This window comes from Typopeltis vanoorti, chromosome 10 (genome assembly GCF_054136105.1).
Source record: "Typopeltis vanoorti isolate ZY-2024b chromosome 10, IOZ_Tvanoo_1.0, whole genome shotgun sequence".
Lineage (NCBI taxonomy): Eukaryota > Metazoa > Arthropoda > Arachnida > Uropygi > Thelyphonidae > Typopeltis > Typopeltis vanoorti.
In genome coordinates this window covers 114609243-114731138 of record NC_143558.1, presented here as the reverse complement: position 1 = coordinate 114731138, position 121896 = coordinate 114609243, and the positions used below count along the sequence as shown (strand labels likewise).

At 34.3% G+C, this 121896-nt stretch overlaps 2 protein-coding genes across 2 annotated transcripts; one reads left to right on the top strand and one right to left on the bottom strand.

Annotated features, from left to right (window-relative positions):
* The first annotated feature begins 1901 nt into the window (after positions 1–1901).
* On the top strand, positions 1902–91215 carry LOC150102718 (uncharacterized). Its single transcript, XM_090399406.1, has 11 exons — positions 1902–2083; positions 26672–26791; positions 37086–37205; positions 37456–37575; positions 52238–52369; positions 56303–56424; positions 64286–64346; positions 70476–70589; positions 84148–84211; positions 89649–89704; positions 91082–91215. The coding sequence occupies exons 1-11, from the start codon at positions 1925–1927 to the stop codon at positions 91112–91114; spliced, it is 1101 nt and encodes a 366-aa protein (XP_090255532.1). The 5' UTR covers positions 1902–1924; the 3' UTR covers positions 91115–91215.
* A 2241-nt stretch (positions 91216–93456) lies between these two features.
* On the bottom strand, positions 93457–94569 carry LOC150102717 (cyclin-dependent kinase 1-like). Its single transcript, XM_090398725.1, has one exon. It carries the CDS (start codon positions 94567–94569, stop codon positions 93457–93459), a length of 1113 nt encoding a protein of 370 aa, XP_090254851.1.
* Between the last annotated feature and the right edge of the window lie 27327 nt (positions 94570–121896).

Genomic DNA, 121896 nt, shown 5'->3' with positions numbered 1-121896 from the left:
ATTCCAGATATCTCCAGTTTACACTAATTGTCTCTGCATATCTTACATAGACTAGTGTCCATACTGCATTTAGTAATACAATGAAGCTACATGTTTTTCTTACATTTGCAGTATTGTGTCTGTTTGGGGAAGGGAATATTTATATAGAGACATTTCATTCATATTCTGAAAGAAAACACAGTAAGCAAAACTATTTATTCTTATGAATAAAAATTAATCCTTCTATTTTCTGGCAAGCACACTAATGCACGAAATAAAATATTGCCTTTTTTTCCCCCTTCCTAAGTTGTATTTAAATGTTAAAATATTAACTTAATGTTTTTGTTTTTACTTTATTATACATAGGTATGTAGTAAGGACATGAATTAATTTGTAAAACTTTTGTTTCAGTGTATTTTTATATATGCATGAGTGTGTGTTTCATTTCTTCCCAATTGTATAGTTGAGTGACATTCCAGTCAGTGCAATATCCAAGTATGATTTATCATTATAATATTTATATTTTTAGTCAATATAGGATATGGTTTGATCTGTGAAGTACCGTGTGAACCTGGCCTTGCCCATTCAGCATCCAGGTGGATCCCCAGTAATGGGGCACAGCACTTAAGAGGGTTAGGATTGGACTGAGTTAGAAACCTTAGTTCCCCTGTCTTGTGTTAAGTGCTTTTCAAACTATTGAGGTTTTTTTAGCTGTGGACTCCACAACTGTCTTGAGAAGGTGGTTGGCCCTGTGCCTCCTAGTGTGACCTATATCTGTAGATGTGTGTTCTGGGGGACGAAAAACCTGAGTTTCTGGGTGGGAAAAAACCCTACCGCTGTATGAGACCAGCTAACTGACCTTTAGTCAAAAAAGATGAGATAAAGGTTCCTCATGTCTTTGATAGGAATCAAACCTAGGGCTTTCCAACCAAAGGGCTTTGTCTATGCCTAATGAGCTACAGAGGCTCTAGTCAGTTCCCTGCATTCCTTATATTCTATGTGGTGGTTCAACTTGTCTAGCATTGTCCCTTAAACAATCTCATTGTTTATGAACCCTTTTAAAATATGTTGTCATTTCACTTGGACCATTTTAATGGTACAATTATAAGTCCATATGCCAAAGATCATTCTAGTTTCAGATTTTGTGAAACTAGAATCATTCTTTTTATCTCTAATAATCTATGTGTAGAGATTGGTGTAATGTTAGTGTTGAACCAAATTATGTTTTGACTATTAAATAATTGTTTTGCTATATATATGACCATTTATTAACTTGAGAGAGTATTAATATAGTTAGTTGAATAATAACTGAAATTTAAAATCATTGTTTTGCTGTCTCCAAGGTAATATTGAATAAGTAGATGGAATTTCCATTTTATTTACAATTAGTAATGGTAATATTGGAAGCAGTTTACTGCATGCACTTTAACATTATTGAATATAACAGAAAATGGAAATATCTTGGTGGATAGTAGTAAATGATTGGTGGATAGTAGTAAATCAAATATTTTATCAACAGTTAAATTTAATGAGTAGTAGTTTATTGGTTGTTTATAGCAGATTCAATCTGGATAATTGAATTTTCTGGTATACTTTGTTCCCCCAGAAAAGTTTATTTGTGTATCACTTTATCTGATGTTTTGTGTATTTGATAAGAGAATCTTTGCACCTTATGTGTTACAGTTTTAAACTACATGGTAGTGAAATGCAATGACATTTCATTCTCTCAACAAGATATTATTTACAGATTTTCGAAAATGCTGAATAATAGCAGTCACATTGTAAATTTAAAATAATTTGGAGCTCAGATTTAGCTTCATGTTATACAGCATATATTCACTTCTTTCAGTTTAAATGCTTACATCTAAATGATAAAATTGTCTTTGATCTAATTATGTTGTATGTTTTGATTTTGTAGGTTGATGTCAATGTGTCTCAGTTGAATATGTTAGTTCATAATACAGATACATTGAAAGCAGAGGTAAATGAACAAGAAATTACTCAAGTAAAAGAAAATACAGATTTCATTCTGCCAGACACACTAGAAATTGAGGAAATAGAATATGAAGAAGAGGTCCAAATCTCATCAAAAGAACCACAAAAGGTTTGCCCAGTGAAATGATTTATTTTTTTTGCATCTGAATAAAATGTAAATAATCAATCCATATTATGATTAAAGAAGTATGTTAAGCAGTTCTTTACTTAAGTTATTTGTAATTATAATATAGGTTGATCATTTATTTATTTAGATTCTGAGGATCTTGTACGGGGGTGGTCTGAAAAGTTCTCGGTCTAACAATGAAAAAAACGAATTTATGATTTAAAAATTATTTTTATTTTTCAACATAATTTCCCTTAAGACTAATTAAGACTTAGACTAATATATTTATTCTGGCGATGCTCCAGTGCCATTTTACCATCTATGTAGTTGTTCTCAGTAAGATCTGGAAAATATCCCTCTACAGCTGCAATCACCTCTTGATTCGAAGAAAAACACTGACCAACGAGGAAGAGTTTTAGTTTTGGGAAGAGACAGAAGTCAGAGGGAGCCAAACTTTGTTGGCAGGTGAATTGTCCTGATGAAAGACGATATTTTTTTCTTCTGCAAACTGGATCTTTTCTCACAAACATTTTCGTCTAGTCTGGTTAAAAGATCAGAATAATATTCCCTGGTTATTGTTTTACCCTTTTCGAGATAAATAATAAACAAAATGCCGATGCCATAACCTTTCCTGCTGATGGAACTGACTTTGTCTTTGGTGCTGAACAACTGGCTTCTGTCCACTGATTTGACTGCTGTTTCAATTCTGGTGTGTAATGGTGAATCTAAGTCTCATCCATAGTAATAAATCAATGCACAAAATCAGTTTTATTCCTTTTAAAACGCTCCAAGCACTGTTCAGAGATTTTCATGCGAGTGCGTTTTTGATCTGCTCTGAACAAGCACGGTACCCATCTTGCACAAAGCTTTTCCATTTGCAGTTCTTCATGCAAAATATATCCTACACATTCTTTTGAAATACCTATAGTCTTAGCAATTTCACGCACTTTGACTCACTGGTCATCTAATACCATATCGTGCACTTGATCAATGATTTCTGCTGGTGTTACACTTTTTGGACATTCTTCATGTGGGTCATCTTCAAGGCTGGTACGACCACATTTAAACTCGGCAGCCCATTTCTTAATTGTCAAAAATGAAGGAGAAGAGTGCCCATAAACGTTTATGAACTTCAAATGAATTTCTTTTGTCATTAAACTTTCTTTTACAAAGAATTTTATAACCGCATGATACTCAATTTTATCCATTTCAAAGGATACAGACAACACTTTTGCTTCAGACAGCTGTATAAAACAAACTACTTGATAGAATGACTTACAATTTCACATGGATGCTTATGACAGATGTGCCAACTTAGAGAAAAAATCGTGCCGATAGTGTTGCCATCTATTGTAGAAGCTGAGAACTTTTCAGACCACCTTCATAGTCACAAGATTGTCATCATCATCAAATTCCTGCCATGTACCCTCAAGGGGTGTACAGGATATGATAGTACTACATGAAAAAAATTACATCATTACTAACTTCCTATCTACAATTTTCCTCCAAATCAGTCTGTTACTTGTCAAGACTCCAACATTATCAGATCTTATATTTCTATCATCTAAGGCACTTTGTACCATATCAATCCACCTATATCTTGGTATTCCTCTGGGTCGTTTTACTGCCAACCTGGCAGAGAACACTTGTTTTGCTAATCTTTCTTTGCCCCATTCTGTTTAAGTGACCATACCACCTGAGATTAGCTCTGCTAATGCATTCCCGGATGCTGACAATGTCAAGTTCTTTGTTAATATAATCGTTTTTAATATGATATTACCATTGATGCCATCTATTCACTCTAATCTTTCTCAGGACTCTCATATCTGCGGTCTCTAGTCTTTGGTCAAGTGTTTTACTTATAACCCAGCTGTCAGATCCATAAGTTAAATTATTCCATGTGAATTTATTCAGTTGACTTCCCACCATACCAGCTTTGCTGATTCTGTTGTTTATTTCTATATTTAATTTACCATCTTCACTAAAAATCGTGCCTAAGTAGCTGAAATGTTTTACTGGTTCCACAGGTTCTCCATTCACAACACAGTTGACATTTTCAATGATTCTGCCTATTTTCATTGTCTTTGTCTTTTTATTGTTGACCTTCATACCATATCTATTACAACAGTTATTCAATTTTGTCAGAGAATCTTGTAGACTTGTAGCAGATTTATTTAGAAGTATAACATCATCCACATAAAGCAAAGAGCTGATATTAACATCTCCAATTTTGATATCATGTTTAATACCACTTTCCTTCATAATGTGATCCATATAGATAATGAATAACAGAGGGGATAATGTACATCCTTGTGTCACACCAGATTTAACATTAAACCATCTTCCTGTACTTCCTTCAATTCTAACTGCTGACTTACAACTCAAATAAAGACCAAGTATTGCTTGATATAATGCCCCATTGACATCATATAACTGTAGCGTATTGAATAGCTTCTCTCTTGGCACCTTGTCATATGCCTTTTCCAAATCTACAAAACTTAAATACAGATCTTTGTTATATTCCCATGCTTTCTCAACTATTTGTCTTAAAGTGAAGATCTGATTCTGACAGCCTTTATTTGGCCTGAATCCAGCTTGTTCTTCACCCAGCTTTTCTTCCACAATTCTTCTCAGTCGTTTCTCAAGTATACTTGCATAGATCTTGCCACGAACACTCAGTAGGGAAATACCTCTGTAATTCTCACATTCAGTTTTATTTCCCTTTTTATCTATGGGTACTATGAGAGCTCTACTCCAATCATCGGGAATTCGTCCCTCTGTCCAGGCCTTTCTGAACTATGCAGTTCAGCCACTGTAAGACTTTTATACTACCATACTTCAGCATTTCTGGTTGAAGATCATCTACTCCTGCTGCCTTTTCACATTTTAAGCCTTTGATGACTTTTTCTAATTCAAGTATGGATATGTATTCCTGACTGCAGGCCTTGTCAGTGTTTTTTACCACGTTTTTTTCACAGTGCTGTCATCACTGCTTGTTTCATTTAGCAGTTTTTCAAAGTAATTACTCCATACTTCAAGGATATCTTTTTCTTCCGTTTTCATGTCACCTTTATCATCTCTAACTCCTTTTACAGCACTCTTTCCTCTGTTGCTAAGCTTCTTCAACAACCTCCAGAATATTTTGCCACCTTCTTGATATTTATTTTCTATATTCTTGCCAAAGTCCTCCCATGACTTTAGCTAGTTTTACACAGTGTTTAGCATTCTTGAATTTGTCTCTGTATTCTCTAAGAGCACAAGCTGACTTATTTGCTAGGAACTTTTGATATGCTTTCTTCTTTTCCTTCACTGTCTCTTTAACTTCCTGTGTCCACCATGGAGTTCTATTTTTTTCTATCCTTGCAGACAACTTCACCACATGCCTCTCTAGTTGAATCAATCAGTGCTTTCTTCAAGGCTTGCCACTGAATCTCCAAGGTTTGATTCCTGTTCTCAAACTCTTTCATTTTTTCTTCAATAACCTTTGTGTATTTTAGTCTACAGTTGACATCTGAGAACTGCTCAACTTTTATTCGCTTTAAAACTTTCTTATATGTTATTCTTTTCAATATGAAATTCAATTTTATCCTACTCAAGACTAAATAGTGATTGCTTCCAATTTCAAATCCTCCGTACACTCTGGTGTCCTGCACCAGGGAGAAAACATCACTATCAACAATAACATAGTCAATGAGACTTTTCTTATTCCTTGCCTCTTCTCTCCATGTGAATTTGTGCACATTTTTATGTTGGAACATGGTGTTAGTAATAACCAGTCCATGTCCTGAGCAGAAATCCAACAGATATTTGTCATTATTATTAGCTTTGCTCTTTTCTCCAAATTTTCCCCAAAATATTTTTGTATGTCTGGCAATCATTTCCTACTCTGCTATTTAGATCCCCCAACAAGGACCAACTTTTCCTTTTTTATTGTGTCAGTTGCTTTTTCTAAAGCCTCAAAAAATTCCTCCACTTCTACCTTAGTAGAACCTTCTGTGGGACCATAGGCACAAATAAGTCTCATTGTCCAGTTCCCCATTCTCATATTTGCCCACATTACTCTACTTGAGACTGACTGCCATTCAAGAAGATTAGCCTCGTATTTTGTGTTGAATACTATGGCTAGTCCTTCTTTTCCTTGATTGTCATTGCTTGAATATAACATTTTGTATTTATTGCTTAGAAAGATCTCACCAGTTTTTGTCTTTTTTGTTTCAGTCACTTCTATTATGTCGTTCTGGTACTTATCTAAGTCGTCAGCTAGCTCCATTTCTTTGCCATTCAGGCTTCTTATGTTGATAATACTGATCTTTAACTCTGGTGATGTTGAGTTGGAGTGTGTTTTCAGATTTGTTCCAGTAGCTGACTTTTCGCTATTCGCCCTGGTTCACTGGCAAAAACAACAGGGGTCTTGTTTAACTGGGCGACGCCCCAGCCGGCATGAAATTTTGTCATGTTGTACCATCATTTTTTATTTCTGTTTAACCAATAAGAATACAATTTGGTCGGCTAAATCCCAAATTGCCAGACCATCCTCGTTCATTCAGTATCCAGATAGATACCCAACAGGGTGCACCACAAGAAGCCCTGGTCGGTTCTCCACATTCCTGTAAAGGCTATGTGGAGGTCTCCTCTCATTTATACAGCTTTGACCCTTAAGCACCTCCCAAGATTGTCACAAGATTGTTAATTTTTAAAACTGAAATATTGCAATTGTTACTTTCATTTATATTTTAGTAGTTTGACCCTCTAGTGACACCTCCCTTCATCTCGACAACATTATCATTGCACACCTTTAGTTAAATAATTCTAACAAATAACTGTTTGAAATGTTAATCAATTGGTTTTTTTAGGAATAAGGCTATATTGAGATATACAAATAAGATTAATGCTTAAAAATTGATATATTATTTTATCTCCATTTGAAGAAAGAGAAGATTGATGACAACAAATAAGATAATCACATTTTTGTATGAGATTTTCCTGCATAGTAGCAAATATTTTGTTTGCAGAAATATATATCTGAGGATAGAGTTGCAACTAATCCATCAAGAACATATTTAATTTCATTATTTAATAAGGCTAAGCATTTTTAACTTTGGACAGTTGTAGTATTTTGTAGTAACAGTCTAGTGGCCTGTGTATAAATCTTTTTAGTTTCTTTTAACCAGGAACGGGTAAGTATTACCTGGGCTGCTCTATATCATTTAAGAAATCTGATCCAGTTTACACATTTCAGTTGTGTTTTCCATAGCATCTGCATTGATTTGCAGCTACCTTTCCATAAATCTGAAATTATTTTGACATGTAGGAACGTAAGACATAATAATTAATAAATAACATAAAACAGATTTAACTTATTATATGTGTGTGTGTGTATATATATATATATATATTATTATTTTTTTTTTTTATATTAGCATATCACTGTTTCTTTTAAAGAAAATTGAGGTTCTCCATAAAATTGATAATCTCTTGGAATGATTATACAAAGCGTTGTGAGATCTTGCTACATCAGCCTTATCTAAATAGAAAATTTGGACTTAAATTATCTTTATTATGGGAAATATTTCTTCATAAATTCCAGAATTAACTTAAATTTAATTGTATTTTTTATTTATTATTAATTCTTGTTAAAGTTATTTTAATAGACCCTTAATATAATTAGACCATGATGTTCTACATTGTGTATGTGCAGTTCACATATGCCATTACTGAATATACCATCCCAGTTTATGTTCTTCCTGTTTAATTTGAAAGTCATACTGCAGATGCCCTTGAGTGGGGTGAAAATTTTATACTAATAAAAATATGTACATAAGTTAAATCTATTTTGTTGTTTATTAGGAATCTATACTTTGCAATGAACAGCATAGGTTTACTAAGGGAAGGTCATGTTTAACTTGCTCACATTTTATAATAATGTGACAGCTGAATTATCACATTATTCATTAGACAAGGGGGGAATGGATACAGCATGACACTTTTAGACTTTGACAGGAATTTAGCATTGGAGGCTTGTAAAGTTGGAGAGTATTGGATTGGATATCAAGTATAAAGGTTGGCTGATTGACAGATATCAAAAAGTGGTGTGTGAGGAAAGCAAGTCTGCAGGATTTAAGGTGACCAGTGGTTATACTCTAAGGATTAGTCCTTGGTCCATTGTTATTCATTTTTTACATTGACCATTGGAAGGATTTGACAGGAAATATACAGCTGTTTCTGATGCAAAGATAGCAAGATAATTAATCAGAAATGGTGTGAATAGGCTGAAATTGTTGGCATGGAAAAATGGCTATCAGTTCAGTGTCGGTAAATGCAAAGTTGTGTACTTTGTGTAATGAGTTATCCAATGGCATATTATGCTGGTGGGATTATGCTAGAAGAAACTGACCAAGATCTCCAGCTGGTTTTTGTAGATAGAAAGTTGAAATTCAGAGGCCATAAAGCAAAAATTGCAAATACAACTCAGAGCATAATTGCAGTGCTCAAATGTTGACATGTAAGGGTAAGAAAATCATTTTGTCTCTTTCTAAATCTTTCATATGACACCTCATCTGTACTGCTGTGAATAGATATGGTCTCAAAGTTTCCGAGGTGATGTAAATATGGTGAAGATAGGAAAGTGTTAAAGATGATATTGGTATTGGTACTAGTGAATGTAGATTGTGAGAAGAGATTGAGAATTTGTGGACTGCAGATTACTATCAAACAGGAGAAAGAAAAGTGATAGGATAGGGATCTGTAAACTTTGCAAAGGATCATACAAGATACTAGCCAGTAGATGGAATTTTAATTTTATTGAGATTAGGGACAGGATAAGAGTTAGATTTTTCTCTCATAGTTCAGTGCATGGCCAGTCATTCACTGCATTATGAGAAAAAAATGTAGCTTTCATCCCTTTCTTGATTGGCTTTCTTGTGAATGGCTTGCCTTTGGTGGTGGCAAGTGCATTTAGTGTCAATAAATTCAAGAGAAGATATGATGTGGTGTGAATGATATGTGGCATCCCTCACTCCTAGAGGGCTCTTGTAATGATAATAATCATTATCATCATCACACGTATCAAGGATTTAGGCCTAGTGTGGCCTGTTCCGGCCTTAGAAGTCATCGTTGAATCGTTTAAGAGAACATCCTGGTTTTCTTTTTCCTAATGGCTTGTACTTTAAGGCTTGTTTTGGAAATCTTTCTGTTTTCATTCTTTGAACGTGTTCCATCCATCTATGTTTATATTTTTTAATTTTTTCAATTACTAGTTCTTGGTTTAATTCTTTCATAATATCTTCATTTCTTTTGTGATCAAATAGGGTATACTTTGCAGTTTTTCTCATAAACTTCATTTCTGCTGTTGTTAATCTTTGTTTGTCTTTTTGTTTTATTGTCCAGATTTCGCTTCCATACATTAAGACCGGTAGGGCTAATGTGTGTATACTTTTAGCCTGGTTTGTTTTTGAACTAGGTTTGGTTTAAATATAGAGTTAATTACTCCTGTTATTTTTAAATATTTTGCAATTTTATTGTTTATATCTTTTTCATTTTCATAAGTGATCATACATCCTAGGTAGTTAAATGAATTCACCTGTTCTAAGATCTTGTTATCTAATACTATTTTAGTTCTTGCTGGATCTTGTCCTTTAAAGGCCATAGTTTTTGATTTTTCCGTTGATATTATCATATCATAATCTTTGGATATCTCATTTAGATTTAAAATAGCTTTCTGTAAGTTATCTTCAGAATTTGTAATTATTATTTGGTCGTCTGCAAAGAGGAGAGTGTTTAAGTTAACTGTAGGTGAAAGTTTAATTCCTTGATGTAAATTTTTACTCCATTTTATTATTATTTCATTTAAGTAGATATTAAAAAGAGTTGCTGAGAGGGGACATCCCTGTCGGACCCCTTGGTTTATCTCTCTTGTATATGATAGCTCATGATTTAATCTTATTTGTATTTGATTATTTTCGTATATACTTGTGACAGCTTTTAGGATATTATTTGGTATTTGTCTTTCTTTTAATATGTTAAATAATATTTTCTTTTAACTTTGTCAAATGCTTTTTCAAAGTCAATAAATGCAATATGTGTTTCTAAATTATATTCTCTTCTTTTCTCTATTATTAATTTTAGGCAGAAGGCTGGGTCTATACATGATCGTCCTTTTCTAAATCCATTTTGTACCTCTAGAATAAAGTTTTCGGAATATTTCATTAGTTTGTTATTTAAGATTCTGCTGTATATTTTGTAACATGAATTTAGTACTGATACCTCTATAGTTTTTAGGGTCATCTCTATTACCTTTCTTGAAGATAGGAATCACAATTGCTTTTTTCCATTCTATTGGGGGGATACCAGTTGAGTAAATTTTATTTAAAAATAATAAGAGTCTTCCTTTGAATCTTGTTCCTGTGTATTTATATAGTTCTGAACCTAGCTTATCTTCTCCAGGTGATTTTCCGTTTCTTGTTTCTTTCAGGCTGATTTCTAATTCTTCTTCAGTTATTTCCTTTTCATTTTCGTTAATTGTTTGCCAGTTGTCTTATTTAAAATATTTGTCTGTCCACAGTTCTGTGTAGTAATTTAGAAATTCTAATTTCAATTCAGTGTTTAATTTTATGTTTTCTTTGGTATCTGCATTTAGGTGTTTCAAAATCTTATATACATTGGGTCTTATTTTATATAAATCATGTTCTAAATTAGAAACAAATTTATTCCATGATTCTCTGTATCTTTTTCTGACTTCTCTTTTAGCTATGGCTCTTATTCTTTTATATTCTATTTCATCTTCTAATCTTTTACTGCTTAACCATTTGTGATAGGCTTCTTTTTTCTTTTTGATTATTTCTTTGATTGTATCATCCCAGATCTTCAGTTTTTTTTCTTTTATTGAATTTTTTGGTCTTTCCTAAGCTTTCATTTGCTGCTGCATTTAGTATCGCTTTTATATTAAGCCATTCTATTTCTATTTCTTCATTTTGTTGTATTTTATCTAGATACTGGTTAATTCTTTGTTCATATAGCCATTGTACATTTGTGTCATTCAATAGTCTAGTTTTATAAACAAATGTTTCAATTTTTCTTTCTGTTCTTGTTACTTGTAGCCATTTAGGTGGTAATCTTAATTTTATTTTAACAAGGAAGTGGTCACTGCTTATTTCATATCCTCTGTGAACTCTAACATCTAGTGAAAATTTTGATGTCTTTTCATTTAATATGAAGTAATCTAATATTGATTTCCATCCTCTTGCTGCCCAAGTATATTCATGTATGTCTTTATGTTTATAGAAGGAATTCATTATTTTTAGGTTATTATAAACTACAAAGTCAATCAATTTTTTACCATTTCTGTTTAGAGTGTGTTCTCCATGTATTCCTATATTATTATTAATTTTCGTGTTTCCAATTCTTGCATTTAAGTCTCCTGCTAAAATTATGTAATCATTTTTATTTATTTTATTATATATGTTTTGTAGCTGATTATAAAAATCAATATTATCCTGTTCTCTTTCTTTTTCTGGGGCATATAAACCAATTATTGTTAAATAGCCTCTATCTATTTTTATTCTAGCTTCTATTATTCTTTCATTCCATAATTTATAATGTTTTAACTGTTTTGAAAGGGAGTTATGAATCCAAATCATGACTCCTGCTTGTGCTCTTTGGTCTCTGTCGACTCCACTGTATATCACATTAAAATTTTCAGTTCTCACAGTTCCTTTTAATTTCTTTTTTGTTTCAGTGATTACTGCTATTTTAAAATTTCTTTCATTTAATAACTGGTCTAATTCTATTTCTTTATATGCTATTCCTCTTACATTCCAGTTTGCTATGTGTATTATATTTTGTCGTTTTCATTTTCGTTTTCCCTTTTCCATTCCAGGGTCGTTTCCCATAGATTCAATCCGATTATCTTTTTTCTATCAGCTTACAAGTATGGTTATGTTCTCCATGTCAGGGGACTAGCCTGACGATGGAATAGTTCAGTGGTAGGGCTGCTACCTTAAGGCTTCTGAACTCGCTTTCTTCTGAATTTAAACCCATAGGAGGAATAGGGTATATTGAAGGGGAAAGGGTAGATTATAGAAGAAATATAGTAAGGTTTATAGAGAGGACATAGTTGTAAGGCCAGAAATGAAAAGACCCCATGGCCCTCGAGTACTCTAATAGCACAAGGATCATAAAGTAAGAAGAGTTGGCTGATAAGGCCTTATAGGAAAGATTAAAGTAAGTGGGTCTTCCTCAAAGTAGAAGAAGGAGAGGATAGATCCAGCTAGGGGTCCATGGGAGTGCCACTTCCCTTACAATCAAGATAATTGCCCCTTATGGCCCTGTTGGTCCACGAGTCCTTATTCAGTATATTCGGACCACCCCACCATATATATATATATATACACACACATGCACGCGCATGTACACACACACACACATGGTGGGCTCCCCTATCCGCCACCCAGGGGACGTGCTCTCAAGGGGTTACAGGGTCCCCTGAGAGTGATGATATGATGATAATGGTAATGGTAATATTGAATTTGCTATCTTAAGTGTGTATATCCATAATGTAGTTGGAAGAATGACAAGACATACCTCCATCAATTAGAAGAGATCTGGATTTGATTCTCATCATGAAGAGAGCAATATTTATATGGGCATTTTTTAAAATTAAGGTGAGTTAGCTACTTTCATATCAGAGTAACAGGTTTGTGTGCCTCCATAATATACTTCGAAGAATGAGGGAACATTTCTGGATAAGAAACATTCAGTAGAGAAATTTCTTTCAATTTTCATTATTTTATTTATATTTTTTTTATAGACCATGCATTTTTAATTACACAATATAACTATAAAACCTATATGCATCTGTAAGCTTCTTTTGGGCATTTCAGATCAAACACCATTTACACCAGTGGCTTTTTATACTTCTTTTATTGTTATATATTTACTCTTGACTGTAGACTTCTTGAATAAATGTCACATCATTTAACAACCTTTCAGAGTAATTTTTTAATGCAAATCTTATCCACAAAGGACTAAGCCACTAGTGCCTTAGGATTTGTGACTTTTGCTTAGACGCTTTTACACATAGCTTTTTTTTTCCCCCTTTTTTCTCTCTATTCTCTAATCATCATGTTTTGATTTAGCAAGCATGTTAAGAAATTTTGATAGAATTGCTTCCTTTCCAGGGCTTTAACTTCTGGAGTCCATTATGAAGTCCTAATTTTGTTCTTACAGATAACGTCAATTCATGGCTAATCAGTTTTCTTCAAGTTTTACCACTGTCTGTAAGTTTTGATTCTTGTTTTCTATCTTTTTAATTTTTCTTCAGTAATGTTTGTATATTTTATTTTATAGGTCACCCTTGAATACTGTTTGTTGTTTGATTATTTTTTTGAAACTTCCATACATATTTTTCTTGTTAAAAAATAATATAGTAAACAAGATTTCTTTATATGTTGAGTGTTTTTGCAAATTTATGTGCATCCTCATGTTGAAATGGTGTCGGTAATTCTTGAGAAGCTTGTTGTTCAGTTTGTGAGTTTTTCTCTGTTTGTTCAATGTTGGTAAAATTGTGTTTTAAATAGGAAATATAGGTTCATTATATAAAGTTTTAACTATTATTCATGAGATTTAAGAGTGATGTGCATGAATTTTGTTGTATAGAAAGTATGTGAAATAATAGTTTTACAGTTTGCATTTTGTGGCTCATAATTTATACACTTTGTCAGTTGGAGTTTGCGATTCCTACTTGTATATTTTCTAACAGATTTCAAACAGAAATTTTAGCTTAATATTTGTTTAGTGTTTAATTTAAATGACCTTCATTGAATATATATTACAGAGGCAAGGCAAATAATGGGGGGGGGTCAAAAAGTTACAAAATTTATCTATTTGTAACAAATATGCTTTCACATTTAGTTTATAGATCAAAGCCTCACAACTTTCAATGTCTTTCAGCTGAAATTCCATACTGCTGAAGGACCTCTATCTTGTTCTATCTGACACCGATTTGTTAGAAACACTTTTTCTGCTAGTCCTAATTTTCTGATTTTCATTTTCTTTTTCGTTTTTCTTTTTTTTCGAATTTTCGTTTGATTGTAAATAGAAGATATATTCTTGGTGTTGAGAAATATGTAGCCCAACAGATCTGCCTTTCATTCCAAAATAAGAGAAACCATATGAACAAATGTTTGTTCCTTTGCAGCATATAATAGTCTTTTAATGGTAGACATGAATCTGATTTGCATGCTGGATAAACAGACTAAGGTTGTGAGGTTAATAAATGTAAAAAAACAAGCAGAATAATATATATATATATATAAATAAATCATTAGTCCATCTGTGGTACAAATGCACAGTAGGATTTACAAAACCTTTTCATGGGTAAGAATTATATATAAAAAGAAAAGAAAATGAAAAACTTAAAAAATCATGATTATGCTAATCCCATTAGAATAAGTCCAATGGGATAAGTAGAATCATCATACTATATATTTGAGATTTCTAAATTATGTTAATTTAGCTTGATAGTGTCCAGTTACTGTTTCAATCCTCAATTGTGGAACATATGGTTTGCATGCACAGATTGTAGGCCAATAAGATGATTTTCAACACCCATCATGAAATTGCTACTTTGCTTATAGAAGGAAAAAACTAATTGAAAAAAAAAAATGCTTTATTAGGCCCTGTTTGGTCTCTAAAGCAGGGTTTGTGGATTATCTAATCCTTAGTAGATGAAATGTTATTAGTTTACAACTTTTCATTGGTGGAATTGTCATACAAAACATAAATACATAGGGTGAGCCAGTAGTTACAAGCATACCATTGGAATTAATGGCAGAGATCCTGTTGAATGAAAATTCATATGAACATTACTGAAACTAAAATTGTTATTCTAGCTGGTTAAATTTTAAAAAATGAATATAGTATTTTCAATTCTAAAAAATAAATAAATAAAAATGCACTTGGTAAAGTTTTTTTTTTTTTTTTTTCATGTTTATGATAGGTTTAGCTTCAGTAAACAATGTAATCATCAGTGTATTGTCTGTTGTGTAGCTTGCATCCCTCTTACTATAAAACTGGTCATTGCTGTTTATTGTAGATGAATGAATTGCAGGCAATACCAGTATGTTGTATATTTAAGTGCTACAGTGAAAATAACATTGCTGTTGTCACTGAATACCATTGACATTTTCCAAATTCTGAGTATTTTAGCAGTCCAGAAACTTTGAGAGAGTTGAGCATTTGCTAGCATTCATATTTCCTTGTTTAAATGCATTCATATGTTTAAACAAGTCTATATGATAGACATATTTAAAGATAAGTCTATATGAGAAAATATAATTGTGGCAATTTTGCAGAGTTGGTGTTCCACGAACAAGAATATATAGAATGTTACATGAAACTGACTACTTCTATCTTTTTTTGTTATTTCCACCCATGAAAGGTTGTTAGCATATGTTAGATTAGTAACATATGTGGATAAGGGTTAGGTAACCTGGAAACTTGATTCTTGAGAAAGACCAAACTAGGAAGTTTTTCAAGTCACTTCAGGCCTCTAGTAAGCAGAACTGTGGTCTCACATTGGGTGATGAAAATCACCTCAAGATATTTATAAAACGTTTGTGTCTTCAATGATGTTTCAACCACATGTTCAAATGTCTTCAATGACTTTTGAACCTGTGGTTGGGGAGCAGATACAGTAACTGCTTGGCCTATCAGTCTGCAAATCTGTACCATGAACAGTAACTCAAACCTGAAGGTTTGGACACAACCAGAACTGAAATTAGCTCAGTGCCAATCATCTATTGCTTCAATACATCTTGATTATGATGCACAGTTCATCTATTGTGGCATCTGCAGCTTTGCATTTAATGTGTATGACAAAACTCATGTCACTGACAACGAAGTAAAGATTCATTGTCACTGTTTTTTTATATGTATTGCATCCAAGAAAGGTGATAAACCTATTGTGCAATTGTGTCTTGAGTGAGCTAAGGATTAGATTATTTGGTCTCCTTCTCTGAAGATCAAATATGGTACTTATTTAAGCCTCTTTTGGCTATCACAAAAATCCATTCCACAGTCTATTTGTTGGAGAATGGAGGTACTGCAAAAATGTCTGATTCAGCAGTGCTATGTGACATTACATACCAGTTGACTATTAAATTATTTAAGGAAATTGCAATGTATACTAAATATTAAAAGAAAGCTTTAATCAATACTTCCTATATTTCGGCAGTGTTACATTGCCATCTTCATGGGAACATAAAACGATGATAAGTGCATGCAAGCACTAACAGTGAGCAAATGGGGGCTGAAGAAAGTAACTAAGGTTGTTCCTAGAGTCCTAAAGGTGCCCCCCTAGCAGGCTAAATTGGGTTGTCTTGGCTGTTGGGCTGATGTTCTCATGATGCAAGCTTCCCAAATTTGGGACAGTCTCGTGCACCCAAATTTGTTGAGGTTTGGGAAGTTTTTTATAGCTGAGGCTAATTCCAAGAACAATCTTTCATATTTATATTTGCTGTGGTGTAGTAAAGTGGCTTTCTTCCATCTTATTCTATGGTGGGTATCCAGAGCATGGTCCGCTAGCCCAGAATGACTATATTGGTGAAACCATTCTGAGTTTACAGGCTATTGATTACAGTTTTCTTTTAATTAATATTTTTTATACGCTGTAATTTCCTTAAATAATTTAATTGTCATGTGTTACCAATGTGTAAGCTTATCAACAAGAATTACATAACAGTGGGAGCATAGAGGAGGAGAGAATAGAAATGTTCAATATAGGAAACTCAGAGTAGAAAGGTATTGAATTGACCTTTTGTTTAGAATTTGTTTGTATTATATTTCTTTTTATATTGACCCTACACACGAAAGATCACAAGACCTATAATACAACTGTGCAATGCATGGGATTTTCAAACAATGAGGTGAATCATTTCTTCCAATGTAGCTTATCTGCGAATATTTAAAGTATGAGTATATTCAGTAATGAATTTTAAATACTAACTAAAGAGAATATTATCCAGATAGAGCATAGAGTTGTTTTCAGTAAGACTGGTCTTTTGAAACAAACTCTTTAACTCATGGAACCTAGCAAAATTGGAATCATATCTGAAAATTAAGGAAATCAAGGCAAGAAACATTATTCCCAGTCATTCTGATGCATGTTATCTTTGCAAATAAAGGAAATATCTTAGATGATCCTGTTACTCTTTGTTTTGGAGGTAAGAACAGTTTTCCCTATTTTTTAACAGTGTTGAATATATTTGATTAAGGATGTTATATTCCTTCATCACAGTGACAAGGAAGAATAAATGCTGTTTTTTAGAACAGTAGTGATCAGAGCAATTTGTTGTTGCCCAGAGGAAGTTGAGGAATTGTATTGTGATGGTCATATGTGCCATTAAGGTGTTACTTTCCTCAAATTAATTTTGTAGCTAATTTCTATTATTGTTAATCCAGTTCACTTACAATATTAAGGTGAGAGCGAGTGATTAAGTCTATAGAAATTACATATGTAATTTGTAATTATGATTGTTTATTTGTAAAACAGTAAGATAAGTAAATATTACAGGAATTTAATTGAATTATAATAATAAAAAAGAAAGAATTTTAATTCAGTTAAATTCTATAACATTTACTTATAAATATAACAAAAGAATAATTTTTATTTTCTGTCAATTGCAGGAATTTTAAACATTCGTATTCAAAATAATTATAAAAATAATAATAATGGGAAAAGAAGGGAAAAGTTTTTCTTTTCTTTTAGTGTTACACGGTGATCAGCATTTATTTTTGAAATTATGGATTCTACAACCGTGTTAAAATAACTCTTTTTATTATCCCGATGTTTTGATCTTCATATCAAGATCATCATCTGGAGCATACATAAATATACAAGACAAGGCCAGAAAATACGGTCCAAAAACTATTTCCACACTACGCTCATTCTACAGCCAAAAAATTAGCGCCAACACTCAAGGAGTTGGTAGGTCATTTCCCCCTCTTATATCAGAAACACACAACACTTCATAAACATTGTCAAAGACATTACATTAGAAAAAGATGATGATCTATTAGTCAGTTTTGATGTCTCTGCCCTCTTTACAAATGTCCCAATCATTGACACAATTCTTCTTTTACAGAACAAGTTTCCTCCAGATATCACAGCGCTCTTTGCACATGTATTACATTCTGGTTATTTTGTATGGCAAAACGTTTTCTACCTACAAAAAGAAGGCGCAGCCATACCCCCCCCAAATTACTAACTTTTATATGGAGCATTTTGAACAACTTGCTTTAGGTTCCTCCCCTTTAAAACCCAAAGTCTGGCTTAGATACATTGACGATGTTTTCGCGATCTGGTCTCATGGCTGCCAGACACTAGACACATTCCTTAGCCACCTAAACAAGCAACACAAACGCATACAGTTCACAATTGAGGTTAAAAAACACTTCAGTTAGTAATTGGGGGGGGGAGGGGTTATGGCTGTGCCTTCTTTTTGTAGGTAGAAAACGTTTATGTGTTTATGTAGGAGTTTATGTGTATACACTTGTCACGCATCTTCCCTTGGGCAATCTTTCCTTCGCTGTTTACTGGAAACCATCACATACTGGCCAATGTATACACATAAACTCCTACCACTACCCACCACAAAAACTAGGTGTCATCAGTACCCTAAAAAACAGGGCTCTGAAGATCTGCTCCAATGAACAGGCACTGAAAAACGAATTTAAAGTGATCAGCAAAAAAATGGATACAGCCAAAACACTGTTAACAAAATTCTCTACAAGACCTGAATAAAAAACAAAGACAGTAAAACTATAACCATTCCCTACATTAAAAAAACAGAGTACTACAAGAATACAACCTCAAAGCCACCTTTAAACCTCCTGCAAAATTTAAAAGCTTACTCAACTCATCCAAAGACCCACTCCCTCCGCTGGCCCACCCTGGAGTATATCGTATTTGCTGCACCTACAACATACCATATATAGGAGAAACAGGACGTACAATTCCGATCAGACAAAAAGAACATAAACGACACATCAAATATAATAATTACGGTGAACCTAGCCTTTCTGATCATGCCCTGAACACCTTACATAAAATTGACTGGAAAAGCACTAGTTGTCTACATCACACCAAAACATGGTATGAACACAAATTTAAGGAAGCTTGTGAGATCGTTATCAACCACCCCAATCTAAACAGTAATGATGGTCTAAAAATCTCATATATATAGAAGGCATATATTCGTCCCACGAATCCTTCCTCTCTAAGAACAACTATAAACAGGACTGTAGAAAATCCAGGATCTTAAATCTAAAATAACAACTTTAATAATAAAAAATAGGACATAACTGTTAAAGAAAAAATCTATAAGAAAGAAAGTTTATTCATGTTGTAATTTATAAATAATTTATTTTTATTTATTTTTTTATTTTTATTTATTTATTTATTTTTTAAATCAAAAATAACAATTGTAATAATAGAACATCACTGTTATTGGAAGGAAAACCATCTGTAAGCAAGAATGTTTAGTCATGTAATCATAAATCTAGCTTAATGGGTTTTTTCTTCCACTAGAGGTCATGCCAGTGAGTAGCATGTGATCAAATCATTGTTTCTCTAGTTTACGGTTTGAAATGTAACACAGCTTGTCTTGTATATTTATGTATGCTCCAGATGATCTTGATATGAAGATCGAAATGTCGGGATAATAAAAAGAGTTATTTTAACACAGTTGCAGAATCCATAATTTCAAAAATGAAGGGGAAAGTTTTGTTTTCTAAAAATAGAATAAATATATCTTTACTTTTTTTCAAAAAACTTGAATAGTTAGATGAAGATGCTCAACTCTGTGGGTGATTCAGTTGCATTTTTGCAAAATGAAAGTTTTTATCAGTATATAAATCCTTCATGTACTTTAGAATTTTTCTGGAAATAAATGAAAATATGGAGGCATCATTAGAATCTGCTGAATTGTAAATAAGTCATGGACAGATGAGCAGTTACCTATTGTCAAGTCTGACTCCAAGGAAAAGCACAATCTTTTACTTAGAATTCAGTTAAATTCAGTAAAACCTGCAGTTATGAAACCTTCAGATCATTGCTCACTAAATAATAGAATAGAAAATAATCTTGTTCTAAAACAGCCGAAATATTGGTCATTGAATATTGGCATTTTATAATCCTAACATCCCTATAAAGTTGGAATTGAATCCTAACCTCTGCAAAATTCAGTCATACACACAAAATCCTGAAGAAACTATCTTTGTTTTATTACAAACTTTTTTGGTCGTTATACAGGCATGAACAATATGCATTCTTGGAAATGTTTGTGAGTTGAATGTTCATGAGTTTAATTTTTTTTTTTTTTTTCACTTTTTTGAAATTTCTGCTTTTGTGGTATATAGCAGACTTACTCTCTATTAATGCCTACAAGTGTTAGTTTTTTTCTGTCTGATCCTGAATCTATATTACACAATTCCATTTTTTGACGACTTTTTTAAGAAATACTGCAGGCTAAATAGAACTTGCATTATGAGTATAATCAAATTTTTTTGTTTAAAAATTTCTGCCGCAGGTGAATCATAAACAAGTGATTCACCATTTTCAGAACACTTAATTTTGTTTTTCTTTCTGTTGAAATCAACTTTTTTGCCACTTTCACAATCACTACTCCATTTGTTTTCCATATTTAAATGCAGAAGTTAAGCGTTGAAAAATAGAATAAAACATGCACAACATTTACGTATGGCATATGTTCAGCATTTGAAGAGTATTGAATATGTGTTGACACAGAAGGGGAAAGAATTACCAGACTGAACATTTTCTGTTGTGCTTCATAAAACATCAATCCTATCCCAATGGTTTTAAAAGGCCTTTTAAGGCCCACAACCTTCCAAGCATGCTTGGATTTCGTAACCGAAATACGAGGATAGAATGGTCACTCCTATGCCTCAAGGTATTCTTGGCTGTATCCCTGTGTGTGTTCAAGGGGCCGGTTTGCCTGCTTGCGGGATGAAAAACACCAGATAAACTGGCGGAAAAAACCCTACTGCCCGCACCCAAGACCGGCTAACTTGGCTATGGCTGAGGAAGATCCTTCAGCTCCTCATGTCTCCGACGGGAATCGAACCTTGGACACTCCTTCCCCAGGCATATGGTTGCGAAGCGCAAAGCCACTAGGCTAACCGCGCGGACTAATAAAACATCAATGAATATGTAAAATGTTCATAAGTGTGAGGGGAGGATTCTCTGTTCATTAAATGAAATGGGCATCACAATATCACAATTTTTTTAGTCCATACAGTGTTTGTAAATACAAATTGTTTGTTTCTCAAAATTTTGAAAGCAGCAATTTGACTGTATAATTTTAAGTGTGTTAATGTGAAAGGGATACTAAAGCACAAAATAGCCTCTACCATAAAATGCAGACCTCACTTTCTCATCATCCACACTGTTCTAAAAGAGATGAGGTACTGGTGACCAAATATTGGCATTATAACCCTAACATTCCTAACTGAGGAAATACTGGCCAAGGGCTATAGGTAACAATCCTACCATTGGGCATAGCTGGCAACAGGCTAGTAGCCTGTCCTTTGGAAATTAAAATTACTCTCACGTCTCAGCCAAAGAAAAGCCAGATTTTGGTTGCATTTTCCATGACTCAGGAAAAGGTAAACAAAATTTGAAAAAAAAAAAAAAAAGGAACATATGATGAAAATGCAGTGAAACATAAGAAATATTACACTTTTTAAGCCAACATAACTATATGCAAATCTACAATGAGTCAAAAAAAATGGAGCAAGCAAAATATGATTATTATTACATGACACCTCCAGTGAGTCCAAGGACTCATTGCAGGAGGGACTCTACTCTACTTTGCTGAATGCATCCCACCCTCTCCACCACTACTTCATTGTCTACTACGATAATACTACCATCAACGCCATCTGCCACTCATACCAACAACATTATTTTTTGTCTGTAAATTGCATGTGTTCTGAAGGCCAATTTGTCTGTACATGGGATGAAAAACCTGAGTTTCTGGGAGGAAAAAACCCTGCTACTTCCGTATGAGATCAGCTAACTCACATTCATTTTAAAAGTCCATATAAGGATCCTCCTTGTCACGATGAGAATTGAACCCAGGTCTTTTCCAATTGAAGGATGCAATGCTTCGCTGTTCTTTCAATTTGTCTACAGTGGCACACAATAATTATGATATATAAAACTATGGAGAAAAATAGTGTGGATAAGCGAGAGATGGAAGAGATGTGTTGATCTGCTTTTGAAAACCTGAAGGTTGTAGTCATTAGGAAAAGACTATTTCAAAAAGCAGAGACGTAGGAAATGAAAGCAGAAGATGATAAGTTGGTTCAGTGAGTTTGGAGTTGGACTGCAAATGGCTGTTGACTCTGGCAGCTGCTTATAAAGCAGCTTCATATGTGTGTACAGGAAAGTGGAGATATTAGAGGCCAGTTCAGAAGAGCAGTGCCATGAAATTCCCTGTATAAAAGACATAATGCAGCAACTGAAAGTCTGTAGGAAAGTAACTGGAGAGAACTAGTAAAAGGGAGGGATCAATTTGAGCAAAACTGCTCCTGCTCATTTCTGTATACAATTAAACATTCTGAGGGAAATTTTAACTGCACTATCCCAAACAGTATTCTAAGGTTGGGCAGATTTTACCTTTGTAAAGTGTCAGAAATTGTGCAGGAGAGAAGGACTGTTTGGTACAGAAAATAATACCAAGTTGTTTGAAAGCTGAAGAAGCTATGAACTTGCTGTATTCATGTCAGGATAGATTAAATGTGAGCCCTGGTTGGTGAGAGGAATTGTCAAAAGTGAGGGAGAGAGTGGAATGGTCACTCTAAAAATGAGACAGGACTTCATTTTGGTGGCATCAAAATTCACCCAGTTATCCTCATTCCACTTGAGAATGGTTTAAGAAGAACGTGAAGCATGAGGAGGTTACCTGAGCACTACAAGGTTTTGAAAATGAAACAGAGCAGTGGAGAGTATTATCATCAGCAAGATATGTATTAGACTGGATGTCAGGGAGAGATCATTAATGTGTGAGAAAGAGAATAGGTGACAGTAGTGAGCCTTGGGGAACACCAGCATTAATTGAGAAATTGGATGAAAGTAAATCACTTTCACTAAATCATGCTTCACGTTCTTCTTAAACCATTCTCAAGTGGAATGAGGATAACTGGGTGAATTTTGATGCCACCAAAATGAAGTCCTGTCTCATTTCTAGAGTGACCATTCCACTCTCTCCCTCACTTTTGACAATTCCTCTCACCAACCAGGGCTCACATTTAATCTGTCCTGACATGAATACAGCAAGTTCATAGCTTCTTCACAACCTGCAGTGAATGGCCAGAGAGGAAGCTGGCAATCCACTTGCAAAGGTAGGGATAAAACGGTAGCTTGGTAAGGAGGCTACAATGCCAGACTCAATCAAATGCTTGGAAACATCAAGAGCGATCCATTTGAGTTTCTCTGAACTTTTTCATGGCTTACATCCAAAGGTGGGGATACATTTAGAATTTCATCAAAGTATTCTTTCCTTCTTCTAACAATCTTATCCTCTTCATTTAGCAGCAAACTGTCTCTATCTCTTATAGCATTTACTTGCTTCTTTATTTCAGAGCATATTTCCCTTATCACCTCATATAGTCTTCTGATATGTTGCAGCCTTTTGTGCTTCTTGTTCTGCCAAACTGTCCACATAATTCCTTTTATGCTCTCTTGCAAATCATTTGACTGTTTAATTTGTCTTTCTGTCTATAATTGCTGAAGTGAATTTCTTTAGCTCTCCAGAATTTAGCACTTTCAAACATCATTTTAACTTTATGCTGTTATTCTATGAGTTTCCAGGTCTTGTCTGATAACCAAACATGTTCTTTTTCCCTTTCTTAGCACCCAAAGAGTTCTCTTGCAAACCTTATTATATATCATTTAAAAAATTTTCCATTGCATTTCATTTGTGTTTTCTGGGCTTTATACTTTCTCTCCTTCTAGCTTATCTTCCAAAATATGAAATTGATTTTTTATCATAATAGAAAAGTTTTATTAATTTCATTCATTTTTAATTTAGACATGTTCATATTTTACCCTTCCATTCTGATTTCTATTTTTTTTTTTTTATCCCATGCAGTTTTAATTTAATTTTAGCTGTTACTAAGTAGTGATAATTACTACATCAGCTCCTTGCCTTACTTTAATATCTAAAAGTGTATCCCTACCAACATGATCACTTTGAGTTTTCATTTTACCATCCGGTGATGATCATCTTCTTCTTCTTTCTTTTTAGGTTTATAGGCCAAGTGGCCTGTTCCGGACTCAATTCCATCTTTTTAAGGGTCTTCCTCTGCATCGAGTACCTTTTGGGTGGTAATTTAGAATTTGTTTAGGCATTCTGCTTCTATTCATTCTCAGTATGTGTTCTTTCCATTTTTCTCTATAGCAAATAACTGTTTCATTTAGGGAGGTTGTAATTCCAAGTTTTTTTTCTGATTTTGCTGCTTTTCACTTTGTCCGTTATTGTGACTCCTTCAGTTCTCCACAGAAATTTCATTTTGGATCATTCAATTCTTCTTTCATTTGCTTTTTTTTATTGTCCATATCTCACTGCCATAAAGTAAGGTTGGTTTAGCTACCGTATTGTAGATTCTTATTCGTGTGTGTTTTTGTACATAATTGGATTTAAAAATTTTATTTATAATGCCTGTTACTTTTAAAAAGTTTGATATCTTTGGTTCTGTATCAGCTTCATTTGCATATGACATTGTGCAACCTAAATATTTGAATGTATTTACTTGCTCTATTATTTTGTTGTTTATTACTATTTTGCTTCTTATTGGATTAGCACTGTTGAAGGCCATGACTTTTGTTTTGTCTATTGATATTTCCATACCATATGTTTTTATCAGATTATTTAGACTGCATAATGATTTTTGTAGTTCATCTTCATTGTTTCCAAGGATTATTTGGTCATCAGCAAAAAGAAGAGTAGCTAATCTGGTGTTATGGTTTATCTTGAATTCTCCTTCATTACTTATCTTCCATTCTTTTATGATTTTATCTATGTATATATTAAATAAAACTGGTGATAGAGGACAACCCTAACATACTCCTCGATTTATTGTTTTCCAGCTTGATGTTGAATTATTGTACTTCACACAGATATTTTATTATCTTGATATATATTATATAAGGATCTAAAGAGTTGGTTTGGTATTTCATATTCTTCTAGGATTTCCCATAGTTTTTCTCTGATAATTTTATCAAATGCTTTGGTGTAATCTCTAAAAGCTCTGTGTTTCTATGTTCATTTCTCTGTGTTTTTCAATTAATAATTTTAATGTAAACGCAGAGTCTATGCAAGACCTGCCTTTTCTGAATCCATTTTGTTCTTCTATTAATTTTGAGTCTACTATATGTTTAAGTTTATATGCTAAGATTTTTGCATATACTTTATAACAGGTACTAAGTAAGCTGATTCCACGATAATTGTTACAATCAGATTTGTGGCCTTTTTTGTAGATGGGAATAACTATTGCTTTGGTCCAATTCTTGTGGACATTTTCCTTCTTTCCAGATCATATTATAAAAGTCAAGTAACCTGAGTGAGAATTCAAGTCCTGCATATTTGATAAGTTCCAAGTTTATATTGTCTTCTCCTGGAGCCTTTCCTGTTTTGCTTTCGGTTAATTCTTCTAGAGTGATGTTTTCCAAGTTATCCGAGATGTTTACAAAGGGTAGTTTTCTGTTTTGAATGTTTTCATCATACCATAGACCCAAGTTTATATATGTCTTTATGCTTAAATAAGCATCCTCCTGTCAGAAAGTTATTTATTTCACAAAATGTCACCAGTAGATCACCATTCTCATTCTTGCTTTGTTAACCTACTGCTCTCTCATTTTCGTTATTTCTTTTGTCAACTTTAGCATTTGTTTCACCCATAAAAATAACCATGTTATGTTTCCTTACTTGTTTTATACATTTTTGTAACTTATCATGAAAATACTCTTCAAGATCCTTCTCATTTGTTGGTATATACTTATATTATGGTTAATTTAATACATCTTGAATATAATCTACCTGTTATTATCCACCCACTTATTGTCTTCTAATTTATCAAGCTTTTACTTGTCTCTTCACTAAATATAAGTGCCATACCTCTTTCGTGACTTTCATCTGATCCAGAATACAATATTTGTTATTCATCTACACTTCTCAATATCTTTCAAAGTCTCTCCATCTCAACTCACTATTCCTAAAATATCTATTCCATACTTTCCCCATTTCCTTTATAACTTCCTATGTCTTTCCAGTGTGAAACACAGTTCTAACATTCCATATTGGAATTAACATTTTCTGTTTAGGTGAAAGTGGCGACCCCCCCCCCCCAAAAAAAAAAAAAAAAACTCATGCATACACCAAGGCATAGTTAACTGTGTGAGCTATTTATTCAACCGAGTGTCTGAAAACAGACACTCAGTTTATAATAAATAATCCAGATCTCTTTGCAGAATCTCCATTGTGTTAATTCATACTGCTGTTTTTCTTTCTTCAGGAATCAGATGGAAGTATAAGTGAAATGAATGTATCAAGTAATAATTCAGGTTCTTCAGAGGCAGAAGATTCAGTAGAAATAGAAATTCCTGAAGATACTAGAAGTCGTAAAAAGCAAAAGGTTTTTTAATATTCATCATCATTTTATTTAATTGCTTGTGCATGTGTCTTCAGCTGTCTTGATTAGTATTGTTTTGGAGTTTATATATTTATTTAAAAGTATGTTTAAATTGAATTTGATGCAGTGAGAGTGAACTGTATATATGTATTTTTTTAATTAATAAATTATTTAAGTTATTTCCATTTCATTCTGATAGTGCACCTTGCCTTGCACTTTCAAAGCAGCTCTGCTCTGCGAAATGTTTTGACTTAATGCTAATAATTAAATTTGTCACATTAACAAATATTTACTTTCTGTTTAAAGGAACGGGCAAGCAGGTTTTTCCTCCCGGAAACTCGGGTTTTTCGTCCTGTAAACTCAAGAAAATCGACCGTAGAACCCACATTATTTCAGACATTAAATATATTGTGTTAAGGTTAGGGACCACGAGATGGCGGCACATTTGAGCCGTCTCTCTTCACTGCGTACCGCTTAATTAGTGATAGCCTTGGGCCATCTGTCTCTGATTGGGTACCAGTGGAGATTGAACTGCCCACTCAGTCTCCAAAAGTTAGATAGGGCTAAATGGCCTCGCCTACTCCCGTATACGGGAATAAAAAGGCGTTAGCTGATTTTTTTTTTTTTTTTTTTTGTTTAAAGGAATCGATATAATTGTTGCACAATTATTTTGATTACCATAAATTCTCTGCAATGCTTATGTAGTTTTCTTGCAAAGAATAAAAAAGCTAAATAAGTTCAATATTAAAAGTCTCTAAGGAAACTTTGTATTTTCATTTTCAGTTAAATCTGTATATTGTTCTTAATTAAATCAAAAGCTAAGAATATAATTTTTTACTAATTTGTGAGCACAAAAGAAAAATTAACATAAAAACTATTAAATACATTGCAAGTGGTTCATCAAAAAAAAAAAAAAAACATATACACCCAATCTACCAGTAATTGTCCTGACACTTGAGCAATGTACAATTGATATTAGTAGGCGAACCCTAATATCAGAAATGTCCCCCTTTTACCTGAATCACTTCTGCACCCTTGGAGGGAGGCTTTCCACTGATGTGCAGCAGACATCAGGTTGCATTTGTCTCCATTCCTCCATCAAAGCAGCACTGAGTTCAGCAACAGATTGAGGATGTGCTGCTCTGAATCTCAATTCCCACAGGTGTTTGATAGGATTGAGGTCAGGATTATGCACAGGTCAGGGCAGTTGTTTAACACCATCTCATCATACCATTCCATAAGAGCTGCAGCTTTGTGGCTGGGGCATTGCCATCTTGATAGTAACATGGGTCTATTCCATTAAAAACTCCACAATGTAGGCAGCACTGAGCTGCTGGCATGGAACCATAGACAGAGACCAGTGCTCCCACTCCTGTCCCTGTCAGTCATTTTCAGTGGTTGCCCTGGGTGTTTTCCTGCAGCGGTGATGCCAGGACATCTCCATTTGTTGATCACATCACCAACTGTTGATTTGATGCTCCAGTTGAGTGGCAATGGCATGTATGGACATGCCACCAATGTGACAGTCCACAATGACACATCTCTCAAAATCACTGAGTTCATGTCATGTTGCCATACCACCTATATTCAACTGCTACAATGAAATAATGCTTCTTTATGTTATTAACTAACTGGAATGTACCATGACTTCAGATAACAGGGGTGTCCAGACAATTATTAGTAGATTGTGTGTGTGTGTGTGTAGAGAGAGAGAGAGTCTGTATATAACACATACAGAGGTTTTGGTATTGATGATGCCTAATGGTTGGCATGATGTGGTTAGAATCCTTGATAGGAAGAACCTTTATTATGACTTTTTAACTGAAGGTGAGTTATCCAGTCTCACATGAACAATAGGATCCCCCCCCCCCCAGGCACTTATGTTTTTCATGTTACAGATACCAAGCAGTTTTATAAGCTAGGTTTTAATCCTTTTTTCCCAAGTAAGCAAACAGATGCGTAAGTCAAGTTTTCACTTGAACATAGTTAAAGTCTGAGGCAACTCGTGGTAAAGTTGGAGTAAACTCACGATCACTTTCTTAGTGTTTTCCCCCTAATGTATGATGTTATGCATTAAAGGCAAGGGCCACTACCCAGACCGGTTTCAACCTTTATTGAGGTCTCGTCAATGGTCTGAGTAGTGGCCCTTGCCTTTAATGCATAGCATCATACATCTTCGCAAGGAGATGTGCTTTGCATTAGAGGAAAATACTAAGGAAAGTGATTGGAGCTTACTCCACCTTTACCACGAGTTGCCTCAGACTTGAACTATGTTCAGGTGCAAACTTGTCTGTTTGCTTGGGAAAAGGGATTAAAACCTTGCTTATAATATTGCTTGCTATCTTTAACATAGTATATATCCAAGGTAAAAAACTTTCTGCTACATATGTTTTTCATCTAGAAAAACAGGCAACCTGTCAAAGAACTCATATACACAGCAGGCACTGTAGACAGTATTAACCACCCTCGTAAGCTTTAAACAGGTTTCTTAGAAATTAAGTTATTTGTAGTATTTAGGCTTATGTGCTGGTTTAAACTCATTGTAACGTTTAATAGAATGAATACAGCACGGAGGAACAATAGAGTCTATATTCCATCTCTCTGTCACAGAGACATCATCCAAGGATACAATCTCAAAGTTATATAAGCACATACAAAAAACTCAATACAATAAGTGTTTTAAAAATTAGACTAAAAGCCTGAAGTCTAATCAGGGGCACCCACTATCTAAACTGTTTGCTAGGAGGCCTAATGATTAAGGCTTCCCAAGGCTTGGGAAGTTTGACACATCCATAATTATTAAGATTAGGCTGGTTTAAAAACTCTGCTTCTGATTCTAAGAAAAGTCTTTCAGGTTTATATTTATTGCAGTGAAAATTTCAAAAAACATGCCATTGATATCACTCAAGCCTTCTATCTGGTTAATATATATTGATGATGTTTTCTGTTTGGCTGCATGGCTCAGACACATTAGACTCCTTCCTCCTCCTCCTCCACTTCAACAGCCAGTGTCTCAGAATCCAGTTCACCACAGAAAAACTCTAGATGCTTTAATCACTCATCTTCACAGTAGTATCATTTCTTTCTCAGTTTACAGAAAACAACCCACCCACACAGGTAGATGCATGAATAAACTTTCCCATCCCCCTCTCTCAACAGTATGGTGTTATCAAAACCTTTGCCAAAGAGTCTCCAAACTGTGTTCCATCTAGGCTTCCCTTTCAGCTGAACTTTTATTTACACACAACAGTTCTATTTTTCAAATGCTTGCCTTAAAAATCATTGTTAAATATTTATAAATAAAAGTGTTTTCAAATAACATGTATGGAAGTATGGATTCTGCTACTTTCAATCCATAGGACATAAGTCATTGAAAAGTTTGAAGAAATTCATATAGTTGCTCTTGACCTTTCCATGGTATTTGATCAGGTCTAGCACAGAGGTTTTCCTCAGCAAACTGCTATCCTATCCTTTGCAATTGAGTTGCCAGTTTCCTTTGGCTGCTTGCTACATGTCTTGGTAGCTGGTTTTCTGTCTTCCCTGCCATTTCAACAGAGAAGACAAGAAATGTGCAAAAATGATCTATTCTCACTGTCTTCGAATTCTGTTCAGAACTTTGCAGATGATGGTCTGCTCTATTTCCCATCATCATTTGATAAACCTTATAGAGTCTGATTATTAGAAGCACAAGATTTTCCATAACAAGTGACTAAACTGATCTTTCTGTTCCTCAATGAGGAAAGGATAACTTTATGTACTGCAGTGTTACCAAAACACAATCTCAAATTTCTTGCAAGAATGATTCACATCACTCACTTCCCCTTACATTTGATAATACTTAGATCTCAAAAGATGATCAAATTTCTCTTCTTGAACTGACTTACACCACCAAGTTCAGTATTCTGTTGAACGCTATCATCATTCCTTTTTTCCAAGACTATTAACAGGCTGCAGCAGCCACCATCTCTTCTTTCTCTTTGATTCTGTCTACATTTATTCTTTGGAAATGCTTTCCTCACTGAGTTGTACTCAAAGACTACAACCTTCAACTGTTCAAGAAACACACTTACTTCCTGCCTTTTAGTAATAAGAACTACTGTCTTCTCTTCAGGAAATTTAAAATGGATATTTTCACCCCACATTTCAGATATTATTTCTGTATTTTTCATGAGTATGCTTTGACATTACATGAATGACTTAGCATCCCATCTTTCTTGTTAACAGGAACATTCGGTTTAAAAAAAAAAAAAAGATAAGTCTGATTTTTATATATTTTGATGTGCTACTTTATTGTTACAAGTCTAATCTTTAAAGGTACCCACAGAATAACTGTAAAACAACAAAATTATACGATAACCAGAATGAGTCTCTCTCTCTCTCAGTAGTTTGGGAGATTCTCATTTTATGTAAACATCAAAAATAGTTTTAACATTATTTATTAATATTAATGTCTCACATATCGGTAAACCGATTGTTGTTTGTACCTTGTATTTATGTTCTTTGATTTGCTTATTGTTTCTGCATACTGATCATATTTTCAGTTCAAAAATTTGTATTTTCGTTAAAATTTATTACTGTGGTTATCGTGTTTTATTGTTGCAAGATTATTTAATCTCCTTGCGAATGTTACATGAAATTCATATCTGCAATCCTATTTTCGATTGCTTACAGCAGAAGAATCACCTGAGATAACTGAGAAGTTTTAGTTTTTTGAAGAGGTGTAGGTTGTTAGGTTTTTTTTAAAAAAATAGCAAAAATTTAGTAGAACATTCATTTTATTAACATATTTGATGATTTAAAATGAAAAAAAAAAGTCCAACTATTTTGCCTGAATTTTGTTATCGGCCTTTTACCATATGTGAATGGTACAGATACTTCTGCAGAAAAGGTTGTGCATAGTTTTATCTATTCATGCAAAAAAAGAAAAATTAATTATATAAATAAAATGCACAGAGCTCTTAAAGATGTTTATTGGACATCATATACTTCATTTATCTTCATGATTTAATTAATTTACAGTCCCAAGGTAAAAAATTTTACCTTGTAATAGTAATGTTTTTGTGTGTGATATATTCTTATATCCTTGTATGTTCTTTCTTGTTATCAGTTGCTTTATCATTTTGTTCTAGGTGTGAATCAGAACTTTTCAGACACCCCCCCCCATCCCACATATATATATTGATGGACAATACACACACACAAACATTATATATGTATATATACATACACAAGAAAGAATATACTTGTAGCAGAGTTATGAAGGTAACTTATGTTCTTATATTCTTATATGTTCTTTCTTGTGGTATCAGTTGCTTTAATATCATTTTGTTCTAGGTGTTTATCAGACCTTTCCAGACCTCCCTCACACACACACACATATATATATATATATATATAAATATACATACAGGTTTTCCATGATATATGTGGTTAATTAATCCTCGATGGACACTGCATATATCAAAACCGCATTATTCAATGTTAAGAATTAATGGGAATAATTATAATGACTCCTACAAAATATAAAATTTAAACATCATTTATTTTTTAAGGTGACATGTATTTATATATTTTATTTATATATATTTGTTACATAAAAACTTATCTAACTTAAATTAAACAGTGGTAGCTTTTTTTTCTCCTCCATGATTTTGCGATAACAATCAATTTGTTTATCTAATCAGTGACTAACAAAGCCTAGAGCTCTTCCGATGTTAGCTTTGCTTTTTCCGTTATCAAACTTTTTACTAATGTCAATTTTAGTATCCAAAGTAATAAGTTTTTGTTTATTATTCTTTTTCTAGACCATGGTTACAAAAGGTAATGCTTTACATAATTTGAAAATTACATGATATGCGGATAGGCCATAAGCGTACACTGTAATACATACACGTCTGTATGCGCCATGCTCTGCTGATAAATTGGATGACTGAGGCCGAGAGTGATTATTAACGTCAGAGCATGACTCGTACCACGTGATCTGATCGGTTTCATTGACCAAGTCTAACACTTTACTTATTTTCAAACTTTTTGGGCCGCACTAATCAAATTTGATACCGCATATATCAAGTTTATGGTCACATTAATATTTTGTGCATTGATCAAAACCGCATATATCAAGGGATACCTGTGTGTGTGTGTGTGTGTGTGTGTGTAGAGAGAGAGAGGTGCCATATATATACAAGAGATTGAAGTACTTATAAACACATCAGCCCCAAGTGTGGAGTGTAGGTGAAGATTGAGAAAGAAATTTGAGTTTTTTGAAGAGGTGTAGGTTGTTGTTTAGGAATGCCTCATGAGGAAGACTCATCCAGAAGACAAAAGTAGATAGGATAAAAGAGAAGCAGGTTTGCTGCATTTGCAGTTGCACTGAAAAAGAATGTTGGGCAGCTGCTGATCTTGTATTAATAGTTCCAACAAAGTGGAAGAATGATAATTGCAAGTGTAGTGAAGCAGTGACCCTTGAAACACCTGTAGAATAGACACATTGCATAGATATGATTGAAATGAATTTGCAAGAAAGAGTTTATATACAAGCCAAACTGCTCTTCTCAGGACAACATCCAGGATTTTTAAAAAGATTTGCAGCACCCCACAAATGTGAACAGCATTTTAAGGATGGGTGGATTTGGGATTTATATAGGTTTGGTAGATGGATAGGTATAACATAGCATCTTGAGCAGAAGATAATGTGTTTATGCCAAAAGAGGCCAGAGGTAATTGTTAGAAGCAGAAAGATCTGATCCTGTCTTGTAATTTATGTAATACTGAGAGTAAGGATAGCTGAGTTGAAGTCTCTTTTGTGAGCGAAAAGACTGATTTTCTTGTATTAAAGCTGACCAGACTGTCATTGCCACATTGAAGAATGCTGTGTAGATCATTGTTTAAGTTGCTAGCTGTAGATCTTGAATCTTGGGATGTATGATCATTGTATGGTTTGTCAAATGAGTTGGAAGAATGGAGAATGTCATCTGCAAAGCTGTGAATAGAAGTAGTGATGATTGAGAGTAAGTCATTTATGTACATGAGAAAAGAGAGCAGGCGATAGAACCCTGTGGCACCTCCTTCATTGATGACAAAGCTCAAAGAGAGAGAGAGAGAGAGATCTACCATGTCACTCAAAAACTGACGTCCACTGAATGACCAGAGAAAAAGCTGGCCACTCAATTACAAAGAGTGATACTTAGATCAAAGAATGGCAATTTGTTTAGCAGACCTGAATGCTTGATGCAGTCAAAAGCCTCAAAATGTCAACAGCATCACATTTCTTCGAATATTTTCATGGCGCATGTCCAGTGGTGGATGATTTTGGCTAAGAGGTCAGGTATGATCTTGAATGGTAGAATCTGTACTGTGTTCACTGATTAGGTAGTGGAGAAGTTGATTATTGATAACTTTCCCCATTATGATGGAGAGGACTTGGTTGATTGGTCAGTAGTTTGACTAGACTTTTGTCTGCTTTTGGTGGAATAGATTGGATATATGATTGCTTCCATGCATTGGAAGCAGTCATAAGCCAATATTGTAAAATATTGGCTTATGAAGCAGGGATAAGCCAATTTTAAAATATTGTAAGAGATGATACTGGTTAGATGCTAGCTCTGAAATACAGTGTTTGAATACAGTTGGAGAGATACCATCAGGATCAGAAGACATTTTAGTGTCCAAATTATTTAGCAGTTTTCTGATGCCTTTTTTGCCAAAAAACTACAGGAAGCATACAGTGCTCAGATTCTGATATGTAGGGATGTAATTTGCCTTGATCATGCATTTATTGGAAGAAAAGAGTGATGCTTAGGAGATGAGCTTTATCTTTGGGTACTAAAGGTGGAAGTACAAGTGAGGAAAAATTTTGGCTGATAGCCTTAATGAAGGACCAAAAGGCACAGCTTCCATTTGTACACAAGACAAGTTTTCTGGTGTTAGCCTTTGTGATATCAGATTTAGATCTGCTGATGTCTGCTTTGTATTTGTTGCAAGTTTTGGAATAGGCTGTGTATGAAACTAGATTCTTGATGCAAGCCACCTATGGTAAGCTGAATTTTTTTTTCTTCAGCTGCTTTGTTACACTTTATGTTGAAAAAAGACTTAGAAACGTGAATGAGGATTTTGGGGTAGAATGGGGAATGAATGCCTTCATGGCAGTGAGGATAATTACTATGACTTGCACAGAGCAGGTGTTTGGGTTGCCAGAGCAGAAGCAATAGTCAGAATCTGAGCACGGTATGCTTCCTGGAAAACAAAAGTGGAAATTATGGAATTCATCTCACTTGTTACCTTTGTAAGTGCCAAAGGTCAGGAGTTATTGGAAGAAGGCATTCTGTGAGAGAGAGGACTTCCACAAGATTGTGGTCTCAGTTACCCAGAGGAGAGGTGATGTCTGTTATCTATCTGGTAACAGAACTGGTTAAAATCAGGTCAAGAATATTGGGAGAGAGTGAAGAGGGTTATATAGGTGAGTAGATGTACGATTTACAGAATGATAGAATCTGTAAATCATACAGATTCTACCATTGTATGGTAGTATCATCTACTCACCCAGAAATATGGGTGAGTAGATGTATGATTTGCATTATATCATTACTTATAGCAAAGACTTCTGCATCTCATGCAGCTTGGTTGGTGATGTTGGAAAAGAGGAGCCAGATTGAATTGTGAATGTTAAGGTTACCTAGAAAGATGACCTCACTCTTTGGATAGTTGAATTGTAGATGGTCAAGCTTCATAGAGAGGAAGGTGAAGAAGTCTTATTGATTGTTGGAGTTTATGGACATCAGATTTCTGACAAGTGCCCTCAGGGGATATGCAGATATTATTATGATGGTACTACATGTAAAAGTTACATCGTTAACTTCCTGTTAACAGTTTTCCTCCAAATTAATCTGTTATCTGTTAAGACTCCAATAGTATTAGATTTTATATATTTCTATCTTCTGAGGCACTTTTTACTGCATCAGTCCATCTATATCTTGGTCTTCCTCTGTGCCTTTTTTCCTGCCATCCTGGCAAAGAACATGTTTTGCCAAGCTTTCCTCACAAATCCTGTTTGTGACCATACCACCTCAGAGTAGCTCTGCTAATGCATCCATTCCTAAATGCTAACAATGTTAAGTTCTTTGCTAATATCTTAATTTTTTTATGATACTGCCATTGATACCATCTGTTCACTACCCTAATCTCTCTCAGTACTGTCATATTTATGGTCTCAACAGCTTTGAGAATATTTTGCTGCCTTCTCGATATTTCTTTACTGTGTTCTTACCAAAGTTTTCCCATGACTTTTGTTTCGCTAGTTTTATGCAGTGCTTCTTTTTCTTACATTTTTGTCCGTATTCTCTAAGACCACAACTTTTGATACACTTTCTTCTTTTTCTTGACTGTCTCTAACTTCCTGAGTCCACCATGGAGTTCAGCTTTTTCTATCCTTGCAGACAACCTTACCACATGCCTCTCTGGCTTATTAATCATTCATTGTTTTGTTCAAGGATTGCCACTGAATCTCCAAGGTTTGTTGGTTCTTGCAGAATTAGCTTAGGCAAAAAAAAATACTGATATTTATTGCTGTTTTCTTGATTTCAAACAAGCATTCATTCATGTAAATAGAAAAAAATTACTCCAAATCCCATATAATAAACATACAGGTTATGGAATGATTAGAATATATGCTATGCATTATTAGAATGCCAAAGCAGTGTGCAGTATTATAATATTAGTACACAGCCAGGTTCATTGTGAAGAGAGGAGTGATGCAACCCACTGTCACCTCTGTTTTTTTTTTTTTGTTTGTTTGTTTTTCACCTCCTTATAGAAGATCTTATTAATAATGCCATAGAAGAAAAGAGAGGAATAATGATAAGTAGCAGACATATCAGTCATGTAGATGATGTCCGAATTGCAGATACTAAATCTACTGATTTAGTATCTGCAATATTTCCATAATATGTTAAGCATTTTATTTGAAAGGAGTATGCTAAACAGTTCCATTTCCATTTTCAAACCTAATTTGTTGATGAATTTACATATTTTATCAAGATATGTTCCAACTATGGAATTTAGGGATAAACTTAATTTTACTGGTTTTTTTTATCACTTTCTGATATAAAATAATGCATCATATATAAATTTGTGATTACAATACAGAGTAGAGAAAAATACTTGTCATGGATAGCATTAAGAAAGTATATCCTTTAAAGTTTGGTTAAATATTCTCAAAAAATAGAAATGTTAATAAATTCCTATTATAAATAAGAATCATATCTCAGACCAGTTTTAAATCTGTTGATATTTCAAATTTTAGAATCCAGTTCGAAAGAAGGAAAGAAAGAAAAGTGATGTACAAGATGAATTAGTAGTTGATGACATTTCTTCAGCTGTAAGAAATAATCAGGATAAGCAAAACTCCTCAACCATTTTGAATGTAAGTGTTGTAATGAATAATATTGTTGAACATTTAGATTATTTTAGTGATATAAAATAATGCATCATATATAAATTTGTGAATACAATACAGAGTAGAGAAAAATACTTGTCATGGATAGCATTAAGAAAGTATATCCTTTAAAGTTTGGTTAAATATTCTCAAAAAATAGAAATGTTAATAAATTCCTATTATAAATAAGAATCACATCTCAGACCAGTTTTAAATCTGTTGATATTTCAAATTTTAGAATCCAGTTCGAAAGAAGGAAAGAAAGAAAAGTGATGTACAAGATGGATTAGTAGTTGATGACATTTCTTCAGCTGTAAGAAATAATCAGGATAAGCAAAACTCCTCAACCATTTTGAATGTAAGTGTTGTAATGAATAATATTGTTGAACATTTAGATTATTTTAGTGTCACAGTAATTATTAGAATGTTAAGAAATAAAAATTTAAGATTTTTATTTCTTATTTCTTCTTATTATTATTTTTAAGTTGACTGTGTCAGTATTAATAGGGTTGATAGCGATGATTTCTATTATTTTGGGTCATTCCAAGTGAAATCAGGGGCCGAAGCTGCATAATTTGTGGTTTTGATGAAAGCAAGTAATTTTGTCTCCCTATCCTTTAGCTTTTGATTTTCCCCTTGCCATCTTATTAATTATGCCTGCCATTTCTTATTCTGAAGATCCACAGAATTTTTGCAGTTGTGAAAGGTATAAAATTAATTACTGCTTATTTACAGACTCTACAATTTCTGATTTTTTTTTAATGTCATTTTCATGCTATTGTGTACTTTTTTTATTTCTTATTTGCATATTCAGACAAACTGATATTTTTAATGCCACCTGATTTAGGTGTTCTGAGGTTTTCCCCTCACCATTTTGTACTCTACCTTGTAAGCCCTAGATTGAATCCATAGTCTTGGATTGAAGTCTTTCCTTTCTAAAAAAATACCTTAAAGTTTGCAAAAAATAAAAAATGGTTGACTTTCATGCCCCAAATCATTATGTTTTGAGACCAAATAAAAATTCCAAATTTTTTATGAGATATACTCTTGATTAGGAGGCTACAGTGCCAAATTGGTCTCATTCTAGCAGCCTAGAGAGCCCTCATAAAATGAAGAAACATGTATTTCAAACAACTTTTTCGTGTGATTGGATTTTTAGGACCACCTGGGTAGTGTGAAGCAAGCAGATTACAGGTTGAGAGTTTTAGTATGTTACCAGCATTAATGTAGCAGTATAATAAAGCATTAAAACATGCTTATATACACTGCTTTGAAAGAAGTCAATGGACACCATATTTGTGAGGAACCAACAGCCATGACACCCAACTTAATAAGATAGACCTTCTTTCACTGCAATAATTGCAGCAATCAGTGGGAATTTTCAACCATTCTTCTCCTGTGCACATAATGAGATCCTAAACTGTTATGGGGGGGGGGGGGGGGCAGACATCCCTTGACCTCACCCATTGCTACAGTTATCCCACAGGTGTTCAATAGAGTTGAGATCAGGGCTCTGTGGAAGCCAGTCAAGTGTGGTGATATTCATGTCCACAAACCATGCAGTTACAACAGCAGCCCTATGACACAGTGCATTGTCTTGCTGAAAAAGACAATGTCAGCTCTGTAGAAACACCACAAAGTAGGAAACATTACACTGTCAAGAATGTTCAGATACCTTTCAGTGTTCGTGGCACTTCAAACAGAGATCCAAAAGCAAACTAGGAAAAATAGGACTATACCATCCCAGTGTCATCTCTGAATTTCATAGTTGGGATTACTCACTCTGGTAAGAGATGTTTGCCAGGCATCCACCAGACCTACACCTGTCCATCTACTCATTAAAGGGTATAGCATGATCCCGTTGCTATATAACACAGCTTTCAAAGTTTTCGTGTCTGCCTGTACATGCTGTTTGCACCACTGAAGACAGTGCTGCATGTTGGTTCAGGTAATGTGAAGTTTACATATTGTATTGTAGTCCTACCATGGAAACCCATGTTGTGAGCCTCGATTCTGAATATTTTTGTGCACATTCATGTTCCATTTGATAGCCAGAGCTCTGCATTCAACATGTCAGCTAACAAATGGCAGTTATTATATATAATCCTACATAGCACTCTGTGGTCACGTTCGGTTAGTGTGGTATATCATCCACTTGTATTTGACTCTCTGCATTTCCATCTCAGTATGATATCACTGATTGTTGACCTGGGGTGGCCCAATATGTCAACAATTTGCTGAACAGATAGGCCTGCAACATGACATCCTATTACAACGTCTTTTTCAAACTCCATCAGTTGTCTTCTTTCAGCCATTTCACCTGGACACGGTTGTGATACAATTGCACTGACACAATCATCATATTCCTCCAATTCATTACAAAAATATGACTGTGACATGGCACGATGCATTCAACATGTCAGCTAACGAATGGTAGTTTATATATATTATCCTACGTAGCACTCTGTGGTCACGTTCAGTAAGTGTGGTATATCATCCACTGTGGGTAGCACTTGCATTTGACTCTCTGCATTTCCATCTCAGTATGATATCACTGATTGTTGACTTGGGGTGGCCCAATTTGTCAACAATTTGCTGAACAGATAGACCTGCAACATGTGACATCCTATCACAACATCTCTTTCGAACTCCATCAGTTGTCTTCTTTCAGTCATTTCACCTGGAAGCAGTTGCACTGACACGATCATCATATTTCTCCAATTCATTACAAAAACATGGCACAATGTACCTTGCACAAGAGTGAGTGGGTGGGTGTGTTTATGCATACATGTTGCATTGTCCAGTGTTTGTGTGTATATACACTGCTTGGAAAAAGTCAATGTATATACACCTCTTTCAAAGTGACAGAGTTTGAAAGAGGTGTTGTGATAAGATGCCATTTTGCAGACCTATCTGTTTGGCAAATTGTTGACAAATTTGGCCATCCCAGGTCAACAATCACTAATACCATACTGAGATGGAAGCACAGGGAGTCAACTGTAAGTGCTACCCACAGTGAATGACACATCACACTCACCGAATGTGATCACAGGATGCTATGAAGCATAATATATGATAATGCCTAGGGCATTAAAATGGCAGTTAAAAATAAAAATCAGAAATTTAGGCAACCTGAAAATTAATGATTGATTTTAAAACCTGAAACTAAAAATTTTGTGGATCTACCAAAAAAAAAAAAAAAAAAACCTGTTAAAATCGCAGTTATTAATAGGATGGGGGGGGGGGGGGGTCTCCAAAAAAAAAAAAATTTTCTTCCATATAAAGGATAGAGTAACTAAATAACTAACTTGCATCAAAATACGAAATTATGCATCTTCAACTTAATTTTTAGTCATCTGATTTCATAAATTACCTTCATAACTCTACTACTAGGTGTTTATCAGAACTTTCCATCCCCCCCCCCCTCATTGAACACTTTGAGATGCCATATCTTTTTATTTGAAAGAACTTTCTGTTTCATTTGAACAACAGTGTATGTTAATACATTTGATTCATTCTGTTAGTACATAGGCAAAGTGGATATTAGATCCAACATTATTTCAAAGCCGAACGTTTGTAGAAACTATGAAAGTTTCGTGAGTTGATCTGAGAGCTTACGAGAATACAATCCTCAGCATTCCCTGAGTTGCCTTAGCGTGCACCACTTAAAAAACATGAGCACTAGCCAAACAAGCATCCATAATTCACCTTTTGTTAGTGCATTTGATAAAGGTTTCACTGTCCTGACAGCTGTTTTGAAGTGGTTGGTTTTCTTCAGAAACCTGAAGAGAGCAGCCAGTCTGAAGCAGCTGTCAGGACAGTGAAACAGGTCAACTTACGAAACTTTCTACTAACATTTGGCTTTGAAATAATGTTGGATCTAGTATCCACTTTGCCTATGTAATTTTATATTGCCAAAATGAAGTCTTATGGCTCTTCCTGTAGTAATTCTGTTAGTGCTTTTTGATAAAATATTTATCACCGATCTTTTTATGGTGATCTGAATGTGTAATGATTATGAAAGTGATTAAAAAAAAAAAAAACTGAGGGACTACAGTTATGATCATAAGACATCATTTCTCCCCTCATTTCCCTCTACTAACCCAACTTAAAAATAAAATAAAAAAGTGCTACTCTGCTAAGATTTGGATGTCACTGTTTTCATTTCATGTTTAGAACATATCCATGCCTGTAGAAAGTTTTTACCTTGGGTATATATTATGTTAAGGATACCAAGCAATTTTATAAGCTAGGTTTTTAATCCTTTTTCCCAAGTAAGTCAAGTTTGCAGCTGCACATAGGGCAACTCGTGGTAAAGGTGGAGTAAGATCCGATCATTTTCCTTAGAATTTTCCAAAAATTCTAAGGAAATTCAAAACTCTGGGTGATGTAGGGTGACATGGAAATTGAGGAGGAGAAATCGATGACGTAGGAGTGAACGTGTGGCGTGCAATTTAAATAGGTCGTGCAGCGCCTAGAAGAACTCTCTTATGCTCTCTTTTCGCTCTGGATCTCATGCCTTCCTGTGGTTATGCTGTTGTGTGTGGAACCTCCTCTGGCAACTTTTAGTTCCCCGTTTTTGACGCAGATTCGAGACAATGACTGAGGAACTATGCCATGAAATTCCAGAAAGTTTACTGATCAAAAATCAGCCCAGCAGAAGATAGTCACCGATGCTTACGGAAGGATCATTGCGATGTTAAGCCAGTTCACCAGAGAACAAAGTCTACCTAATTTAGGTGGCAGAGATAAGTACAGCTCGAAATCTTGAAGAATACCATCAGAAAAAAAAAAGCAGAATGAACTTGGAGTCGAAAGTGATTGTCCAGACAAGATATGTGATGTGGCCAAACGATTCCCTAGCAGTTGGTAATGTACAGTCTATGTTTTTTATGAGTAAATATGTATAAGAAGAATGTCTGTAACTTTAGGAAGGACTCTAAGATTGTTTCATTTAATGATAGAGTAATTATGAGAATCTTGTGAATAAAATAGTGTGAGAGCATGTGGTGCTAACCTAGTAATTCAGTTAACAAATGTCCTTAGTATTGAAGAATAAGTTTGATCTATCAAGTTGAATTTGTAAAATATAAATGAAGTTCTTTGTTATGCATGCTATGATAGAGATATAGAATCTGAATCATTAACGTTCATTTCTTAGCAATTGCAGATTATTTAATCAGAGTATATTCACAATGTGTAAGCTGTCTCAATTGAATTAAATGTTTTGCTTTTTAAGTTTAACTGATAGCTTGCACCTGATTTTCTTCTCTGTTGCACTTGCTCATAAAATACGGACCACAACGGGAGATTAATTTATGGTGAGGCTACAACTGCAAACGTAACCTATAGTAGTATAAGATTGTAAACTAAACTGTTTCTGGTTCCTTGATTCTACATTCTTTGTTAATCTATTATTCGGGGTGGCACAGTGAAAAATAAATTTTCTCTGAATCCGGAAAAGGAATTAGAACCAGCGTAGAGACAAGGGAGTTGGCATTGACTATTAATATTCCCTTTGTCCCTCAAACCACTAGCATCATTCTTATATGTAAAGATCAGCCAAAAGAAATATAGAAGTTAAGAGAATCAAGTCTTACTAGAGAAGGATTTTACTAAGGGCGCAGATACAAGTGCAATATAAGTGTAATTAAGATTTAAAGAGAACAATACGTAAGATTAATAAAGGAGAAATAAAATTTTACAATTGGCGCAGCAGTCGACAGGAATTTCATTTATAGACCTGAATATATAGAAATAAATAAATCAAAGTGAGCAAGTTATAGAGTGAATCAAGCAAGCCTAATATAAAGAAATTTTGAAGTTTAGATTTGTGAAAATTTTAACTGATAAATCAATATGGCCCTATCATCAAGTACTAGTATGGATGATACCGAATTTTTCAGAACGGTGAATCCACAACAGGTATTCCCGCAATTCTGTGGACTGGTTTACTCACTAAAGCTGTTTGCAGCAATGAATGCTTAAAAAAGAATTGATGTTATGAGACGTAGGCCAACTCTTTCCCATAGTTCATTATAGTGCATCATTTCATTATAGTAATGTTTGATATTATTTATGTCTAGTGCATTCTGCATAGTTTCTTACTCTGTGCAGATTATTATTCTCTTATAGCCGACCAAATTGTATTCTTATTGGTTAAACCAAAATAAAAAATGATGGTACAACATGACAAAATTTCATGCCGGCTGGGGCGTCGCCCGGTTAAACAAGGCCCCCGTTGTTTTCGCCAGGGAACCAGGGCGAACAGCGAAAAGTCAGCTACTGGAACAAATCTGAAAACAAACCCCAACTCAACATCACCAGAGTTAAAGATAGGTACTATCAACGTAAGAAGCCTGAATGGCAAAGAAATGGAGCTAGCTGAGGAATTAGATAAGTACCAGATCGACATAATAGGGGTGACTGAAACAAAAAAGACCAAAACTGGTGAGATCTTTCTGAGCAATAAATACAAAATGTTATATTCAGGCAATAACAATCAAGGAAAAGAAGGAGTAGCCATAGTATTCAACACAAAATACGAGGCTAATCTTCTTGAATGGCAGTCAGTCTCAAGTAGAGTAATGTGGGCAAATATGAGAATGGGGAACTGGACAATGAGACTTATTTGTGTCTATGGTCCCACAGAAGGTTCTACTAAGGTAGAAGTGGAGGAATTTTTTGAGGCTTTAGAAAAAGCAACTGACACAATGAAAAAGGAAAAGTTGGTCCTTGTTGGGGATCTAAATAGTAGAGTAGGAAATGATTGTGAGACATACAAAAATATTTTGGGAAAATTTGGAGAAAAAAGCAAAGCTAATAATAATGGCAAATATCTGTTGGATTTCTGCTCAGGACATGGACTGGTTATTACTAACACCATGTTCCAACATAAAAATGTGCACAAATTCACATGGAGAGAAGAGGCTAGGAATAAGAAAAGTCTCATTGACTATGTTATTGTTGATAGTGATGTTTTCTCCCTGGTGCAGGACACCAGAGTGTACAGAGGATTTGAAATTGGAAGTGATCACTATTTAGTCTTGAGCAGGATAAAATTGAATTTCATATTGAAAAGAATAACATGTAAGAAAGTTTTAAAGCGAATAAAAGTTGAGCAGCTCTCAGATGTGAACTGTAGACTAAAATACAGAAATATTATTGAAAAGAAAATGAAAGAGTTTGAGAACAGGAATCAAACCTTGGAGATTCAGTGGCAAACTCTGAAGGAAACATTGATTGATTCTGCCAGAGAGGCATGTGGTGAGGTTGTGTGCAAGGATAGAAAAATCAGAACTCCCTGGTGGACACAGGAAGTTAAAGAGGCAGTGAAGGAAAAGAAGAAAGCATATCAAAAGTTCCTGGCAAATAAGTCAGGTTTTACTCTTACAGAATACAGAGACAAATGTAAGAAAGCTAAACAGTGTGTAAAACTAGCTAAACAAAAGTCATGGGAGGACTTTGGCAAGAATATAGAAAATAAATATCAAGAAGGTGGCAAAATATTCTGGAGGTTGTTGAAGAAGCTTAGGAATGGAGGAAAGAGTGCTGTAAAAGGAATTAGAGATGATAAAGGTGAAATGAAAACAGGAGAAAAAGATATCCTTGAAGTATGGAGTAATTACTTTGAAAAACTGCTAAATGAAACAAGCAGTGATGACAGCACAGTGATAAAAAACACTGACCAGGCATGCAGTCAGGAATACATATCCATACTTGAAGTAGAAAAAGCCATCAAAGGCTTGAAATGTCGAAAGGCAGCAGGAGTAGATGATATTCGACCAGAAATGCTGAAGTATGGTGGTATAAGAGTCTTACAGTGGCTGCACTGCATAGTTCAGAAAGCCTGGACAGAGGGACGAATTCCCGATGATTGGAGTAGAGCTCTCATAGTACCCATATATAAAAAGTGAAATAAAACTGAATGTGAGAATTACAGAGGTATTTCCCTACTGAGTGTTCCTGGCAAGATCTATGCAAGTATACTTGAGAAACGGTTGAGAAGAATTGTGGAAGTAAAGCTTGGTGAAGAACAAGCTGGATTCAGGCCAAATAGAGGCTGTCAGGATCAGATCTTCACTTTACGACAAATAGTCGAGAAAGCATGGGAATATAACAAAGATCTGTATTTAAGTTTTGTCGATTTGGAAAAGGCATATGACAAGGTGCCAAGAGAGAAGCTATTCAATATGCTGCAGTTATATGGTGTCAATGGGGCATTATATCAAGCAATACTTAGTCTTTATTTGAGTTGTGAGTCAGCAGTTAGAATTGAAGGAAGTACAGGAAGATGGTTTAATGTTAAATCTGGTGTGAGACAAGGATGTACATTATCCTCTCTGTTATTCATTATCTATATGGATCACATTATGAAGGAATGTGGTATTAAACCTGATATCAAAATTGGAGATGTTAATGTCAGCTCTTTGCTTTATGCGGATGATGTTATACTTCTAAATAAATCCTCTACAAATCTGCAAGATTCTCTGACTAAATTGAATAGCTGTTGTAATAGATATGGTATGAAGGTCAGCAATAAAAAGACAAAGACAATGAAAATAGGCAGAATCATTGAAAATGTCAACTGTGTTGTGAATGGAGAACCTGTGGAACAAGTAAAACATTTCAGCTACTTAGGCACAATTTTTACTGAAGATGGTAAACTAAATATAGAAATAGACAACAGAATCAGCAAAACTGGCATCGTGGGAAGTCAGTTGAATAAATTCATATGGAATAAGAAAGAAATTAGTCGGAACACTAAATTAGCTGTATACAAGACTGTGTTCAAACCAATTTTAACTTATGGATCTGAGAGCTGGGTCAGAAGTAAAACACTTGACCAAAGACTAGAGACCGCAGATATGAGAGTCCTGAGAAAGATTAGAGGCGTGAACAGATGGCATCAATGGCAATATCATATTAAAAATGAGGATATTAGGAAAGAACTTGACATTGTCAGCATCCAGGAATGCGTTAGCAGAGCTAATCTCAGATGGTATGGTCACTTAAACAGAATGGGAGAGGAAAGATTAGCAAAACAAGTGTTCTCTGCCAGGTTGGCAGGAAAACGACCCAGAGGAAGACCAAGATATAGGTGGATTGATACGGTACAAAGTGCCTTAGACGATAGAAATATAAGATCTGCTAATGTTGGAGTCTTGACAAGTAACAGACTGATTTGGAGGAAAATTGTAGATAGGAAGTTAGTAATGATGTAATTTTTTCATGTAGTACTGTCATATCCTGTACACCCCTTGAGGGTACATGGCAGGAATTTGATGATGATGATGATGATAAACCTCCTGTAAGTCTGACAAATTTAATATGAAAATCAGTAATAAAAAAGACTAAAACTTAAAAAAAAAGTACAAAAACAGCACGAAATCTAGAAAATATTAACTGCATTCTTAGTAATGAATTTGTAGAATAGGCTGCATAGTTTAGCTATTTAGGTACTTTTAAGGCACTGCTTGTCCCTGTTGATTACCTAGATATTGTATGCTATTATGTTTTTTTCAAGACAGAACTGTTGTTAGGTTGGTTAACTTCCTGAAGGGGAGTAGTGAATGAATTGAATAGGTTCTTCAGTATTCCCAACAAAAAGATGAATTCTTAAGCGAGAAAAGTCAATATTAATACGAAAATTTTAAAAATAAATCGTGGAATAGCCCAAACAAGCATACTAAAAACAATTATAACAAAAGGAAGTGGTGGACCAGAAGAATAAATTTATGTGGAACAAAAGAAAAAGCCAAAACACAGCTAGCAGTGTATACATGACAGCAGTTTTAACACATAAATCCAAGACCTTGATCATTTGAAAAAAACTGAAGGCCACAGACACGAGAGCCCTGAGGAAAATTATATGAGTGTGCAGATGGTACCAGTGGCAGTTACACTAAAAATAAAGGTAACGACAGAAAAGAAGTTGACATAGTTAATATTCAGGAATGTATAATTAGATCTATGTTTACCGAAACAGAATGGAAGATGAAAGAGCAAATATGGCAGGAAAAAGACCAAAAATATCAAGATTGGTTGATGCAGTGATTTAGAAGGGGTGCTTAAGGGTCAAAGCTGTATAACTGAGAGGAGACCTCCACATAGCCTTTAAAGGAACAGAGAACCGACCAGAGCTTATGACCTAATGTCCAATCCTCACCTTTTCATGGTGCACTCTGTTGGGTATCTACCTGGATACTGAACGAACGAGATTGGGCTGGCAATTTGAGATTTAGCCGACCAAATTGTATTCTTATTGGCTTAAACCAAAATACAAAATGATGGAAGAACATGACAGAATTTCATTATTACTGTTGTAATAGATATGGTATGAAGGTCAGCAATAAAAAGACAAAGACAATGAAAATAGGCAGAATCTTTGAAAATGTCAACTGCGTTATGAACGGAGAACCTGTGGAACAAGTAAAACATTTCAGCTACTTGGGCACAATTTTTAGTGAAGATGGTAAATTAAATATAGAAATAGACAACAGAATCAGCAAAGCTGGTATGGTGGGAAGTCAATTAAATAAATTCATATGGAATAAGAGAGAAATTAGTCGGAACACTAAATTAGCTGTATACAAGACAGTGTTCAAACCAGTTTTAACTTATGGATCTGAGAGCTGGGTCAGAAGTAAAACACTTGACCAAAGACTAGAGACCGCAGATATGAGAGTCCTGAGAAAGATAAGAGGCATGAACAGATGGCATCGATGGCAATATGATATTAAAAACGAGGATATTAGGAAAGAACTTGACATTGTCAGCATCCAGGAATGCGTTAGCAGAGCTAATCTCAGGTGGTATGGTAACTTAAACAGCATGGGTGAGGAAAGATTAGCAAACTTGTTTTCTAATCTGTTCTAATCTAAAGATTAGAACACTTGTTTTCCTGCCAACCTGGCAGAGAACAAGTGTTCTCTGCCAGGTTGGCAGGAAAACGACCTAGAGGAAGACCAAGATATAGGTGGATTCATAAGGTACAAAGTGCCTTAGACGCTAGAAATATAAGATCTGATAATGTTGGAGTCTCGACAAGTAACAGACTGATTTGGAGGAAAATTGTAGATAGGAAGTTAGTAATGATGTAATTTTTTTCATGTAGTACTATCATATCCTGTACACCCCTTGAGGGTACATGGCAGGAATTTGATGATGATGACAATCTTGTTTTATGCCAGTATACTTGAGAAATGGTTGCGAAGGATTGCGGAAGAGAAGCTTGGTGAGGAACAAGCTGGATTCAGGCCAGATAGAGGCTGTCAGAATCAGATATTCACTTTACGATGAATAGTTGAAAAGTCATGGGAATATAACAAAGATCTGTATTTAAATTTTGTACATCTACAAAAAGCATATGACAAGGTGCCAAGCGAGAAGCTATTCAAAATGCTACAGTTGTATGGTGTCAGTGGATCATTATATTAAGCAATACTTAGTCCTTATTTGAGTTGTAAGTCAGCAGTTAGAATTGAAGGAAGTACAGGGAGATGGTTTAATTTTAAATCTGATGTCAGACAAGGATTTACATTATCACCTCTGTTATTCATTGTATGAATTACATTATGAAGGATAGTGGCATTAAACCTGATATCAAAATTGGAGATGTTAATATCAGCTTCTTGCTTTATGTGGATGATGTTATACTTCTAAATAAATTTGCTACAAATCTGCAAGATTCCCTGAACTAAATTGAATAACTGTTGTGATAGATATGGTATGAAGGTCAGCAATAAGAAGACAAAGATTATGAAAATAGGCAGAAGCATTGTGAATGGAGAACCTATAGAACATTTCATCTACTTAGGCATGATTTTTAGTGAAGATGGTAATTTAAATATGGAAATAGACAATAGAATCAACAAAGCTGGTATTGTAGGAAGTCAACTGAATAAATTGATATGGAATAAGAGAGAAATTAGCTGTATACAAGACAGTCTTCAAACCAATTTTAACTTATGGATCTGAGAGCTGGGTCAGAAGTAAAACACTTGACCAAAGGCTAGAGACCGCAGATAAGAGAGTCCTGAGAAAGATTAGGGGTGTGAACAGATGGCATCGATGGCAATATCATATTAAAAATGAGAATATTAGGAGAGCTGGATACATTGTCAGTATCCAGCTCTCAGATCCATATGAACTTATGGATCTCAGAGCTGGGTCAGAAGTAAAACACTAGACCAAAGGCTAGAGACTGCAGATAAGAGAGTCCTGAGAAAGATTAGGGGTGTGAACAGATGGCATCGATGGCAATATCATATTAAAAATGAGGATATTAGGAAAGAATATTAGGAGAGCTGGATACATTGTCAGTATCCAGCTCTCAGATCCGTATGAACTTATGGATCTGAGAGCTGGGTCAGAAGTAAAACACTAGACCAAAGGCTAGAGACCGCAAATATGAAAGTCCTGAGAAAGATTAGGCGTGTGAACAGATGGCATCAATGGCAATATCATATTAAAAATGAGGATATTAGAAAAGAACTTGACATTGTCAGTATCCAGGAATGTGTTAGCAGAGCTAATCTCAGGTGGTATGGTCACTTAAACAGAATGGACGAGGAAAGATTAGTCAAACAAGCGTTCTCTGCCAGCTTGGCTAGAGGAAGACCAAGATGTAGGTGGATTGATATGGTAAAAAGTGTCTTAGAAGTTAGATAGATATATAAATATAAAATCTGACAGTGTTGTATCTTTGACAGGTAACAGATTGATTTGGCAGAAAATTGTAGGTAGGAAGTTAGTAATGATGTAAATTTTTCATGTAGTACTATCATATCCTGTACACTCCTTGAGGGTAAATGTCAGGAATTTTATGATGATGGATATTTGTAAATATTATTATTCTGTTAAAGTGTGAGAAAATGACTATTTTTTTTTAAATAAATAATAATTAATTTCTGTATACTGTTGTCAGATTAATGTTTATCTGTTATCAAAATGTTTAGGTGAAATTCTAAAAAAAAATTATGTATTATAAAAAACCCATATTCAATGTCAGAGAGGCTTAATTTAGTTTTAAATTTTCATTTTGAAGTGTATGAATGCTTTCAGTTATGTTGTGCATTGTTGGATTCATGCAAGGTATATTAAAAGAAAAACTAAGCATTGTAGCTTATCGTTTAAGGATGATGTGTGACTTTCTGGAATCCTCACCTTGACACAATGAGGGGACCTGCATGGTCTGAGGAAGTATTGATCTATGCTGGCAGCAGTATATTCTACCTGCAGGGTCTCCCAATCCAGCCAGGTTGATGGTGAGGAATCAGGCTAAGAGAGATTCCACCTGGGTACAGTGGAAATTCAGAGAAGCAGTTTCCCAACAGCATCTGCCACACCTTGGGATAGAGACATCTATAGAGATCACTTGGACATATTCTGAGCAGTGTAATCTGAGCAGGTCCTTTTGGGCAGCAAGAATGCTAATATCAATGATGACATTACACAACTCTAGGCTATTTAGGCCATGGTGATTCCTCTCCCAAGCCAGATACATCGATACTGAGGAACCAGAACTAGGAGGGATTCCAATTGGACACAGCATGTGCCTTAGAGAAGCAGCTTCCCAACATCATTTGCTACCCTTTGGAGTGAAAACAGCTGACTATAGACACTCAGACACATTCTGAGGCAGAGCAGTGTAAGCTGGACAGGAAGAATGATAATATTAACAATGACATTACACAGCTCTAGTAAGATAGTCTATGGCCATTCCTCTCCCAAGGCATTCATTGTTGTGGGAGAAGAGAGACTACTTTCATTAAAATCATGAATATGCTACCTGCAAGAATGAGCCAGCAGTATTCAGCATCACTGGGTCTTAAAATGTCCAGCAGTATCAAGATTCACTGGGTCTTACAACCCAATGAATTTGGTTCAGTAGAGAAATGGATTATTGGATTCCATGTGCTCCTTCGAAACAAAATGATTTTCATGATTCTTATATACAACATAAGAACATTAACAGATGATGAAAGTATAGAAGAACTGGAATATGAATCAAGAAAAATGGAATGGGATATAATAGCAGTAAGTGAAGAGAAAAGAAAATCAGAACAATGCATAATACTAAAATGGCTTTACTGGAAAGGACCAGTGATGCCATGCAGAGAGGAGTGGGTTTCCTTATAAACTGAAGCATAGTAAACAAAGTGTATGCAGGAATATCAGGTCAAAGCATATATCATAGTACAAACATCAACGGAAACGTTAAAATAATACAAATATATGCACCAACCGGCAGTTACAAAGAGAAGTTGAAGAATTCTGTGACACCGAGTCCTCACATTTGTTATAGATTTACGATCTCATCAGATCTAAATCCAGCCTTAACTATGATATTTTGGCATTGCCAAGTTTTTCATTGAAAAAAAAAAAAAAATTGGCACATTCTCTTTTGACTTCAGAATTTTCTTTAGTTACATTTATAATCTTGAGTTGTATTTCTCTCTAATGGCAATGGATAGGAAAGAATGATTACTACAATTCTTATAAAAAGAAGTGGGGAGGGGGAGGCTTCAGTTTGCATAAATAAATTTGGTTGGTTACTGAAGTCACAGTTTTTCAGCTGTGACATTACATATCATTGCATGAAAGAGCAATTAGCCCAATGAGAAAACTGTCAAAAACGACAATTTTCAGGTTGAAAATGATATGTGCATCTTATCTGAAGGTCAATTCTAAAGTGTTTTAAACATTAAAAGAGAACAATTTAGGTAACAAATGCATTTTTCAATGTGGCAATCCTGTGTAAACCTAAAATCAGAACTAAATATTCAGTGATACTGAAATTTTATTTATATTTAAAAAATTATTTCAAAACGAAATCTAAAGCCTTATATTTCAACTTATAATAAGTTGAAATAGTATCTGCTTAGATTATGGAAAATTATCATCAGGCATTAATCTGCTATCCAGCTCTTCCTAAATTGTTAAAATGCATTTTTTAAAAAAAAAGTTTCATATTTAATCTTCTGTCAGTTATAATAGAATTTCTTTTTGCATTAAAGTCATTAGATAAGGAAGAATTGCCTTCAGATGAGGTTAACGTCGAATGGGAATCTTGTTTGGATACGCCAGTTGAAAAAATTGCCAGTATTTTAGAAGAAGGACTTAAAAAGAATCAAGTTGAAGTTATAAATGTAAGTGAAATTTAGAGTTGAATATTTTATTTTAAATATTAATTATTAAATCTGATGATTTATAGCAATGCACACACACTCTCACTCTTCCCCTGCCTCAAATGATGCTCCTAAACATAAATAAATGCACTCTCAAAAACTCAAAATTTTTTGATTTTAAAAACTTTTGTTTTTAAAATCAGACCAAACAGCTTTCCGCTTGTAAACCATATGATAGAACTTAAATCCCCTCTCCTTAAAATTTTTAATCAGTACATTGGTGAACTGACTCTATTGTTCTTGAATATTTTATTTATATAGGATCACTAAATATAAAGAACTGCATCAGGTTTTACTTCCCTTAAAGGTATATAGATTATATCTTATAAAGCTATAAGATGTAATATGATATACGTCTTACATATATATATTAGTGTTGAGAGAAATTTATTTTGTACCCATCTCTATTTGGCCTAGAAATAATGATTATTCTCCCTTCAACATAATTACCATATTTTTTGGACCATAAGATGCACCTTTTTACATAGAAAAATTGACTGAAAATTGGGGTGCGTTTTATGGTAACATTAAAATACGAATCTTTACACTGTACCGAAGCTGTTAGCGAAGTTCAATTACTGGCACAATATGTTAATAAAATTAGTAAGTATGCCACTGAAGGTAGGTACCTACGTTATCTCACTACATATGGTAAATCACCGATTTAGATCATCAATAGTCATTAGTGTGTAAACATATGCGCTTTTGTACAGTTCATTTGAATTATTTTTTGTAAGTCGTTAAAATTTTTATCTTAAAATTAGAAAAAATGAGTGTAAAACAAAAAAGACTTTCATATAATGTGAGTTATAAATTAAATGTGATAAATTATGCAAAACTATGTAAACAGAGCAGCAAAAAGACATTTTGGTCCACCACCAACAGAAAAAATAGTTCGTGAGTGGAGAAAACAAGAGGAACAATTAAAACTGCTATGTAAACACAAGAAAACATTCCGTTCGCACCTAGAAAAATGGCCAGAACTAGAAGTACAAATGAAAAATTGGGTAACAAATTATCGAAACGGGAATATCTGTTTCTACGAAAATTATAATTTTTGAAGTGAAACAATGGGCAACTGCTAATGGAATTTTAGATTTTACCGGATCACCGTCTTGGTGCTTTAGATTTATGAAAAGACACTGTTTATGCATGCGTACAAAAAATGCCAGCTGACTATGAAGTTAAAATTATAGAATTCCATAGATTTGTCATATCAGCGAGAAGGAAATTTAACTTTGAGATTAATCAAATTGCAAACATGGATGAAGTGCCTCTAACTTTTGATGTTCCTTTAAATCGGACAGTAGATTCAAAAGGCACCAAATCAATAGTGAAAAAAAACTCACTACACTGTAGTTTTAGTTTGTTGCATGGACAGAACAAAACTACCCCTATGTTAATCTTCAAGAGAAAAACATTACTGAGAGATGAAATTCCTCGTGGCATTATTATCCACGTTCAAGATAAAGGCTGGATGGACGAAACAGGAATGAAATTATGGATACAAAACATACGGGCAAAATATCCAGGTGTGTTGTTGAAAAAGCCTGTGATGTTAGTGTGGGATCAATTCAGAGCACATAAAACAGAATCAACCAAGAAGCTTCTAAAAGAAATGAATACAGAATTAGCTGTCATTCCTGGAGGCCTTACAAGTCAATTACAACCCTTGGATGGATCTATTAATAAACCATTAAAAAATTTTATGTGGGAAGAGTGGAACAAATGGATGGCAAAGCCAAATCGCGATGTTACATCAACAGAGAATGTGCATCAAGTGATCCAACTTTATTGGTGGTTAAAGAACATACAGGTTTGAATGTCACTAATGGTAATCTAGAAAGCGACTATGAAATGAAATGGCCAACAATTTCAAAAGTATGAACCTGGATGAAAAATTCATGGGAAGCTATGAAAGAAGAGGCGATTATAAAGTCGTTTAAGAAATGTGGAATAAGTAATGCGATGGATGGTACCGAAGATGATGCAGTTTTTGAAGGGAGTGACAACAATAGTTCAGACAAAAGTAATACGAACAGTGACATTAACGAGATGAGTGATAGTACCGAGAGTGAAGATGAACTGAATATTGCTAATACAAATGATTGTAACAATAAATAAAAATTAAGTAAGAATTTGTAAATATCTTTATATAATAAAATATTTTTTTCTAAAAATCGTCTCATAAATTTGGGGTGCGTCTTATTGTCTGAAAAATACAGCATATTCTCTGCTATTTTGCTGTTGGATGTACTGGTCTATCCTACACCTAACATTGTGGATCTTCTCAAGATGTATTGACCATGATGACTCTGTGCATTGTCTTGTTTTTTCATAAATTTCCTCAAACTGTATCATTACAATGCCTGTGTTATGCTGCAGCCTCATTTTTGAGAGAAGGTTCAGTAAATGCTGCGTTGTGGGAATCATTGCAATATCCAGTGTGTTACACATCTGTTAGAATTTATTTCTCCAAACACTACTATACCATTGGGAGCCTCCTTGACTTTGATAGTATCAACAATGTCTTTTGGTTGGGAAAGACCTGGGTTTGAATCTCACCTAGAATGCAAGAAACCTTTATCAAGGTGAGTTAGCCAGTCTCATATGGAGGTGGTAGGGTTTTTCCTCCTGGAAACTTGGGATTTTCATCCTACCAACCAGAATAGCTGGAAGAACATGCTCAACTCATAGGCATAATACACTGACCTCATAGCTTTGGTTGCTTCAGCCATAAATCCAAAACAGTCAAACATATTTGTATGTAAAGGTCTTTAACTGGTAGTTCTCAAAAGCAGTGCTTATAAAGGAGCATTAGCTTGTATAAAAAGCAAGCTATCAATTTCTGGTAATTGCATTTAGCATAGTTTTTAAATCTAAAATGCAGCTTGTTCTAAGTTATAACTACAAAAGACAATAATGCTTCTGAACAACAAATAGCAGATATGTGGAGAAAATTAAAAACAATTATTATTATTAAGAGATACCTCCAGGAAGGTGGCATACTACCTGCACCAACTTCCATACCTGTCCTTGAATTCATTCACACTAATTATATTGAGGAATCATTCACCATGAAATGAAGGCTTTATTGGGAACTTAATGCCAAAAATATAAATAAACCTCAATTGTTAATGAAAACTGCCTCTAAAAGACTTTCTGAAATATTTCGAAGTATCAGTAGGATCCATTGCCACAGGAATTGGAATGGGATCTGAACAGAAAATACAGTGCTAAGGATTCTTTATAAGTAAAATAAATAAATAAATAAACTGCAGACAAATTTCCTTTGTCTATTTTAAAAGAAGACAGTTTTTTCAGCTGTGGAGAATCAAGATCAGTAACCAAAAGGTCACACCAGTCTTTTCTGCTTTCTAATATACCATTGTAGACACTTCAGTTAATTATAAACAAATGTTGTTTATTCTTTAGATCTTTTACTTTGAGAATATTTGTTTCATAACTTTTAGTATTTTCAATTTTATTTTGAATAATTTTGTTTCAGGGATGATATGTAATGATCATATCAATTAATGTCATAAAGCTGCATTCTGAGATGCATAGCCTGAGACTGTTATCTATTTCCTATATGATTCAAATATTTATTATGTAAGCTTTCCTTTGCTTAGTGCAAGTTAGGTACAGTATGCTGAATACTTCATAGTTATGCTCAATGTTAAAAGTCTTCAGAGTTTTTGAGCGAAAATATTTCTCAGAGATGAGTTTCAGTACCTCTGCTTCTAACATGAATTAATATACTAGTTTAGAGGTGTCTGTCATTCATAAAGTATATTTTGTTTGAAATAACAAATGCATTTAAAAGCTTGAATTATCATTTGCATATGTATCCACATACTTTTTTTTTTCATAAAATGATTTATATTTTAACAGAAAATATTTCAAGAAGATGATGAGAGCATCATTGTTAATATTGTAAAAAATATTTCCACACAAAGCATTGTACCCATCTTTAGAGAACTTAATTTACGGTTTCAGAAATCAAAAGGAGATATGTGAGTATATATAATAATTTCTCTATTATTCTGTTTAAATTTCTTTCAACTGATTTTGAAAAGAAGAGGATCAAAACATGATGGTCCTTTTCTGACTGTTCTAACTACATGAGATAGTTGTTACTTGGCCAGTCACAGAAAGTTGTACCAAGGCTATTAATAATTTTTAATGGGCATCCAGGAAGGAGAGTACAACAGCCAACTGCCACCAGCTCATAGTTCCTTACTATATATTATCTAAAATAGTTTGTTTGGCAATCAATTTTTTTTAGTTGCAGGATTACAAATCCCAGTTCCCATGATGGAAATACAGGAATTAACTAACTCAGGAATTTGAAGTGAAGCTTAGATAATAACATAGGTGTAAAATGGATGACTGAAGAGGTGAAGCATGCAATATGGAAGAAAAGGGCATTGTAGAAGTGGCATAAGATGAGTGGAGATAATCAGTTACATGAGGAGTACAAAGTTCAAGCAAGCAAGGAAAATGACTTACTTAGGGTATCAAAAGTGCAGTATGAACAGCAGTTAGCAAATGACATTAAAAGAAATCCTAGGGAGTTTTTTTTTTTTTGATTATGGGAAGATGATGTTGGTCAGTGAGAATGAGAGAATCATAAAGACTGAGGAGGATATAGTAGAGGTGTTAAATTAGTAGTTCATTAAAGTATTCCATCCTTGTGATTGTAACATAATGCAGAACTTGAGCAGTATGAATCGGGGAAGAGTCACTATGGTGAGTAAGCCGGAGGTGTATGAGGAATTGAGTAAACTTGATGTCAATTCAGCCATGGAACTTGATAGTATGTCTTGAGGGAATATCCCAGACAGTTAACAACAGCTTTAATGTACATTTTTAACATGAGTCTTAGATTAGCGCAGGCCCCCAAGAAATGGAAAGATGGCAAAATTGCTCTGCTTGTCGGGAGTTGTGGTCAAAGAGTTGGACAAACTAGTGATGACAAGGATTCAGAACTAGGTGAACAGCAGTAGAATTCTCTTTAATGGATAGCATGGATTTGCTAAAGGAAGTTTTAACAATCTGGTTACTTATTATTACAAGATGATGAACATTGGACAAGGGGAATGCACATTCCCCTTGTTCAATGAAAATCTGAATATACAGTAATATATTTAGATTTTGCAAAAGTTTTTAATAGGTTAACAATGACAAACTAGTAGTTAAATTTGGAACAGATGGGGTTGGATAGTAGATTAGTGTATTGAATCGGAGATTGGCTGTCTGACAAGCATTAAGAGGTTTTGTATGGGTGGATTGATATCCCAGAAGAGTAAAGTCACTGGTGGCATTCCCTAGGGATATGTTTTGGGGCCATTGTTGTTTAATTTGTATGATATTAATGATATTAGAAAAGGCTTAAATGGTGATGTATGGTTGTTTGCAGATGATGCAAAGTTGGGGAGAGTTATGAGAAGTATAGCAGATGTAGCTATATATCTACTTTGCAAAGAGGACCTAAATAGACTGTCTAAATGGGTGAGTGTGTGTGTGGGGGGGGAATGTCAGTTTAATGTTGCAAAGTATGGTTTTAAAATTTTGGGAAGCAAAGATGGGATGCAGAGTATAGGATTGGTGGGAATATTTTGGAGGAGATGAAGGATTTCATGGTTGTGGTGAATAGAGACTTGTAATTTCATGGATATTTTACTAAAATTGTGAGGACGACACAGTCGATTATAGGAATGATGCAGAGAACACTGTACAATGGAATCAAAACATCTTTACTTCTACATGCTTTTGATTCCATTGTACAAGACTTTGATCAGGCTGCATATGGATTATTCTTCACAGATTTGAATAATTGGTTTCTGATCTCTAGAATGTGGAATATGAAGACAGATCAAAGAATGAAAATTATAGAGCCCAATGGATAGAAGGAAGAGGGGAGACATAATCAAGATGTATAAGTTGATAAGAGATAATTACCAGATTAGTGTGGATGAAAATTTTCATACAATGTCTTGGAGGGTGAGGAGTAGATTTTTTTGCATGGAGAGTGGTGGGTGATTGAAATGCATTACTTGAGAGTGTAGGGACAGTGAATGCATTTAAGTCGAGGTACAGTGAGCTGTGCATGTGAAAGTGGAACCTCCCATGATGAGTCTCTAGACTCCATGGAGGTCTGTTGATAATAATAATAATAAAAATTTCTCTAGTTGCCAGCTAGATTTGAACTAACAGTGATCTTTCATTGGATGGCCTATGTGCCATTCCCACAGAGCTATATAGGCCTACTGAATATTCGCCACATCTAGGGATGTGCCAAATATTCAGTTTTGCTTCAGTCCACTTCAGCGTGTTTTTCAGATATTTGGCCAGCCAAAGCAGAAAAATTCCTGTTACACGCATCATAACAAATGCAACCAATTGGGATAAACCTTCCTTTATCTTGTGCAACCATTCAAATAGAAGGGTTCCATGGCTAACAAATACTCATTCCACAGTACAATTTCTTTCATTACTAGCTTCCAGCTTCCTTGAGATTTTTTTCAGAAATTGGAAATATTTATGAAGAAATCAAATGTATGCTGCTCCAAAAAATGCTGAAAAATTTATTCTCCTACATATAATGTATTGCAAATTCGTTCCCTGGCAAAAACAACAGGGGCCTTGTTTAACTGGGCGATGTCCCAGCTGGCATGAAATTTTGTCATGTTTTACCATCATTTTTTATTTTGCTTTAACCAATGAGAATACAATTTGGTCAGCTAAATCCCAAATTGCCAGCCCATCCTCGTTCGTTCAGTATGCACCCAACAGGGTGCACCACGAGAAGGTGAGGGTTGGACATTAGGTCAGAAGCCCTGGTCGGTTCTCCTCATTCCTTTAAAGGCTATGTGGAGGTCTTCTCTCAGTTATTCAGCTTTGACCCTTAAGCACCCCTCATTTTGATTATTAAATCCATAATTATTTTCTTTCTATTTCACAATTCAAAAGAAGTTCCGTTAATATTTTTGTTATTTGAAGAAACAAGTGCAATATTTTGTACTTAATAAATGAAATACAGCATGAAAATGATAGTTTTATTATATTGAAATGGAGGATATTATGAATCTATTTATATTTTATAGCCAAATGTAGAAATAGTGAAGTTTCAAAAATTTATCAGTGAAGTTATGAGAACAAGACTGGAATTGAAGTTGCTTTGACTGCAATATTTAAACAACATGAATTCTATCCACAACCAGTATAAAAGACTTATAAGCAGCAGTGAAGACAATAGCTCATTCAGTGCTGTGTGAGAAAGTTAAATTCATCATAATTAATCTCATCTCTAGTTCGGTGCATAATAAAATATTAAACTATAGAGCCGAGAAGGTTATATTTGTCACACATACATATTATAATAGACAATATTACAGATTCATCTATATTTTATAGCAAAACGTGGAAATAAGCAAAAGTAAGAAATGTAGAAAAACGTTCTTATAAACTCTGATAAATGAGAAAGTTTTAAGTTTCTATATTTGGTTATAGCATGTGGATAGATCCATAATATCCTCCATTACAAGTTTCTCACTTGTAATGGAGATTATTATTGAAGCATCTTGGCTCTTTTCCTTAAGAGATTTTATTATATTTAGATAAAGTAAAAATACATTTTTTCTTTTTATCAAAAAAAAAAAAAAATCCTTAACAGTCTTCATTTTGGCAATGGAAAATAAAAAGAAATAGGAGATATTAAAGAACATTCTTATTTAGTACTCGAAAATATATATAAATAAACTTGGAGAATTTAGAATTCAGAAGAGAGCTTATGAAAATACAATCCTTGGCATCAGGGTTACCTTGCAAACACTTAAAGAACTTTCAAGTTTCTTAAGTAGTACATGAAATGTGGATCGATCTGTTTATTTTACACTGCTGAAATGAATACATTTAGGTTCTTCTTTGATAATTACATTTGCACCAGGCAGTGTCTGCATATGCTTAAACTGTTGATGGGAACAATCTTTTGTGTATGCATGCCACTGTTCAGTTATGAAAAATAATACTTTTTTGAAACTGAATTACTTTGCTTTTGAATGAGGATTGTAATTTTAAGATATCTGCTGATTTCCTAATGAGAACCAACAGCTCAAAACAGCTTCACCTAATCATGGTTTAGGTGAAACATACACATTTTTTAAAACCTTTCTTCATTCTGAATTGGCCAAAGCACAATTCGTAATTAATTAAATTTTATAAACAAATGTTTTTAACAAAATATATATACAAGGGCTGTTCAATAAGTAATAAGACTAATTTTACTGTCGCGAAACCACTCATCACAATATTAATTTATGTGGAATAAAGAAATGTTGCTGTCTGTATTAACAAAAGAGGTTGATAGATGGCGTATATGGGCTGATGTGCCAGGTCACGTGACTAAACGCAAGCTTGTTTCGGCGTGCCTATGATCTGCGACCAGTCATCGAAATGGAAGCGTCCTTGGAACAGCGTTATGCAATTAAATTTTGTGTGCGTTTGCAATAATCAGCATCGGACACTTTTAACATGATACGCAAAGCTTTCCATGATGAAGCAATGTCGAGGGGAAGTGTTTTTCGCTGGCATAAAATTTTTAAGGAAGGAAGGCAAAATGTGGAAAGATCTTGAACGTGAGAGAAGACCTTCAACGTCCATCACAGAGACAATGATCAACACAGCAGCGATTATCATCAAGGAGGATCGCAAAATCACAGTACACCAGCTGCATGTTGTCCTGAATATTTCTGTGGGAAGTGTTCACTTAATCATGGCTGAATATTTGGAACTGAAACGTGTTTGCGCCTGATGGATTCCCAAACTCTTGACACTGGAGCAAATGCAGCATCAAGTGGATGTGTGCACAGAATTGTAAGAAAGACTGGAACAAGAAGGCAACAACTTCTTAAAACGCATCATTACAGCAGATGAAGCTTGGTTGTATCACTATGACCCTACAATGAAACAACAAAGCAGTGAATGGAAGCATCTGTCTTCGCCTACCCCCAAGAAAGCAAAAACTGTAAAATCGGCTGGTAAAGTTATGACCATAATATTTTTGGACTACGAAAGCATTGTTTACCAACACGCTATAGAACCCGGGAATACTGTAAACGGCTCATACTATGCGAATGTTTTACAGACAATGGTCCAGCACGTCAAAAGGAAGCATCCATTGCTGAAGAATGGCTTCTTATTGCACCATGATAATGCAAGGCCACATATTGCTGGTGGTGTAGTGGATGTTTTGCAGAAGAACAACATAGATATCCTACCACACCCTCCATACAGTCCTGATCTCGCACCGTGCAATTTCTGGCTGTTTCTTCAGCTCAAGAAACCACTAAGAGGCCACCATTTCGAAAGCAACAAAGCATGTGTAAAAGCTGCGGAGGCGATTTTGAAAGAACTCTCAAAAAATGGACTTTCACATGTGTTTAAGAAGTGGACGCAACGTTGGGACAAATGCATCGCGTCTCATGGTAGTTACTTCAAAAAAGACCATGTAAATGATAACAATTAAAGGTAATCAGTTTTCTGTATAAATATAGTCTTATAACTTATTGAACGGCCTACGTATATATATGTATACTCATTAAAATTTATCAATTGTTAATGAGTGTATTTAAAAAAAAAAAAAAAAAAAAAAATTTATACAATTTAATTCAGTGTGCTTTGGCCATGTCCTGCTTCAGCACATTCCTAGTTTGTTCCAGTGTGAAACTTTTGTCTAATACAGTGTGTTTTGCTGTCATGCAGTTAGACAATTTGTAGAGGAAAATTAAAATTTTCGTCAAGGAAAGATAACTCATTTTTTTTTAATTTTTTTTTTTTTTTTTTTTTATAAGAAATACTAATCATCTATTGTAATATTTTAAAATTACGTTACATGTGTAATGTGGAAATCCTCTTCACGTCAGATTATAGTCTGGTCAAAGGATGATAATTATCAATTACTTTCTGGATGGTGGTTTCTTTTTATCCATTATACAACAGTGTGATTCATGTTTTATTTAATTCTTCTGATAGAAGGAATCCAAAGAAAAATTGTATATGGTCTGTGTGTCAGACTTTTGATAATAACTGCCATGTAAAAGTTTGATAAGCTTTATGGGTATATTTGCCAGTAAATGCTTACAGTTACTGCACTTGTACAGTTTATTATGCATGTCACAGCATTTATACGGTTATCTACAGTAACTTGAGCTGCAGTCCTCTTATTATTTCTAGAATAGTTGTTCCCAGAATGAAGAGTTATGAAATAGTTATAAAGTAATTTTAAAACTAGGAAATAATACTGTGCACTTTAAGGCAAAAAACATGAATAAAAGATCGTGCCCTATGAAAGAAACATTACAGTTGTATTAGTTAATTTATACTAAAAAAAACATTCATACAAGCTACCAAATAAAATCATTTTTTTAATTTTCTCGCAAACAGCATGAAATACTCATCTGAAATTTCTGTAGTTTGAATAGTTGCCCAAATCTTTCTCCCTTCCCTCTCCCAACTGAAGACAGCTGAATAACTGGACTTTTTTTTTAAATCATTCTTTTCTAATAAGCATCAAGAAGTGATTATTATAAATCAGAAAATCATGCAGTCTGGAGGATCAGATGAAATTGATTTTGACAAAAAAAAATAGTGCATCAGCCAACAAAAGAAATATTAGAATCTTTGTTTAAAATGTCCAGTAATCAATCAGCAGGATGAAACCATAATCAGAAATATAAGTATACTGGGCTATTGCTTTAGGATGCTTAGTGTACCTGGCTTTTAAATGTAGCACAAAAATAATTTCTTCAAAATGAATAAAATGTCTTGTTATTACTACTATAACAAGCGAAAAGGCTATTTCTCATCTCACTGATGAGACCTCAAAAAAGGGTTGAAACCAGTCTGGGTAGTGACCTCTTCTCATAATGTAAAACAGTAATACATCTCCTAGGAGCTGCGTTTTACATTATGAGAGAATATTAAGTGACAGTGACAGAGCTTGTTTCACCTTTGCTGCGAGTTGCCCTGGTGTTGTACTTCCCAAGTGATTACTTACACTTGGGCTCGCCGATAGTTTTTTCGGCATGAAACTCTAGGATTCGATGGATTTCGATCCGAGATTCGTACCTGGCTGTACAATAATACGAGATTTACCATCTCCCTTAGACTTAATAAAATGTCTTGTTATGGTGTTTGCAGATATTATTAAATTTATTGCTAAGATTTATCTGATGTCACATTTTGAAATAGTTTTTTTTTTTACATATCTTGCAAAGTTAAATTCGTTTTTATATCGATTTTTATTATTTTTTTGCAAAATAAAATAAATTGTAAATAAAATTTAAAGCAATGCTTTAGAATATTGGAAAAAAAATTGCAAATTTGAGTCAAGTGGTCTCAAACATGACAACTCCGTTACTTGAGTTAATGTGTTATGGAACCACCATTAGCAGAATACAGTAATTACAAGATATAAAATAAAAAAAAAAAAATAAAAAAACTGCTGATGTTTTTTTTTCCCTTAAAATCATAAAGGTGGTTGGTATATTTGATCAACTTGGGATAGGGTGGCTATTGCTGTAATCTGTTAGTTGTCGGTTCTTTTGGACCTGTTATTAGAGATATATTGACACTACTTCTCATTCTTTTCAAGTAAAATTATTAAATTTTAGTAATTAGTGAAGTAAAATAAACTTTCTACAGATTATTTGTTTGAATTTAAAAGAATAAGTTTAGTGTTTTATTTAGATGATTGATTTAGTTAAAAAATTTCATTGTTCTTCTTTATATAACATTGATATAGTTTAATTTTCTTCAGTAATATATCATTGTGAACATGATTTATATATGGGTTTCTTTCTTTCTTCTTCTAAGTGGTACATGTGTAAAATGGATAAAGGCAGTTCAGACCATACATATCCAATACATGAGAAAGGTATGCTAAAAATAATCTTTTTTCTTGTTATTTTCAAGTAATTCTGCAATTAAACAAGCCATTTTTATTTCTGTCTTTCACTATACAGCCAGTTCTCATCAGCAAGCTACTGAAAAAAGGAGTAAGGGGTGGGGGGGGGGGGAATACTGTTTAAAAAAAAAACTTTGGAGGCCAAACATTTGGTTCAGTACATGCAAGTTTGATATAATTGAGTCAGTAGTCATAATGCAGAACTATTTCCAAATTCAAAATTATGTGATGAAACAATTACAGTTGTGCCTTGCAGTGAAGGATAAAATGCTTTAATATTTCTTCACATTTTAACTGATGTGACTGACATGTTTATCATAGCTGATACCATCTTCATGTGAAAAAACAAGAAATATATGGGAAACTTCTACAAGAATTATAATTGATCAAATGCACTAAAGATAGATTTACAGAAAGAGAATAATGTAGAAAATTTTTTACCTTGGGTATATTATATGTTAAAGATACCAAGTAATTTTATAAACTTGGTTTTAATCCTTTTTCCCAAGTAAGTCAAGTTTGCACCTGAACATGGTTCAGGTCTGAGGCAACTCATGGTAAAGGTGGAGTAAGCTCTGATCGCTTTCCCTTAGTATCTCCCTTAATGCAAAGCACATCCCCTTGTGGAGATGTATGATTCTATGCATTAAAGGAAGGGACCACTACCCAGACTGGTTTCAATCTTTTTTTTTTTTTTTTTTTTCAGGTCTTGTCTCTGGGTCTGGCTCCCACTGACGAGACCTCAAAAAAGGTTGAAACCGGTATGGATAGTGGCCCCTTCCTTTAATGCATAGCATCATACGTCTCTACAAGGGGATGTGCTTTGCATTAAGGGAGATACTAAGGAAAAGTGATCAGAGCTTACTCCACTTTTACCATGAGTTTGCCTCAGACCTGAACCCTGTTCAGGCACAAACTTGACTTACTTGTCTGTTTACTTTCTTTGGAAAAAGGATTAAAACCAAGTTTTTAGAAAGAGAATAAATTGTTCATAATTTATTATAGATAAAACACTTACGAGACCAGTTTCATCATATTTGAATCCAACATTCTACAACAGGTGCTAAGCAAATATATGGACTCCTTTATATATGCTGTTCCTTTGTGGAGTAAGTCACTGCAGCTGCTAACCAGATTAGTTATTGTGTGTTTGATCACTACAGTGTTCTTAACTGAATTTTATAACCTTGTCTAGTTTGATCAATGTCTAAATAAGTTAAGCTGAATGAAGTCATGAAGCTCAAATTTTTTATAAACACTTTGGTATTACTTAAAGAAAAAATGCTCTTTTTGAGAGGAAGAGGATATCAGAGGTGATGATGACGGATGTAGTAGTTCATATTATGACTAACATCCTATGGACAGTTTATCTCATAATTAACACATTATCTTTCAGGATTCTAATGTTGCCAGAACTTACATTTCAATTTTCTAAGGAACTTCTAACTGCATCAGTCCATCTAGATCTTTGTCTTCTTCTGGTTCTTTTCCTGTTATCCTGGCATCGAACACCTGTTTTGCTAATCTCTCCTCTCTCATTCTTTTTAAGTGATGCCACCTGAGATTAGCTCTGCTCACACATTTCTGAATGCTAACAATGTGAAAATATTTATCATTTTGATTATGATTGATGACATCTCTTCACTATGGTGATAACTTTTGTCAGATCTCTTATATCTTTGGTCTAGTCTTTTCTCTGCTCAACAGTTTTAATTCTAACTCAAATCCATAAATGAAAAATAGTTTGACACTATCTTGTATAGAGGTAATTCAGTGTTTTGACTGATTTCTCTCTTATTTCATATAAATGTATTCACTTGACTTCCCAGCATACTTTGTTTATTTTGTTATTTAGTTTGTATCTTCACTGAAAATTGCCTAAATTGCTGAAATATTTTATTTGTTCCTTAGGTTTGTTGTATTCCTGCATATTTTCAGTCTTTATCTTTTTACTGCTGATTTTCTTACAGAATTTGTTATAGCACTTACTCAGTTGCATTAAAGTTGTTTAGTATTATGTTATCTGCATAAAATAATGAAATGAGATTAACATCTCCAGTTTTGATGTGAGATTTAATAATTTTCTTCATCATGAAATTCATATAGATAACAGTAGAGATAGTGTGCATCCTTGTCATTTTTACTTAAAGCCATCTTCATATCCTTCAACTCCAACAGCTGACTTAAACTGTTGTATTACTCTATATAATGTCCCTTTTACACAATATAATTTTAGTGCTTTCAACAGTTTTCTTCTGGTCACCTTGTCGCATTTCTTTTCTGGATCTACAAAAACTTGAATACAGATGCATGTTATCTTCCTATTTCTCAACTTTTTTTTTTGTTGTTGTTGTTGTAAAATGAAAATCTGATTACAGTAACCCTTATTTGGCCTAAACCCAGCTTGTTCTTCTGCAGGTTTCTCTTTCAGAATTTTTCTCAAGTATGCTTGTATAAATCTTACCCGGAACACTCAGTAGAGAAATTTCTCTGTAATTCTCAATCATTTATTTCCATTTTTTATAGAAGAGCACAACGAGAGCTCTGTTCCAGTCATCTGGAATGTGCTCCTCTGACCAGGCATTGTGAGTTACAGTATAGCCACTGTAAAAGTTTTATACTTTGTCTTCTTATTTCAGCAATTCTAGTCAAGAATCTCTTCCAGTTGACTTTCCACATTTCAGGTTTTTGATTATTTTTTCCTATCTCAAGTATTGATATGTACTCCTGACTGCATTCCTCTTGAATATTTTCTACTACTATTCTGTCCCTTCCTGTTTCATTTAACAATCTTTCAAAGAAATAATCCTAAACATATAGAATATCTCAGTTTGTATGCTGCTTTTATCATCTCTGATTCATTTTGCAGTAGTCTTTCCTCCATTTCTAAGTAGGTTTTTCAGTATTCTAACATTTTGCTACTTTTTAATAACTTCACCACTTGGCTCCTTATCCGAATCAGTCAACGTTTTCTTCAGGTTTTTACACCAAGTTTTGGTTCATGCTTTTAATTAATTATTTCTTTGGTTCATTTGTCCATCTTCATTATCATAATACAGAGAGTTCATTAATGACATCACAGCTAGCCTTGGTTGGTCAAGTGTTTAGTGTACTCGTGCTTCATCCAATAAGTCAGAGGTTGAAATCCCACTGCAGACATGGATGTTTGTGATCGTCTTATCCTTATATACTGTTAAAACTCTTTGGTATGGTGCAATATGAACTATGCTACCCCTTGCACTATTAAAATGATAAATCATTAATGACATTGTACTTTTGGCGAAGAGGTTGAAAGGAATTGCAGGGAAGATATATGTATGATTTGATTTTTATAAATAAACTCCTAATAGGAATACCATCTTCTGTTAATATTTCAGAAGGAAAGTTAATTATTTCTAAGTCAGTTGTGAATTTAATTGCATGATGTCACTAGTAAGGAAGGTTAAGAATATCGAATAATAAAGATAGCATTCATATATTACCGCCAAAGCTGAAATCAGACTGGGATAAGTTTTCTTCAATTTTTCCTCCTAATGATAAGCAGTGGTTCTCCCACTAATTATATTCCTCTCCTTTGGGAACATTGGATGAGAAGTATATCAGTATTGTGTATCAGATCATGCAGTAAGAAGGGTTTTTTTTTTTTTTTTTTTTATATCCAGTCAAGCATATTGTTGATGAGTTCACTGAAAGCCTATGATGATAAAAAAAAAAAAATGCTCTATTTCCTTGAGTATTTATTACAGATATCACTGTGAAGTTATTTAAACCCAGTTTTTTGAAAACAATACAAAAATGTTAAACTTGTGTCAAAATTTATTTCAGAAATACCTACCATATTAATGTCCCATTGTGCATCCTGTTGCTCAATATCCACTGGTTATCAGTAACAGGATGGATGTTGAATAAATGAGGATAGCTAGCAGTTTTGGATTTAGCAAACTAAATTGCATTGTACATTTGGCTGACCTATGTGATATTCAGGTGCCAATGAAAAGTCAACCTTAAACATCCTCAATAAAATTGAAAATAGAAGACCAAAACATATGAAAGCCTCTTAAATAATTATACACCATGCTTGATTTAGGGAATATACATGATTTATTTAATATAAAGAGTTTATTTAAAATAAACAATTAAAAAACCCGACAAGTTTCGTGCATCATCAGGGGTAATGATACATAAGTTTTACACAACAAAAGCTTATTAACAATTAATTACACATATTAGATGTTTTTAATAACTTCACAACTGTATGCATGCTGGACCATTTCTAGTTGTCATGTTCTGTGCCATATCCTAGGTCTGTGGCAGTTAAATTTTTGATGAAAGCAGACCACACTTGATGTAAAATCAAGCCTTGATTTTTATTGCACTATGCAGGGATCCTAAGCATTTGTATTCTGGTTTCTCAATTATTTAACAGTTGTGGAGTTATTAAAAACATCTAATATGTAATTAATTGTCAATAAGCTTTCGTTGTGTAAAACTTTTATGTATCATTAACTCAGATGATGTAAGTCTTATGATGCACAAAACTTGTCGGGTTTTTTAATTGTTTATTTTTAATAAACTCTTTATATTAATATGTGGTCTCAATACCGAAAACTACCTACAGAACTGCTTAACCACAGAAACCCGTGTTTACATGATTTATTTAAATTCAGAGAAAAGCTGTAGTATCGATAACTAAACAGGATCTTCTTGAATAGGATATCAGGTAAATTGATGTGGGCCAATTCAATATTGTGGAATTAACTTATTTTGACTATATTTACAGGGAAGAAGTAGAGTAAATTTTCAAGTAATTAGAGAGGGGTAGCCAGTAAAAAGGAAAATCTGTTTTTTTTTAAGAACTAAAGAGTAGAATAGGAAACAGATCCCAACATATAGGAGCATTAAATAAATGTTCTAATGCCTTTTATTTCCCAAGGGAGTAGGCAGCTATAACTGAGTGACGGCTTTCTGGGAGGAGGGTATGTAAAGCAGATGCTTGGCACTATTTTGTGTTCCTAAATCCTAACCAATATATATATATGTATGCGTGTGTGTGTGTGTGTATATACACACCCAGTCTGAAATAGCATGAGTTCTATGGTCAGGTTTTTAGTTGCATTGTTAAAAGTAGTAAACCTGATGTTCATATAGCTGATATTAAGCTTAGTTGGTTGTTATCCTCTTAGGAGTCTTTAGCGATATTTAATAACTGTAATTATAGTTTTTGGTCTGAAAATCAGAAATAAAATAAAAATAAAGCAATGAAATAAAAAAAAGTCTACGTTCCTTATTATTAGTAAATCTGTTGAACTAATTACACATTTTAGCTATTTAGGCAAACATTTTTAGTTGGCAAATTAAATAAAGAAACAGATAATCGAATATATAAGAAAGATACAATAGGAAGCCAGATGAATAAATGTCTGGAATAAGAGAGAAATTGAAAGATCAAGCTATGAGTATACAAAACACTGTTCAAATTAGTTTTAACATATAGATTAGAGACGTAGGTTAGAAGTAATTTGCTTGAAGACTAGAAACCTCAGATGTGAGAGTTTCTATGAAAATTATAGGAGTGAAATGGATAACATGAATGACAGAACCATATTTGAAACAAAGATATCAGAAATATTCAAGAGTCTGTAAACATTACTTATTTAAGATTGTGTATTATCACTTATAAGCCACACCTAAACATATGGGAGTTGAATGATAAATACAATATTGTTGACGCAGAATAGAGACCAGACAAATAATAGATTCATTATGTAGTTTATTTCTGAATTTTAAGAACTAGAAATGAATTATTGTGTTTGACTCTCATATCATCTAGTATATACCAGAAAATTATATATGATATTGTAATAGGGATCTCAAATGAAATATATTATACTGTTTATTCCAGTGTGATTTGCTGTCATACAGTATTTTTTTTACACAGGCAATTCCTTGAGGAAAATTAAAATTATTTTCAAGGAAAGATAATTCATCCTTTTTTTAAAGGAAATATTAATCATATATTGTAATTTTGATATCTTTTTGTCATTTGTAATAAAGCTTTCATAATTAAATTTATATAATAAATATGCTAATTGATTACAGCATCCAGAAATATACCAGCTTCTTGATCCAATGAAAGACCTTTTTATTACTAGAGATGAAACCTATGGGAAGTTGTGTCAACTTAAGGGTTTGTTAAATCTTTTACTTTCTCAGGTAACTATCAGATTTCTCATATAGTAAAATTCATAAATAACTGCTTGCTTACCTTAGATAAATTTTGATCAGTCTTAAATTCTGCTGTTCTGCATTCACTCTTTAAATTCTCCTGAATAAATCAATCAATCTAGATTCAGTTTATAGTTCTTTGACCTATCATGTTAAAATGTCTTGGCTTCATAGAAACTTAATTCTATGATAGAGAACTTAATCCTATCTACTGGTCGCTATATCTGTATAGTGCATGTATTTTCTATCTAGTTTGTTTTATGGCATGAAAAACTTTGCACCTCCATTGACCAGCTAATACACAAAGTTGAAATGCTTTCATGAAACAATCTTTGCATCCTTTAAGGATTTGAACCTGGATATGTATATGCTATTCTTAAGTTTCTTTAAGAATCTTTTAGATGTGAAATTTAAGAAATATAGATATAATTTGAAAGCTAATGCCACTAGATATAGATATTTTATGAGAGAAGGTGAAAGAGTTACTCAAAAAAGCAAAAAAAGAAGAGCAAGGGAATAAAGAGTATAAATTGGCTACCACACTGATAAATTTAGGCTAGTTGAGATAGTCGGTAAATGTGCAAATTGTGGAATGAATTTGGCTGATGGACTGCATTTCAATGGATTCAGAATTAAGTATCTTGAGAGTGTTGAAGTGCAAAGACAGGAAAAACTATAGCCATTAAGTAACTATAAAAGCACACATGAAATATTTGTACATCTTGTATATCATAAGATATTGTCAGTAGTGTAAGCAGAAAACAGTGGTGAGTTAAAAAAAAAAAAAAAAAAAAGAAAGAAAAGAAACGGTAGAGCGCATTACATCAGAATCCCCTATACATGCAGTCACTTGTTAGTTAAGATCAGAGAATATTGGGCTTAAATTAACTGAAGATTACAATTTCCAAGAAATTAGCGGTGGAAAACTAGTCATTATATTAAAGTTCAGTTGATGAAGTAGGGCTTTAGCACTTTGAATAAATGTTCATATTTATACATAGATCTGGGTAATAGTTTGGTGGATCCTCTGGTTGGTGTTTTCAATTCCATGTTGTGTCAGGAACATGGAGAGGTTTGATACTGGATATGATATTCATGTTCAGTTCTGATCTTCCTTTTGTCTGTAGTAAGGTTGCACAAACATGATGCTTTGTATTCACCAAGCAGCATCATTGATATTATGTCCTTTGTAGATAGTAACAGTTGATGAATTTGGTTTGATGGGCTTGAAGGTGTGATAAGTTTATATATATCGGTGCTCATCCACGAAATATCAGTATCACCCATATTATATTTTTGTATTTATTCCCATTAAAGACTCCCCAAATTGTTTGCACACTTCATACAATTCCTAAAATTGAACACAATATACTGTACTAATGCTTCATTGTCCTCTTCACAAGAGTAATAAAGCATTAGTGCTTCGTGAAGAAGGCACTTTTCTGCGCTTTTCTGGAACTGAAAACATGTATAACAGTTGTTTGAGAATGAAAATTTGAAAGTGGAGAAAAAAACTAAATGTTTCTCTTGGTATGTAGTATAGCATCTGTTGAGGTTGCAAAGTTTTTTAATGGTATAGAGACATTTTTATTCTTGTCTTCAGAAACAACAGACAGTAAAAAAAAAAAATCTACTCTTGAATAAAAATGAATATTCTGTGTATTATAAGACGTTGTTGATCTACAACAAAATACCAGCATATGTGAGATTGATAAGACAGAAGAACCGCTGATACTAAAAAAAAAAAAACTGATGAATGTAGGATTCTCGAAAATGTGTGTATAATTCCAATAATGACCGGATGTTATGTGTACTGAGTCTCAGTAAACAAAAGAAATTTCTTGGAAAATGGAGCAAAAAATATACATTGCTGCTCCATCAAAAACAATATTTATTCCTTCTATTCTCTTAATTATTAACCACAAATGTTAATTATTAATAATTTGTTTACCATTATTGAAAGTATTTCTACTCACACTTATTCTTTCTTTTCATTTCCTATTCTAACATCTTATAAATGATGGTTCACATATTTTCATCTTTGAGTATTTCAAATATACCAACCAACTATAGCATTCTCCTTCATTGTTGTTTTATAATAAATCTTAAAACCAGCAGATTGTTCCCACACTCTATGCAGAAGTATTCAAAGTTATCCTGCAATTAATTGCATTGGACCAATTAAGATAAACGCTGATACGCTATGCACTCTCAAAACTTTCATACATCAATAAAAATGCAATCATATGGTCATGGGAGCAAAAGGGGAACTCTCCTTGGGCTCAAGTAAAAAATTCCACAAGTTATAATCGTAAAAGTGATTGAGATATGTAATCTTATACACTAGTGGCCAAAATTGTGGAAACCTTTCGGGAAAAGTGTATTTTTGAGGTTTGATGGCTCATAATAATATAAAATTATATATCATTGGAAAGACAATTTAATCAAGAAGAATGTAATGCAACAAAGTTTGTTCAATTATCTGTACTCTATGAAACGTTATAGCCAAATAACCAGAAAAAAGAAGCACAACTTGCTTAGGTTGATATGAAGTAGCTTTTCTTCATTTGAATGTAGCCAATGAGCATGAGTGTTTAGAGAGCCAATCAGGTGTCATCTTGTTTTGGCAATGAGCCAATAAGGTCACAGTAGGATTCAGCTATTGATGTCATGTATTGGATCTGAGAGGAGGACATTTGTCAGTGTGTTATGTGATTGCTGTCAAGTTGTTGTTTTTTTTTTGTGTGTGTGTGTGTGTGTGTGTGTGTGTGTGTTCTTTCATTTAGTGAGCTTGTAAAACGTAATAAAATTAAAGAAATGGTGCAAAGAGTTGACTGGTCATCACCCAGAAAGCGATGTAAAATAGTACTATTAAGTGAATAAGGCTACAGTTATGAAGAAATTGGTGGAAACTTAACTAAAGGTGGCATTTCTAAATTTTTGAAGAGATATAAGAAGACTCAGTCACTACAAAACCAGACTGGTAAAGGTAGGAAAAGGTGCACAATAGCAAGTGATGACAGAAGAATTGGGAGACTGTGCCTACGTGACAGAAGAAAATCATCTGGGTGTATACAAGATGAAATGGCACAATACAATATGAAGTTGAGTGCAAGGACCGTTTGGCGCAGACTTCAGGAATTTGGTCTAAATGCTAGAATTCTGCCATTTTTATCTCTCAAATAAAGGTTGAAAAGATTAAACCAGGCTAAAACCCATGTTAACTGGACAGTGTTATTTGGAGGGATGAGACCAAAATCTCCCTGTTTGGTAGTGATGGGAGAAAATTTGCATCCTGATTGCATTACACTTACCGTGAAACACCCACTTGGTGTTATGATCTGGGGTTGTATGACATCAAAAGGTGTGGGCAGAATTTGCGTGATTAATGAGAATATAAATGCCCAAACTGAAGCCTTCCACACATGATCTTTTCCAAGATAATGAAGCATTTATATTTCAACAGGATTCAGCTCCATGTGATGTTGCTGCTGTGCGCAAAAAGTGGTTTCAAAATAATCATATTCCCTGCTGGAATGGCCTGGAAATAGCCCAGACCTTAACTCAGTCGAAAATCTATGGAGCCGACTAAATAAACTTGTTAGTCAGAAGCAACCCACCAATAAAACCCAATTAATAGAAGCAATAATTCAATCTTGGTTTCACTCCATGGGAAGGCATTGTAAGGCCGTAATTAACGCTAAAGGTTACCCAACTAAGTATTAACTCGCATTGTGAGAATTTTTGTATATCTCATTTTTTTTGTGTTTCACTTTTCTTCTTTATAACTGCTGTTCTAATAAAAAAAAATCCTTCATAAAAGTTATTGCATTACATTCTTGATTAAATTATCTTTCCATTGATGTATAATTTTATGGTATTACAAGCATCAAACCTCAGAAATACACTTTTTCCAAAAGGTTTCCACAATTTTGGCCACTAGTGTATGTAAGCTTTGTCTCTCTTAAAATTTTGAGTTGGCCTGTTTCGACCCATGGTGGGGTAGCCATAGAAATAGTGTTTTATTGCAGCAATAAAACACGTGTCCCTGTTTTTGGTTCATCTTTTTCTGATTCGTGAACAGTGAGACCAGTTTGTTTGCCTTCTGTGAAGTCACTGATGAAGTGTAAATTTATAGTGAAACAAATTTAAACAGAAAAATACATTTTTAAAGGGTAATTTAATATTATTTTACTTGTTAGTTTTATGATTTTAAACTGAAATAATTTAATTTAGGGATTAATTAATTAGTTGATTTTTTAATAAAATATGCTGGTCAATTTTTTTATATATGAAAGTGTGCTAAAACTGTATTAATTCTGAATAATTTTTTTTCCTCAAGAATTAAAGATCATTAAAATGAAAATAATGTATATTTATAGTTTACATCGATAAATAATTACATCAAAAAATGCTAAAAGACGTTTATTGATGTAATTATTTGTCTCCAACTTTTCCCCACCCTCTGGAAAATTTTCTGCAGACGCACACCCATTCATACGGTCAAATCGATGTGAAATTTGTAGCTTGTGTTGTATAACCCACATGACAGCACACCCAACGCCACTGATATAGTTATTTTTTTCATTTTTTTCTCTTATAACCTTTGATATAAGGCATAGGAGTTCTGTGGAATTCTTCTTGCCTTGGATGCTGTATAAAAGAATTGTTAATTATTTTTTATGCTGTTCTTTGGTTATAGCCTTTTAGTTAATGTTGTTTCTTTGATGGTTTCTGTTCTTATTGAGTGATTCTTTGAAGTAACAAATTTTGTGTGCTCTAGATATTAAGCATTTTACACTGGATGATGGCAGATGTGTTATGAACGTAGTGTTCCTGCAAAAATAGGTTTTTTGGTAGAAAGTGATCCATTAGGTTCTTGTTTGATATGCATGTTGAGAAAAGAAATATCTCCTTATGATTATTTTTCCAGTGTAAATTTGATATTTTGTTAAAATGAATGGATTTTTATGTAGTGCAGCAAAAGTTTTGTGTAATCTCTCCCTCTTTTCCAGGAAAAAGTTAGCTAGGTGAGGTGAAAGTGGTGAGTCAATTGCAGTTATTGCGTTTTAAGGACTGCAGGGCAGCCTTCAATTAGAATGGTGGGACTTTGACTTCAACATTAAGTCTGTTAGCCTCATCAGTAACTAGATAAATGACTAATGTTCTTTTCAATGTTGTACATAAAGTGCAGGTAGGGAATTTGTAACCCACTTCTCAGTAGACAATTTGTTATTATTATTGGAGACCTCCAGGGAGGCTATAAGTCACCCTAACCAGCCGTCATACCTTCCCTTAAATTCATTCACACTAGATGCACTCACTATCCCTAAAGGCAAACTATTCCACTCACTCGCTGCTCTATGAGAGAAAAACCTAGCTCTTACCCCTTTCTTGACTGTGAACTAACCATGCCAAAATTCATAACATTAAACTGGCAGCCATTTTTGTAAGTGCTGAATATCAGTGGCATCCCTGGTTATCCTGCTTATTTTTGCATCATCGGCAAACAGTTGCACATCTGATATTAGACCCTGCCTGATGTCATTAATGTATAGATTGAACAATAACGGCCCAAGGACAGAACACCACTGATCACCTTAAATCTGGCAGATTTGCCCACTGTATACCACTTTTTTGATATCTGTCTGTCAACCATCCTCTGATCCAAGTGAAGAGTTTATATTCAAATGCCTAGGACGGAACACCACTGATCACCTTAAATCTGGCAGATTTGCCCACTTATACCACTTTTTTGATATCTGTCTGTCAACCATCCTCTGATCCAAGTGAAGAGTTTATATTCAAATGCCTTAGAAAAATCCTATATTATCATAGTCATCATCATCAAATTCCTGCTATGTACCCTCAAGGGGTGTACAGGATATGATAGTACCACATGAAAAAATTACATCATTACTAACTTCCTATCTACAATTTTCCTCCAAATCAGTCTGTTACTTGTCAAGACTCCAACATTATCAGATCTTATATTTCTATCGTCTAAGGCACTTTGTACCGTATCAATCCAATATATCTTGGTGTTCCTCTGGGTCGTTTTCCTGCCAACTTTTTCATACCTGGCAGAGAACACTTGTTTTGCTAATCTTTCCTCACCCATTCTGTTTAAGTGACCATACCACCTGAGATTAGCTCTGCTAACGCATTCCTGGATGCTGACAATGTCAAGTTCTTTCCTAATATCCTCGTTTTAATATGATATTGCCATTGATGCCATCTGTTCACGCCTGTAATCTTTCTCAGGATCTCATATCTGCGACCTCTAGTCTTTGGTCAAGTGTTTTACTTCTGACCCAGATCTCAGATCCATAAGTTAAAACTGGTTTAAACACTGTCTTGTATACAGCTAATTTAGTTTTCTGACTAATTTCTCTCTTATTCCATATGAATTTATTCAATTGACTTCCCACCATACCAGCTTTGCTGATTCTATTGTCAATTTACCATCTTCAGTAAAAATCGTGCATAAGTAGCTTTAATGTTTTACTTGTTCCACAGGTTCTCCATTCACAACACAGTTGACATTTTCAATGATTCTGCCTATTTTCATTGTCTTTGTCTTTTTATTGCTGACCTTCATAATGTGATCCATATAGATAATGAATAACAGAGGGGATAATGTACATCCTTGTCTCACACCAGATTTAAAATTAAACCATCTTCCTGTACTTCCTTCAATTCTAACTGCTGACTTACAACTCAAATAAAGACTAAATATTGCTTGATATAATGCCCGATTGACACCATATAACTGTAGTGTATTGAATAGCTTCTCTCTTGGCACCTTGTCATATGCCTTTGACAAAACTCAAATAGAGATGTTTGTTATATTCCCACTATTTGTCGTAAAGTGAAGATCTGATCCTGACAGCCCTCTATTTGGCCGGAATCCAGTTTGTTCTTCGCCCAGCTTTTCTTCCACAATTCTTCTCAAGTATACCTGCATAGATCTCACCAGGAACACTTAGTAGGGAAATACCTCTGTAATTCTCACATTCAGTTTTATTTCTCGTTTTATATATGGGTACTATGAGAGCTCTACTCCAATCATCGGGAATTCGTCCCTCTATTCAGGCTTTCTGAACAATGCAGTGCAGCCACTGTAAGACTTTTATACCACCATACTTCAGCATTTCTGGTCGAATATCATCTACTACTGCTGCCTTTCCACATTTTAAGCCTTTGATGGCTTTTTCTATTTCAAGTATGGATATGTATTCCTGACTGCATGCCTGGTCAGTGTTTTTTACCACTGTGCTATAACTGCTTGTTTCATTTAGCAGTTTTTCAAAGTAATTACTCCATACTTCAAGGATATCTTTTTCTTCCATTTTCATGTCACCTTTATCATCTCTAACTCCTTTTACAGCACTCTTTCCTCCATTCCTAAGCTTCTTCAGCAACCCTCCAGAATATTTTGCCACCTTCTTGATATTTATTTTCTATATTCTTGCCAAAGTCCTCCCATGACTTTTGTTTAGCTAGTTTTACACAGTGTTTAGCATTCTTGCATTTGTCTCTGTATTCTCTAAGAGCACAAGCTGACTTATTTGCCAGGAATGATATGCTTCCTGTTTAACTTCCTGTGTCCACCATGGAGTTCTAATTTTTCTATCCTTGCAGACAACTTCACCACATGCCTCTTTAGCTGAATCAATCAGGGCTTGCCACTGAATCTCCAAGGTTTGATTCCTGTTCTCACGCTTTCATTTTTTCTTCAATAATCTTTGTGTATTTTAGTCTACAGTTCACATCTGAGAGCTGCTCAACTTTTATTCGCTTTAAAACTTTCTTACATGTTATTCTTTTCAATATTATCCTGCTCAAGACTAAATAGTGATCTCTTCCAATTTCAAATCCTCTGTACACTCTGGTGTCCTGCACCAGGGAGAAAACATCACTATCAAGAATAACATAGTCAATGAGATTTTTTTCCTTGCCTCTTCTCTCCATGTGAATTTGTGCACATTTTTATGTTGGAACATGGTGTTGGACTGGTTATTACTATGTCCTGAGCAGAAATCCAGCAGATATTTGCCATTAGTATTAGCTTTGCTCTTTTCTCCAAATTTTCCCAAAATATTTTTGTATGTCTCACAATCATTTCCTACTCTGCTATTTAGATCCCCAACAAGGACCAACTTTTCTTTTTTCATTGTGTCAGTTGCTTTTTCTAAAGCATCAAAAAATTCCTCCACTTCTTCCTTAGTAGAACCTGTGGGACCATAGGCACAAATAAGTCTCATTGTCCAGTTCCCCATTCTCATATTTGCCCACATTACTCTACTTGAGACTGACTGCCATTCAAGAAGATTAGCATCGTATTTTCTGTTGAATACTATGGCTACTCCTTCTTTTCCTTGATTGTCATTGCTTGAATATAACATTTTGTATTTATTGCTCAGAAAGATCTCACCAGTTTTTGTTTCAGTCACTTCTATTATGTCATTCTGGTACTTATCTAATTCCTCAGCTAGCTCCATTTCTTTGCCATTCAGGCTTCTTATGTTGATAGTACCGATCTTTAACTCTAGTGATGTTGAGTTGGGGTGTGTTTTCAGATTTGTTCCAGTAGCTGACTTTTTGCTGTTCGCCCTGGTTCTCTGGCGAAAAGAATGGGGGCCTTGTTTAACCGGGCGACGACCCAGCCGGCATGAAATTTTGTCATGTTGTACCATCATTTTTTATTTTGGTTTAACCAATAAGAATACAGTTTGGTCGGCCAAATCCCAAATTGCCAGCCCATCCTCGTTCGTTCAGTATCGCAGTAGATACCCCACAGGTTGCACCATGAGAAGGTGAGGATTGGACATTAGGTCAGAAACCCTGGTTGGTTCTCTGCATTCCTTTAAAGGCTATGTGGAGGTCTCCTCTCAGTTATACAGCTTTGACCCTTATGCACCCCCATTATCATAGTGTATTCCCTTTATCCAAATCGGCGATAACATTGTTATAAAATATGAGCAAATTGCTAAATCACTACCTTCCTTTAGTAAACCCATGCTGCTCCCTGCAGCATGGGTTTACTAAAGGAAGAAGTGGAGGAATTTTACAACGGAATTTGTACGTTGTACAATGGAATTTTCATACATTCCTATGGTGTCATTCCTGAGCTGACTCAAGTTATACAAACATGTGAACTGGCCTTGCCAATTCAGCTGAACATTCCTTTATCAAATCGAATGGGCTGATATTCAATATGTCCCCATTGATAAATTCTTATCCAGGTTATGCAAAAACTCTTCAACTTCATTTTCATGAATCTGTAACTCTTCGTCCGATGTACCAGTAGCACTGTAATACATACACCTTGTTGATATATCTTAGCAAAGTGAGCTCTCATTAGTTTCCGACACTAGTGTACCATCTGCATTCAATAGTTATTCTTTCACATTCATTCTTTAGCTTGCCTGGCCAATTTCTTTTCATACTCCGATTTAGCTTTCCTCACAATATTCATTACTTTTCTGGCCTAATGCATAACTCCTCTCACAATATTCTTTCCACATCATCTTCTTCTTGTGGATCACTTGCTTAATAAGGTTGCACATCCATTTCACTCCCAACCTATTTATTCTTGGAACACTAGGGATACATTCAGATACCACATCATTTAAGCACTTTTTCAAAGATTCCTATGCATTGCTGACATTTTTCTCATTCAGTAACTGATACCATGGGACCAAAGATAGTATTCTCCTAAGTTGATCATAATTTCCAGCTTTGTAGTTCAGCATGTAACCTATTTTAATCAGAGCATCAATACAATTAGATACTTCCCTAGAAAGTACAGCATGATCACATGTCACAAATTGGTGGTAAAATAGTCATATTCTTGACAGAGACACCTTCTGACATTATGAGGAAATCCAACACTCATGGACCTCAAGTTCCTTCTCTCACATGCTGCTTGAGAAAGTTGTCTCACAACAATTTAGTAAATTCCTCTTTCTTATCACGAGATTTCTCATCTAACCAATCAATGTTTGGAAAATTAAAGTTACCCATAATGATCACTCATTTGGTTCCCATAAGTCTAAATTGGTAATGCATTTCTTCATATCCTGCAACTGAACTGCCAGAGTCTGTTACAACATCTCATCGCTACATCGGACACGGTTACCATAATTGTTTTCTTGCATTTCTACCCTAACTGGACTTAAATCATCTGATAACATTAGTAGCACTGTTCTGTCATTCCTAAAAATAGTATACCCCTATTATCCGAGTTGCCATATCTGATTTTGATGGTTAGGTTTCACTAATGCCAACAATTTTAGGTAATATTAAGTTCTTTCCTAATATCCTCGTTTTTAATATGATATAGAGGGGTGAACAGACTGATGCCATCTGTTCACCCCTATAATCTTTCTCAGGACTCTTATGTCTGTGGTCAAATGTTTTATTTCTAACCCAGCCCTCAGATCCATAAGTTAAAATTGGTTTGAACACTGTCTTGTATACAGCTAATTTAGTATTTTGACTAATTTCTCTCTTATTCTGTATAAATTTATTCAATTGACTTCCTACCATACCAGCTTTGTTGATTCTGTTGTCTGTTTCCATATTTAATTTACCATCACTAAAAATTGTGCCTGAGTAGCTGAAATGTTTTACTTGTTTTATAGGTTCTTCATTCATAATGCAGTTGATATTTTCAATGCCTTTTTCTTGTTATTGCTGACCTTCATACCATATCTATTACAACAATTATTCAGTTTAGTCATGGAATCTCACAGACTCGATGTTTTTGAAATTTATGATTGGTTAAGCAATACAGAATGGCTGAAAAAGGTAAATTTTATAAGCACCCGATGATTTAATAACTTCATGTTAGCATACCTGCATTTCTTTAAAAATCATTTATTATACAAATATTTCGCATATCATAAGATGTCATTAGTGTAAACAGAACAACAGCGAGGAATTTGAAGAAAGAAGCACTAGATGCTCATACAACAAATAATTTTTATGGTTATTGAAATTCCACAGGTCTCGTTATACAATAAGGCTATTAGTGTGTGCATGCCCATGAGGCAAGTGAGTGAGAATTGCAAAAAATGCAGTTTAGTCTCTGAAGCAAAAATTTGAATGGGATAGTCAGTACATGGTGTAAATGTAGTTGGGACTGAAGGGGAATGCTGCAGTTGTTGTATACGAATGCTAGATGTATCAGGAACAAGATGGATAAGTTTTTTTTGCATTTGTTGGTGCAATCTCACCACATGTTACAGGTATTAGTAAGATTTGGCTGATAGCACATAACGCAGTTGCATGGATAGAATGTGAAGGGTGTAGATTAGTAAGACAGGCATGTGGATCGCAGTTTTTTTTTTTTTGAAGCAATCTGGTGTTGAGATAAAGGATCAGCTTGTTCTTCCACAAGTTCCTTTATATGAATCTTACCTTGGAACATTTAGTAGGAAAATTTCTCTGTAATACTTTTTTACTCCCCCACCCGGATAGATCTGTCATAGTAATCATCTTCTATAGATGATTACTATGACAGATCTTTCCCGGTAATCTGGAATTCATCCTTCTGATTATACAGTGCAGCAACTGTACTACTTTTATATCTCCATATTTGACCATTTCATATTGAATAACATTATGCCATTCACCTTTCAGGTTTTTAATAGTTTTTATCTGTCTGATCTCTCTTGAATGTTTTCTATCACTGTTTCATTTAAGATAGGTGCCTGGTAATTACCTTGTTAAGTTTTTATCATCTGATTCCTTTTGTAGTATTCTTTTCGTCTTCTTCAATATCCTCGGGAATGTTTTACCACCTTTCTGGTATTTGTCGTTTGTATATTCCTACCACTAGGTTTGGCTTTGAAGGTAACTACAGGTCGTAATGATAGCCTTTGTTTTTGTACGATGATAGTAAATTGTCATCAGTGTTTAAAAAAACACAATGTTGTGATTTATGCATCAGTTAGGTCATTCAATTATAGATGCACTACTTATTACAATAGAAATATTTCCTGTGTATAACCTATATTTTTCTATAATCCTTATGATAAAATTGACTGTTTCAAAAATTACAAGACTTTAAACGGATGTGTAATGTCTTGTAATTTTATTTATGTGAGAGGGGATCTAAGAAGTTCTGTTAAAAACCTAGAACAAAATGATATTAATGCAACTGATATAACAAGAAAGAACATACCTGTAGTAAAGTTATGAAAGTAACTGATGTATGTTCTTTCTTGTGGTTATATCAGATGCTTTAATATCATTTTTGTCCTAAGTGTTTATTAGAACTTACCAGACCCTCCCCCCTTGTATATTGTGGGTAATCAGTTTGTTAGATATATCTACTTAATATCATTTCATTTAGTTTACAAAAGAGCTTTAACCCCATGAGATGTTATTTGGAATTACAGCTGAAGTAATGGCTAAAAAGCCAACTTATTTCTTTAATTGCATGTTTTCTCAATAGCCTCTGTAGCTCAGTCAGTACAGACAAAGCCCTTTTTTTTTTCACTTGGATTTTTCTTCCCACAGAACACACACTTCTACAGTCATAAAAATCATTCCTTCCCCCATTCATATAATCATAGCAGACCTTACTTAAGTGGGATAAAAGCGCTATAAAGATGAATTGAGTGTTTTCTCTGGCAAGTTTGAAAAACCCTGCTAATTCATCTACAGATGAGGAAAAAAAAAAACATAATGGTTTGCATCCTAGAGATAGGATAAAAATCAGGTCTTTCCAACCAAAGGATATCATCAATACCTACTAAGATGCTGACAGGACACATCATTCTGCTGGAAGTAACCATTACTAATTGATACAAATGAGAGCATGAAAAGTTGGATCTAGCATCTGGTTATCCATTTGTGTTATGTTATGCTGTGGCATTCAGCCTTCAATTTGCTGGTATGTTTAGACATTAATGCACACCAGGAAAACCTCTGGCACATCCTGGATCAAAGCATTGTTAAAGATAACATCTTTTACTCCTCTAGAGCAGCACTCCCCAAACTGTGGAGCATAAAATAATAAAAACGTATTTAATTTCTTTTTATGGAAAAATTCACACATTGGCTCACAAATTTTGCTTCTTGCGTATTTCGGTGATTAATGAATATTAGTAAATATATGCTTATTCGTATAAGTTTCATTTCAAAGGTATTGATAAGAAACACAAAATCTTGAATATAAATACAATATGTCTATATTACGATTTTTTTTCGATGGGGGCATGAAATATTTTAATTTTTCCAAAGGGAGCCTTGGCATACATAAGTTTGGGAAGCACTGCTCATCTTTATGTGACAGTTTAAACTCTGTGGCAAATTATACACCGTATATCTTGGTATCTGTTCTAGGCTATACCTAATAAACTGGCCACTGATCCATAGTCACTTACTTTGAACTTTTTTGCTTAAAAAAAAATCGCCATTTTGTAGGAAAACCCTGCATATATGCAGCTAAAAAATTATTTGATTGTGTAAAAAAAAAAAAAACCGGAATACTTATCATTTTGGTATATTTAACTCATAAAGTTATTTACAGATGGCAGCCAGGAAGGAAGCTGACATTGATAACCAAGCTGAGCCTGTTTGGAATTCTCAGAAAGGTATCTATTTTTCAAATTTGTGATTCATTTTATTATTTGCACATTTTAGTAAATAAAGTAGGAGGTAATTAAAGTGACACTCTTCTAGTCATATCTTGGCCAAAATCCTATTAATATTTGTAATCTCTAGAAATACATGAAATATTCTGAAGGTCTCTACTTTCTTTTTACCTTGCTACACTTAAGATTTTAATATCCTTTTCTATCTTAACTAACCTCAAGATCTCAAATCAATCCTTGCCTATCGTGCACTATGTAGAAAGGCGGCCTAAAATTCTGGCAGATTCCTAGATTATTCACGTGTATCTCTTAACTGATAAAGGTTCTTTCTTAGTTAGTAATCATTAAGGGATTGTCTCCTGATTAGATACTGGCAAATTTATTTGATACGCTTCTAGAATATCATATTTATCCCCCCCCCCCTCCTGGTTCTAGTTTATGAGTGGTAAATTGAATTCATATCTCAGGTTTAAAATGCAAAGCATATTTATTGAGATCAGATATATTATACCCTAAGTCAATTTATTATCACTACACATTAAATTAGATAACATCAACTCGATCTATGAGATTAAACATTAATACACACAACATGCTAGTCTTAAATTTCTCTAAGTTACGATAATCTCTCACATTAAATATTGTCACAATTCACCTATAATCTTTTCAGATAAATTACCCAGTGGAGACAGGCCACTATCATAGTTGATAGTGGCCTGTCTCCACTGGATAATTGGAGATTATAACAAAATTCTGTACATTACCATCTCTTGGCAGATCCAGATCAGTCTATTCTGTTCACTGCTTTGTCTAGTACAACTCTATCCTTCTTTTGCCTTTACCGTGCGACGGGCGGTGTCACCATCTCTCTCGATCTACAGCTGGTCATTCTTGTCAGTGCTTTCCGCTATTTCACTCTGGGGAGATGTACAGCCAAGGGGCTAGGACTGTAGGTGCCGACATCTAACATCTCCATATGGTCCGGAATCCATCAGGTATGAAGAAGAGAAAAGGGTGCAAACGCCCTTTTATTCTCTATATTTGGCACCCTCTTTTTTCCACATGTCCTGCATGCCCATGAGATAATCTGTTACACTGGTTCTCCTCCAGGAAAGTGAACTAGCACCACTTTCTGTGGAAGCTCTTGCCTTAAGCCCAACCGAACTTTTGTTTACATGGAATACCCTTTTATAACTATATTCAACACTAAAATTCTTTACTTGATTTTGAATAGACAAGATTGCTTTTATAACTCTACATACAGTTATTACTTATTTCTTTTTCTGCTCAAGTACAAGTTTTCTCTATGTTGACCTATTAAACTTGTTAAATCTTGAATGAATAAAGTTTCTCCATTCAAGATCTAACACCACTTGCCTATTTTGACATAAATTTATTCATTTAACTTCCTGCCATACCAGCTTTGTTGTCGATATTTCCAGATTTAATTTATCTTCACCAAAAATCATGCCTAAGTGGCTGATATGTTTTACTTGTTCTATAGGATCTCTATTCATAATGCAGTTGATATTTTCATTGTCTTGTTACTGCTGACCTTCATACCATATCTGCTACAACAGTGATTCGATTTAGTCAGGGAATCTTGCAGACTTGTCGTGGATTTATTTAGAAATATAACATCATCCACGTAAAGCAAAGCACCGACATTAAATCTCCACTTTTGTTCATACACGAACCAGCTTTTCATTGTGTCAGTTGCTTTCTCTAAAGCCTCAAAAAATTCCTGCACTTCAACCTTAGTAGAACCTTCTGTTGTACGATAGGCACAAATAAGTCTCATTGTCCAGTTCCCCTTTCTGATATTTGCCCACTATTCGTGAAGATTAAACCTTGTATTTTGAGTTGGGGTATGTTTTAGGATTTGTACCAGTAGCTCACTTTTTGTCCTGGCCAAAAGAACAGGAGCCTTGTTTAGCCAACTGGCATGAAATTCATTATGTTGTACCATCATTTTATATTTTGCTCAGCTAAATCCCAAATTGCCTACATTAATAATATAATATATATTTGAGTCTACAGTTCACATATGAAAGCTGCTTGGTTTTTATTCATTTTAAAGGCTTAGAATATGTAATTTTTAAGCAGGATGAAAGTATTATATTGATAACCATTTCATACTACCTGTACACTCTTATCCTCATCCACTACAGGATAGTCAATAATGCTTTTCTTCTTTCCATGTGAATTTATGCACGCCTTTATGTTGACACATGGTATTTGTAATGATTCGAACAGAAATCCAGCAGGTACTTAGTATTATCCCTTTTTCTCCGTGTCTAGTATTCATTTCCAGCTTTGCTGTTTAGATCTTCAACAAGAATCATCTTTTCCTTTATGTCAGCTCTCTAGTGAGTCAAACTCCTTTCTTTCTTTGTGACTATAGGTAGTGCTTTACTGCTGTCAAAACTAATTGAATTTGGTTCTGTTTGTAAAATCTATGTATACCAATGATATACACTCCTAGCTTTTCAGTAAAATGTAACCGAACTTTATAATTTAGTAACATAAATTTGATTAGCCATATTATGCAGTTGGCTAGCTCTATCAAGTGTAATTCATAGCTTAGATTGAGGAGAAGAATGAATGAGCAGACCAGTTCATTTATATAAATACTACACACTGAAGAGATGTCAGAATCTGCAACTATTCTTTTGTGAATCACTCAAGGTTATAGTATTTGAAAGTTGAAGGGGGGGGGGGGGTGAATCAGATGTTACTACCACCATCTTGAGAGAAAGGGATTGATTTCAAGAGGGAAGACAAGTATTTATTCTAGTCAATCAGAAATCCTGTTACATTACCATCAGATTCACTTTTATGCACTAGTGTTGTATCTTTATTGTTATTTAATATACTAACTTACTTCCTTAATAATGCCCTACTCAACTCTACCTAGGAATGCTTCCTTTTCGGACACTAGCAAATTTATTTTTTATTGCTGCACCAGCCAGAGTCCTATAATATGAGCTTATTCAAAATTCAGGGAAATATTCCTAGGTTAACTGGCATTCACTCTAATATGCACTAAATAGATACTGGTTCTAATTGCAGTCGTGACCAATAAATCTATTACTCAAACACTCTCATTAAATTCCCTCCTGCTATGGTTCTAAAGTTTTGCAAGTGGTCATTTGAATTCTCGAATCAGGCATATACAATAAAACATGTTTATTGGAATAAATTCACTTTACAACTATAATTGAAATGTGATAGTAAGAGATTTTGTAAAGCTTAATAAGTTAGTTACTCAATACTAGTTTAAGAAAACACTCATAGATCAACTTGACAATTACTCTATGCAACATTAAAACAAGCTAACTATGTTATTCCAAATCAAACTCTTAATTCTTGCTACATTAAAATACATTTCTCAACCCGTTACTATTCTGATATAAATCACCTACAGCTAAAATTTCACTCCTGACATTCCTTTGTTTAGCAGAATTACTCTATCTCAAAATTCAAATCCTTAGTATAGTCCACTTAATATGATCTGTCTCATTTAAACATACAACAAAGGTCTTTATGTTACCCAATCCTTTTTTTTTTTGAAGGTCTGTTAACAGCCGTGAGTATCTCGGGTCCTCTGTCCATCGGTAGCTTCCGCAATGGGCTTACGACTACGCCGTCCATTCTTCCCGGGCTCGATACAGCATATTCTCTGCTCCTACTTGAGTGGGACATCCCTCATGTTCGTCCCTACTCCATTCACTATTCAGGAATCCTCGAAGTGAAGTCAGGAACAACCAGAAAAAGGCACGCATTCCGCTTATATTTTGTCCCTTAAGGTGATCCTCAAGTCCTAGCTGCCGGCTGATACGTGTGTATGTAACTCGACCTTTGCACTCTTAACTTCTTTGGCAGCTTGATGGGACAAGATTATACTACAATTTCACTAATCCTATAATTCTTCAGTTTAACTTTCAACTACAAGATTTTTTTTTTAGTTCGATTTACATGTTATTATACAAATTCCTTTGCAACATAAATTCAGAACTGTGTGCTGTCAACCAGGTTTTATCTGAGTTAGCCAAATTCTTATGTTAGATCCTGAATGGACGATTTTTAGAAATTATTCATTCAGAATCTAACACTAGCTACTAGTCAGGCTTCTGAATTCTTGGGATATGCCCTTGAAGGATAGTGATAATGTATGCAGAAGTAAACAGGGTGTGGAATCTCTACTCTACATTTATTACACCTTGCATAAAATTAAAAATTCCATCTACTGATATCCTGTATGACCCTTTCAGAAGTTTGCAAGCAGCTGCAATCCACCATTCCCCACAACAGTTCAACCTCATTTTTTTTCTCTCAAGTGAGGCTGTCATGGGGCAAAATGATGACTCAGCCCATCTTTACATTTCTGTGTATTATCTGTAAAATCCTTTCTGCTGAAGTGGACTGATCCCCTTAAATCTCCCAAAAGATGAGGCTCAACAGATTGCAGCTGCTGATCTAAGCACACCAGTAAAAGTTGTTTGCAGATAACTGTTTAGTGTCATGATTCCTTTCTCAATAATTTTTTTTTTATGTAGGATGTCACTATATTGAAGTCCATTATTTTTACACTCTTAAAATAATTCCACCATTCATGAGTACGTCTTATTTTACTATCTTGCACTTATTCTGATTGGAAGCAATGATGAAACATCAAATTCCAAAGAGAAGAAAACCCCTTCTGGCTGCATATATTGAGATATGTACAATCTTTGGAAAACAGAGATAATGCAATGTGTATTTAAGGTTAATCACCAAACTGCTGGAAATGTTACTTGCCAAAGATTTATTTCTTTTTTTCACAGAGTGAACAAGTAAGTTTTTGGTTGAAGACCTCCAAAAGAGTGTCTAAAAATTGTTTTTCAGGTCAGTAGTGAGTGTAATGTAGTCGTTTTGCAGAACAGGGCAATGTGATGAACACATTACTCGAGTAATGTAATTTGCTATTTCTTACCCACAGACATATCAAGCACTTATCCCATCTTGTCCAGTGGTTTCAGTTTATCTAATATCTACAAGATTGACAGCAGCATGTTAAAAGCAGGCAAAAATAATATCACAATGGTCATCATTTGAATAAAAGCTTAACAGGTTGTGGGGTCACAAGCAAAAAGACTTGAATGTGTGGATGGTGTATTTATCATATGGTCTGCAACACAATTATTCCTGCTTTATTTTTCTCCAGAAATGTCTAAAAAAAAAAACCCCCAAATCATGCAGGGAGATACTGTTATCTATCAAAGATTTGTACACACATGCTCATGATGAAATACGTGTTACAGAATAAATAATTGGTCAGTCTAATTCTGAAACATTTTGCCTCTTTTTGTTACTTACACCTTAAATATGTATTGTTCTTTGCAGCAGCACTGCGTTTTTTTTCCCCTTGAAGTAAGTTGTTTGTGGTATTTTTTAGGTGAAGAAAACAGCATAGTAATGGATGAATGTGAAGTAACACAGGTGGAATCGGAAGTGAGTATAATGTTTGTCTTGGTGCTATTTCTTTCCGATGGAACAGTTATAGTAGTTGATATATGTTATATACACCCTGTTGAGAAATTATTTATGTGTATTGTCTTATGACTAATGTGGATGTTAAAAATTTACCCTCACATAATGGACAAGTATATGCTTTCCAAAATTTATTCCATTCCTCTAGTTGAAAAGTGTTCATAGGACACATTCAGGCTGGTAAGATGAGGTTATTAGTGCTTTCCTTCAACTGTCAGTTGGCATAGATGAAGTTAGTCTTGTCAAGAACCTGGAAGTCTAGTACTATTTGATCATGATAAATATTTTAATACAATTTTTCTGGCAGAGAACACTTGCTTTGCTCTCCCATTCTGTTTAAGTGATCATACTACCTGAGATTAACTTTGTCACCATCCAGGAATGCATTAGCAAAGTGAAGTTTGTTTTTAATATATCATCTGCAGTCTCTAGTTAGAAGTAAAACACTCGACTGACTCCAGCTCACCTTTGTTGTCTATTTCCATGTTTAATACCACTTTCCTTCATAATGTGATCCATGGAGATAATGTACATTCTTATCTAACACCATAGCTTCTACAGATCTTAGTTGAGAAATAATGGGAATGCAAAGATCTGATCCTGACAGATCTCTTCGGCTTGTTCTTCCTCAGTGGAGTGTCAAAGTCTATTTAAGTTTTCATGTGTACAATTAGTGTGTGGGGGGGAATTTTCTGGTTTCATAATAGTGGTTATGTTGTATGTGAAATAAAATTTATTATATAGGGAAACTGTGGAGTATTTATAACTAAAAATTCACATGTACACTACAGTAATTATGTCTTAAAATATATACATATAATCAGTTCAGTTATTACATTCAAAGGAATTCCTCAAACCTTTGGGATAGCAATATAAGGCTTCAGCATTTTATATAAAGAACTATGTAGCAGTGTGGTGTAGTAAGACATCTTACAGGAACGTAATTTTTGAGATAAAAATAAGCTGCTATGCAGATTCTTATATGAAGCCTTATGTCACAGCAATCTGAACTGTAATGGAAATTATCAGCTATACAATTGAGGATAAATTTATTTTAAAATCTCTTAATATATATTTGTGAAGAAGATACTTAAAAGTTAGCGGTGTACAATATACCATTAGATTGGAAATCAAATTGCAGGTTTCCTTCATAAGAGAAAGATTTGTAATTTTACATAACGGTACCTTTGAGTTACTTTCATGTGCTGGATCTTGGTTATTACATTTTATGCAGACAAATCATTGCTAGCTTTTGCACATGTGTTATGAGTAGTGGGGGGGCTGCCATGCTTGTAACCAGTATTCAAGTTCTAAAGCTACATCACGTTTTCTTTACAGGATAGTTGGGAAGATGATTCTTGTGAAAAGTAACTTTAAATGCCAGAAGCAATCTTGGTTGTTCAGAAGATGCTGTTTATTGTAAATTGCTGTACAAACTTGTATATACAGAATAAAAATTTTGTTTTCAATAATATGGTGTACAGAATTATTTAATACAACAGCAGAGTTGAAGCCAGTTCTTTAGTTTAGAATTTGCATTTTTTCTTCTTATACCTGGTTTAAAAAAAAAAAAAAAAAATTAGAGAATTATTTAGATTCATATAAGAATTGTAATTACCATATATACACACACACACATGATATCTAATTGTATAAGAAGAGAACACTATTCTCAATACCAAACATGAAGATTTAATTGTCTATGGAAGCAGTTGCTCTCCCTTGATGGGTCATGTAATAAGAGGACTGCTAATGATTAACAGAGTAATTCATTCTATTTTAAGTTCCCAGATATAAGCTAGTACTTTAAGTGGCAATGAGGCTGCTCTTCTGAGACCCAGTAGTGTACCATAAGGATCACTCCTTGTCCACATTTGTGACATGAACAGGAATGTGATCTTAGGATATCTAATCACACCAATGTGGGATTATGCTTGAAGAGTTATATAACAAAAATTTTAAATACAATGGCAGGTCTGGAATACAGACTTCTGAAAGGGATAGATTTTTCTCTGAGTAGTGTGATTGGAATGTTATGTAAGTAGCATGAATGACCTTCCTCAATAATAATAGCATTTACTTAGGAAAAGCCAGCCCTAGCTATAAGTAAAGTATTTTCTGATAATGCATACATACTTTGATGTGTAGATCCTTCAAGATTCACTGTTATTTCACTTGAGAATTTTTGCAACCAAACTGGATTAAATACATATGGAGATGCCTTAGGTTTAAGAATGCCACCAATATATGTACTATGTGGTTTGTCTTGTAAAGGCTTTACTGGTATCAGCAAAGAATCTGAGTAAGAGATTGAAGCAACTGCAAAGAAATAATAGAGATGTTTTAAGGCTAAAATAGTCCATATTTATATATAAAAAATGCAAGCAAAGGTGTTGAGTTCGTCATTTAAATTAAGTTTCTTCCATCTCCAGCATTTTGAGATAGGAAAGCAGGCATCCTAAATTTTTAATACCTCCCCAGTGGTTGAATGCATTTTCACACAGCATGAGTTGAGTATCAAATTTTGTTTTTTTTTTTGTAGGGTTGCAACAGGTTCTCTAGAATTGGATTAATGTAGTGCTCAAGATTGAACTTACTATCTTGACCTTGGTTATGAATAACATATGCATTTTATCTAATTTAGTATGATTTCAAATTCCACCCTCTAATGTTGTAAAAAAAAAGTGTTTGTTATGTAGTAGCTGATATTGGGATAATAAGTATAGCTACATTAATCTGCCAGACCTAAAGTTAGAATGCTTCAAAGCCATTGCTGATTAAAAATAATCTTTCTAGTCTGTAGATGCAAGAAAACCAATGTGCTATATAGAAGTCGCTAATACTGTGTGAAGGGTGTGTCCAAAGCATGGTCTGCCAGTCCTCACGTTCTACAAGGTGGATGTTAGCCTACTAACAGACAGGAAGATCTGTCAAGTCACATCACAGAGAATATGGTGTTTATCCTTAGACTGCAACTTTGATCTGCTCTCCTATCTTTTCAGCTGTACCCATTGCCCAAGAAGGTTGAGTTCTGCAGGAAAAAAAAAAAACTGTCATCATTAGAACAAATAGCCCTGGAATTGTGAAAACGCTGTTCAGCTGGGTGTTGACATTCTATAAATGGAAAAAGATAGTGAACCAACCACCTGAAAGGCAAAACAGTTATTAGATGCTTTTGGCACTAGTAAGCTAAGTTACAACAGAATCCAATTAGTGTCTTACCCATGGGGCCAAACAAAAGTGTAGATGTTTCATATGGGGTTTAAGGCAGATGCCCTGTGTATCCAACTATTTTTAATGAAATAATAATAGGTTATTAAATGATCAGGTAAGGAAGATAATCTGCAAAGAGCAAGACTTAAACACGATATTTCACTGTAGGACAGTAGATCAAAAACTGCACACTTTTTGCTTGATAAATGCAAATAGTAATCCTTGTATAAAAAAAAAAATAGTAGTACCTGCATTATTATATATGGGACAGCAAAGTTTGTGCAATCAATAAACAAACCTAGTGAAAAGATATTTACAAGAAGAACTGCAACTAACATTCAATAAAGTATATGGGGAACAACGAGACTGTTATAGATATAAGTAAGCCAAGAGAATGAGGAAACTGCTTGTATATCTTTCCAGTTACATTTACGAAAGATAACTGACATTTTGAACTCCATGACAAATGTTTCCCCACTTCATGCTGGTAAATAATCATCTTAAAAGATGTAATGTGGAATATACACTACACATCTGGCTGTGACTGATTCTCCCCATCCAGCATAAAAACATGGGCAAATTAAATAGTTTTGTGCCAACTGATTCATGTGCAGATAACATATGGTACCTGTTTTTAAAGGATTTACTTTTTCCTCCAATTGTTTGTTTACAAATGAATAGTTCCATGGATGAAGAAATCTGTGTTTCATCATTGTATTAATGGATGGTCTTCTACATGGCTCCTTGGTCAATAAAGAATTCACAAAGCTGACACACAATCCCTTGTCTTCTGAAGAGATGTAAGCAACTGGATATGCAGCCCTCAGGACATCGTTAAAATACGCTCTATCTCTGTGGATCATCTCCAAAAATGGTTTAATTACAGATTCCCATGCAGACCACTCTTTATTTCTAGGTCCTTCCTTTTTCCATATCATATATGCTTTACGGAGTGCAAACCTAGTGACGATGTCAGTCGCTAAAATCCCCAGACTCCATATGTCCAGTTTGCAGGACTCAAATCTGTATGGTGTACCCCTAGATTGGCTAAAGAAAGAAGAAACTTCTGGCGCGAGAAAGCGTTCAGGCAAGCCCATCTCTGATCTATCTTCGACGATTTCTTTAGTACTCAAGTATGTAAAATCACAAAGCGATGCATTGTTGGCAATAGAGATTAAGATATTGTCTGGTTTAAGATCGAGATGATAAAATCCCTTCTCGTGAAGATACGCCAGTCCACACATGATTTGAAATAGCCATTTCTTAATAATAGTAAAGCAACTTGCACTTTGGTAAAACCCTATATATCGTATGTTATGACTGAGGTTACAGCACTTTAACGGAAATACAAAGGCCCTGCTGTCGTTGAGAGGTAATGCCTCAAAGAGAGGGATTATGTTCGGATGTAGCAAACGTGGCCACAGTTCCAATTCTCCCAACTTTGGTTTAGGAACAAGTTTTACAGCAACTTTCCTTCCTCTGTTTTGATCCTTCATTGTTGCTACTGTGCCATGTCCTCCAGCACCTAAACTCCCCATGTAGAAATAGCCCAAGTGATCTAACATTTCAAAGTCGTGTGCTACTGATGAGTGCATTTCTTCACTATTTTCCATCTTTGATATCAAATAACCGCTCAAACTTCAGCTGATATAATTAAGAATAGTAATTCTGGTGTAGCGTTGTTGCTGTTATATTATGCGTTGCAACAATGGACTGATTGCGAGTATTGTTGAAAATACTAAATCGTACGAATATTTTGTTTAGCGTTGATTTAGTTATAGTATCAAACCAGTTTAGAGATGCCTTTCTTCTTTGCATTATGGGAAACCAGTCCGGATTCTGAATTACTAGTTTAGACGTTTGGCAATATACACCTCACAAAGGGGGGTGCGCTTTACGTTTTATGGCACTAAGGTAAAGTGCATGAATGTAATGAGCAGCTCAGTCGTGATATATCTCGCGTAAAACTTTTTTTTTTAAGTGTAAGCAAATTAAACTATACTCAACAGAAATTGTATTTTTGTTTAATCTGAATCAGATATAGTAGCAAAAAGGGGTTGCGAATACATAAATTATTTTACGGATAAAATGTGTCGGTTTGTTATATATATATGGGAGGGGGAAGTTAGTGTCAATCGTATCCACGAAAAGAATTTTTTTTAGCACCACAGGCGGAGCTGAGGATTAGATATTCCAGTTTTCTTGTTCAAACATTTAAAATCTCTATTAGTCACTTGATTTTATGAGGGTCCTTTCTCCTGCAGTTGACTATGATACCTCGAGATGAAAACAGGCCATTTTCTCAAAAATAAGAGAGTTGTTAGAGTAGAGTGCCTTCCCTACAATAAATCATACATTTAAAAAATATAATTTATTTTAATGCTTCTAAAGTGGATATGTAAAAACAGCATTATCAAAATAAAAGTCAATTAGCTAACTTGAATATTGGTATAACAATGGACCAGATTTAATGCTAAACGTCATAATTATTACTGTATATTTACTCAAATAAAGAGCCAAAAGAGTTCAGTTCGGCGATGCAAAGTTATAAAAATCAGGTGGATATTAGATCCACCATTATTTCAAAGCCGAATGTATAAAGGTTTCATAAAAATAAGTTGGCCAGAGGCGGGTGTATTCCCGTAAGCTCTCTGGTCCACTTGATTTTTATAATAATATTACTGTATGTATTATAACGGCTGATTATAAAGAAATACTGAATTGTCTAATGCCGTAAACGCGGATTTAATGTATGATAGAAAATATCCATTTCTTTTATCAAAAAAACTGGAATGCCATTGTTCAAAATATAATGAAATAGGTATAATCAGTGCAGACGAGACTCATTAACAAGCATTATCAACGAGATAATTTTCTCCAATATATGCTCATAATACCAAACGATTAAATGAAAAAAAAAAAAAAGAAGATTTTGCCATAGCCCCAAAATTAAATTTAAAATAATGGCTTGGAAGCATATTACTATACTTCTCCGGGAAATATTTTCATATTACTAATGACCATCATAAGCAAACTTCGCATTTTATGATATATTAATAAGATTAATTGTTCGACAGGCAGCCAAACGAGTTGGGGAAAAAAAAGTCTAATTAGCGACGAACTGAGCAGGTTTTCATGATAATAAATCATGAGATGTTAATAATGCAAAGTGACTATTTTCAGGTTTGGTTACCAGATGGCAGCACTAACTTCTGATTTGTTAATGAAAGGAAGGATGGTCTTGTCATTTCAGTGAAAGGTAATCATATTTCAAAACATGTAATGCGATCGTTTCGTTTTTTTTTTTTTGATACATATATTTGCCGATTATTCAGTGATGCATTTCTTTTAAACCAGTAGGACTTGATATCAGGTCCCCCATCCAGATTATTTTCTTTTGTATGCAGTGTGAATTTTCAAGGTAAGTTGTCATTTAGTGTTATGCACGCTCTTTTTGCGATCGTCTCAAGATTAAAAAAAAAAAAAAAAAATTATTTGTTCGCTTTCCTCGCGTGTTAGTGAGTTTGATCAGTCATCCCTCTTGCACTTTGCACGCACGTTATAGATTTGATTCCGAGCGATTAGTAACAGCATACGATCATATTTTAATTGTCTCGAAGAATTTTCTCTGAAATTTAAAATAGGGAGTTACAAAAGGCAAACAATTTGAAAATACGATGGTGTAAGTATAATACCCACAAAGTAACGTTTCTTTTTTTTTTTTTTTGTGATGAGACAAAAGTCCCTAATAACGCGACCATATCTTTTTAATTAAGACAAAAAATGTACTCTGGATCTTTAGCAGATAATCACCATTTATTTGCAACAGAAGTCCATTTTTACTGTGACCTATAAGTGATAATCTGGAAAACCAGATTATTTTCGACATAGACACGTTTTTTTACGATAGGAAAATAATGCGTTGCACCGTGGGTTCTCACCCATAGTCAAACCCAAGACAATTGTGTATATGTAGCATCAATCATAAGTATTATTATATATACAAGCTTGCTTTTGTTTGGAGGAAGAAAAAAATCCGTCTGTGACATCTCAATAGGTGTCTAACTCGGAATAGCATATAAGTTAAGAAGCGGAGGTACTATCCACTCAGTCGTCCTTGTCGTAAACTGAACCCACAGAAACTGTTTTTTTCGAGATCCATTTCACGTTCAAACCCGAAACGCAATAATTCACTTCTATAGATATTTAAGGAATCAACTATATGTTCCTCCAACACGAACTTTGTCGATTTTCATAAACTTTCATGCGAATACGAAAGAATTTCGATATTTTGGTCACACCATCTCTTCAACCTCTGGTAGAAGGTGAAATATCACCCCCAAAATCTTATGCATTTGATATGCACCCCTATTTTGGGTGTTTACTTTTGACTCCTTAACATGAAATAACGAAGTCTAACTTTTCAATGTCTTTTTTTTTTTAATCCCTATTCTGCTCACTTGTAACAAAGAAAACGAGAATTAGAGATGCTCTAGTACAGACTCTTTTTTTTTTACCACCACTTCCATCATTGTATGCTGCAGCTATAATTCAAAAGTCTATATATATATTGCATCATAAACGCCATGCAAGTGCTTTAATTTTCTGCCAAATTATAAAATTAACGAGTTATTTTTTTCTCCATTCATATTTGCATTTCTGGAACATCTTTCTCTTAATTACAACGAACAGATCTTCATTTTAAACCTAATGTTAATAAATTTTCTTTCCCCAGCCGCCTCATATTTTCTTTTGGTTAAATGATGAATTGTAGTTCGATATAGTTTTTTTTTTTTTCCTGCGCTGAGATTTTGAGTTCATTCTCAGGTTATCTTCAAACATCTGTCACCGTTATTAATATAGATGAAGAGAGAAAAAAATAAAATTGGATTCATTCTCTCCCATTTTTAGTAGGAAGTCGTATCATAACTAATGCTTTGTAACAGGAATAAAAAAAAGCACTATACGTGTCTAAATATTGCATAATGACTAAGTTGTGTTTCAAATAACAATCAGATTAAACTTACAATAGTGAATGTGTTAAATGATCGTGTGGAAAATATCACTGTATTCAGATCAACAGAATAATAATGAAACTGTTATAATTTAAATCATGCATTGAAAACTGAAATGTAACATTTTAACTTATCTTGATTTTAAACTCACAGAAAACAAACTTGTATCGAGAAGTGTACGAAGTCAATGAAATCGATATGAGAATGCAAGTATATACTAATTTATAGAGCCGAAAGGCTTCCATTTGGCATAAGGAAGATTAAAATAAAGAATATGGATCCATCCATAATTAATATTCAAAAATAGAAAGAAACTTAAAAGTTCCTTGGGTTTCTCTAACAACAATAGGCAGTTTTTCATGCAATATTAATTCTACGTTCTGCTGACGTGTCTATATCACGAAACAGCTGTCCTTCCTAATTAGACAAAAGAATAAATAAAATCAGTAGAAAAACTTCAACCTGCGGGTGTGTCATGTGGTTTCCTACTTTCATCAAATTATACAGCAATCCAAAAGTTAAAATGAATACATTTATTATTTAAACTGTCCTGCTATCTTTCATTTCTTCAATAAAAATTGAGTTTGAATCATTAATGTGTTGCAGCAAAAAAAGAGTTTTACATTTCCAGTGTGGCGATTAAAGCCTCCGATAGGAAGAACGGCTTCAATTTTAATGTGTAGACCTATAAAATGTGTTTTATCGAGTGAATGTGGGCACTTCTGGCAATGCGAATAAAAACTACTTTTATCTGAAAAACTGACAGACGACATTCAGCATTTATCGGAACACTAAACATAAAAGTTGAGGTCAGCGAGTTCACTGCCGGAAGCAACATGATATTGTTAGGCTGCTCTTACACGAAATTCACCTCGTTCCGAATGTGGCGTTAGTAAGATAATGATCATCTGAGTGGGAGAACCGGAAATGGCATTCGCTAAATAAGTATTTCTTACCTTATGTACATTAGAATAAATGGAAGAATGTTAGCAAATTAAATAAAAATAACGCTTTCATATCAGATTACCATTGCACACGTCAACTTTTATAAATTCGGTAAAAAAAAAAAAAAAACCTAGTGGAACGAAACCAAAATGTCTTCTTTCACATCTGAATAGCAATGCTTAAAAAAATGTGATATAAACGAAATCTGTCTATGCTTTATTCATTGATGACGAAATTCTGAATAAAAAATGTATATCTTTTGTTTTTATTCTAGTGCAAAAAGCGCTACAGTAAAAATGCAGTTTGCTTGTCATTTCGAAAACCTGTCAGCGCTCATGTTAGGTTTCAAACATCCATCTCGCCCAACACCGCTACTGGTTTCCAGTTGCTGACTCTGTTAGCTTGAAACCAATAGGGATGCTGGAAGAGGTGGATGTTTGAAACCTAACATGAGCGCTGACAGATTCTCAAAATGACTCATTTACATCTGATATGCAAACTACACTTTTGCGCTATATTAAAGCTGGTCATATTTTAAGATAGTACTCTGATTTCATTTGAACAAAAAAAAATCTCTAAATATGCTTTTAGTTAAAATATAATTATGGATAAAAGTTGTGGCCAAAGCATTAAAAAATATATCCACATATTTAGCAAAAAATGCACGGAGGTTTTATTAGAATAAATAGAGAACGGGGACGGCTGCATAATTTAACTGAATTTCGCATTGCTTGGAATAATAAATATGATATTTAAAATCTTTATCGTTTTCAGTCGGACCACTAGTAGAAAAACATAACTTAAAGCGCATAAGCCAGAAATGGACTGATTTGTTATAAACATTCTAAAACTTTTGTCCCACATTTTTACGAAAGCCACTAATCAATAGATTTATATTATCCTTGGTTCAAGGTGACGTTTTTCTTGAACCAAAGACCCATTTTCTTTCTCATCTTTTCACAGTTATCCTTTGTTGCTTGTACACTCATTTCATGCTCACCTTTCGCCAAAGACTTTCTCGTTTTTTTTTGTCCATCCGTTATCCTTTCTATACTATTTCTCCAACCTCCATTTCGTTATGAAATCCAATTATTTTGCATTTAACAATTTTCTTTGATTTGTGTATTATTAGTATGTGAATTTTTTCTCGCTTGCACATCTTGACAGTTTTATTTGTCCGATTTTTGTAGTTAATGCTTTATATTAGTACTGGTCTTGCAACTCTTTAATAGATCCTCCGTATCTGACTGCTGTCTTGCCGTAGTTATTTATTCCTAAATATTTTATCTTTATTAACTTGTTCAATTATTACAGTCTTAATTTAAGCAAAAAGTAAACTAAAAGAAAATTTTCATCTTGTGGGTTTTCTAGCAATATCTTCACGTTTTTCTCTTCTGCTAGAATCTTAAATGTATTTAATAATTCATTATGTGGCATTTTAGTTGCAAAATTAAATAAAAATTCATGCTATATGACAAAAAAAAAAAAGGCTTTAGATTAATTTTTCTGATAACGATTTTCTTTATGGCTGTTTGCATAAGTGTTTCCTTTTATTGGCAAAATGATTTCAAAAGTTATCAATAACTTTGCTATTTCGGATATAATCAAACCAGTCTACCAAAAATGATATGAATACATAAGTGGACCTCAGTATTGCCTTCTCATAGACATCGTGATATTTTCTAGGCAGCACAAAAACTCAGCGCGTAACAATTTCGGTCTGTATGACATGTAAACCAAGGGTTTGTAATATTCGTTTTATGAATCCCAAGTTCAAGACCACTTAATGAAAACATATTATTGTTATAGTTCCATTTTTATTAGCAATAAAGTTAAAATGGCGACAATACTCCTTTCCTAACTTGACATAATTTAATATCTGACATTTAAAATTTGTCCTTTTAATGGCAAAATAAAACTGCATTCTTGCATAGCGACTTCATTCTCACCACAACTGAACCTACATCAGTTTTGTCATCAGGGGCGCGCCACTAGTGTCCGGCGTCTGTGTACAAAACTTTAGTTGGCGCCCCTATCCCCCCTTCAATAAAAAAAAATATCACTTAAAAACGTTTTTTTTTAAAGTATTTCCTCCTCTTTGGCGCCTGTGTGCGCCCCTGTTTGTCATAGGGGTTCCCAATTTTTTTTTTTTACCTGCCTATCCTTTTTCATAAAATCATTTCTTCCTCACTGACCTTGCCCCCACCCCAATTCAAAAACGCTTTAATGAAATGATTATAAGAAAAATATTTAAGCAAATAAAATAATTATAGTTCATAAGTAGAAATCAGTTCCTAATAAAAAAATTACTATTTGGTTTATTAGCCTCATAAAATGAAAAGACGTTGTACCTGATGGTTAGTAATAAACAGACTCAAATTATTCAATTCTATCCATAGATCCCTGGCATTAGGATATGTTCAGCTTTTTATTATTTCAGTAAATTATTGAAGCGACTGAATACAGCTTCCACAGGATAAAAATGGAGGAAAGTTGTTCACGTAGTTGTATTTTTAAATCATATTTTATGTGTATTATTTGCCTGTTTACTCCTTAAAGTCGATCAGCCCTAAGGGAATCCCTTTATATTCTTTTGTTTCTCCTAATTTTGCCATTAAAATGATCTAATCAAAATGACTTGGCAGATTTTAATGTCATCAATTCAGGGAGGAATTATAATATCACTTCATGCGGTAAATTATATCATTTCAAATTGCTTTGGAATTAATCTCAAACCTTGACTTAAATGAAATGACTAGAAGTATAAATTATAACCGGATAAAAGCTTTTATCGACTAGTCTTGATCTCAAAATCAGTTCAAAAACAATTGTTCAGAGTTGAATTTGCAATAATTGTCGAGATAAAAATTACGTCATTCAAATAGCTGTCAATTGTTGTGGTTCATAAAAAAAAAAACACTGTGTCAAGAGTTATACCATATTTTATTAAATATAGAAAGATAACTGGCTCTCTATAAATGGTTTGATTGAAACTAAATACCGCCCCTGGTTAGCGTATCCACTCTCCAGCCAAAAGGCTGCGGGTTCGAATCCCGCCATGGATGTTTGTGGAAATGCTAATGGTGGAGACAGAGACCTGTAGAGTAGATACCGTCCCTCGATGAGTCACGTAATAATAATGACTAATTGTAATTTTATTTATGTGGCTACCACTGTACGAAACTTAGCCCGCCCAAGGTATGAAAGTATTTTTTTTTTTTTTAATCAAGTTTGTATACTTTTAAATAACTCGGTTTTAGAGACTTTTACAAGCCTGTAAACGGACTAAAGAGAAAAAATAATCTAGATAGAAAGCGCTGTTACAGTAACATTACACGCACACACAATGAAAGTGTAACCCATAATATCAGTCATCATTTTAAACCCAAATAAAAAGAAAGTGTACCAAAGAGTTTATGAAAATAAACTTTCGGCATTGGAGATGCCTTGGCTTGCACTACTGAAAGATGTAAGCTCTTGCAGAGCTTACATCTTTTTTACATTATACTTATACACCTATCGAGAGTTCACTTACGAAGAATTATAACAATCTAACATGGACTGATAGTACTGAACAGATGGTTTTCACACCTTAGGTAACCTACATATTGTATTTTGCTGTCTGGTTACTGCATACTGTTTCAACATTTAACTTTTTTTATTCCCAGTAGATAAAAAAAAATCAGTGCTGGCAACTAAATTGAAATATGAAAAGCATAGTAATGGATTCAGTTTAAGTTTCGTCTTTGTATGCATTCCGATCCTGAATATCATCTTACAGAAATTAGACTTTTTTTTAATCGCATTTCCTCAAGCATAAAACAAAGTTAAGCATTTATTAATGCAAATTCTCTTAAACAAACTTCACTTTAAGGCATTTGCTGCAAATTGCCATTAACTTTTTCAATGTCTCTTTGGTTTGTTTGTTAGCAGTTCTTTCGACGATGCTATAATACGTGTCTGCAGATAATCTTTTCTTCGAGTTGTTTGTCCGTGAGTTCTCTCTTTTGTAAGTTGCAGATTATCACTTGTTTTGTACTTCTGTTGGCGTATGTTTGATGTCATTAAAATCTCTTTTTTCCCCTCTCCCACTGCGTGTGTGTGTTGGGGGGGGGGGGGTAGTTCATCATTCGTTCATTTTCGCATAGTGTTTGCGCTAACGATCCTCTCCCTCTGCACCATTATTATTCTTTCTTCTTTATCCCCTACTTTTGTTTCACGATGGTTTTTGTTTGAATATCATAATTTACCGCTTTAACAACTTATTGTCCCTCTCACCGGTATTTTTTTTTTAAAGATTCTCTTTATTTTGTAGAATTGACTCTTTTTTAATCATCTCTTTTGTGTTCTTACGAGAGTTTTTTTTTTTCTTGGTCTGTGGAGTTTTTAAGACAGAAATTACTGTTTTTAGGATTTTAATGTTTGTATCTTTCATTAATTATCCACAGTGAAGAACGCTGGGAAAAGTTTGCATTCAACATTTTTTTTTAAATTTATGGCTGAAGTTTTCGCTGCCGTTTTTATGCTGACATCGGTCAACTAATTCAACAGATATTTTTGCTTAAAATTATTCTATTTAGCATCTTAATGGAATTTCAAATACAATTTAAAGCATTGTGAATTTTTCCTCCGGACACCCCCCAGATTTTTAATCTTCCACAGTAGAAACTACTGAAAACAAATTCACATCTTTGCTAAACTATTTCTATTTAATGGTCATTATACTCGTACAGCCGAATTGACAAATCTCAGGTGGCAAAAACTCCAACGCACGGGACACACGTATGAAGTGAAAACGCAAAGAAACTGTATACTTAACTAAGCGCGAAATGAAAGCGAAAAAAAAAAAAAAAAACGCATAACCTAAAACAACTTTATCATTAAGTCACATTTTGTAGAGCACTAAAATCGTTCATTTCAAGTCAAGCAACTCAAAACACCGTAAATTATTTTTGGCGTGTCAGATCATGGTTCAAAACAGCCACGTAAGTAGTACTTCATTATTAGGCCTAACAGCAAACATTAATTTCATTCGCCATAACGTTCCATTTGAAACACGAATTCCAGTGATGCAAAGCAATTAAAAATTCGAGAAGTTTTATGTACTTTGGATTTGCTCTAATACTTTTATGGCCGATGATGTGAAGCTTGAAATTTCATTTGAAATTAAAGTTAGTTGCAAGGGCATAAAAAGTCCCCCCCCCCCTCATTTAAACGTATGATCTCAAGATACTGCTTCTTGGATTGTGTATATCAGTGATGCGAGTCAAGGCAAAGATTTATATTTTAAATGTAAATCGAGGAGAAATAATTTACATTCGAAAAAAAATTACTAATAATCTTCCTCTGAGAATTTCAGTCCAATCACATATAAAATGGAGTGTGTAGTGGGGGCAACTCTAAATGCCTCATTGTTCAAAATATTTCGAAGGGTGGGTGGACTAGAGGGTAAATAATCATGAAACCTATTAAAGGGATAAAAATCCTATGTTGTTATATAGCCAGTAAGTGAAACTCAATTTGGTTTTCATTTTAATTACAAAATATAAGCACACCTTTATGGCATTCGTATAGTGAAGGTATGTAAGTTCTTTTCACTAAGCTTTGATATCTTCGACGAGGAATCAATCGACCGTGAGATGCGGTGGTTGATTTTATATGAGATGCCCATACATACATATAGGGTAATGGATGGCAATGCTGAACAATGAAGTTTAACTGAGGTTCGGCTGTTGCTGTTATCCTGGGTAAATGAGTTCGCTATCTTAGGTTTTGCCCTAAGGGAGCACTTTGAGTCTCCGGGGAAAGTGTTCTCCGGCACGGCCCGGTGAGGGGTACTTGCCGGTGAATTATTTTCCTCGGAATATGAGCGGTTCTGCGCAGTGGTCGGGGAGCCCGTCACTGAGTGGAACCAACGCTGAGATTAGGACGGTCTTTCGCCCACTATGGAGTGGCCTAGAGATCGTCCGTATTTTTGAGATTGAACCTTTACTTACATAGTCGATTGATTTATTCAATCCAATATCCTTGGAGGGTAATGGATGGCAATACTGTAGCCAATGAAGTTCTGAGGCTCGGCTATTGCTGTTACCCTCCTGCCATGATCAGAGCTTTAATAATAATAATAGCTCAATAACACCTTATCCCTACACTGTCCTCTACAGATAACGGGGAATATGAAAAGCATTCTTGCTTCGCCCCTTTAAGCCAGTCCTTATAAAGACTATAAGGACTTTGATATCTTCCAGGTCTACTTACTCGCTGATGAGACCTCAAAAAAGGTTGAAACCGGTCTGGGTAGTGACCTCTCCTAGGAACTGTGTTTTACATTATGAGAAAATATCAAGAATAGTGAGGGAGCTTGCTCCACCTTTGCTTCGAATTGCCTTCGCCGATAGTTTCTCGGCATTGAAACTCATAGATCGTAGTTCTCGATCTTGAGTTTCACTTACTGGCCGTTTGGCTTTTCATTTTAATCATGAAACCTATTCTAGAGACCGAACAATTAACTTTTAAAGAATTATGAATCCGATTCTTAATATGCTGTGTTTCTTTAAATGTTTCGCTTGATTATTTTTCTCATGCTAATACCTGAGTTACAAACTAAGCTATAAAAAGAATCGATCCTGTCTAATTACAAACTAATGCCTTTAAGAACGAAGTTTCTGTATATGACATGATCTTAAGTTACCAATTAGGATTGAGTGTCTTTCTAAATTAGAAGTTCCTACACATAATGTTATTTGATCAGGACCTTGGCTTCAGTCTTTGCAAAAACATTATCTATACAGACTTTCAGAAACTTAAACCCAAAGGTAATTTAAAATAGTACAAGATAAAAAAAAGGTTTTGTATTCCTGATATTATAATTAGATTAATTATTTTAAGAGTCGGTTTCTGAATGGTGTCAAAAATCATTTCGCCAAACATCCTATTAATAGAATACATTAAAAAACGATCTCCTTATACTTATTTGTAGTCGGGAATCCGCTGTAAATTTGCACTAAAATATTCTGATTGTCTCTTTGTGTTTCCGTTTTATAATCAACCAAACAAGTTAGTTTAATATCAAATACGCGCAAAAAACAAAGATTTATTTTCTTTTTGTTTGCATTCAACAACAAGGGAATGGGCTCCTTCTGTATCTATTCGTTCATACTATTTTTGTTTAATTGACTTATCCATTCCAACTTCCAGGATCTTTTCCATTTTTTTTAGATCGAACAAGAAAATTACCTTCTTGCAAGAAAATCACAAAACTTTAAACAAGTACCGACTCTATTTTGATCGCCGAAAACTAAACGGGACATTTTCAAAATGCAGTCCATTTACAAGAGAAAATACGGCGGAGAAAAGCCATTACGAAACAAAAGAGCATCGCATGAAAAGGGATTTGAAAGAAAATTTACATTGTGTGATAAATTCCATCGATTGCAGAGATAATCGGCTAAGTGTCGGGAACATAGCAAGGCGTATGAATTATCGCTTGTTCCATTTTATCTAAATATCCCTCTACAATCTTTCTTGTATTTAAATTTCAACAGACTTTATTAGCAACCACATTATGTTCGGGGATGCTTTGCCTACATAGAAAACTTGTAAGTAGTCTTCGGGAACCGTTCTCATTAACAACGTATCGTTCTTCTTATCTACACGTAGATCTAGCATCTTCCACTTCCTGCCACCGAGGAGGGAGAGTACTGGGGTGGGGGGGGGGATACACATCCCGGCAGGGAGGACTACTTAATGAGACCTGCGTTCCGCTATAAGCTGAAACGACGGCATTGTCATTGTACATGTCAACGGTTAATGCTGATTCTCAGATAAAGCATTCCCGATGTTGTGAAGGGCAGAACGTGACATTAAACCATCCATCAAATGTCTTTGAGGGCTCTTCCTACATTCCTTGTGATGGACACGGTTGCTTTGCCGAATTCAGCGACAGTTTAGTCTGCAGAATTAACGCAGAGAATTTGCAAAACTTCGCTTGTTACGTTTGTCGATTTTTAGCCAGAAAGCTCGGTTTAGTGGTGGGAATTAAAATCCACTGATTCAACTTTAATTCTACAGGGCATGCGCAAAAGTATAGACGTACTCTCGTATCCTCATAACGTTCTTATATTCTCAACTGGAATTTCTCATCCCTTGATTTAATTATCTATTGCATGATGCTGCGATAATAATTAAAATAAATCAGTATTTTTCCTTCTAGACAACTTCCATAGGGATTCAACGCTTATGTTACAAGTTGAAAGGAATTTTTTTTTCTAACATTTCATCTTCTTTTCATTTACGATGTCACAATATAAGTTTGGTTGGTCCTGTATTTCTGGATAAATGAATGACTTTTGCACCGAAATATAGACAAATGACAAAATCCCGAAATACTTTTCATAAAAGTTATAACAGGTCGTGCTCTGAGCAACCTTCAATAGATCGAACGAGTTACTGATTGGGGATTTCTTAAGTACTTATACGTTCACTTAAATGACAATAATTACTACAAATGTTTGATCAACGGTATCATTGAATATGGGAATAAACTAAGCTGTCCTATAATGGAACTTATGAATTAACAAGAGCTGTAGAATCGTTTAGGCCTCAACATAGAACACTTATCAAGTAGCCCCTTAATTTGTCATATAAATCAGTATACTGATGAAACAATCTAATCTCCGTAGCTGGTATATATTTTAGTTTCTTCAATTCAAAAGCAGGAATAAATGGGTTTGGTTTTAATTACAACGTAAGCAGCTATGGCGCTAGTAATAGCAGTGTCAATTAATTTCGTGCGCTCTGTTGTAAGATTGTATGATGATAAACTCAACCATCTTATGCGATTGGCTAACTCAGAGTTTTCTCCTTAATAGAATCAAAACTAAAGTCTTAGCCATCAAAGAGGTACGTTCCCCCCTTCTTGCTTTAATGGAAGAGGATGATTGACTTCATTTTAAAGGACATAACCATGGAATCGGTGATATAATGATCAATACGAGTTCTCAAAAAAAAAAAAGTTACAGAAATTCCAATCCCCATTATAGAGTTGAAGCTTTTGTAATAATAAATGGAGGGAGAGTTACTGAGATACAGTCAACATCTTGATTATCACAAATTTATACAGTTAAAGATGGTACTATGGGGATTTTTATTCGAGACGAAGAGAATCAAAAAGTAAGACATTAATTTTTTTTTTTATTAGAAAAACAAAAAAATCACCAACTCAGATGATAGCACCGGATTGGAAGAAAACACATATACGAGTGCTACTTTATTTCAATGGGGCTGAAAAAAAAAAAGACGAAACCTGATTAGCTATTAAAGAAACCTTAACAAGTTACTTCGCAGTGAGTGCGATAAAAAAAATCCAGAAAATTCCCTCCAGTTATTCAATGAACTATTCCGAGTCTTTCGCGGTTCATTACGGCAACACAGGTTACGAATTCTGTACAAGGCCTGTTTGGACAATTAAGGGCGAGCAGAATGCTAAAACCGCCAACTGTTACATAACCTGGCATGATTTAATAATGAAAGTTGCCGATAAACTAATTACATCGATGTTAATTGCAGCAAGTTAATTTCGATAATAGTATATCCAGAAGATTAATTTAGATACTTAACTAATAGTTACGTTTAAAATTAGAACATGGCTACCAGGTGCAAAGCAAGATTAATATATTCGAAACACTCACCAATAACTAGATCTAATTGCAACAAAAGATTGTTAAAATCCTTCATAATGGTTGCAGGTCATTAATGCATTACGAAGGTTCGTTGCTGGCAAACTGGGCAGTATATCACCGTGGAACGTTATGGCGATCTGGCCAGAATGAAATTAGTGCTTTGTGAGCGCTGTTTTGAGGCAGTTCAAACTGCATTAGCTTGACGGGAACTTGATGGCAGTTAACTTAATAAACAGCTAAGTAGAATTCATTACTGGGCGATGTGCAAAGAGTTTTTAAGTAATTTTCAGTACTGTTAGGAAGGAAACAAACCAAAAAAAAAAAAAAGTAGTAAGCAGATTCTATTTCGTTCCGAATCGTTTGCTTTATCAACCAAAGTAGAGCTTTTTTTTTTTACTTAAATCCCCTTTCCTTCTATTTCTGCCCTGTACTCCTTCCACATCAATATGCTAGCGATACTCCATAGAACCCAATTCCTAGAGATAGTCTAACAGATTGTGCGTTATTTGACAAGCAAATGAGTTTCATGACTAATTTACCCTGCCAACAGTTTAATTTCCCAGAGGTTTTCAGTTCAGTTTTTAATCTTAATCTCATTTAAATTAGATTTCAACTTATGTTTTATTTGAAATCTTTCCTTCAAAAGTTGTTCTCATTAAATGAACTATGTCGGAAGTGAATAAAAAATTAACATATGTGATTATCATTCCATCGGGACAATTTTTAAAGACACATTTCAAATAGGGACAAAAATTTTTCGATAGACAATGATGTTAGATTCCTTTTTTTTTTATTAAAAAATAAAAATTTAATTTCTCTTTGAAATTATTATGTAACACATATTATACTTTAACTAGTTTATTTTAAGTTTAAAATTATTTTAAATAGTTACTATAATTGTCAAATATTAAATACACCTTTAAGTTTTTATTACAATTATATTATTATAAAATTGAGCTTGCAAGAACCACCTTTATCCGAAAGGATATTTCATCAGCAATTTTGTAGTTTAGTAACTGTTATAAGAAGTCATTTCATATAAGTACACGACTGGCATACTGTAGTCTAGTTTTGAAAACTAAAACAAAACTGTTTGAAAAAAAAAAAAAAGAAAATCTTCCAAAAGTAAACTTTCAGCTTAAATCCCACTGAGCACAAATGCAAGATTTGTTTCTTATTCTTTAACTTGGGAACATATCTTTTGGGAGAGAGAAGAAATATCAGAAGAAGCAATTTTGTATTTGTGCTCGATTGAGTGTAAAGAGAAAGCAAACAGTTCCATCTCTTTCTCTTCTTAGCTCCTTCCTTCCTTTCCTCCTCCCCCTCGTCCCCTCTTTCCATCAGATAGTACGCCTATGACTTGAACTACAGGAGATCTGGAGTTCCTTACACCTCCTAGATCTTTGTAAGAAACAGCTTTCTGGTTTGAATTATTTATAATTTAGAAATTGGCAACTTGCCAAACGTCTCACTGATACTTGTCACGTTTCATGCCGAGAAAAACGCCGCGTGAGAAATTTGCCAACATTTAGCGCCCATCTGGGAACGATGGTTGTTAAGTTTAATGTCTAGTCTCAGGTGCCTCAACCTAAGTCTCCAATACTGTCTTACACTTCGTTTTATCATGGGTACCTCAGCTGCGAGTTCAAGATTGAGAGCTTCATACGCCGCTATATGTTCGAATGCAAGTTAACACACACGCAGAAGGTGAAAAGTGTTCCACGCATTGCAAAAAGTTTGCATATTTTATTCTCCAACTTCAGATATACTGCAACATACACGGAGAATTTTCGTGACCGTGGGATATTTCACCTATCGTACAACTAGAATAAAAATGGTACAGAAGGATCATTATTATTATTTTTTTACTTTCGTTCACTACATGAGGGCAAGAACATTAAAAAGCTATAGAAATACTTTACCATGTTCAAATTGAGGCGACTCCTGTGAATGCTTCGCCTATTCACGAGATTTAGCGACCAATCCGTGGACTAGTCACCAATTTCCTTCAAGTGTTTTCCTCTCCGCTTACGTAGTCATGAAGAACATAACTCATGTCTACAGTTCGTTTTAGAGTTCTAATAGTCTGTTACACCCAAGTATATTTTACTTCCCTAAACCAATTTTAGTAATGACAGCGGTTTATCCTATCTCCATAGACTGCTAACCTAGTATGAAACCCTAAACAATATACGACGGTACATTTGCTTTGTATATAATGTCAAAATGGAATTTGATCCAACATAAAACCATCTGTCGTGCAAACAAGGAAGTTTTTTTTTTCGTCTATTTATATGAATACAGTAATGAACTAAAAACAACGTACCTGAAAATAAACACTTTTTCCAGTCTTAAAAAAAAAGTCTAAATGATAGAATTTTTCAATTTATTGGGAAAGGACAACAGGGCATCCTTGGAAGCTGAGAATGAATTGCCATTGGATGTTGTGAGTGCAAGCAGTGTGAATGAATTCAAGAATGGTATGATGTAGTAGTATGTGGCCTCCCTCGATGAGTCCCTGACTCCCTGGAGATCTCTCTTGATGATAATAATAAACGACTCTTTGTCGTCCTTAAAGATCTAGTTTGAATAAGAGTACGCTAATCTCGCAGAGAATTATTTTTTATCTTATTATTTGGCATATTGTAAATTTCACGTGCATAAATGGAGTTTGAAACACATTTTTATGTACAGAATGCAGCATCACCCATCGACCGACCGAGGTTTATCTCAGTAACCACGGTTTGACAAATCTCTTACGACAACAATTTAACCTCTACCCCAGGCTGCTGAACGATATTGGAGAATGAAATCCATTCGTCAACGTGGCTTGGATTAATTGACCAGATAATGAACTTAATCTACTTGTGCGCTGCTGCATTATTTGTTTGACTATAATTTCCAATGTTTCGCCAGATCGTGTCATTTCTCGCTCCCTGGTCATACTTCATTTGTACTTGCTATGATGGTTTAATTACTTCTTTATATACTTTGTTTATATTTACTGTCATTATTTCGTACTAGGATCGTGAATCTCCATACCCCTTATCGGTACGTTAATTGAGTTCATTTTGGTAATTGCATTGTTATTTTATCTAACTATCGGAATTTTATGACATGTCCCAAGTTACCCCCCCCCCCCCTCGAAGTCTAATTTCTAGTTTGTTTAATGATGCGACTTGTGATAAGAATCTTGGGGAATTCCAAATAAACAGAAATTACTGCATTTGGAGTCATTCCAACGAAATGATGCACGATCTACCTTCAAAAATACGTAATAACTTCTGATAAGGAATGCAGTTATCCCTTCAGAAATGCTACAACCGTGTTCTAAAATACACTAAAATCTGCATCGGTAATAAAATTCCCAGTATTACTAATAACTGATTTATCAGCATCCTCAACTTCACGAAACCGCTATTGAGATGTCTTCCACACGATGCTCAGGAGCCTTGGTGAATATGTCCTCCACAGCAGTTAAATATACAGTACTACAGCGAACTAGCTTGCAATGTACTTTAAAGCTTTTTGCTGTGCGTAACTTGCAGTAGTAACACTTTCTTTCGCAAGTTACTCATTCTTCTTTTTAAGTAATAAATTACTTAAAAAGCGTCATTTATTGACAATTTCTTTTGGACAAAACAGCAGAAACAGGCACCTACTTATATTGCAAGGTAATTGTTACCTTGCAATATACGTTCATAAGATCGGAGTCAACAATCAAAACTTGATAGAGCGAAGACTTCAAAAAGTGAACCAGGACTATAACCAAAAAATATAGCAGACAAAAGTAATCTGACAGTCTCTGACTTCATAAACATTTGGAGAATAGAAGTAATAATTAGGCTAGATTGTGACAGCGTTCGTAAGCAGTTGAATACGAGTTAGAGGGAGACTCTTCATAGATGCAGCACACTATTAGGTTCCGTTCGAGCCGTTAGACATGAGTTTTTTAATAATTCCTAAACGTGAGAATTATCAAACCACAATCTAGAGAGGAAAAAAAAAAAATTATAATTTCTTATTTGCGGCTGCTATATGATTCAGATGCTGGATCAGAAATGATTAACCTTGACCTCTAAATCGACACTTACTAATTACACCCTCTCTCTTAAAAAAGGGTCTATTCTTTAAGAATTAATCCTCTAACATCCATTATTTCCCGAATGGAGTACGAGAGATTGTTTAGCTCTAACAATTTACAGTATTAAAAATTAATTACATAAGTGATTTCAAATATTTAAATACAAATAATTTTCCAGAATACATTTGAGTTTAATTACTCCATACATTTTAATACTATTAGATGGGTCCGTTTTATGTTTGGGAACTGCAATGTATGCTGATGGTTTAATTTTGAAAATTTCAAGACTGACCAGCAGAATAATACTACTACATTTAGTACAACGATCCACCACCAGGTGTATACGTAGACTGAAATGTGCGGGATCCAAGTGTATTTCGAAGGTTCAACCAGCATTGAAATCTCGTCTAGAAGAGGAGAATCTCCCCGTCCTGTAAAACTCAGCGAGTATCGCTATTTCGTCTATTAATGTCGAGCTCCAATTCTGTAGTCTTTTTTTTTCTTCTTCTGTGAATCTTCTCATCTCTCCAGCGTATTGGTTTGTAAAATCTTTTTTTCCTGTTCAGAGAAGCAGGGAACCGATCTTCCCATATTTATTACATTAATTTCATTATTAAATCGTAATATATTTATAATAAATGACTAGAAGGAAATTAACAAACCAATACGCCACTCTTTTAATCAGCACCCCCTTCCGATTCGAGAAACGCGGCAGTTTGTTGAAAATTTCTGTCAGAAGAAATGTAGCGAGTTACGCCTTTCCCGCATGAATCCAAAGATAATTCCCTTCCTTCGAAAGGTCTTATTAACGCTCGTAATGAAAGAGGAATTTTTAGTCTTATAACTTCCCAAGTTGTTTTCACTTCCCTTAAACCATATGACGTCATTACAACACCTGAACTAAGACGTTTAAATTCTCTGCGAATTCTCTATTAACTTTGCAGCATTCTAATTAAACTTGGTCTCATTTCGTTAAGAGCTGAATAACTTAATTACATATCTGGGCACTTTTATATTTATCAGAAGAGCACAAACTCATCTAATCCTTTACTTTGATCCACGCCTCTTCTCGGTAAATAAGCATCTGAGTAATGATGTGCAGCAAGTGAAACCAGCACGTAACTCTGTGAAAAGTAGAGCCAGTCATGCGCAGCATTTTATTTATTTATTTTTTTAATGCTAAATTGTTAAAATATACGTTTTAATTAAAACCAAACCTCCATCAGCAAAAGGTTTAATTTTTACTACTGACGTTTGTTTTTAGGCTTACTATAATCAGACATTAAAATACGTGCAGTTGAATTTAATGTGTAAAAATAATTGGCAATTGTGTAAGAACAAGTGCTGCCTTCTATGAACGAGAATTTTTACTGTAGTTTATTTTTGTAATTTTCTCATTGAATGAATAAACTGCGTATTAAAATATATATACATTTAATGCCGTATGCTGTTTTTTGTAAAATGCAACCTTCAACTGATCTAAAGCCACTAGAATTTTGCCAAACCTTGGGGGTTGAAACCTCTTAAATCTTTATCGAACTGAAGCCCGTGAACAGATATTCAATGATGACTGTAGAAACCTGTGTAAAGATTTATTATTCTAGTTCTAAAAGTGGTAACTGTTTTGCTTGTACAACAGTTGAAAAATTTACGTATAAAGCAATTGTACTTCTTTCTCCCCCTTCAACATGAATTGCTTATTCTTGGCAATCTGCCAAAGCGGGTTCTACGAAGTGTGGGCGTACAATAAAATAGGCTTGAATCTGCAAAAAATTAAATTAGAAGTACGGAGAATCGTTTTTCCCGTGAAAAGTTTATCGCGAAACCTTTGTGGACGAAACCTTTACGAGAGGAGAAAAAATCCCAAACTGAAAGTTTGTAGAATAAGTTAATCTATAATAATAATGCCATCATACAGAGGCCTGAATCCTAATCATTTGATTCTCTTACCCTATTACTTAGATTCATATTCATTCAACTGCTTTGGCATATCTCTACTTGCTAGTAGTGTTCTTGATTAGATTAGTGGTTTATAAATAATAAAAACGAAAAGATCCAGAGAAAACTTTAAGATTTATATTTGGGGGAAAAAATCGAAGGGTGGGATTGAGATCACGTGCTTTATTAGCATTTTTTTTTTGCGACAGTAATGCTAACGGCGATCGTTCAAGCTTACAGGTTTCTAAACACACCTTGAGTTTTACTTCGATTACATTTTTATTAAAAAGCTGCATCGAAATCATACCCGGAACTTCTTTTAAATATTAAAACTTTAGCATTCTAGAACTACACGTTGAATTACTTCATAACGCCGAGCGGTTGTGCGAATCGAAAGACAAGAATTGCAATAAAAATGATTTCGCAGAACGTCTCATTGATTCGCGCATATTCGGTGGATTTCTAAAAGAATATTAAAAGGTCATCCGGACGAAGAATTTTTCTCATACTGCGTGACTAAATGCCTTTTATAACAACACACTTCATACACAGATTAACATAAGAAAAAAAAGCTTTCTAAATAGACTGCGAGCCATAAATGCATATTCGTTAAGCCTTTCACTGCATATTAATTCTGATTTGATTTTTTTAAAAGCGCATGGAAAGGCTTTATGTTCAATTTCTTTTCGCAAAAGAGTAAATGAAACAATTTAGGATTTCTATGGATAAGCAAGAAGGTCTAGAAAATGATTTCGTATATGGCGAGTCGAGTAGCTAATTCGCCCAGAATAAAGTAAATGCATTTATCTACCTGAATGGAACGGTGGAAATGTTATCTAAGAATCCAGATTAAAGCTGCTCTACCTTCCATCTACTTAACGCATGAAGAGAGACGTCTGAAATTAGATTCGGTCCCTAGCCAACCAGACCGAAATTACAGAACGCACATTCTCTCATGTAGAAGTGGTTCTCCTCAAGACGGATATATAAGATAACCGGAGGAAAAAAATGTAGCTTTGCAATCAGAGCCACTAATATCACGCGTTCCGATCCAAATTAGGTTAGCACAACCCAAAAGCGATCGTTTGTCGCGAATTTCGGGAAATAGCTGCAGATTAAGGCCTTTTTCTTTTAGAGGCTACACTCCAACCATGGTAGTGCCATTACTGTGTATAAATTACAGACTAGAGTCAGGAAGAGAGATGACAAATTGCTCGCCACACTCTCTTACGAGGCTTGCATACTTCCATCTGGCCAGACCCGGTGGTAGCGGAGACTGTCAATTGGAGTGTAACGCGAACATCTTCCAACCACCATTTGTCAAACTGTCTCTTTTCCGGAGTTGCTTAATTTTTCTTGATCTTGTCAAGCGATTAAAGTTAGCCTCGTGAGTCTCATCTCTCTAGCTCCACCCTTATTACATCAAGGAGTTTGTCCTGGTTATCTGGTTCCTCGATAGCGAGACTTTACCACTAACATTTTATTAGGAAAACGGAATGAGTCAACCAACTTCGAAAGGTTTTCGTTTTTTTTATTATTATTATTTGACCGAAATAAATTATGTATTTTCTATTCCTGAGTCGTTTCGTTTGCGCACGATTGGTGTGTACTTAATGATCGGAATGGTTCAAGTTATTTGATGCAACGTATTCTCTCAGGAAGAAGCTGATAAGATTGTGAAGTTCTGTCCTCTTTCTATATCACTATTAGCCAATATGTAAGCTATGAGGGTCACTTACCAAACTTATTTCCATATTTATCGATGATTTTCTAAATAAAAAAAATGACAAGCAAGTCGCATATCATTTTTCATTTGCTTCACGTTAATTTCAGTTATCTCTGAAATTACAGTATACGCTGCATGAGCGCCATCTAACGGTGACACTAACAGCAAATTGTATTACTTCCAAAAACATTAGAAAAAGTTGGATAATTTTTTGTTTTCTTGAACTATATTAATTTCAGATAATAATCGTGTCCGTTGTTTTATCCAATATGGATAAAATGAATATTCGTACAATGGAATCTCCAGAGATGCTCCATTTGCAGTGGCAGGCTATTTGGAGAAATCAACGAAGGATACCAGGCCAGCGCATTATATTATATATATGTAAATTGCATGTGTTTTTCTGACCATCTATGCCTTATGAGACCGCTTGGTAGAGTGATGTGTATAAAATGAATGAAAAATTCAGTATCTTAAAGTATGCATTTTCTTTAATGTATTTTTTTTTATTCAAAATCATTAAAAGGCAAATGTTTGCTTTGCTAGTAAAAAAAAACTGAGATTTCTAAGAACATTAAAAAAAAGTGTACTTTTATTTTTTAATCAGCTTCATTTCTGATAAACCAAGAGCAGAATAGACAACTTCTCTAGCAACTAGTGATAATATCATTTTAGAAAGCTGAATTTCCAGGAATTTGTCTCAAAGACTTGTATCCAGTCAGATTAAGGCTTTTACTCTGTAATGATATTGATTGGATTCAAAATGTTCATTTACGTAGCGCATGAGAATCCACAACACCGAGGTATTTATTGAATAAATTTCGTATATAATGAAAAAAAAAAAAGACACGGTGGATGAACGTCACCGATAATGGTCAAAAAATTGTTCATTTTTCTTCCAGTTCACCGAGAAAGTATGTGAGGAATCTTATGAATGGAAAAAGTTATTCGAATTGTGGGACATTTCACTAAAAGTTTTTTTTTTTTTTTTTTACTCTTGATAGTTCTATTTGCAAATTCTCCAAAGACAAAGCTGACCTACTGGTATCTTGCTTGTTCTCCGAGCAATACGTTGTTAATGCAGAAGTTCTAATCCCCCCCCCTCCATTTACCATACGAAGCATATCTTACTGAATGCCATCTTTGACTTCTCGTCCTAGCGAGATTAGATGACTGCATTTTCGGTTGTTCTTAAAACTAATCTTGGGTTTATCTTCGAATGTTTAGTGCTCCGATTTATTTCAGTTTTGTTGAGAGTTCCTAATTGTGCTGACTCAATCTATCTCAAAGTGGTTACTATACTGTTATTCCTTCTTTCTTTCACAACATACTTAAGTATTAATTGAAATGAGTATATAACTGAGTGTTCCCGCTTATTAGAAATAGGAAAAGTTTCAAATACATCTCAGAGGATTATTGCTATGTTGAAGCGAACCTTGACATGTAAGGATAAGGAAGTCATTTTGCCTCTTTATAAGGCTTGGATAAGACCACACTTGGATTACTTTGCGCAGATTTGGTCTCCCGGATTCCAAGGGGATAAAGGAACTGTGGAAAGGATGAAAAGAAGAGTCACAAAGATTATATCCGGATTATGGGAATAAGATTATGAGGACAGATTGAGTATGTGGATTACAGACTCTGGTTAACAGGAGAAAGAGGAGTGATATGATAGAGGTCTATAAACTTTTGAATGGGTGTTATAGCATTTCAAATGATGACATTTTTCGTTATATGGAAGGCGGGGAGAGAACACGAGGGCATCCATGGAAGTTAAGGTTGTTCTCAGTCCAGAAAGGGTTAAGAGCTAGGTTTTTCTCTCAGAGAGCAGTGAGTGGAATAATTTGTCCTTAGGGGTAGTGAGTGCATCTAGTGTAAATGAATTTAAGGGAAGGTATGGTAGCTGGGTTGGGTAATTTACAGCCTCCCTCGAGGTCTCAGATGATGACAATAATACCCACATTATTGTGTTGGACCACTTTGAGACTCAACCTCATTGCGCATCTCGCACCCCTCCCCAGAAGGATGATGAATTCCACCACTTTCATCAGATTTATTGGTAATAAGTCCCTGTCATTCACATTTCGTTCCACGACATCCCAGAGATGCTAAAATATGACGTAAATCACCATCATGTTCTTATGACTATTCATCCATTGAACAAACGAGTCATGTGTAAAACCTTTTTTTTTTTTGAAAGTGTCCATCGCATGCAGAATAAATGGATGATATGAATGGTTGTACTTGGTAGGCGACGATGTTTAGATATTCCACACAATTCAGTACGCATTCTACATCCGTCAAGGAGCTTAAAGAGTGCGGAAACCATTCCTCCCCACTATCGGTCTACCTCCTGGAATTATTCGGACCAAGCAGGTTAGGTCTACGACTTTGTGTTGTCTCCATAAAATAACAGAAACCAAAAATTCACTGCATGCGACTTTCTCTGGTATCAAATGCTGTTGATTCTTTGTTCACCTCAGCTATTGTTGCTTCGTTGGACATACATGATATCCTTAATGGTAGCTTGTTGCAGTACCAGATCTGAAGTGTCTGGGACACAATAAAAGAAAATACACGTAAGGCAATAGTTCAGTTAAATGGAATTCTTTAAACTCCAACCAATCCACTCGAATATTTAAAGATACTTCATTCAATCTTTACATTGTGTTTCTTTCAAATTATAAATTATTAGCTCCAGTACAGAAAGTGTTTCGCATTTGGCGTCCTTGTAATTAAGGACTGTACTGCAATCTTTTATTCTACTGACTTCCGATATTCCCAGAAACGTCACAGTTTATTTGGCATTCTTAGTAAGCGCTCCATTCTCGCTATAGTCCATGAACAGAATTATCCTATCAGAGTAGAATGACACGGAACATAATACGTCCCTGGTCGAGAAGTGAATGTTATCATTAATGAGGCGAGAGACATTCTCTCTCACAGGATACATCTCCTCGGAGTATCTTCCAGTTAATGCTTTACTAAACAAAATGAGATTGTTGCTTTTAATATATTCTGATAATACTAACACGAGTTTTATTTATTTATTATTATTACTACAGACACATCGAGAATAGGAAATTAAACTTCAGACTAAAATGAGAATGGAAATAATCAATTATGAAATACATGCCAATAATTAATCATTGACAACAAAGAAATGAGTTTGATTGTTGACATGTATTTAATGCCAACAATTAATCGTTGACAAGAAATTATGAAATACGTGCCAACAATCAAACTCGTTTCTTTCTTGTCAACGGCGCTAATTGTTGGCATGTATTTCATGATCGAATAATTCAAAGCAAATTTCTTCATTCTCTTTTGCCTTACTTCGCGATATATGACAAGGGCATCTGATTCATAACTAGTGCTTAAACTCTCCAGTCAGTCCAAATTAAATTTCTAAGTAAAATTACCATTTTCTAATAAATTATTTAAGCAAATTTCTCCTCTTATGACATTTTTTAGAATTATCTGCTAACGATATCGTAAATTCTATTGAATCAGTCAAATATAACCCTGCGTTGTAATATCTGTAAATAACATTGTTTTAAAAAAAGTATTTTTATTAACCATTTTCTTTACGTCTTTATGGAAATTAAAACAGTTAAATAGAGGAATAAAACTAAGTCCACAAGAGAAAGAAGACCCCATCTAGACGAAGCAGTATAGCTTTCCTAATTAAGTATTGATCACATATATTCATTATTCGTCCAATTGGGTCAAACATGTACTATGTGAGTAAAAAATCGGAATCCCCGCCGCTTTAAACTAAATAACTGAATCCATTAGTGTTGAGAACTGGCGTTCATTTCTGTGTGCATCGGACGCACTATGGTAAATCCGTGACGGTTTAAGTAAATGAGAAGATTACACCTCAAGGAAAAATATTGATTTTTCTACTGCTTCCTTTCAACGAAGTCTCAGAAAACGATTTACTGGGGTAGTTTCAACTCCAACATTCACTTACATACTGAGAGCGGAGAAATCTCTCATCTGCCGCCCCATCAGGCGTGCGAATTGCTGCACAAGCAAAAGTGACTACACTAGAAATTTTATTTATTTTTTTCTTTCCCATAGAGCGGAGCTGTCTGATAGGTCTACGTTATTTATTTTAAATTCCATAACCCAGTTCTTATAAAAAAAAAAAAAATGTCTTTTTTTGTTTTTGTTTTTAATCTCTAAACTTGTTGTGTTTCTGGATGAAAAACTAATGTTTTGTAGTACTTTAGAAATGTTTTAATATAATCATTTTACTCTCCATGAATATATCTGATCGCTTCTTCAGTAATCCTTCAATATCGTATTAAAAATATGAGAGTTCTGGGATTTGTCAATTAAATCGAAACTAATTACGATCAGTATTTTGTTCATATGAATATAAAAATGCATGAAATTAACTTTTTTCAGTACATAAAGATGGTAAAAAATATCCATTTGATTTACCTAGTTTACGGTTGAGTTTAAAAAATCTCCATCGTTATTGTGCCATAATATGTAGGCCTATGTAACCTAGAGTAATATTTATAGAATCATTACTGTACTGATGCGTATATTTCTATTTAAAACAATTGATAATTGCTGTATATTGTTAGAATATATTACTCAGTGGAAATCGTCTGCCTTTAGTATGTTAATTCAGTAAACATCAGGACTCATTGTCGAGCTGCATTTATGTTAACATTGTTGATGTAATGTTTCGTTACGCATTGTTACTAAACAATGGCAAATATCTTCCTAATAATCCGTGATTATAAAAGGTGTTTAGAACTGTTGCAGTTGTCTGTGAGATCAATTTAAATTTATATCGACTTAATCTCAAAAATTTACTTGAATTCACTTTGCTAAAAATAAATCAAATTTTTCAGCGCAACAATTGTAAGATCAGAAATGTCATTTGGTTCACTTGGAAAAACGATCTGCTCAATTTCTTTGGACGAGATGTTAATAAAGATTAGAAAAAATATTCAGTTTATCATCTTCGTACTTTTCTGATGGGAGCCAAAGGGTTAAAGTACTCCGTCGGTGACGCCAAGTGTATTTTTAAGAAGTGGGTTTAGAGTGCACCATATGGTAACTGCAGCTTTTCTCTCTTTCTCCGATACCTCCTTCCCATCACTCTTTCTTTCTGTCTTCACTGTCACGAAGAGAATCTAACGTGTTTTTAATGAGGTCTGTCAAGTGCAATAGGTTGGCGTTTGCTAGTATAAAAATACTTTACTAACGAGTTTTTAAAGGTCTCTAGTCTATAACATGGTCGCTTAGGAGCTCACCAATTTGCAGAACACTGCGCCCCTAGTGATCGGCTTCGCTGCATAGTTTGTTGGATGACAGCAGAGTCTCTTTAACAGGCGAGACACATCGTTGCTCATAATGACTGCAACGGAGTTCACGGTTTACTCTCGTGATCTACGAGGACTATTAAAATTTGGGGAGAATAGCCCCAAAGCACGCGCACAATTTGCATATGTCTCGTGGGTTGTTTCCTCCTGTACCACATTATAATTTTTTTTTTATTACTTGGAGGAATCTTTTTTTGTCGTGAC

Bases quoted from the DNA above. Each gene is read 5' to 3' on its own strand.
- LOC150102717 (XM_090398725.1), bottom strand. From the start codon at position 94,569: ATGGAAAATAGTGAAGAAATGCACTCATCAGTAGCACACGACTTTGAA.
- LOC150102718 (XM_090399406.1), top strand. From the start codon at position 1,925: ATGTTAGTTCATAATACAGATACATTGAAAGCAGAGGTAAATGAACAA. The intron at 37,576-52,237 runs GTAAGTGTTGTA...TTTGCATTAAAG, and splicing joins ACTCCTCAACCATTTTGAAT to TCATTAGATAAGGAAGAATT. The intron at 84,212-89,648 runs GTATCTATTTTT...GGTATTTTTTAG, and splicing joins TGTTTGGAATTCTCAGAAAG to GTGAAGAAAACAGCATAGTA.